The 144,179-nt window shown below is 38.7% G+C and overlaps 2 protein-coding genes across 10 annotated transcripts in view; both read left to right on the top strand.

Moving 5' to 3' along the window:
• LOC131677909 (uncharacterized) overlaps window positions 1-17,180 on the top strand; it is a 401,698-nt gene extending 384,518 nt beyond the window's left edge. For all 6 annotated transcript variants that reach the window (XM_058958001.1, XM_058958002.1, XM_058958003.1 and 3 more), the window contains one exon: window positions 16,772-17,180. In XM_058958001.1, the coding sequence (XP_058813984.1) occupies window positions 16,772-16,823 (52 nt within the window). In that variant the 3' untranslated portion in view covers window positions 16,824-17,180. The remainder of the gene's footprint in view (window positions 1-16,771) is intronic.
• A 35,339-nt stretch (window positions 17,181-52,519) lies between these two features.
• LOC131677910 (solute carrier family 23 member 2) lies at window positions 52,520-123,401 on the top strand. 4 transcript variants are annotated; one of them, XM_058958008.1, is made up of 4 exons: window positions 52,541-52,810; window positions 52,868-52,978; window positions 121,490-122,988; window positions 123,047-123,401. In XM_058958008.1, the coding sequence occupies exons 1-4, from the start codon at window positions 52,793-52,795 to the stop codon at window positions 123,099-123,101; spliced, it is 1,683 nt and encodes a 560-aa protein (XP_058813991.1). In that variant the 5' UTR covers window positions 52,541-52,792; the 3' UTR covers window positions 123,102-123,401. The 4 variants fall into 4 exon arrangements, with proteins under 4 accessions (XP_058813993.1, XP_058813991.1, XP_058813990.1 ...); XM_058958007.1 differs by having other exon boundaries at window positions 52,542-52,813; XM_058958009.1 differs by having other exon boundaries at window positions 52,793-52,810; window positions 52,872-52,978.
• The last annotated feature ends 20,778 nt before the right edge of the window (window positions 123,402-144,179 follow it).

Below are 144,179 nucleotides of genomic sequence, written 5' to 3'. Positions count from 1 at the left end.
GCAGTACTAGCATGTTCTGACCAAGTATAACGCATGAATTTAAATGGACGTTTCATCGTATATTAATGTACTTTGGACAAACCCTCGGTCAAATTTAATTTAAATAAAACTATCAATCTTAGTGAGTTTCACTTATTTTCGTATTTTTCTCATATTTATTTTTAGTTACTGCAATTTGCATGCAAATTTGTTGTCAATTTTCACTCCATGCATTTCGTCGCAGAATCAGCTTATTTTCTGTATATTAGAAAAATACTACTTTTCGTTCTTTGAGAAATATGTGCATCAGCAATTGAACAATAATCGTACAGAGAGTTTAAAAGTTTTGTAACTATGTTGCATAATATTTCAAAATACATAGTTTGAAATGACTAATAACATCAGTTCTCATAATAGCTAACCACCCAAACCTCTTAATGCGTGCAAGTCAACAAATTTAAAATTCGATACGCTATAAACGTTATTGGCATACACTGGAACCATTAAATCTTCATTCGTGAAAATTTACTTATATTTAGATTAAAATGTCGGCCATTTTGAATGCGCCATTTTGAATTTTGAAAATCTGACATCAAAATCGTAATCTGCGCCCCAAAAAACCATGGTATGCACCTTTGCAGATCAATCAAAACCATTTTCGACTTTTGGCCAGGTTTTTAGGGAAATCCGCCACTGTGCAATGCTATAAATCGATGTAAAATCACCCGAGAAAGTTATTAAAATTTAATCAGTTTTTAGGTGTGCGCGGGGCATATGGATTAAGAAGTCGAATAACAAGGATGTTGGGTTTAAATGAACAGTAAATTCAGATAAATTTAAATGTATAAAAAGTCCCATTCTCAGCAGAAAAAATATATTTTCAGATTCCTCCGGATCTTGGGCGCAAATGACACTTTATCAACAAGGAGTTGTGGAAAGGTGTTGATCAAATTTTTTCGATAATCTTACACTTTTTCAAGATCTTGATTAATGTTAGTAACAGATTTTATCATGCCTTTTTCATTTTTTTTTTCTCACTCTAGGAGATAGCTAATGTAAACTAGCATGACCCTTCTTCCTGATCCTATCTTGCTTGGTAAATTCAAAGCTTTATATTTGAATGAACTAAAGTAGACAGTTCGAGTCATTGTAATAAACGACGGATTCTATTGCAACTTTGGGTTGAGAATCCTGTTTGTCTTTATCAACATTAAAAGAAAAATGATTGAAATCGAAAAAAGCTCTTCGAGTTTTGGATCCATGTTTGTTACCATTTGGGGTAGATTCATTTCATCAGAATGTATAGATGTAGATTATTGCTAGTCCTCAAATTTTATTTCCAAATCGAACACACTTCACATAATCATAAACAACCAAGTTTCATAATTTCCTTTAAGAAGAAATTTCGGAGTCGCAATACGTTGAACACGGATCACAACAGAAAACGAACAAGAAAATATTAGGCTGGACCATGCATTCAGTAAATTCTCAAAGTAATACAAGTCTGTTTATTGAAGATTTCCCTCATAATATGAGATAAGAGCAAAAACAAAATATCAAGAAGACAGAGTTGCCAGTTCAGTTCAGAATCTGGAGACAGTAACTGCAACACGTCTTGCGGGTAAATGTGATACTTTATATATCTACTTTTATATTGAGATCGCTATCTTCGTACAATAAACAAAACCTTTATTTCTCATTTACTATTGCGATTTCCGTTCAATGTACAGCGATTCCCAAAAGTTAACAAACTTGAACATATATCTCATCGAATTATTTTTCTATCCTTCATGAAACTGTCAATCAGGATTCTCAATCGAAATCAAATCAAATGACTGAATATCTAATCGAGGTCCTGGTTTCCCAGGACATGTCCTGGTTTTTCACTTACTGTCCTGGTGTCCTGGGAAGTCGGCAAAAGCTTGTTTGTCCTGGTTTTTCTCCTGTAAGCCTAATAACAGGTGTTCAATAAAAATGAGTTTTTTCAGCTAGGTAGTTGAAAAACAAAAAAAAAAATTCTTCAATGAATTCAGAATTTTTTATTAAAAACATAATGTTTATTCTTCATAATAACGTCAATGAATATTGGAGAAGGGGCCCTGGTCAGCCGTACGACGCAACTTAGTCGCGATGCTCTCACAAAAGCACTGGTCGGCACTGACGTCCTTCTTCCGGATACAATTCCGGATCCTGGTGGTAAACTGCTTCGTATCCTTGACTCGCCAATTATTTGTATACACTAAAGCACTGAGTGAGCCGAAAAAACCCCAATGGGACGGCACTGAGGCAAGTTGGTTGGGTTTCTTTCTTTCGGCACGTACGGTATCTTTATCAGCTCATCGTCTTCTTGGCGTAATGGGAAGACGTCTTGTCCGGCCAGAAGAAGTACTTCCCAACCGTATGATGCTCTTTTAAGAACGGCAGAAGAATTTTCTCAAGACACTCCTCCTGGTACACTTGTTGATTGATGGCCAGACCGCTCGGCTTGAACCACGGTTTTGAAATCCCTCTGTCCGATATGGCGATGTAAAGCATAACATTTCTTTTAAATTTATGCTTAAACTTATATTTTACTTAGGGGTGTGTGGCCGACTTGTCGCTGGAATAGTAGCTGTCATTTCCTGGAATGTGGGTGTTCGAGAGCAGCACAAGCGACGTCTCGCGGTAGTTGTTCGTCATCCACCGGCACTGCGATTTCACGATCACTATCTGCTCGTCCATGTCATCGGGAGACCGAGTCTTCTCCCGACAGATGATGTCCTCCATCTTGAGGGCTCGGTGAATCAAGGCCGGCATCACGCAAACTCGTTTCGTCCTTGTTGTCGAACAGCTTTTTCAACGCTTCCTTCTTCTTCGTCATTATCTTCGCCGGCGGCCGCTACCGGCCTTCCGCTCCACGCTCAGGGATGCCAGGATCTGGTAAACTATACTCACGGGCACGTTTTCGTCTCGAAAGTGGTCTACCGTAAACTTTTTCCACGATGGCAAAGTGTTTCGTAAAACCGCACAACACGCTCGCGGAGTACTTGCTGTTTCGACGCCATCTTCGATTGAACTGACAGCACCCGAGCGAAAAGAAACATGTCTCCCATTTATAGGGAGTCCAGAGAGAAATTCTCTTGGAGAGAAAAGAATTTACGCTCTTTTCTTTAATTACAGAAAGGCACAGAGAACAGACATCCATGATCGAACAAAAATATTTAAAAAACGTGTGTAAACATTTGAATTAATATACTAAACACACTAGCGCCGCCACACCAACCTATCCCAACTATCCGTCAAATCGATTCCGGAACCGGTTCGAAATCCTGGATGGATTCTGCATGGAATCTAGCTCAAAGAAAACAACCGATTCCGACTCTATCGGTTGACGCATTTGAGCTGGAATTCATGCTGGAAGGCCGAATCGGTTCCGGACTAGTTTGACTGGGTAGAGGAATAACCGCTGTCAATTCTGTCGCACTCAGCCACAAAAAAACATGACAACAGTAGCGCACCTGGTTTAGATATCCAAACTACCTTCGAAACCGTTAGAGATTTTACACAAGTTGAATGCTGAAGATGGACGTCTGTTCTCTGTGAGAAAGGTATTGAAATCATTCTCATTTTTATTGGACACCCGTTATATTTCTAATTATTGAATTTTCGCTTTATTCACTCCGCTCCAGAGTACGACAAACAACACTTAATACACTCGAAGAGGCGTTCGTATGTACGTACCATATGAATGAGCTGTAGTCTGTTTGTAACAATATTTGGCAATCGAACTAATCGAACCGATTCCAGTTGTGGACCAAACTCTGGCCGCTATCAATGTCGATGAAACAATGATTCCGGGATCCGAAAATTTTCCTTAATACCTATCTCTAAGAAGACACATCGAAGTTTTGGCGATTCTGTTTCTTCTAGAGTTCTCTTGCAAGTGGCAGTTTTTCGTTTTACTGGAAATCCATTTCATAAAAAGGAAAATGGCAAAACAACAATAACTGTCGTGGAATAACCTTATTGAGCGCTCTCTCGAGCTGGTAATTATGGAACCCCTTTAGGATCAATACCAGTTCCTAATAAGTCTACTTTTCCATCTCAATCGGATCGGAAGCTATAATCGCGCTGCTTGTTAACAGTGCAGTGAATCACACGAAAGTTTCTACATACAGTCTGATGCACAGCAAAGCAATTGAAAAATAACAGTTGTCCCAAGTCAGTGTGGAAAATAATGCACCGTTACTTTCATTGATGCGGTATCGATCGTTTATTTAAAAATCATTGAAACTCAGAAGCAAAATTTGAACAATCTTCGATACAATACAGTGGTCGTTTGTCCAATCCGCCCTTGTGTACGCGAAGTGGAACAATTTATACAGGCGCATACTCGTAATGCGGTACTGGTAGCATTTAAAACTATGGCCATGGCAAAAAGTTTGGCTATGGGAAACAACATGCAACACGTCGTTGCACATGACAATGTTAGAATCAAGATACCCATTAACATTGACGATGATAAGACTGGTGTGCGTCTGCACGATCTATCCCCGCGTACAACCAAAAAATTCACTATAGATGTCGAAGTATCCAATGGTGTTCGCATCGTGAGAATGCGGGTTACGTAACCAATTCCTTCATCCTGAACATTGAATACGAAATAGAAGGAGTAAGAAAATCTCAAATCACACTGTGCACATATGAAGGACAGATCCATACGTGCCAAGCCATGTGCGAAAGCCTCTGATGAAACATGAAACAATGTCATTCGAGATTGCCAGATATAGCGCAGGGAAGCTACTTGGGACCGTTGATGTTTCTGTTTTGCTTCAATGATGTGTATTTATTTAGTGCTCGCATGTTCCAGCACAGCCGATCTAATAATAATTCGTCTCATTTGCTCAATTCAGGATTTCCGATTTCTCCAACAACAGCATGAAACTTTCGCTGGTGGTGGTGTAGCAGGAACTTCGCATGTGTGTGTGTAAATCCTAAAAAGCATGGTGATCGAATTCCCACGAAAAAAATTCCGGTAGAGCTCTTCCTCTCAGACCCACAGAACTTTTTTACTGCCGAAGCTCTGCCTGCCCGACCCACGATCTTTGTAACTGCTGAAAACCTGTGGAGAAGGCACAGTCGATTGATAGGTAACGAGGGGAGGGAGTCTTCTTTCGTCTGTCCTGGTTTTTTACTCGCCTCATATGGTCACCCTATATAATCTGCTCATCTTTTTACTTCATTGTCTTTTCGAGCTCTTTCAGCTTGTTCACGATTTCATTCTGCTGTGCAGTGGCCTGAGCAAAACTGCTTTTACTCTTGGCGATTTCACTTGAACCTGAAACTGAGTCACGTTCTAACCCGAACCGCTGTCAGTTCATACATTTTGACAGCAGTTGGGGTTAGGAACTGACTTAGTTTCGCCTCAAACAAAAACCATTTGTGGTTCTACTCGTTTGCGTACTTCAGGAAATGTTAGATTATTGCGCACTTTTTCCTGTTCTTCCTCCTTAAATTGACTTTGACATTTAATGCCTTCTTAAACACCGGACATTGGTGGCTTGTTTGATGGAGATCGCCTTTAGAGTTTGGGCAGGACGGAGCTTCCCCACATGCTATTTCGCCGTGTTGTTCTCTAGAGCAGTTGAAACAACGTTGTGCTCAAGGACAGCGATCAATCATATGACCGCAATTAAAGCAAGCATAGCAGAGCATCGGGTTTGAGAAGTATGGACGAGTAGGGGCGTGAATTAGAGCGATCTTCATATGTTCCGGATACGTGATCTTGCAGAAAGTCAAGATGAATGCTGGCGTATTCTTCTCTTTTTCATTACGTGTAATTCGCTGCAAACGAAGCACTCTCTACCTAAATATTTCGGCTAGGACATCTTTCTCCTCCATATGAATCAGATCGTTGCAAGAAATTACGCACCTGCTTACATTCAGATTTGGATGGGCTTCAACCAAAACTTCAATGCCGTCGATGATCCATTTCAACAGTTTGACAATTTGGACAGGGGTCTGAACTCGAAGGGTATACTGTAGGGCTTCGGTATTCGCACCTTCGATTGAACCACCAGCGACAATCTCCACCGATTTTCCTATATGAACGGGTTTGTATGCAATGATACACCGTCTCTGGCAGTCAGCTATAGAAACATTAACTCGTTAATCTGGAAGTCTTCTTTTATTTAACCTCCCTGCAGTCGCGCTGGGACACTGAGTGCACACTGCTCTAAAAAGCTAGCGAAATCGTCTTGGAGCATCAGCGGCTGCTCGTTCAGTGGTCCATATGCGCAGCTTTCGGAGGGTTGAAAACTACTTTGTGGTATGGTCACCCGATACCAAAATAAATAAAAAAGGTGATGAGAAGGAAATATCTAGCCGGAAGAAGGATCGAAGTAGGCTTCGAGCAAAGTTGGACGCAATTTCCTACTGCGTCGCGTTTTTTCACCGAATGAAAAATAGTTCTCGATACTGCAAGTTTAGTAGAACTTTTATACTGAAGAAATGAACCGTTCAAAATTGTGAAGCTTTCTTGTTCGAGTGTGCAAAATAGTGAAAATCAGCCAGTTTAGTGAAAACGTCAGCATCGGTATCGGTTTGTTGCTGATTTGCTATCAGAATCGTCACCCAAGTCCTCATCGATGCCTTCTTCGTCAACTACATATAGACCTTTTCATTGCTATGGTAACCCACCTAAGCGGAATGTTCGGAGAAAGTAGTCTGTGGGTGGTGCCATCACCTAAATTAATTTAGTGAGATCAATCCGATTTAAAATATTTTTCATTGTCTACGATTCTGTTGTTCCGACTGTCTGGGTTATGATCTTATTGAAATGCGGTCATCAGTCTTAAAATTTATGCAGAACAGGCTTTGATGTTCTCTCCGACGTTTCGACTATATTTTCTAGTCTTTTTCAAAAATTGCTATAACATAAGTTTTAATTTTGAGCTGTATTGACCTAATCAACCAAACATAATTTTTACATACAATAAGGTTTGTTCTATGTCTGTGGTGTTTATGCATGTACTTCTAAATGTCCTGTGTGTATTTATTTTATCCATCCGTTGTCTGCAATATGTGTTTAGGTACTGAAAAGACTAGAAAATATAGTCGAAACGGCGTAACTTTACCCGCGCCGACGTATCCGGCAGAATTCCACCCAGACAGCCGGCAGCGAAATAAAATTTGTGGGGGTCTGGCTGGCAGAACTCTGCTAGCCTGCCAGCTCAAATGCAATGACCGTTTCTGGCAAAATTTTTCGCCTTACGTTTGTTACCGATTTTTCCTGCCGGATTTCTGCTCGACAGGACCTGTTTTATACCGTTTCGGGTTTTCCTTTTTTTCATTTTTTTTTCATTTTTGTGTATTGATAATAAAACATGTCAATAGTAACTGGATTCATTAAATCCATATTACTTACCATGTTTAAAACGAAATCTTTGTTCCTCCTTTTGTTTTTCATTAACCAAAATTTTTCTTCTTGGCAACATATCAAAACCATAATATGGCGAAAATCAAACAAAGAAAAGCAAAAGGGAACCGGTGAGCAGGGCAGGAAAATTTCGAAAAATGAATTGATTGCTGTTCGAAGCTTCACGAAGCACCTTCTCAAGCATACCACATGCAATCGATGAGTTTGACACAATCGCTGCGAACATTTAGGGGTAAAACTTATCTCTGCTCGGACGAAGCGAGCTTCACATCTAGTTCGCTCTTTACAATGTTCGAAAAAGTTCACATTAACCTTAGAAGCACACATCGTCGAACACGAGGTAAGCTCTTGGCTCGTGGTTTTTGCGTTTTTGGAACATTTCCACAGAGTTTCGAAGCGATATTCGGTGAACACATATAAAGCGAATGCCTCGTTTATTTGAGAATCGCGAACATCGAAGTTTTATATCGCTTCAAGCATCAGCATCATGAGGCCACCGCGAACATGTTCGCTACGTGACTATCTGTCTTAAAATCATAAACTGTAAATCTTATTTTGAGTATAAATAAAATGGATTATTTTAAGATTATAATTTAGGATTTAGGGATTAGGTGCGTCGTATACCTTACCAATTTATGAGCCACGAGTTTGAATGAGCGTAGTGGTAGTGAAATTCAAATTCTTTTTTTCGGAATACAATTATGTTTACTAGCTACTTTGATTGCAAACTCGTCTTTTCTTCTTCAATCGGAGTATATTTCCCCTGCCAAGGAGTTTAGGTGAAGATGTATAAAGTATGTTTAAGGGGGTAAGGGTTTCAGCGTGAAAAAATGTTTTTTGGTGAAATGACTCGTTTGGATGAAATGATACATTATAATGTACAAAAGTTTTGATCAATTCGCTTCGCCCAAATTTCTAAAAAAATCGCAAATAGTGTTTTTAACGCTAAAACCATTACCCCTCTCTTAATAATCTCCCTATCTAAAACAAATTCTTCCTAAAAAGAACAATTTTCGGATGGAATCTCACTGCTGACGTCCGAGTTCAGTTAGACGGCGAACTTCAGTTATTTGCATCCACTGAGGGGTAGTTAGGCGTAGTCCGTTGGCCTTTGTTTTCCACTTGTTGCGGTTTCTAACGTTCTTGCGCAACATTCCTAAATCGGCTAGTCATATTCACTCAATAATATGCGATGATTTGTGTGTTAAACGTTATTTTTAATTTTACCAAATGAATTTATTAACAAATACCTACATACTTGAATCCATTATTATTGTCATTAATTGAATTATAATTTCTTGGCATCTGTACCAAACCAAGAGGAAAGCTTCCAAATGATTTTTATAATATTGTTTTATAAGTTTATTGGTTGATTACCTAATCACAAGAGACCAAATATTTATTTTCAAACATTTTCGACAGAATCTGTTCACTTAATAAATGAAGTGTCAAACTTATTACATGTTCCACTTTTATGAAATTTATTTCCTGACTCCTGTACATGTGTTTTGTGATAAATAATGAGAAGGATATTTCAACTTGTTTGTATTGTATTTGTTAACTAATTACTGATGGAGAAACGCAAAGAACTTACAAACAATGTTCTAGTGATTTTTTTTTGTTGGAAATCCAAAAACAATTCTGAAAAGGACAAAATTTGGTTTATCTTCTCCATGATGTAATCTTCCCTTATTTGACTTTTACTAATAAAAAATAAAAGAAAGAAATCTTTAGGGCCCCCTGTATTTTTTTTTGAATCGGTTATAGCCGAAATGCTTTATGTAAGGGAAATCTCGGAAAATGAGAAGCGAAATAAATAACTCCAAGTAGAATGAAAGTCGTTCTAAACTCGAACTTTTTCGAATACTGTCTTTCCATTATTATTCGCTTTTTGTCGCATTCCCATATTTAAGATCAATACAATAGTAATTCTTCAAAAGGGCTAATGAGACTTTTGTAAACAAACTTATTTCGCTCATTTTTCCGCTACAGAGTTGAATTTTATGAAAAATACACATGAATCAACATCTTTGCCCTTGGTAGAATCGATTTCAAATGTTTTCTGTGTTGAAATGATAACAAATTAAGAGAAATCAGCAAAACAAAAGTTTGTTCACAAATCTTATTAGCCCTATTCAAATGTTGATATGGAATAATAAAATCAATCAAGATCAATTTCGATTTTTTTTTAATTTTGCGGTGGTGTAATCCCTTAAGTGGTTGATTTAACGGCTTCTTTCAAAATTTATCGAACCTACTCCCATTCGTTCATTCGTTAGAGTAGCTTATGTTAAAGAGAGTGTACTAAATTAATAGGAACACTTAAATTTAGGAAGTTATGACCCTCGCTCCACAATGCAGTTTGCGACAGAATTGCTCAACTGAAATTTATTAACTGAAATAAAGGAAAACAAACATTAGACTATAGCATTTTGTACGCATGCACTTCAGAGGTCCAAGGGTTACAATTTCTGTTCTAGTTCTCGGATCGCCAACACATTTTTTTCGATTTTTTGGCCCAGTTCTCAAGGGAAATCCAGTTTTTAACTTTTTGCATACATATTGCATTGAATGAAGAAGTTAGATAATGTATTCATAAAATATTAGTAATAATTCGATTGTCCGTTCATTTTAAAAGGCTATTTTCTATAACTTTACAACTGATTTAATTTCACTTTCAAAATTTCTCGAAATATCATGTTCTAAAAGTTCTCAACCGATATAATATTCGAAAACAGTTATAAAAATGTCTCATCACACTGGTAGATGGATTCAAAGCGTTTTTTTTAAATAAGTGCACGAAAAAACATGCGCCCTTCTAAAACATACTTCTGAATCAAAATGGTTTTACTGTTAGTCGAAAACAAGATTTACAAAACGACCAGAACTGCCAAATATGAATCGGGAATGGTCGAGTTTATTGACATTCCCTATTTATTTCTAGGATTCATCATACACATCATGACGTTATTTATTTAACTGATAATCGATTTTTTCCTTTGAATGGATATCGATATCTTTATCCTCAAGAAACTGACATAGGGGAACGCGGGGCAAGTCCGACACCTTAAGCGCAATAATTTTTCTAAAATTCCACAAAGTTCCTAAAATTTTATATTCTGTGCATAATCCTTGTTTAGGTGATTCTTAACAAAATATAATTTTTTCAGCATTTCAAAAAATTGAATTCATTAAAAATTATTGGTTGCCAAAAAATGGAGAAAAAAGTCATTTTAAAAACGCTGCGGGTAAGACCGACACCCCAAAGGGGCAAGAGCGACCCCCTTTTGAACTTTCTTTGTGTCCAAATTTTTCCATTAAAAATGTATTGTGTATGTGTGATAAAGTGCAATTATGTGTATATGAGTATGTGTGATGCAAACGCATACTTTCTGTAGTTTCATCGCGTAGCAAGAGGAAGAGCATTCGAATGCGTGGTGTTATGAATAAATAATGTTTAACGCATGGTTTATATTATGGTACGGGTTTTCTCAAGTAATTCTTTCGAGCTTTATTGCCACTTCTATAGCCATTCTAACGAGGAAGAGCTGTTCTGCAAGCAGATTATATACGCTGTTACTAGGACTCATTCACTTAGAAGTGACGCACGCTTCGTAGTAAGCTATCCGTGTTGTGATTTTTCGGAACACTGTTGATCAACAATCCGACGGTCAATGAAATTTTTTCATCAATATCATTTCAAAATCTCATATTAGATTACACTTTTCGTATCTTTTTGTAATATTATTATGAATCACGTTCAATTAATTTTTAATTGTTTTGGTCGGCTTGAGACAATACTGATAAATGAATGCAAACAACATAGTTTCCGTGTATTTCAATTATTAACATGACGTAATTATAGTATAATTGAACACAACAAATATACCCAGTCGTTTGTATCGAATCAAAAATGAACCCAATTATCTAAACACCGTGTCGGTCTTACCCCACCCAAAAACTGTCGGTCTTACCCCAACAGCGCCCATTTTTGTTAAATGCTCAATTAACAGTATTGAAATACTTAAACTTATCTTCAATATATACAAATAACGATATGGAGAGTAGAATAGAATGTGTGACAAAAAAAATGTGTGGTCATTTTCAAAGCTTTTGTATTATTAAAACCTTAAAATGTATCAACTAAAAATAACATCCAAAAGCGCACCAACTTTGCTTTCGTTTGTTTTGTTTATTTTGTTGACGTTTAAGAACCCATATGGCATCGATAAGTATCGAAATGCCAAAAATAATCGTACTAATAATATCCTGTCATTATTGTATGATTTAAAATTTGATATCAGGGAAAAGTCGTGGGGTGTCGGGCTTACCCAGGGTGTCGGGCTTCCCCCCAGTTCCCCTAACTGGATCCTCAAGAAACTGACATAGGAACATGACTAAGATAAGCGAGCCACTCAATACGTTGTGTACATTGTGTTTTACTTCATTTTCTAGCCCTAATTTATTTCATTTGAAAATTTATCCCCGCCCTGTCACGAAATCTTGATTTTATCCCTACTGGTAATATATCAGTAGGGTATTTTAAATAAACTTGTTACGTCACTTTTCAGTTAACCCCAGCATCCATAAGCTACACATTGTCACAATTATTTTTCACCTATTCCACCATTAATACAAGGCCTCTGTCTAGAATATACTTTTTATTGCATAACTAGTAGGTAGGTATTTGAATAAAGAAAACTAATATCGTCCGGCGAACATGTTAGCGATGGCCCTCGCGATGCTAAATTGATATAATCCTTCGATGTTCGCGATTATGAAATACTTCGAGGTAATCTTTTTTCTGTGTTCGCGAACATCGCTTCGAAGCTCCGTGTAACTGTTTCAAAAATATCGATCACACGAACCAAGAGCTTAGCTCGTGTTCGTCGAAAACTACGCAAAAGCTTTTACATATCTTTCCGAACATCAATGAAATGAACAAGAAGCTTCATTTGTCCTCGCCGAAGAGCATGCAAAAGTATCGCCCAAATGTTCGCAATTACGATGGTAAGCGATTGTGATGCGAAGCTTGTGAATACGAACCAGTAACGCAAAGCTTCGCGCTTTGAAAGTATTCGAACATAGGTTCGGTTCGAATATTTCCTGCCCTGCCGGTGAGACGAATCTATCTGCCATAACTGGCAGGAGTATAACTGAAGTCAGGCAGCGCTATTTTGACAGCTACTGGAATCCCGACGGAATTCTGCTGGCTGCCCAATTTTCTTTCAAGCGGGCCCGCTCGGACGTGCCTGGCAGAAATCCCCCCAGATAGCCGGCAGCGAAATAAAAAGTCTGGCAGAATTTCAGGGGGTCTGGCTGGCAGAGCGCTGCCCAGCCGGCCGGCTCAAATGCAACAACCGTTTCTGGCAGAATTTTTCGCCTTACGGTTATTAACGGTTTTTTCTGCCGGATTTCTGCCAGGCACGCACCGGCAGGACCGGTTTTGTACCGCTTCAGGTTTTGCTTGAATTTTTTTAAATTTTATGTAAATTTATAATAAAAACATGTCTGGAGACATGAAATCCCTATTACTTACCATGTTTGAAACCAAAATTTTTGTTTCTTCCTATTTTTTCATCTGCCAAAACTATCCTTCTTGGAAAAATATAAATATGGCGAATATGAAACAACGATAAACAAAACAGAACCGATGAGGCGAATCTGCCTGCCATAACTGGGAGGAGTACAGCTGAATTCTGGCAGCGCCATTTTAATAATTTTGACAGCTGCCGGAATCCTGACAGATTTTTGCTGGCTGTCCGTTTTTCTTCCAAGCGGGCACTTCTGGCAGAATTTTTCGCCTGTAACGGTCAAGTTCTACGTTACTTTACTAAACACGATTTTACCGATTAAATTGCCTAGTAAGATTTTCTTTTTACCTACGACAGTGAGTGCGCGATGAGGCATCTCGTTACATCTCTCCGTACCAGAACTGACCTAAGTTGTAAACTAAGCGCAGTTCGTCGTACCGTTATCGTCCATATTTCTGCGAAATCGATCTATCTTACATCGAAATTCCGGTATTCTATCTTCTTCCAATAGAAATTCATATAAGCATCAAGCAGCGATTTCAATCCGACCATGCGACACTTGATAAGTGTAGAAAAATGCTAACTTATACGACTCACAAATTCAGCTTCTGATGGTGGATGTTCCAAGTAAGTTGCTGTGCACAACATCAGAAGAAAATATTTGCTCATGTTGGATCTCGATGATCTCTTTCCATAAGCTTCATAACATAACTCTTCCATGAACTTTCGCTGATTGTTCTGACTCCAGAAATGTCTTAGAAATAATTGTTTGAAGTGCTTCCAGTCCGAAAATAATCTAGAAAACAATCGATACCAAACTTTTGCTGTTCCCAGTAGGCATTGTGGCATGAATTGCATCTTAAATTTATCATTTGTTTCAACAAAATTCATCTCCAAATAGTTCTCGTAGCATTTTAGGAACTCTGCCGCCGTATAAAAAGCTGAATTTCCATTGTAGCTAGGTTTCGTCGTAGTTCCGGCTATGGGGTCGATGCGTATATTTGGCGAAACGATATCTGCTTTTTCATCGAATTCTTTTAGTTCCATTACCATTTATTTATCACAGAGAACAGACATCCATGATCGAACAAAAATATTTAAAAAACGTGTGTAAACATTTGAAATAATATACGATAAACACTAGCGCCGCCAAACCAACTTATCCCAACTATCCGTCAAATCCATTCCGGAATCGGTTCGAAATCCTGAATGGATTCAGTATGGAAGCTTGCTCAAAGAAAACAACCGATTCCGACTCTATCGATTCATGCATTTGAGCTGGAATTCATACTGGAAGTCCGAACCGGTTCCGGACTAGTTTGACTGGGTAGAGGAATAATCGCTGTCAATTCAGTCGAACTCACTCACAAAAAACATGACGACAGTAGCGCTCCTGGTTTGATATCCCAACTACCTTCGAAACCGTTAGATTTTACACAAGTTGAATGCTGAAGATGAACGTCTGTTCTCTGTGTGTTTATCACAATCAACTTGCCGCTGTACTGGCACAATAGAAGTAGGTACACTGGTGTCGCCTTGTTTCTGCTGCTGTGAACTACACAGAAAATTTTTTTTTGTAATTTTAAGTTTTAAAATTGAGTTCCACCACAAATCCATACGACTTGTCGTGCTTTCTTCAACGAATTTAATCATAATTTTACACGTTCATTGAAAACTACAGTTTCATTAAACGGAAAACCAATACTTCAGTGTATTTTTACTCCAATATTGCTGTAAAATTAATGACATGTATTATTACACGTATGAAAGTGTAAAATCGTATGCTTTTTGATGCTCCAATTGTGTGCATTGATTTTAACGTAATTTTCAATCAAATTTTTGATTCAAGCATTGTATGTTTACATTCGTATTGATTTACATGTCGTTTAAATTTCATTGTTTTTTGTGTGCATATTTCATTACATTTGCATTTAAGATAGCACTGAGAAGTTTTTCAATACGAACGACAGTATTTTCCAATTGATGGATTCGGTATTACAACTCATACAGTTATATTAATTTTAAAATTGTATTGATTGCGTATGGATTCGATCCCGGTTGAGCCCCCAAGTTGTAAGGCTCAACTTCTACGTTACTTTACCAAACACGATTTTACCGATTAAATTATCTTTATTCTTCAGTATAATAATTATTTATAGATATATTACTCAACTACTTGGTAAGCGGCAGCTCAGAACGAGACGAGACTGCCTAGTAAGATTTTCTTTTACCTACGACAGTGAGTGCGCGATGAGGCATCCCTCTCCTTGGTTTCAAAATCGTCCAATGAAGGACGTTCGTTGGACCAATTTGGACATCGTACAAATAACCGTTCAACGAACGTCCATCGTTGGACTCGTGTTGAACGATTTTGAAACAATTTTTTGGATGTTTCAGTGGGATCTCGTTACACGCCTGACGGTTATTAACGGTTTTTCATGCCAGATTTCTGTCAGGCACGCACTGGTTCTGTACCGCTTCAGGCTTTTCTCTCCATTTTTTTAAATTTTAAATACATTTAAAATAAAAACATGTCTTGCTTAATTGGAGACATGAAATTACATTACTTACCGTGTTTAAAAACAAAATTTTCGTTTCTCCTTTTATTTCTCAGTTGCCAAAACTATCCTTCTTGGAAGTTTGTTGAAAATGTGGCGAAAATTAAACAAAGCCTAACAACGGAGAACCGGTCAGGCGAATCTGCCTGGCATAACTGGCAGGAGTATAGCTGAATTCTGGCAGTGCCATTTTGATAATTTTGACAGCTGCCGGAATACTGACGGATTTCTGCTGGCTGCCCAATTTTCTTCCAAGGTTACGGCTCGAATAAGATTCTCCGTGCAGCACTAGAGATGCCAGATTTAAAGATATGTCTTCATTTTGAAGACATTTGAAATGTTGTGAAGACGTGTTTTTCATTTTGAAAACAAATTTGTTCGGATGTCTCACTGATTTCTGGCAGAATTCTGGCTCAAAATCAATAACAAATGAAGACATTTTTTATGAAATGTGAAGACATTTGAAAAATATGCCTGGTATCCCAACACACCGGAACACGCGCAGCCGATGAGAGCATGAAAACCGGGTAACCACAGGGATGGCTGTTTGTTATGCCTATATTCTTGTGGGTAAACCAAAAATTCACTTTATTTGGCCGTTTTTCACCGATTTTCAACTAACTTTCGACGTTAATTACTGGAAAATCAATTCACTCGACTATTCGCCAACAACTGGACCGCGAATATCACACGGAAAATTACTACGTGAAGTTATTGTCTACGCGTTGTTAAGAGGGTTAATAATAAATCATCTTTTGAAAAAAAAATATTTTTGTTACACTTTGGTGACCACGAGTGTCTGGTAAGCCTGTCACTATGTGGAACTAAAGTATTTCCGATATACACAAAATGTTTAAAGTTTTACGTCTGTGATGACATGTTCGGTGAATAAAATTTTTATGTATCATTCATTAGAGAAAAAACTAAAAAGCCTCCTTACACTTGAACAACGCATAAATTTGTACCATTCGTCCACCGAAAAACTTTCACCCGTGATAACATTGATGAGCGATATCTTCATGTGAACATATAAAACTAAAGACTTTCCTTTATTAAACAACTGGTTCACTTCGTTTTAGATCTTTAAAATTTAATACCAAAGATCTGTAACTACAATATCCCCAATAAAAGATCTTATTTCGTTCAATCGTAAAAGTAAAGAAATACATTTTGTTTTCGCAATTTTACATAGGCACGACTAACAAGTTAATTTGAACATTATTGATAAAGCCAGTGAAATGAACAGTGTTAGTTCTTCAATTAATAAGATACTTTGATTGCAGGAATTGTCGTCTCAGAAACACATCAATACCTCGGAATCCCACCAATGTATAATAGTCAACATCCGATGAAGGCATTGTTTATAAGGATTCTTATTTATAAAACATGTAAAAAAATGAATGAAAAAGCAAGCAATTATAGGTGTTATGTTAGTTACTAGAGCAAAACATTTCAATAAGTACTTAGTAAAATTACTTTCCAGTGCCAAAACGTGAGAGCAGAACAATGGTTGATCCCGTCAAGTTTATGCGAGAGAGAAGAACAAGACAGAAAGAGATTTTATACATTTATTTCAGTTTCACTCTAATATCCAAGTATGAACACGTTTTAAGATACCAGAAACTCTATGTTTGAGTTAAAAAAGAACACGAATGTAATAAAGTAATAAAATATTTGATCCAGTAACGAAAAGTGAATAACCAAGAAAAGACTGACGAAAGAAAATATTTTCCACAAATACAATCAGATGAATAAGCAAGTTGGAATAGTGGTGAGGTTTTTTGGACCTCAAAAGCCAGATAGCAACTGCAGAAAGCATGAACAACATGCATGAGGAACAGGACCTATGGTTTGGATCTACGTATCTAAACTGCGAGTTCGGATTCTGACCGAGTGATGCCAATATTTCAGTTTAAACTAGATTCTTGCAGTTCTTGCCATTCTCAAATAGATTGTTTATGCAATGGTTTTGACAATAGATTGTCCATCCGAGGTCCAAATGGTCGCTTCTCGTGTATCATTCGATTTATTTCGTCGAGATCGGAATATGTCGGAATGTGTGTAAGTTAATAAAAAGGTCACATATGTTTCTGAGAAATGGCTGAGCCGATTTTCTCAAACTAGCTCTCAAATGGTACATGTTCCCTTTTTTTAATTCTCAGAGGCCCCCCGCTCATATTGTGCAAATGTCAAACTAAGTTCAGATGCCAAATTTCACATCATTTGGACAATTCTAAACTCCCGCCCACTTCGTTTGAAATTTTCGAAATTGGTGCTATGAGAAAAATATATTAGGAAAAATATATTAAATGCAATGCTAAGTAGCAATTAGAAAATTTCAATTTATACCTTTTTTAAAGAAAATAACCTTAGTATTTAAATGGAGATATTCCTGTTTCTACAAAAATACGGGAAAGTGGGGTACTGGGTCATTTTGGCCCCGAAATCCCCTATTTTTAATAATTTTTCTGCTCTGTGCTGCAAATCATACATATTTTGCAGTTTTTTTAATTTGAAAAAAAATTCAGAAATCGAACGGAACCTCTTGACCTATGTTCGAATACGAGAGGTTGGGGTTATGAGGCCTTTTATCATTCATATTAAATTATACCATTTTCTCGTGCATAAATCGCTATTATTTTTCAATCAATTTTAATAAATTGTACCTTGTTGAACGTAGAAATAAAATAAAAATAGTTATCGGTAAAATTCAAATCATCAAATTATCTGGCATATAATCTCGATTTCACATTTCTGAATTTTACTGCTAACGAATCTATTTTCCTTGTATTCCTAAGAATTTTCCAAGTTCAACAATTTAATGTAACTACATTTTATGAAAGTTGATTGAAGAATAATATAGATATATGCACTAAAAATGATAAAATTTAATATCAATGACAAAAGACCCCGTATCCCAACTTCTCGTATTTGGACGAAGGTCAAAAAGGTTCCGTTCGATTTCTGAGACTTTTACACATTAGAAAAACTGCAAAATATGTATGATTTTCTTCAGGGAGCAGAAAAATTATTAAAAATAGGGAATTTTGGGGCCAAAACGACCCAGTACCTCACTTTTCCCTATTTTTTCTAGAAACAGGAATATCTCCATTCAAATACTAAGGTTATTTCCTTTAAATAGAGGTATGAATTGTAATTATCTAATTGCTTCTTCAAAAGTTATAGCATTTAATATATTTTTTCTCCATATTTTCCCATAGCACCAATTTCAAAAATTTCAAGCGAAGTGGGCGGGAGTCTAGAATTGTCCAAATGATGTGAAATTTGGCTTCTGAGCTTACTTTGATATTTGTCAATGCTTTTGAGAATTAAAAAAAATAATTTTGCGATTCCCTAATGTTCCCATCGGTTGATATTGCAATTTATTCATTTCCGACCATCATTTTTAGAATTACGGATTGAAGGGTGCGGTCACATGCGAAATTCCCATATAAACCAGAATACCCATGATATCTAAATGATGCAAAAGTTGTTCTAAATATTTTGGAATTGTAGATCCAGTTTACCGATACCTAATACCTCTTTGACTATTTTGATCACCACCGAAGGAGCCGGAGGCATCAGTATAGTGAGCAATAGATTGGTTCAATTTTTGACTTTTAGCTCCACCAGGCTCTAATGATTTCTTTTATGACCCTTAGTAATTGTGCAAATTTTGGTACCGATCGGTTGTGTCTACGAACCTTCCAAAAATTTCAAAGTTTATATAAAAATTAGTTTGGAAAATCGATGAAAATTGAAAACAAATTCTTAAAAAATCACCTCATCAATCAATTCATGAGAATACTATATATATGAGAAAAGTTATTAACTAAAGAAGTAGCATGACTTCAAAACAAGTAGATTTTATTATTGATCATATCAACCCTGTTTTAAAAGCTCCATCGCTATAGGGGAAGATGGGGTAAAACGCACCCCCGGGGTAAAATGCACCCCTAGCGTATATCGAAAACCGCTGAAAATTTCTATAAAAGAGTAACACCAGACGGAAGTCCGTCATAGTAAACATACACTGTCAGAGTTTGAAAACCGTACATCAATAGCAGCTCGAGAAATTAACAAAAATCAATAACGTGCTCTACTCATATAATTATTGTGAATCGTGCAACAAGGATTTTCAGCTCTTATAAATGATGTTTTACTATTATATCAGTGCATTCCAGTTATATTTATACCGTTGTTCATTATTCTGTCGCACTATATATGAAAAATCTACTAAATAATTCACTTTTTGCTAAATTTGTATCTCTGCTCCTTCGGGGGCAAAATGACTTCTTCTTTGATTTTGCTGATTTTGACGTAGGACTACGTCTTTGTTTTCGATATAGGGGTGCACGTTGAAAATTCTACAAAAATGGTATGTAACGAAAAGTGGTCCAATTTTAAACGCATATAATTCAGCCATCTCACGATAAATTTTCAAATTTTTTGCACAAATCTCCCCGAAATACTTCTAAGAATAGATTCCAATAGATAAACCCAAAGATTTTTGATATCATAGCATTAAAAAATTAAATAATATGCAACCTTGTCAAAATATCGCGCATTAACACACAGAAGATAGCGCTTCCCAAGCCCTGTACGACAGATTGGTGTACCTAGCGCGCTACGCTTCCATGAATGACGTCATCATCGACTATTTAAAGAACGGACTTGGCCAGACACATTCAGTTCCCTGTTGAACGGCTGGCGAAGCAGATCACTGCGCTGTGTTTTTTACAGCCAGTGTAGCTGAGTTAGAAGTCCGTTACACTGGCTGTGGAGGGACGCTACCCTGTGTCGTCCAACAGGCAACCGCTCCAACTGCTTCCTAAATGCCGCTGTAATGTTGCCAGTAAATTTTTGGTTCAACTAGCACATGTATTTGCTATTTGCGCTTGAAATTAAGTAATGTAGTGGTAGTAGTAAGCTTCCCATTTTGGTTTAAACGCAAGGACAGTTTTTAAAACAGGATTTGATTAATTAGTTTAGCTCATCTAAGCAATTTTATCAATTCTGTAATTTAAAAGGAATTTTACGGAACTTGGTGAATTTGGCCCCACTTGCAACTGGTATAATCAACCTGCACAAAGTGTTGCATAACGCAGGGCTGTTTTTTGGAACAAAATGTGTTATCATTCAGCCCTTCGCTATGCAAAATCACGATATTATGACAGATGGGCTAAGCGCGGCCGTTCCTTTCAATCGGGAAAGGCCGCGTGGAATTTTGGTGAAATGTGCTAATAGTGTCGTGGTGGTACTAGTTGTCTCTTTCGCTCTACCCATCATCATCAGCGTTGACTCATTTTGCATTGTGCGCTTAAGTTCAATGTTTCGGGCGAATGTGTTGGTAGGTAGGGGACCTGGCGGTAAAATGAACACGTTAAGCAAAGTCATTATTTTCTAACTAATAAGTGAATGAGATATTACACCTTATGTTTCTTGTTAGACATGTTTTGTACATATCTGGTAAAAATACTTCGTCATAAACACATTTTTTCAAACATGATTCTTGATTTCTAAATATGTCCAAAACTGAGACATGTTTATAGCGAGTGGGTAAAATGAACATGTGGCGGTGGTAAAATGAACAGCTTCTGGTGACCTGCAAAATGTCCTGTATGTATGCAATGCGCAGCGTTGGAAAGCATTTTCCGATCAATGCAACAAATCATGAGCTTTGCATACACACAGGGCATTTTGCAGGCAAAAAAAATTGTCACGGAAGAATTGAATTTTCATGACGTAATATTAACCATTTTACAATCCTGTGGCATCGAAACACATCTACAAACTTGGGGCTATCCATGGGTGTTTGAACTTTTAGGATCTGTTTGAGAGCAACTAGAAATCTTGGTCTATACATGAGATGTGATTATATTGTCTAAAATATGATTTTTCTTCACCGGTCCGGGTGTTTTTTCCCACACACTAAGTACTAAGAAAATAAATATTTTACATTAAGTAGTATAGTCCTACGTCTACAGTTCGTGCAACCCCATAGGACTGCCCCTTGTAGTTTTTTAATCAAAAACAAAAATCGTTCTGAAAACCTACTGATTGCATAACCTAAGGCTATTTAATGGCACACTTTTGTGAAATCCCGTCAGAAAACAAAACTAATTGTTCACCGAGCATTCAGCCCCGTTGTTGCAGTGCATCCTGCCCCGTTCTTGTAGTGCATTATGCCCCGTTGTTGTGATGCATTTTGCCCCAGCACAAGTGCGTTTTGCCCCGCTTATTTTTCAAAAGGTAATTTTTATTGATTTTGAAGAATTGAAATTTTTTCATGTTTTTGAATATTTTGCAAAACGTTATAATTGTGATTACAGACGGAAATGTTGGCTAAACGATATCATTAATGAAATTCTCCCGATTGATATTCTATTGCTGAGTTATGATCATATTTTCTTAGGGGGTGCGTTTTACCCCATTTTTTCCTACAAGTGTAAACTAGACTTGCCACCCACCGCTCGCGTATGGCAGATGCAGCTATTCAAACAGGAATGCTATGATTAAAAATAAAATCCACTTGCTTTAAAGTCATGCTGCTTCTTTAGTTAATAACTTTTCTCAGCGAATTTTCACAAACTTACAATGTTCCACGAATGTGTACAGTAGAAGAATACCTTTAGAAATATATAGTGTTCTCATGAATTGATTGATGATTTTTTAAGAATTTATTTTAAATTTTAACCGATTTTCCGTACTAATTTCCATATAACCTTTGAAACTTTTGGAGGGTCCGTAGACACAACCGATCGGTACCAAAATTTGCACAATTACTTCACGGAAAACCCCGCAATCACAAAATTAAGATATTGCAGTTGTTGATATTTGTTTTAGCTATTTCAACTTAAAATGGCTAACATAACTAATGCTTGTGTTGATTTTCACATCACCCATTTGTCGAAAAAAATTGTTGTTTTTAGAAGCTGTCAGTTACCTGAACATAAAGACAGCAAAATTAAAAACAAAAATGGCAATGCCAATTCAACCATTTCCTTAGTTGAAAAGAATATGTCAGTTTGTCTGTATGTTTATTTTCTAGTATTGTTGAAACCTAGGTTAAAGCTAAAGTGGCTGGCTTTGAAGTAAAAACTAATAAATCAGTTGTATAACCTTAAAGTAAATTTCGTGATTCAAGTTAGTTTACCGGAATAGTTTATTGTGGATATAATTGATACCAGTAAACAGCAAAGTTAGAATAAGGTAAATTAAACTTTCTACATATGAATTGCGCACTATTTGTCTTTGATTTCGGACACATTTATTATAATTTACATAAATACACCGTGAACAAAAAATTATCGCTGCTATCAGCAGTAGCGAGTGTTATTTTTTATGAGTGAGTAGATGGGACAGCAGCGATTGATTCTGCAAAATTGGTCCAATTAGTTGCCAAATAAACACCGGTCTTCTAGATCGTCTAACACTATGAAAATTTCTCCTGTCCTGCGTTTGTGTCATAGGCATCGCATTTAAGAAAATTTTGAATTGAATCCATTTATATATCTTATTCCTGATTTCATTACCTGTCTCCTATAGGTCTGAGACGGTTCAATCGCATATTAATAAATATACACAGCGACCACAGGGCTGGAAATTTTTAGTAGTAAATTTGGTTTTCAATAGGCTTGCACACACCAGAAAAAAATTATGCAGCCCCTACTTTTTGTCGTCGCAGTGCACCAGCGAATAGAAAGCATTTAATATTCAAGGTATATCATCAAATTTGGTATGCAAAATGCTTCCAGCTTCTACACTATGCTGTGGAGTTACTTCAACAATTCATCCTCAACAAACGTAAAAGTACCCCAGCCACCTAAAGTCTAGAAGTAAAATTTACGTCATGGACCCACATGCAACAGTGATAAATTCGGTCATTTATTCGCAATAACTTGAAGCAAAAATCGAGTATCGGAGCAAACCGCTGGAATGTTTTTAACAGACGTTAATCCTCACATTTGAATGGACTAGAATCCGAAAACATGCATATATAGCATACAAGATTATGACGTAATATATTGCAATATGCATATTATGGAAAATTACGTCATAGTTTTCCAGAAAACAAGCGAGAGAGTAGTAGTATTACCTCATCTGTATAGATTACTCTCATTGAACTGCATCTAACTCAACAATTCAAGAGTGCTGATTCAAATGGTCCTTAGTGACAAATGTAAACAAACTGAGTTATTTGCAGCACAGCATGTGAATACAACATAGCTAACGAATACCGAAAACCAGGATTCATTATACCCAGTATTTATCAAAATAATAAGCATTATATAAAAAGTCGCAAAGTTTTCATGATCATATTTTGAAATTTTGCACTTGAGACCTTTTAAAATGAAAGGACCTATGCGCGAAATATTTCAAAACCTGTGCAACTGTTCATAGGCGCAATGCAAAAACGACGCATGATTCATTTCATTCTATGTTTTTCCCACTGCACATAGGTACCTAGTAAAAACGTCCTAAGCATCAAAATAAAAGAAATTATTTTCTTCTGTTCATGCGACTTTTTTTCGAAGTTAAATTTAGAAAGTATAATCAATTAAATGATAATTAGAAAGCTTAGTTATTCTAAAGTAACATGCCATTCGTTGGTTTTAACCACTTCCAGCCAATGATTTGTTAATATAAACTAAAGTTTCCCGCAATTTTTTTCTGCAAGACTTCTGTTAAATCCAGTGCAACTATTTATCATAGTAATGAAGAACATTCGTATTCCGGTGCTCATTTTGTCGAAAACTTTGAAGAAATTCAATATTCGTCGCAAGAGCTACCTTTGCTAAAAAAAGCCGTATGTGCAGCGTCGTATGATTCTTGGGCCCGAAAAAAAGACCTATGTGTAAGGTCCTATAATTTTCAAAAGGACGCATCATTCTAAAGCGCTTAAAAACTACATTAGCACTAAACATTTCATGTTTTTAGTATTATTTACCTATTATTTATCTCAATTTTGCCTTAAACGAAAGCCACATCAATGTTGTTTCTGGTAAGATTTGGTTCTGGGGATGTATCAACAGTCTCCATTCACCGGACATTGTGATTCCAAGGACGAAGTGAAGCTTCGAAATAGGCTAACATTGTTTTATTTTCACAGAAAATTGGAACTAATATTGGTTAATAACATTGATCAGGAGGGATGCGTGCGTGTGCAATTGAGTCTCTAAGTTCAACTATTCAACATGCGAATACCATACCAGAGAATCGAATATAACTGCACAAATATTCACTATTGCACCTCTACCATTGCAAGCACGACCTGATAAATATACAGGTTACTTACAATTCTTGTTTAAGGTAATTGCTCTCTTTGAAAATGCCCACTAACAGCGCTGCTAGCCTGCTACCATAAAATATTTTTTGTAATTTTAGATTCCTCGGGCGCAAAGCTGATCTGGTTCGGCAGTAGAACATCTCCATAACTCTACTCTGGCGATTGAATGTTGGTGTAATACGTAGAGTAAAATTTGTTTTAGTCAAGGTCGCCAACGGGTTTCTCAAATTATGGAAACGGACAATACGGGCTGACCTCAAACCGAAGAAGCAAGTTTTGACGCATAGCAAAATACATAGCATCATTATTATGGACAACCAAGCCCAGCAGGGTCTACTTGGCTACATACTATGGAATCCGACCGAGGATATATGCAGAATTAGGTGCTCTCGCATCACCTGCTTAATTGTATCTGGATAACTAATTGCGGGAAAATATGTATGTGCGTATGTATGCGTGTATTTACATATTAAGGGCAGCCACAGTACTACATTCCGTCGTGGACAGACATGCCTAACCATCCATTGCGCTCAAGTTTGATGGTTTATTCAGCAAACAAATAGGTGAGCCTGATACAATTTTTTCTATCCCAAAAAATTTCTGACAAGAAACAATATTTCAAATTTTAATCAAAATTGGAGCGCTCACTTTTATCCCTGTAATGTTCGTTTGCATGTATTGTATATGTACATATGCATCTGCATGAAAATTGCATCGACATCTACGTGCAACCGTGAATTTGAAAACAAATTCTTAAAAAATCACCTCATCAATCAATTCATGAGAATACTATATATATGAGAAAAGTTATTAACTAAAGAAGTAGCATGACTTCAAAACAAGTAGATTTTATTATTGATCATATCAACCCTGTTTTAAAAGCTCCATCGCTATAGGGGAAGATGGGGTAAAACGCACCCCCGGGGTAAAATGCACCCCTAGCGTATATCGAAAACCGCTGAAAATTTCTATAAAAGAGTAACACCAGACGGAAGTCCGTCATAGTAAACATACACTGTCAGAGTTTGAAAACCGTACATCAATAGCAGCTCGAGAAATTAACAAAAATCAATAACGTGCTCTACTCATATAATTATTGTGAATCGTGCAACAAGGATTTTCAGCTCTTATAAATGATGTTTTACTATTATATCAGTGCATTCCAGTTATATTTATACCGTTGTTCATTATTCTGTCGCACTATATATGAAAAATCTACTAAATAATTCACTTTTTGCTAAATTTGTATCTCTGCTCCTTCGGGGGCAAAATGACTTCTTCTTTGATTTTGCTGATTTTGACGTAGGACTACGTCTTTGTTTTCGATATAGGGGTGCACGTTGAAAATTCTACAAAAATGGTATGTAACGAAAAGTGGTCCAATTTTAAACGCATATAATTCAGCCATCTCACGATAAATTTTCAAATTTTTTGCACAAATCTCCCCGAAATACTTCTAAGAATAGATTCCAATAGATAAACCCAAAGATTTTTGATATCATAGCATTAAAAAATTAAATAATATGCAACCTTGTCAAAATATCGCGCATTAACACACAGAAGATAGCGCTTCCCAAGCCCTGTACGACAGATTGGTGTACCTAGCGCGCTACGCTTCCATGAATGACGTCATCATCGACTATTTAAAGAACGGACTTGGCCAGACACATTCAGTTCCCTGTTGAACGGCTGGCGAAGCAGATCACTGCGCTGTGTTTTTTACAGCCAGTGTAGCTGAGTTAGAAGTCCGTTACACTGGCTGTGGAGGGACGCTACCCTGTGTCGTCCAACAGGCAACCGCTCCAACTGCTTCCTAAATGCCGCTGTAATGTTGCCAGTAAATTTTTGGTTCAACTAGCACATGTATTTGCTATTTGCGCTTGAAATTAAGTAATGTAGTGGTAGTAGTAAGCTTCCCATTTTGGTTTAAACGCAAGGACAGTTTTTAAAACAGGATTTGATTAATTAGTTTAGCTCATCTAAGCAATTTTATCAATTCTGTAATTTAAAAGGAATTTTACGGAACTTGGTGAATTTGGCCCCACTTGCAACTGGTATAATCAACCTGCACAAAGTGTTGCATAACGCAGGGCTGTTTTTTGGAACAAAATGTGTTATCATTCAGCCCTTCGCTATGCAAAATCACGATATTATGACAGATGGGCTAAGCGCGGCCGTTCCTTTCAATCGGGAAAGGCCGCGTGGAATTTTGGTGAAATGTGCTAATAGTGTCGTGGTGGTACTAGTTGTCTCTTTCGCTCTACCCATCATCATCAGCGTTGACTCATTTTGCATTGTGCGCTTAAGTTCAATGTTTCGGGCGAATGTGTTGGTAGGTAGGGGACCTGGCGGTAAAATGAACACGTTAAGCAAAGTCATTATTTTCTAACTAATAAGTGAATGAGATATTACACCTTATGTTTCTTGTTAGACATGTTTTGTACATATCTGGTAAAAATACTTCGTCATAAACACATTTTTTCAAACATGATTCTTGATTTCTAAATATGTCCAAAACTAAGACATGTTTATAGCGAGTGGGTAAAATGAACATGTGGCGGTGGTAAAATGAACAGCTTCTGGTGACCTGCAAAATGTCCTGTATGTATGCAATGCGCAGCGTTGGAAAGCATTTTCCGATCAATGCAACAAATTATGAGCTTTGCATACACACAGGGCATTTTGCAGGCAAAAAAAATTGTCACGGAAGAATTGAATTTTCATGACGTAATATTAACCATTTTACAATCCTGTGGCATCGAAACACATCTACAAACTTGGGGCTATCCATGGGTGTTTGAACTTTTAGGATCTGTTTGAGAGCAACTAGAAATCTTGGTCTATACATGAGATGTGATTATATTGTCTAAAATATGATTTTTCTTCACCGGTCCGGGTGTTTTTTCCCACACACTAAGTACTAAGAAAATAAATATTTTACATTAAGTAGTATAGTCCTACGTCTACAGTTCGTGCAACCCCATAGGACTGCCCCTTGTAGTTTTTTAATCAAAAACAAAAATCGTTCTGAAAACCTACTGATTGCATAACCTAAGGCTATTTAATGGCACACTTTTGTGAAATCCCGTCAGAAAACAAAACTAATTGTTCACCGAGCATTCAGCCCCGTTGTTGCAGTGCATCCTGCCCCGTTCTTGTAGTGCATTATGCCCCGTTGTTGTGATGCATTTTGCCCCAGCACAAGTGCGTTTTGCCCCGCTTATTTTTCAAAAGGTAATTTTTATTGATTTTGAAGAATTGAAATTTTTTCATGTTTTTGAATATTTTGCAAAACGTTATAATTGTGATTACAGACGGAAATGTTGGCTAAACGATATCATTAATGAAATTCTCCCGATTGATATTCTATTGCTGAGTTATGATCATATTTTCTTAGGGGGTGCGTTTTACCCCATTTTTTCCTACAAGTGTAAACTAGACTTGCCACCCACCGCTCGCGTATGGCAGATGCAGCTATTCAAACAGGAATGCTATGATTAAAAATAAAATCCACTTGCTTTAAAGTCATGCTGCTTCTTTAGTTAATAACTTTTCTCAGCGAATTTTCACAAACTTACAATGTTCCACGAATGTGTACAGTAGAAGAATACCTTTAGAAATATATAGTGTTCTCATGAATTGATTGATGATTTTTTAAGAATTTATTTTAAATTTTAACCGATTTTCCGTACTAATTTCCATATAACCTTTGAAACTTTTGGAGGGTCCGTAGACACAACCGATCGGTACCAAAATTTGCACAATTACTTCACGGAAAACCCCGCAATCACAAAATTAAGATATTGCAGTTGTTGATATTTGTTTTAGCTATTTCAACTTAAAATGGCTAACATAACTAATGCTTGTGTTGATTTTCACATCACCCATTTGTCGAAAAAAATTGTTGTTTTTAGAAGCTGTCAGTTACCTGAACATAAAGACAGCAAAATTAAAAACAAAAATGGCAATGCCAATTCAACCATTTCCTTAGTTGAAAAGAATATGTCAGTTTGTCTGTATGTTTATTTTCTAGTATTGTTGAAACCTAGGTTAAAGCTAAAGTGGCTGGCTTTGAAGTAAAAACTAATAAATCAGTTGTATAACCTTAAAGTAAATTTCGTGATTCAAGTTAGTTTACCGGAATAGTTTATTGTGGATATAATTGATACCAGTAAACAGCAAAGTTAGAATAAGGTAAATTAAACTTTCTACATATGAATTGCGCACTATTTGTCTTTGATTTCGGACACATTTATTATAATTTACATAAATACACCGTGAACAAAAAATTATCGCTGCTATCAGCAGTAGCGAGTGTTATTTTTTATGAGTGAGTAGATGGGACAGCAGCGATTGATTCTGCAAAATTGGTCCAATTAGTTGCCAAATAAACACCGGTCTTCTAGATCGTCTAACACTATGAAAATTTCTCCTGTCCTGCGTTTGTGTCATAGGCATCGCATTTAAGAAAATTTTGAATTGAATCCATTTATATATCTTATTCCTGATTTCATTACCTGTCTCCTATAGGTCTGAGACGGTTCAATCGCATATTAATAAATATACACAGCGACCACAGGGCTGGAAATTTTTAGTAGTAAATTTGGTTTTCAATAGGCTTGCACACACCAGAAAAAAATTATGCAGCCCCTACTTTTTGTCGTCGCAGTGCACCAGCGAATAGAAAGCATTTAATATTCAAGGTATATCATCAAATTTGGTATGCAAAATGCTTCCAGCTTCTACACTATGCTGTGGAGTTACTTCAACAATTCATCCTCAACAAACGTAAAAGTACCCCAGCCACCTAAAGTCTAGAAGTAAAATTTACGTCATGGACCCACATGCAACAGTGATAAATTCGGTCATTTATTCGCAATAACTTGAAGCAAAAATCGAGTATCGGAGCAAACCGCTGGAATGTTTTTAACAGACGTTAATCCTCACATTTGAATGGACTAGAATCCGAAAACATGCATATATAGCATACAAGATTATGACGTAATATATTGCAATATGCATATTATGGAAAATTACGTCATAGTTTTCCAGAAAACAAGCGAGAGAGTAGTAGTATTACCTCATCTGTATAGATTACTCTCATTGAACTGCATCTAACTCAACAATTCAAGAGTGCTGATTCAAATGGTCCTTAGTGACAAATGTAAACAAACTGAGTTATTTGCAGCACAGCATGTGAATACAACATAGCTAACGAATACCGAAAACCAGGATTCATTATACCCAGTATTTATCAAAATAATAAGCATTATATAAAAAGTCGCAAAGTTTTCATGATCATATTTTGAAATTTTGCACTTGAGACCTTTTAAAATGAAAGGACCTATGCGCGAAATATTTCAAAACCTGTGCAACTGTTCATAGGCGCAATGCAAAAACGACGCATGATTCATTTCATTCTATGTTTTTCCCACTGCACATAGGTACCTAGTAAAAACGTCCTAAGCATCAAAATAAAAGAAATTATTTTCTTCTGTTCATGCGACTTTTTTTCGAAGTTAAATTTAGAAAGTATAATCAATTAAATGATAATTAGAAAGCTTAGTTATTCTAAAGTAACATGCCATTCGTTGGTTTTAACCACTTCCAGCCAATGATTTGTTAATATAAACTAAAGTTTCCCGCAATTTTTTTCTGCAAGACTTCTGTTAAATCCAGTGCAACTATTTATCATAGTAATGAAGAACATTCGTATTCCGGTGCTCATTTTGTCGAAAACTTTGAAGAAATTCAATATTCGTCGCAAGAGCTACCTTTGCTGAAAAAAGCCGTATGTGCAGCGTCGTATGATTCTTGGGCCCGAAAAAAAGACCTATGTGTAAGGTCCTATAATTTTCAAAAGGACGCATCATTCTAAAGCGCTTAAAAACTACATTAGCACTAAACATTTCATGTTTTTAGTATTATTTACCTATTATTTATCTCAATTTTGCCTTAAACGAAAGCCACATCAATGTTGTTTCTGGTAAGATTTGGTTCTGGGGATGTATCAACAGTCTCCATTCACCGGACATTGTGATTCCAAGGACGAAGTGAAGCTTCGAAATAGGCTAACATTGTTTTATTTTCACAGAAAATTGGAACTAATATTGGTTAATGATCAGGAGGGATGCGTGCGTGTGCAATTGAGTCTCTAAGTTCAACTATTCAACATGCGAATACCATACCAGAGAATCGAATATAACTGCACAAATATTCACTATTGCACCTCTACCATTGCAAGCACGACCTGATAAATATACAGGTTACTTACAATTCTTGTTTAAGGTAATTGCTCTCTTTGAAAATGCCCACTAACAGCGCTGCTAGCCTGCTACCATAAAATATTTTTTGTAATTTTAGATTCCTCGGGCGCAAAGCTGATCTGGTTCGGCAGTAGAACATCTCCATAACTCTACTCTGGCGATTGAATGTTGGTGTAATACGTAGAGTAAAATTTGTTTTAGTCAAGGTCGCCAACGGGTTTCTCAAATTATGGAAACGGACAATACGGGCTGACCTCAAACCGAAGAAGCAAGTTTTGACGCATAGCAAAATACATAGCATCATTATTATGGACAACCAAGCCCAGCAGGGTCTACTTGGCTACATACTATGGAATCCGACCGAGGATATATGCAGAATTAGGTGCTCTCGCATCACCTGCTTAATTGTATCTGGATAACTAATTGCGGGAAAATATGTATGTGCGTATGTATGCGTGTATTTACATATTAAGGGCAGCCACAGTACTACATTCCGTCGTGGACAGACATGCCTAACCATCCATTGCGCTCAAGTTTGATGGTTTATTCAGCAAACAAATAGGTGAGCCTGATACAATTTTTTCTATCCCAAAAAATTTCTGACAAGAAACAATATTTCAAATTTTAATCAAAATTGGAGCGCTCACTTTTATCCCTGTAATGTTCGTTTGCATGTATTGTATATGTACATATGCATCTGCATGAAAATTGCATCGACATCTACGTGCAACCGTGTATATAATAAAATGCATATGAATGTGTAGACATAAGCAAATGCTGATTCATGTACAAATGACACAGATGCACATGCAAATGCACACAGATGCAGAGGCACACGTAGTTGTACAACAGTGGTTTTCAACATTTTCCATTCCCATGTAGGGGAGAGAGGGTAACAATGAAACACATTTTTTCTACAATTTAATTTTGATGATAATACTTGATATTTGTGTAACCAAAAGTGATACATAGTGCCACTCTGTTGTTAACTAATACATATATTTTTTCCAGCTGGTAAAATTCACGGGAAATAACATTTTTTGGATAATAAACAGTCGGTGGTAAAATGTATCAGTGTGCCCCATGGGTAGGAACTATGAAACACGATGTCGTCTATAGTGAAATATTCTACTTATAAATTTTATTCTTTTGTTTTGAAGAAGAATGATCCTAACGCTTTGAATTAAAGTCATATTGAGGCGAAAATCGTTTGTTTACGAAAGAATCCACTATATCATCGCGTAACATCGAACCACCATATATGCATATTAGCTGCAATCCTGAAATAAGAGACAATTTCTACAAAACTTGCCCAAATTTACTAATTTTGCACTATATGAGTAGTATTTACTGTGGAAAATCGGAACCCATTCACATTTTGAGACAGACCACAAAAACAAAAAAATACACTGTTCCCCATACGCCATCGTTCCACAGTTACCCAATGAGTCTATTCATGAAAATTGAGAAATTACACAGAACCATGAGAAGTTACCAAAAAACTTTGTTCACGGCAAATGTTGAGCATAAAATTTGCTATAAATAGCAATAGACTAAACATTTATTCAATGAATGGTAACTCATAAAGGTGGAATAATGTTTTTCATTGCAAATTTACTCTGGCTATCACAAAACAAACAAATATCCATTAAAAGAGATACAGTTATCAGATCTCTTCCAAAATATAGCAACACGTGTAAAGAATTAGAAATCGTGAAATATGAGGGAATGAGACGATTCTGATCATGCATTATGATTTTATTGCGAATGTTTCATAGTTCCTGCTGATCCACTGTTACCCTCTCTCCCCTACCCCTCTACGAGAGCTCTCACCACCGTGTCCGCCCATCTAGGATAAAGTTATAAAACAACTAGAAATCGCATTTTTGTTTAAAAGCGATTTTATTTTCAAGTTGCATTTGGAAATAGCGTTATTCTGTAATTTGTTCATCTGTGTTCATTGTGAGTAAGATGGACACCACTGTTGTACCCAGATTACAGATGCACATGGATATGTACTACATATGCATGCGCTAAGGCATATGCAGATGAACGTGCAGTTATACATATGTAGCTCTATACAGATGCATATGCACGGTGCCAATACAAATAAATATTTACATTCAGATGTACAAGCAGATGCACATAATGAACCAAATGCATATGCAGATGCACATTGGAGTGGCTCGCTATATGTATTTTTCAACACAGCACTCTAATGCTTTTTTGGATGGCAGTGCACCGGTGCAGTGGAGTGCACTGTTTTTGCACTTTCTAGTAGAAGTGTCAATGGAACATACCCAGTTTCCTGCACTTCTGCTAGAAAGTGCAAAACCAGTGCACTCCACTACACCGGTGCACATCAATCGAAAAGCCCATAAGTTCCTTTTGTTATCCCAAATGATTGCAAATTTCGGGGGCGATTTGCTGCTTCATGATTTCCCGCATCATGTTCAAAGTTTATATGGAAATAATTATGTATAACAGTAACTTTCGATAAAGCCATCCGTTGCAACACAGATTTAGGCTGGTAGTACAATATTCAGCTAATCGGAATTATTACTTATGTTATAAAAATTTTGGACGGTTTGGATACGTGGAGACTTACTGAATGGCGACTTGTTTCTTTTTAGATGATTGTTTGCCATATAATACTGGGATACTCTTATCGAATGAAGTTTTCAAAAAAAATACAGCGGTAATAATTAGTCATAGTTTTCGTCATTATGCACTAATGAACCTTTAATGTTAAACCTAACCCATATTCTTATTTTCGATTCTGAGTTGAAATTTCGTTCGCTAGAATAGTTTTGTTTTTGAAATTCTGCACGAAACCCCATCATGCTATATATTGTAAAGAGAATAAAAATGCGCTTTAATGAAACTACGTTAATGATTATATTATCTAGGTGATTTATTTGCTTAGCAAAATTAGTTTCGTATTTTCTTCAATGATTGTGCCTTGTTTCAGGTTCGATATTCATCTGAGCATAACCGATCTCACACCTTCCATCACAAACTATGAATATCCGGCACCCTTGTGGGGGACCAATGCTCTACCAGGATGTTTTGGTTTCCGGTGCCTTTTTACATATTGTCGTTAAAGCTCATACGTTTCGAGTCCAGCATGCCTTCTATGACGACTATCTAACTTATAAGGCTATTTGCTTTCAGTGGACTGTCTATATTACGAAAGATGTTTGCCAGGACTATTCTAAATTTTTATCCAGAGCATCGAGCAATAAACCTATTAAACTATAATTTTGCTTTAAATTTTCCGAAATCCACCATAAAATTAATAAATTTATTAGCTATAACAACTGTTTGGGAGCCAAATCAACAAAACAATTGATTGAAACAACCATCTTGGTTTTCAATTTCAACTCGCACTAATCTTGAAATCAACAATTATATTAGTTGTTATAACTGGTTGGGAATTATTTCAATATTGCAATTGATTGAAACAACCATTTTGGTTTTCAGTTTCAACTCGCATCAATCTTGAAATCGACAATTATATTAGTTGTCAGAGCTATTTAATGAGCTGATTCAGATGATGTGTGTCTTTGCTAACTGACAGCATCAGATTTTCAACTAGATGATTTAGTTGTTTCAGCAATTGTTTTGTTCATTCAAAAACAAAAATGAAAGTTTAGAAAAATCAACAATCGTTTAGCTGTGCCATATTTTAACCAATCGATTTCAGAAATTCGACCAATATATCAGTTGCTATGCGATCGGTAGCGTTTCCGTGTAAGGGCCATTTTACTAAGGGCCATAAAAGGAATCAGTAGAGCCTGGTGGAGCTAAAAGACAAAATTTGAATCAGTCTAGTGAGCAAGTTCCTGTATTACAAAGTGAGTGACAATTTTTGTCAGTATTTCTTAAACGTTCAATTTCATAAGGGTTAGGGGGTTATATATGTAGAGTCGGTCAAAAAAATTGAAAAAAAATATATAGATTGTTAAAAATGGCATCCTAAGCATTTATAGAGATCCAAGCAGTACAAGCAAAGCTATAGCGTTTTTCATCTTGCTGCATTAAGGAGTTGACTTATACTGGAAACTTAAAACGCGATTAATTCGAATTCGAATTTCACGTTTTTGCGGTGACTAGGATTGCCGAAAAAGTCTTCAGCCGATTTCAATTTTTTTTAATAGTTCGTAAATTAACTGCCGTATCCATGAACGATTTCATTTTAATGTAGAATACATTTAAGCTTTCAATATAGGGGTCCCGTTTCAAAATATCGGCTGCGGCGCCGCGTCAGATTTTGAACGTTAATAACTTTTATCATACTTAACAGAATGATTTGATTTTTAGGCCAATTTGTTGCAAATATGTTCCTCTATGCTGTATTAAAATTTGAAGTATGTATAACATGCACTAATAACACAAAATTGTGTTTTGAAAAAAAATTCGAAAACGACCCGGAAAAGTGAAAATTTTCAGCCCATCCCGCACAGAGCCGTCACAATGGTGGACCAACCGAACAATAAAATAATGAAAAGTTTATATATAGGTCCACTACATGTTTGTTTATATGATTATTCGCATTGGGTTGCTTGACGAGAGCAGTTGATGGGGGAAAGACGGCATATTCCTTTGGTTAGGCCATTAGAAGCCGGACGGAAAGGAAAGGCTCATGCACGGCACGAGAACGAGCGAGAAAGCGATTGTAGTGCATATTAGCGCGATTATATAAATATCTGTCGGTCGGTTTTTCTCATCATTCGTATTCGTTCAAGCACTAGCAAGCAGCCAGTCCACCGAAGGAAAGCAGTTGGCGATGACGACGGTCGGAAAAAGTGCCCCAGCTACTGGTGACTCATCGCAACCCGATCAGGAACTGTCGCCCTGCAAGAATTTTGCCCCAACTAAAGGGTAACAGAACAACTAATCTGTAGGCTATCGTTCCAGCATCTGGGCCGTGAGATTGTGCAGGACTGCAAAGTCGAGCTACGCTTACAAAGCTCAGTCGTAATGATGCCCTGAGAAGCCAACGATGCCTACTTGGTCGGATTGTTCAAGAATGCAAAATAGTGCGCCAAGCGCATAACTTTCAGGCCAAATACATTAAATTGGCTCAACGTGTCCGCGGGGAGTGCGTCTGAATTATGCTCCCGCAATAAAACAACGGTTCTTTACAGGACCAATTAATTGTGTTCTAATAAGAGTTAAACTGAAATTTACATTTTATGGTGTATAACAAATAATTTTCAGAAAGCTATATATGAAATACGATGTGTGGAACGAAAGAAAGAGAATTTAAATTATCCTCTCTCGCTCGTTTTCGTGCACTACTTTTCCATTCCTTTCTGCTGCTAATACCATCATAACTAAAACGAATGTGGATGTTCCCCCACCATCCCATAGCCAGTATCAGCGCTAACAAATAAGACAAAAGAATTTAAATTTGTGAAAATCTTTTCCTTCCTTCTTTTCAAATATGCAACATTCTTTGAAAATATTGTTGGACTGTTGTTATTGAAAAACTGAACATGCAAACAGAGCGATAGTAGTGCTTTCTCGTGTTTTCATATATGAATATTGGTCGGTCGGTTTTTCTCATCATTCGTATTCGTTCAAGCACTAGCAAGCAGCCAGTCCACCGGAGGAAAGCAGTTGGCAATGATGACGGTCCGCAAAAGTGCCCCAGCTACTGGTAGCCCATCGCAACTAACTACCGATCAGGAACTGTCGCCATGCCAGTATTTCGCCCCAACTAAAGGGCAACGGAGCAACTAATCCGCTGGATAACATTCCAGCGCCTGGTTCGTAAGGTTGTGTATTACTTCAAAGTCGAGCTACGCTTACAAAACTCAGGCGTAATGAAGCCAGTGATGCCTACTTGGTCGGTTTGTTTGAGGATACAAAATAGTGCGCCAAGTACGTAACTTTCTCGCAAAAGAAATCAAACTGGCTCACAATGTCCGCTGGGAGTGGGCGTAAATTACAATAAAAGCAACGGTTCTTTTCAGGACCAATCAATTGTGTTCTAGTGAGAGTTAAACTGAAACTTTCATTTTAAGATGTGTAACAAATTTTCAACAAGCAACATAATACGTTGTGTGGAAAGAAGTAGCTTGCACACGGAACAAAAATTTAAATTATCCTCTCGCTCGTTTCGTGCACTGCTTTTCCATTCCTTTCTACTGTTATTATCAGAATTACCAAAACGAATGTGCGTGTTCCCTCATCATCCCTCTAGTGATCTGTGTTGCTTCAATTGCATGTGTTTAAGAGAAATGTTGAAGTCGCATGCTTCTATTCGAGCTTTTTGGCAGCCTCCGTGAACTAACTGCATTAAATGATTTTTTTGTGCAGCTCCGTGCTAGTAGTAAACAAAATGGCCGTACCAGTGTCTGATTCGTGAGATTGTGCAGGATTTCAAAGTCGAGCTAAGCTTATAAAGTTCAGCCGTAATGGTACCCGAAGAAGCCAGTCTTGTCGTTTTGTTCGAGGCTACAAAACAATTCGCCAGGCACGTAACTATCATGCCAAATATATCCAACGATCCAGCGCATCACCATCAACACCAACGCCGATACCAAAGGAACCACCATTATTACCATAGAAAATTATTAGAACCACCATTATTACCATAGAGAATTATTTGAAAATTTCCCATTCAAACGTGATTCTGTTGAATATTATTAGATTTAAATTAACGTCTCGAATTGAAATCACGACGCTCCGGTTATGTCACAGACATTACCCACCCATCTTTTTTTATTGTGACCACGACTAACGGTTTAATATAGACACCCCATTTCAATATTTCGGAAGGAACAGAAGGTCGAGTTTGGAAAGTTTGTAACTTTCATTGTACTTAACCAAATTACACAATGTTCGCACTAATGATTCAGAAATATGACCAGGAATCTTTTATTAGATTTGTAAGTATGTATAATTTACATGAATAAAGAAAAATTGATTTTCAGGAATCAATTATTATCTGTTCTGCCATTGGCCAGTACTATGCGACTTCCTCATGCTAACAATTCATTTCATCGTTAGCCATCTCCCTCATCAAGGCCAACAACGCCAACAAAAACGGTCCTTTTCAGGACCACCATCATTTTTGTAAAGAATAATTTGAAATATTCCTCGCCCAAATCACCTTTTGTCCGAAAATTCCAATGAGTATCAACATATTTGAAGAACGTGTTCCTTATGTATTCTACATCTCTCCGGTTATGTCGCAGACATTACCCACCCATCTTTTTTCGCTAAATGGATATATCAATGTTATGAATTTTTTGATAAATTTTTCCAGGTGAAAATAGTGACTTTTGAGAAAAATCGACCTCGTTTCCAAGCCTACTATACCAATGAACTTTTTTGGTTTTCAAATTCGGGAAAATTGAAAAGTTCACGGAAAAGATAAAATTGCCATTCGTGAGGCAGATATAGCCGTAAATGCACTGTCAGGATTCCAGAAGCCATCAAACGAGTGAGAGAGCGAATTCGGTGGAATCCTGGAAAGTCTGGCAGTAAGATGCAATACCGTCCTTACGCATAGGCACACTGGGCTTGGGCCAAGTGCCTCTGGATGTTAGGGACTCCACACTGTGCTCGAAATAAAGAACTTTAAAATATTTGTAACTCTTCAGTGTGTTGCTAAAAATGGCAGAAATTTGAATTGAAGAACGTTTATAGTTTAAAGGGTTACGCCCATGTATAATTTCAAAAAAATAGATTTTTTTATTAGTTTAATATGTGCTATCTTGAACAAAATCTACCAAATATCCACAGGCGACAATGATTGCAAAATGTTTAAATTTTTAATTCTGCCGCAAAGCCTCTTATGTACGCATTGAAAACTTAAATCGTCTTTTTCTCGAAACCACATTTCTTTAGGCTGGCCTGAAACGTAACACGAACAAACGATTTTTGGTTGCTTTGAAATTTTTACAGCATCTTTAAAATTGATTTCCACAGCGACGTACGTAGGATTTTTTTATTGGATAATTTTTTGATCAATATTTTTGTGTCAATTTTTACGACATCTTCGGCGTGTTTTTTACTAAAAAGAGTGCCATTTTGCGAAGAAACGTAATATCGACAAAAATTCTACGGGCGTCGTTTGCTACTGTTAGAAGGAATTGAAAAAAACTTTAACTTTAAGATCTATGTTAAAAAATACGGGAGATAGGTTTCTGGTCGTGGACCCTTTCCAAGAAGAGGGGTCTACGCGAAAAGGCTGTACGGTCGCCAGCTTATGATAAAACTACCTGAAAAAATATTTTTGTGCTTCATAAGGGACCGTTCATAAACCACGTAGACCGAAATTTGAGAATTTTTAACTGTCATTTATATTTATAGAACTGTCATTTTATATTATTCCTAGATCAAAACTATATCAAAATATACGCAAGAAACAACAACGTGTGAGGTTGTCCAAAAAAATCGTGGGTTCTGGGTTGAGTGGTCGTTTAACCCTTAAATGCGCAATGTTGTTTTAAAACAACAATGTGAAAACCATCTCAAAATTATCATAGTGACGTATTAAAACTGTGAGACAATTTTCAGAAAATTTGAAAAAAATTGCTTTGCGCCTTTAAGGGTTAACGAGTAGTTACCTCAATAGTGTACTAGCTTTGAAGTTTCTGCATAACTACTGAATAGACCGATATTTTGAATACAACTCTCTTTAAATTCCATTCATAATTAGTAATATGAGAATAACAAAAAATAAAAGTCTACGTAGACTTTTTCAAAGACCCCGTTCCCCCTCGTAGACAAACGTAGACTTTTGCCAGATGAGTAATCTTTGATTAAGTGGAGACGGAGACGGATTATAAGATTTTCAGTTTAAAATTTGGACTCGTACTTTTAATTACTGGTGCATCTCCGGTTGTCATAGCGTGTTGCACAATACTGCATTTTGATCAGGAAGAATTGTGTATTTAGTGGTGAAAATTTCTTCGAGATTCATAAACATGTTCAAAAGTTATCAAAAGTGGAGCGCAAAAGACGTAAATAATTTTTGTCGTTCATATTGAAAACCAACGAGGTCAACAGAAGTGATCGCCGAAGGTTCCAAATTTCAAAAATTGATTATGAATACCATGCTTAAACGTTACCGGGAAACTATGACCTTTGAGCATGCGAAGCAAAACAAATGTAGAGGTGGAATATATGACTGGATACTACAAGCGAAAATTAGTAGAGTAGTGCAAAAGAATACTGGGATCTCCGACCGTGATTTGGCCAGAAAGCTCACTTTGGCATACACTCCAGCTTGGCGAAGCTGTTTGTGAGAAGGTTGACAGTCGTAGTATGTCAGCAAGCATAACAACAAAACGTGGTTGCTCAAAACTATACCAGGAAGCAGTAAGAACATGTTCTGACCAAGTATAACGCATGAATTTAAAAGAACGCTTCATCGCAATAATGGACTTTGGACAAATCCGCGGTCTAATAATTTAAATAAAACTATAAATCTTAGTAGATTTCACTTGTTTTCATATTTTTGTCATATTCATTTTTTAGTTACTGCAATTTGAATGCAAACTTGATGTCAATTTTAACTCCATGCATTTCGTCGCAGAATCGACTTATTTTCTATAATTTAGAAAAATACCATGTGTCCTTCTTTGAGAAATATGTGCAATTGAATAATAATCGTACAGAGAGTTTAAAAGTTTTGTAACTATGTTGTATATATAATAACAATCCGTCCTACAGGCAGAATTTTAACAACGCGGTAGGCGTTAATTTCTGTTCTCAGCTTAAACGTTTCACGTCAAATTGAACCATTGTAAGTTGTTCCGTAGAAAATAAAAGTCGATTTCGGTACGGATCCGCACAGTCAACACTGGATTCATTCGATTGTAACCCAATTCAACAGCGGCACTACATTCAAAATGACGATATACAACATATACACTCAGGTTTTTTTTACGCGGGGGATACGAGCCGCGTAAATGAAAACCGCGTAAATGAAAACCGCGTAAATTTCAAAATCCGCGTAAATGAAAACCGCGTAAATTTCAAAATCCGCGTAAATTAAAACCGCGTAAATTTCAAAATCCGCGTAAATGAAAACCGCGTAAATTTCAAAATCCGCGTAAATGAAAACCGCGTAAATTTCAAAATCCGCGTAAATGAAGACCACTTAAATTTAAGAATCCGCGATAAAGGGAACCTCATTGATGGATACCGCGTAAATTTCAAAATCCGCGTAAATGAAAACCGCGTAAATTTCAAAAACCGCGTAAATTTCAAAAACCGCGTAAATGAAAACCGCGTAAATTTCAAAATCCGCGTAAATGAAAACCGCGTAAATTTCAAAATCCGCGTAAAAAAACCGCGTAAAAAAATACCGCGCAAAAAAACCGCATAAAAAAAACTTGAGTGTACTTTTGAAAATTTGGAATATGCAATCTACCTGCACAATTCGCTCGAATAACCGCGTCCAATTTCTTCTTAATTTTTTTAATATTTTTAAAATCGAATGGATCAATTAATATAATAAAGAAAACCAAACATCAGCGATAATCGATTTGTTCGGCTAATAGACCAGCTGGCAATCGTCAATTTTCTATGCAATTATTTTATCACTTATTTCATTGTGTCGAAATTCTGGTAAGAACCGATGATCAAGGTTCAAACAGCTGAGAATATGCTTATAAATCTCTTGATTAGCATTTAGATGCGCAAAACATATTGATATATGTGTGTGTGTTAACCATTCTATTTCCCACTAGCTGGTAGTGATTTACATAAAAAGATGTTTGCATGTAATTAAACATATTCATGCAAATAACTTAGTTTATGGATTTAGGTAGGTGTTAGCTCAATTGACTTTCCGATGACCCATTTCGTTTACAGCGCCAGATATGTTCCGAAGTCATCGTTCCATCAACCATCCCCGCCTTAATGTAATGTTTGTATCAATCGGATTTTAACATTACATTAAAACTTTCGATTCCTTACAGTAAGGAAGAAATCGACGCGTATTTAGTATATTGTTTTGAATTATAAAAATTTACACATGTATAATAGAAAACTTACCAGCTTTTCAGTTGTCTACCGTCTTACCTATCTCCTATTGATGTCCCATTCCACTCATATCAATATTTCCTGTATTTCCTGTTTATTGAAGAAAAAAGGAGAAAAAAGAAAAAAAGAGAAAAAGATGGGTGGGTAATGTCTGCGACATAACCGGAGAGATGTAGAATACATAAGGAACACGTTCTTCAAATATGTTGATACTCATTGGAATTTTCGGACAAAAGGTGATTTGGGCGAGGAATATTTCAAATTATTCTTTACAAAAATGATGGTGGTCCTGAAAAGGACCGTTTTTGTTGGCCTTGGTGAGGGAGATGGCTAACGATGAAATAAATTGTTAACATGAGGAAGTCGCATAGTACTGGCCAATGGCAGAACAGATAATAATTGTTTCCTGAAAATCAATTTTTCTTTATTCATGTAAATTATACATATTTACAAATCTAATAGAGGATTCCTGGTCATATTTCTGAATCATTAGTGCGAACATTGTGTAATTTGGTTAAGTACAATGCAAGTTACAAACTTTCCAAACTCGACCTTCTGTTCCTTCCGAAATATTGAAATGGGGTGTCTATATTAAACCGTTAGTCGTGGTTACAATAAAAACCTGTTTTAATCCACCTAGCGGTGCAATTGTGCCTTTCTCATTTCTCTAAACTATGGCACGGAGGCTTTTTATGTTCAACATAATTGTGGAAATGTCCATTACATTCTTAGTACACTTTGCACTTATACACAATGGCATGCCAGCCACGAACTTGATGAGTTACGTGTCGACGGTGAAACGCTTGAAACAAAAAAATATCATACTCAATTAGTCTAACCAGCATTAGATCAATGTTATCTGCTTGCTAACTCATTTTGTCATGCGGGGGTGGGTATGTGAGGAGGGTGAAAGTCCCATGAACGAACGACTCCCCAGCTTAAATTGGTATGCTTTGTGATATAGTGGTGGTTTAAAGATGATGGGGTTGAAAGGGAGGGGTATGAGGGCTGGATGGGGTGGTGTTCTGAGGGGTGATTTAAGGAGATTTTTAAAGGAGGGGAGTGAACAGTAGAGGGGGGGGGGGTGTAACCCCTCTCCGTAAACCATCAACTAAGCCCCTGTTAAAATCCAGAAACCTTATGCGAGTCGAAAAAATTAGGTTGACGTTTTTCAGAGTGATTGCATAACCTTTCTATATGAGAAAGGCAAAAATGTGCCAAAATCCAAAAAAGTGAAATATCGTCAAATTTTTTTTCGAGTTTGCATCAAATCTCGACGTTTCATGCACCTTGAACACGTTTAGCATCAAAAATAAAAATTCTATTTTCAATTTTTCCTATAGTTTATATGAGAAATTTCTGTGTGGCCGCACTCTGAAACCCGTAATTCCGGAACCAGAATTCCGATCGATCCAAAATTCAATAGCAGCCGATGGGAAGGTTGCACCTTTCATTTGAAACTAAGTTTGGGCAAATCGGTCCAGCCATCTCTGAGAAAAATGAGTGACATTATTTGACACATACGCACATACATACACACACACATACACACACATACACACACATACACACACATACATACACACATACACACACACATACAGAATTTTTCCGATCTCGACGAACTGAGTCGAATGGGATATGACACTCGGCCCTCCGGGCCGGGATTAGGTTGACGTTTTTCAGAGTGATTGCATAACCTTTCTATATGAGAAAGGCAAAAATGTGCCAAAATCCAAAAAAGTGAATTGTCGTCAAATTTTTTTTCGAGTTTGCATCAAATCTCGACGTTTCATGCACCTTGAACACATTTAGCATCAAAAATAAAAATTCTATTTTTAATTTTTCCTATAGTTTATATGAGAAATTTCTGTGTGGCCGCACTCTGAAACCCGTAATTCCGGAACCAGAATTCCGATCGATCCAAAATTCAATAGCAGCCGATGGGAAGGTTGCACCTTTCATTTGAGACTAAGTTTGGGCAAATCGGTCCAGCCATCTCTGAGAAAAATGAGTGACATTATTTGACACATACGCACATACATACACACACACATACACACACACATACACACATACACACACACACATACAGACTTTTTCCGATCTCGACGAACTGAGTCGAATGGGATATGACACTCGGCCCTCCGGGCCGGGATTAGGTTGACGTTTTTCAGAGTGATTGCATAACCTTTCTATATGAGAAAGGCAAAAAGATGGGTGGGTAATGTCTGTGACATAACCGGAGCGTCGTGATTTCAATTCGAGACGTTAATTTAAATCTAATAATATTCAACAGAATCACGTTTGAATGGGAAATTTTCAAATATGGTAATAATGGTGGTTCTGAAAATAACCTTTGGTATCGGCGTTGGTGTTGATGGTGATGCGCTGGATCGTTGGATATATTTGGCATGATATTACGTGCCTGGCGAACTGTTTTGTAGTCTCGAATAAAACAACAAGACTGGCTTCTTCGGGTACTATTACGGCTGAACTTTATAAGCTTAGCTCGACTTTGAAATCCTGCACAATCTCACGAATCAGACACTGGTAGGGCCATTTTGTTTGCTACTAGCACGGAGCTGCACAAAAAAATCATTTAATACAGTTAGTTCACGGAGGCTGCCAAAAAACTCGAATAGAAGCATGCGACTTCAACGCTTCTCTTAAACACATGCCATTGAAGCAACACTGATCACTAGAGGGATGGTGAGGGAACACGCACATTCGTTTTGGTAATACTGATAATAACAGTAGAAAGGAATGGAAAAGCAGTGCACGAAACGAGCGAGAGGATAATTTAAATTTTTGTTCCGTGTGCAAGCTACTTCTTTCCACACAACGTATTATGTTGCTTGTTGAAAATTTGTTACACATCTTAAAATGAAAGTTTCAGTTTAACTCTCACTAGAACACAATTGAATGGTCCTGAAAAGAACCGTTGCTTTTATTGTAATTTACGCCCACTCCCAGCGGACACTGTGAGTCAGTTTGATTTCTTTTGCGAGAAAGTTACGTACTTGGCGCACTATTTTGTATCCTCAAACACACTGACCAAGTAGGCATCACTGGCTTCATTACGGCTGAGTTTTGTAAGCGTAGCTCGACTTTGAAGTAATACACAACCTTACGAACCAGACGCTGGAATGTTAGCCAGCGGATTAGTTGCTCCGCTGGCCTTTAGTTGGGGCGAAATACTGGCATGGCGACAGTTCCTGATCGGTAGTTGGTTGCGATGGGCCACCAGTAGCTGGGACACTTTTGCGGACCGTCATCATTGCCAACTGCTTTCCTCCGGTGGACTGGCTGCTTGCTAGTGCTTGAACAAATACGAATGATGAGAAAAACCGACCGACCAAAATTCATATATGAAAACACGAGAAAGCACTACTATCGATCTCTCGCTCGTTTTCGTGCCATTCCTGTGCCTTTCCTTTCCGTTCGGCTACCAATACTAGCATAACCAAAACGAATATTCTGTCTTTCCATCGCCTTCAATCTAGTGGCCAGTGCTAACAAACTTGCATGTTCAGTTTTTCAATAACAACATTCCAACAATATTTTCAAAGAATGTTGCAGATTTGAAAAGGAAGGGAAAGATTTTCACAAATTTAAATTCTTTCGTCTTATTTGTTAGCGCTGATACTGGCCATGGGATGGTGGGGGAACACCCACATTCGTTTTGGTTATGATGGTATTAGCAGCAGAAAGGAATGGAAAACCAGTGCACGAAAACGAGCGAAAGAGGATAATTTAAATTCTCTTTCTTTCTTTCCACACATCGTATTTCTTATATAGCTTTCTGAAAATTATTTGTTATACACCATAAAATGTAAATTTCAGTTTAACTCTTATTAGAACACAATTAATTGGTCCTGTAAAGAACCGTTTATTGTTTTATTGCGGGAGCATTATTCAGACGCACTCCCCGCGGACACGGTGAGCCAATTTAATGTATTTGGCCTGAAAGTTATGCGCTTGGCGCACTATTTTGCATCCTCGAACAAACCGACCAAGTAGGCATCGTTGGCTTCTCGGGGCATCATTACGACTGAGCTTTGTAAGCGTAGCTCGACTTTGCAGTCCTGCACAATCTCACGACCCAGACGCTGGAACGATAGCCTACAGATTAGTTGCTCTGTTGCCCTTTAGTTGGGGCGAAATTCTTGCAGGGCGACAGTTCCTGATCGGGTTGCGATGAGTCACCAGTAGCTGGGGCACTTTTTCCGACCGTCGTCATCGCCAACTGCTTTCCTTCGGTGGACTGGCTACTTGCTAGTGCTTGAACGAATACGAATGATGAGAAAAACCGACCGACAGATATTTTTATAATCGCGCTAATATGCACTACTATCGTTTTCTCGCTCGTTCTCGTGCCGTGTATGAGCCTTTCCTTTCCGTCCGGCTTTTAATGGCCTAACCAAAGGAATATGCCGTCTTTCCCCCACCAACTGCTCTCGTCAAACAACCCAATGCGAATAATCATAGGAACAAACATGTAGTGGACCTATATATAAACTTTTCATTATTTTATTGTTCGGTTGGTCCACCATAGTGACGGCTCTGTGCGGGATGGGCTGAAAATTTTCACTTTTCCGAGTCGTTTTCGAAAGATTTTTTAAAACACAATTTTTTGTTTTTAGTGCATGTTATACATACTTCAAATTTTAATACAGCATAGAGGAACATATTTTCAACAAATTGGCCTAAAAATCAAATCATTCTGTTAAGTATGATAAAAGTTATTAACGTTCAAAATCTGACGCGGGGCCGCAGCCGATATTTTGAAACGGGACCCCTATATTGAAAGCTTAAATGTATTCTACATTAAAAAACAAAGAACTGATTGACACTGTTTCGCCAGCGCTATCGTTTCTTTGATCCTGATATCGCTGCCTGTTGGACCAATGTGAGTAATTTCATCAGAGATCTTCAAGGAGCAATCCACGATGATTGAAGTACGAGACTTGGTCGTCCTTAACTGCTCTCAGGAGAAGCGAGATCGATTTCATCGCTTGTGTTGAGAATTTAGGGATGCCGTGGAACCTAAGCCAGAAGCATCGAGAATCCGATTGAAACTTGTTCTACGGTGCTAGCAAAATTTTTCTTTCGCAGACATTTTGTTAATAAATTTCACTGGCACTGGATATAACTTTTTACACTCAGATATGCTCAAGAATATGCTATTATATTCAAAATATTTATAGGAATCTAGCGGACAAGGAAAATTCGTTCACTCGCGCGACAGTTACTAACTCAACGTATGGGAAATGTATGGATTATGATGTGAAAATCACTACGAAAATTTATATTCTCTCGACACGTAACAGTAGAAGCAACTTATTGAACAATTATTTTCGATTTTCCAATAAAATTTCACTGAAAAATATTAAAAAAAAATATTAGCCAGATTCAAAGACACGACCGAACGATACTGCAGTGCTGCCACTCTCTTGTTTGCACATTTATATTATGCACAATAAATACTCTTAGTTTGATTTAAGCTACTCAATACTGTCCCAATTTCTATTGTAGTTCAGGGTATTATGACTAAGCCGGCTATTCCCCACATTTTCCTCTAGTCTGAAAATGCGAATACAGTCCAATCCTAATTCGACGATATCTTTCGGCAGAACCATAAAAATATAAGTATTAAAAAAAATCTCAGAATACGAAGTTTTTGAAATACGCAAATGAGCCACGAGGAAGCATTCATGATCTAATAAGAACTCAATCGTTCTTCGTTAGGATTCGAACACGCAGCTTGGGGGAACAGTATCATAATTTCTGTATCATCAGAATTGACAATAGAATTTTATATACGAATTGCTACTATTTTTCGCGATTGCTAGTTTAAATATTAGCAGCAAAGAACAAAAACAACAGATTCATAGTGTAGATCAGAAACAAATCAACGGCCAAACATCGATTTGTTTCGTTTCAGATACTCTAAGGTTATTTTATTCTTTATATATAATGGAAGTTACCAAATGAGTATTGGAAGTAAATGACGAAAACCACATGCATGGTTGAGCTTTCGTAATATGTAACATAGTTCCATTTTTAATTGTGCAAGTATTTTTGCTTAAATTTTTTACGTTCTTTTTAACTTTTTGGTGATACGATTTCGTTTTGATGAATAATAGTGCATTTCAGCTCGACGTTATTCCTGGCAAATGCGAGTTCTGTCGGAATTGTGAAACAGAACGATGAACTAATCTGATTAAATTTTTTTAAACTATATCATTCGACTACAATAAAAGCTTTGATTGAAAATACAATGTTGTTCGATAGATCTCTGATACTTAACAGGATGGCTAAAATTGCAGAATTGATTTGAGTTACATAAGCAAAGTACAGTTCATCATTTACAATGATTGCAGTCACAAAAAATAGAATTATGTCCTACTAAGCTCGAAATAAACATTATCGAGTTTATCTGATTCTGTGCAAGATGCAAATGTATACGAAGAAAATGAATGTTGATGAGGGTGTGACAAAATTGCTGTATATTTGTGAGTTCATCCGCCAATACAAAATTAAAAGAAAAATCTGAGCTTCAATATGTGACCTCCATTTCCGATGTAAAATCGTGTGCTGAAACCGAAAATGATGTCCAAAAAATTTAAAGTAGAACAGTATTCGAGTTAGAGTGAAAAAGTGACTTTCACCTTTAAATAAAAAAGTACATTTGACACACGAGGGATTCCATGAGAAACCGGCCGACCACAAAATATGACCATCGTCGATTCGAACGAAACTTTGAAGTTGTGTTCGGTTTATGAATCTCAGATACGCAAAACATATTAATATCAACGAAAAAGTCGATTAGAAACAAATTAACAAATTTCAACTTTGACGTTTAACTGCCGAGAGAACCAAAATGAGTAGGAATGTGAGAGCTGTGAAACTTGAGGCTGAAGGGATGGTTTGTCAAAATTGACACTACCGATGATTTGTCAAAATTGACACCGGACGGAGGACTTGTCAAAGTAGGATACACATTTAGGAACGCAGCCACCAACAAAAAGCTGAATAATACTGGTACGGAACCAATCAAGTTGTGTTTTGACCTAAAACCATTTCAACCATTCCAGAACCCGTCTCTTGAAGTTGAAAATCCCCAAAGTGATTAAAAATGAACCTAAAAACTGGTAAAAAGGAGCGACTTGATTCTTTTAGTCAATAGTATTTTTTCTGATTATAGAGAAACCTTGTGAGCCTGTAATAAAATGATTAAAACTTTACAATTGCGTAGATGAACGTTTGATAAGTATGGATATAGAATAGTCTGGATGTTACGTTCAGATAGAACATGTTAAATCTGTACTATTAAAAATATTCACGAAATAGGAAGTTCAAATGGTGGACGATAAACCCGCCCTGCTTCAGCATTCCCCTTTGGTCAAGGCACTTGTCATCCTCAAACAACGTCATACAACTATGAAGGTCAAATTATCACCATTCTTTCTGTCAGGTTACTGTTACATAATGTATGCGCTATTAAGAGAAACATATCGCAATATCTTTTATTTTCAGCCTTCAAATATCCTGACATCTTTCCAATTGCCATTACAATTTATTTCTAGTTTGGAACACGCACACTTAAAATATTTACATCTCGCAAGATGCACATGAAAGGAGCGTCACAATTTACTTGAATCTACATTCAAGAACATGTAAAAATGCGCTTTGTACACAATTCTCCATCTCCATTGAACCGAGTTCTACGTCAAAAGAGACACAATATTTTATTTCACATGTCAAAACATGTAAAATTCCATTATTAGCAAAATACGTCGCAATGTTGTTTACGTCAAATGTAATTTTCATGTTTTCTAAGTGTGCGAATCTTCTCTGTGATAGGCTGCTTTATCATTACAATCACTAGTAACTCTACCATAGGGAGTTCGGAATTCTCCTTTTTCGGAAATTCTGCGCATGACAGTCACTTGCCAGTACATTTTCAGATCAATTCAGATCAACTTGCGCGTATATGTATTTATCCTTATATTTATGGTTCTTCCCACACAAACTTAATTATTGGCTCAAATTTGGAAGTTTTAGAGTGGTATAAAGGACCATGCAACTATACATCTATTCTGTTCAATGTTAGGACCCCTAACTTCAAAACTTCCCAGGGCCCCCGAATAGTGCACTATTGTCGCCATTTCCTTTAGTTGGTGAGTTTGACTGGATCACGCAGAAAAATTAAGCATATTTAAACCAAAAATATGTGTTATTGAATCCTATCATTTATTGTTTATTACTTCAAACAAAAAAATTATTGGTCTGAAAATATTTCTTTATTGCAATTACAATAAATTTGTGCTTTCAATAAAAACATTTTTAATTTCAATAATTTTGTTGTAATTTCAATAAAAAATTATTAAAAAATGGAACAACTTTTTTTATTGAGACAATAAATAAATTTTATTGAATTCAATAAATAAATTTATTGTCTCCCGACCAATAATTTTACTAATTGATTTTAACCCATATTTTTATTGAACCTACAAATCTTTTTCTGCGTGATTGACAGATCATAGAGATTTCAAAATGGCCGATATAAGTAAACCTCTAGTTGGGATAGAATGGTTTGACATCGCAAGTATATTCGTTCAAATGTTAATCTTAATATATTTATTCGATCATGGATAGCGTGGTTTTAATGCTAAACTATGACAATTTTTAAATTTTCAATGGTTCATGTATTTAACAAAAGCTTACTAACTAATAACCATTTGTAATTGTGTCTCATATGATTCGCGACTACAGGATTTTCAACGTAAAAATATTCCGCTGAGAGGAGTTTTGGTAGATTGTATTCTATAACCGCCATTTCAAATATGGATCTTAATATATATATATATATATATATATATATATATATATATATATATATATATATATATATATATATATATATATATATATATATATATATATATATATATATATATATATATATATATATATATATATATATATATATATATATATATATATATATATATATATATATATATATATATATATGTATATATATGCAAGAAAGAACAATCTGTTTGTTGACATTTTATCCAAATCCGGCGGAATGGATTACTATGTTGAACGGAACTCTTTTTAAATCCTCATTAAATTAGTAGTAGTAGCTACTATAAGCACATCAGTCTTTGTAGGCTTTTGCAATAACCTCAACCTCTTCCCCCCTCTAGAAAAAATGCAAGAAAATTGTGTCATTTTCAATTTGAAAAGACCAATAGGGGAAAGAGAGGCAATATGAGCACCCTAAGGTTCAAGACAAATATATCTGCAGCAAAACATACTAATAATCCCAAATGTCCCTCTATTGGTAGAATACAACATATTCTTTACATGTAGTTATTAAACGTGCTGAAGAAAATTCAAAATCTTTGAAAATAATCGTTGTTTGTAATGATCGATTTTTGGCTTGGTAAAAATCTTGTGGGGCAATATGAGCAATCTTAAGGGGCAATATGATCATGTCGTAAAACAATATCATATATTTTATCACAATTTTTTTTTTCACCTTTAATTAATAAGAATCATATTTCCCATTGATTTAGTGACATTTAGTTACCAATGAACTTTATCTTATAGTTTTTTAACAGCATTTTCAGAACTATTATATACAAATTTCCATTTTGTTTTAATAATATCTTTGGGAGTAATTTTCTCGAGCAAATATTATCGTTTGTAGTAACTTCAGGTATAAAACGTTTACATAGGGATAGTAGTACACATGCTGTAGAGTTATTTTCGCAGATTTTTTGTGAAAACTGTAAAGTCTTGGTCAATTATTTTTATGTTTGAAATAGTTAGAAAAACGGTAAATATTACGGAGGTTATTCATTTTTCAATTGCCGCACACATACGTCATGCGAATGCTTATTTCATACAGCTTGAATCTTATAACATTTTCAGTTCTTTGACATCCCTTTAGATTTTTGTATTTTTTATGATTTAAGATTTGTTTTATGTCGCAATCGAAGTATTACATCATCTAATGGTGATTGACGAAGCATTCGTGTATACAAAAAAGCGAAAATTGTTCATAGATTCTTGAAAACGGGGGTGCTCAACTCGCCCCACATGGCGATATTGCCTCACTTTCCCCTACATTATGAAATAATCGTAGCCGATGGATGCTAAACATGTTTAGAAGTGACTTGGTTTTTTGTTAGAGGGAACCATCTTATCGTACGGTTACTGAAACAAGCTTCATGTGATCAAAGTTCCCTCGGTGTTCAAAGATACCCCGTTTTACGGAACTAAAAAGAGTCTACTTAAGATGGATTGGCAAAGAGCTATATTGTTTATATGACACTACTTATCTAATTGATGTAAATATGGACACTATTCGGTTATCACAATCTTCACACCTCATTTAGTTTAAGAAAAATAATAATGGGTACTACTTCATAAGAGTGATATGCACATACAACGCCACACAAAGTCTACAGCTAGCTAAATTTTTGAATTCTAAATTCTACGTCAAGTGCTCAAAGCTGACAAGCTATGGATAAATTATTTCCGTTCACCGGACTATAAGTGCATAGTACCTCTTTCAGAGATAGCCTATTCTGGTGTCGACCAAAAAGAAAACGCAGTGTAGTTTGAGATCCCCACTAGTACACTATCCGAATAGTTTTACACAACGAATTAATTTCAATTGAACTCATATTGCTCGATTGATTTGTCTGATCGGTCTGATGGCGACAAATCATCCAGTGGTAAAGTTCAATCCAATTTGAATACAATGTAAGTGACACCATTATTTTTCTCAGGTAGTGCCAGATACAAATGTGGCAAAGGAACCACAAAATCATGGTTCGAACATCAACTATGATATAGATGATGTACCTTCCTGGTACCTATGTATTTTTATGGCGCTGCAGGTAATAACTAAATACTACTTTCGTATTATAATTATTTCTAATTCTTTCGTATTTTATTATTAATAGTTTATAGTTCTTGGCATTCAAAACAGAAATCTTATGCAATTGCTCTGAAAATCGACTTTCGATTTAGTTCGTCGAGTACGGAATTTTTTTGTGTGTTAGTGTGGGTACAGTTGTATGGAAAAAACGTTAACTTCACAGCACCTTACGAGATCAAATCTTTTTTATATATTTTATATTCTATTTCATTACACCCAGGTTTGTTAAGCGGGGGATACGTACCGTGCAAAAAAACGCGTAAGAAACCGATTAAATTGGAAAGTCCGCGTTAATTCGATAATCCTCGTGAAAACAGCGTCAATTTTTGAAAATCCGAGTAAAAAAACTTTCAGCAAAAGAAGTTTGGAAGTTTTTTTGCACGGATTTCGCAATTAACACGGTTTTTGCAAAAATAGTCCTTTTGAATGCAAAAGACTTAGAAGATTTTCGGAAAGATGGAAGTGACGGGTCTCCTTATGGCCTTGACGAGTAGGTACCAGAAATGAATTTTTGTGCCATTTTGAAATCCAAAATGGCGACTTCCTGTTTAGCGAAATTCACTATAACTCAATCAATATGGGTATTTTCAGAATGGTCTTGATAAGTAGGTGTTAGAAATTTATGTTTGACGCCATTTTGAAATCCAAGATGGCGACTTTCTGTTTAGCGGAAATTCTCTACAATCCATGCAATATGGGTATTATCGGAATGGTCTTGACGAGTAGGTGCCAGAAATTTATGTTTGACACCATTTTGAAATCCAAGATGGCGACTTCCGGTTTAGCAAAATTCACTATAACCCAATAAATATGGGTATTTTCGGAATAGTCTTGACGAGTAGGTGCCAGAAATTGATTTTTGACGCCATTTTGAAATCCAAGCTGGCGAATTCCGGTTTAGCGAAATTCATTATAACCCATGCGATATGGGTATTTTCGGAATGGGTTTGACGAGTAGGTGCCAGAAATAAATAAATCTGCATCTTCCGCGCAAGGTTGTCAATGAAAAATTGATTTTTGATGCCATTTATAAATCCAAGATGGCGGCTTCCTGCTTAGCGAGATTCTCTACAACTCAATCAATATTAGTATTTTTGGAATGGTTTTGACGAGTAGGAAACAAATATCGATATTTGACGTCATTTTGAAATTCTAGATGAGGACTTCCGGTTCACCGAAATTCCTGCATGAAAAATCTGAGCGATCATTCGAAACATTCTCGAATATAAGATCAGCGAAATGCAAAATATGTTTATGTGTTCCTTCAGAAGGGTGCGGTGAGAATGGAAGTGAGAGAAGAAAGAGACGTATGTGATGTGAGCTGGGGTTTGAATTGATTCAAACTAAACACATTGCTACTGCTGTTTTATTAAAACTATTTGTACTACAACTTCAACTTCAAAAAATACCTATATTGATTGGGTTATGGCGAATTTCGCAATCTTGGATTTCCAAACGGCGTAAAATATCAATTTTTGGAACCTATTCGTTTAGATCATTCCGAAAACACCCATATTGATTGGTTTATAGCGAATGTTGCTAATCTGGAAGTTGCCATCTTGGAATTCAACATGGCGTCAAACATCGACCTTTGTCTCCTACTCGTCAAGACCATTCCGAAAGTACCCATAAAACTTGTCAAAGGTTAGCATCAATGAAATGCTGCTGTTTTCATAACTTCCCCTACCCAGTAATATGATACTACATATAGTCGAAATAAAAAAGGAAAAAAGTAAAATAAACTGTTAGAAGAACAAAACGCGACTAAATCGTAATTATTCGTGAAACTAGTGAGAGCATTAAACATTTCGCGCCATCATAAGTTTACGATATGTATCTCAGGGAGTCGTGAAGCGTCCAGTTTACAACGAATTTTGAACATATATGATTCTGTATGACACATGTAAATATTATGCGTAATAATTAATACCAATTTTTTGATTACTTAGCACCTTACCGAGCCTGAAATTATTATCAAAAGTCTATTTGGATAAACAATGTCGAATACTACCTAAGATCAAATTCTCCAAGGACTCTCCATTTGATTTGTTACCAGAGTTCCAACAGGGACTTTTTCCATATGTTACTTGTGATATGAAACAAGCCCTATAAAATGGTGAAATTCATTCTTTGACTCTAACTCGAAAACTGTCCTACTTTAATTTTTTGGACTTTATTTTCGGAACCGTCGGAACTGTTGGTTCCGACAGCATGAAGTAACAAGTTACTTTACGCTTGTCCGGACATGCCGTAGACTCAGGTGATTCGCATTTCTAATGCCAAAAGACCCTGACTCCTACGGTAGCAGACAAAAAGTAAAGTCGCCGGTGAGCTCTAAGCTTGCATATATGATCCTTCCACGCTTTTCTAAACTTTCTCCCTTCAACTCCTTGCTCTCCCTTGAGTACTATGGCTCTAAATATTGAAAAATATACTTCACCTTCCAGTCCCTTGCTAATTAAATGCCGTAACAACTGTTGACAAGAATTGATCCACTGAGTTATTGCTACTATGCCGTAAGAGGCGACTGAAAACACGAGTCCTCAAGTCGAGGTATTTCCCCGTGTCGAGGACTGAATGGCTGGTATGACTAAGAAATGCTAGACCCGCACGGAGTCAGAGCCGTAGCAACCTAAGGGGCAAGAGGGGGCTTTGCCACCCCCCCCCACCCCCCACGCGTTTTCCGACGCACCTCATACTTACATACTTTCTCACATTTAAATAGTTCAAAAGAAAGATGGAAGGAATAAGGAAAGAAATTAAGGAATAATAAAAAACAATAAAGTGATCTATTTGTATAGTTTATACTGTGTGAATTAGTAATGCAAACTTGTGCATGTATGTGTTGGCGGTTTACTACCTAGCGGGCGATATATCGCAGCAGATAACGGTAGTTCGGCACAATCTTTTCCAAAAGACCAAGTTCCAGCTCCAATTGTTGGTGCAAAATGCTACTCTATTGTGACGCTCGGTGTAAGCTGAGTTAGCTAGTACGCAGCAACCTGACATAATGAGTTCGATGGTCTTGTGCGGCAACTAACACATCCGGAATATATCCTTGACGTCTTGGTGGCAAACATACCTCCTGCAATTACTCGTCGGCATTATCCTGTCCTGGATGGCTATCAGTAAATTTATCTTGTTTTAGCCACAGGTTCGATGCAGCCTTGTCGATGTACGGCTGCTCCAACTGGTGGGGGTGGGCACCAGACTGCCCAGTCTCAAATTTTTGAAAACTCAGTCGGTTCATCCTGAGTCGATTCCTAGTCCCATCAGGAGTCTTTATCCAAATCGGACGAGTTCAGCTACTAGACCAACGTGTTAGAAATTTGTATGGGATTTTTCGGCAATATACATGGAATCAGCGTACTAAGTTGCATTTTCACCGCTTGGTGGCACTGTATAAATTACTTTATCACTGCAAGTGAAAATTAGAAAGATATTTTATTACCTACAACTTTGTCGAACACTACAAAGCATAATCATAAGCATAAGAGATCGCTCGTAGTTGCTACTCCGTTATTGACCAGAACGAAATTAGGTTGCAAAATGTTCTTTGGAACAACATGCTTGGGAATAACATGATGAGCCACATTGTACAATCTATTCTGATACCTGCGCGCTGATCAATACCGACGCCGGCTACGTCCGAATGCAGATCTTCTGGGAAAGGAAGGAATGTTAGTCCGATACATGTTGCTACCAGAGACCGAGGAATCTTCTGCATCTCCACATGTATCACGGGAAGGGGAGAGTTATTAGTAAATGTTCCAATAGCGTTATCATGTAATAATTGCTCTGGGCAGCCGGCTGCCGAGAATTTGGGAAATTTATCATTTGTTGTATTAATACGATTAGCAAAATAAGCAACTTGAACCCCGGATAGCCGGCTATAAGGAGCACTGCTTATGTTATTGCATGTTTATGGGCTTGCTTCTTAGCGGTGCAGATAAGGCACTTGTGCGCCTTAGTGCAACCCCGCTCCTTATGCCCCTCCTCGCCGCAGCGACGACATAGTTTGCTCCTGTCTATGTTCTTGCACTCGTACCCTTTGAGGCCGGACTCAAGGCACCGATAGCACCTATCCACTGAAAGCGGCTGGGGTATGCTAATTGGGCTTACCGACCAGCCGATCTTCAGCTTACCTTTCTCGGTTACCTTTTTGGCATCCGCCTTCAGTAGCCTGAGATAGGCTACTTGGGTGCCAGAGGGTCCATCTCTAAATCGCACGGAGGCCCGCTCGATTGTGACGTCGCATTGTTCCTTAACGGCTGCGACGACATCTTCTGCGGTCGTGAACTCGTCCAGATGCTTGCACTGGAGAGTCATTTCCGCCCCTAGCGACCTGACTTTGGCGCCTTCACCAAGTACCTCTTGGGCCAAGGCCTTGTACACCGCACTAGATTGTGCGCCTCGCTTCAGCACCAGAAGCATTTCTCCCGTGTTGGTGCGTCTCACGCTACGCACATCTTGCCCAAGGGCCGAAAGGCTTTCGGTCGCCTTCATCGACTTTAGGACGTCGGCGTATTTGTCCTTGTCGGTTTTTAACCACAAGGCCTCGCCTCTGTCCTTGGCCTTCCTAGCGGGCCGCGGTACCTCCGGTGTCGGTGCCGGCTTCTTCTTGGTGACCAGCGTTCAGGGGTTTGGGCCCCCCTACCCCGGTCGCGCCGGGTAGCTGGTACCATCGCTCTGCTCAGCGAGGTCACTCTCGCCCTCGCTTACCTCGGCCAAACGGCGTTTGGCCTTAACGGTTGCACGCCGTGTGGTGTCGGTTTTTGCACCCTCGCCTGGCGACTTCCTAGGGCGCTTCGCGTTCGACGCCGTCTTAAGATTGCCCTTGCCCTTGCCTTTTCCCTTCGAGGGGAACTCGGCCGCCGCTTCGAGCGAGAAGGTGAAGGCCACTGTCTGAGTGCCTGTATCGACCTTCTCTCTTCCCTCCCTCTTGGAGGCCACTGTCTGGGTTTCTCTGTCGGACTTCTCCCGACATTCCACCCTCTTGGCATAAGCCTGCTGTTTCTGTCTTGCGACACGAACAGTTTTCCGGAGCTCCAGGAGACTGCTTTAGTTCCTTGCTTATATTTTGCTTTGCGCTAGTGAACTCGATTATTGAATCGAGTAGGGTAGGGCTATTTCCTACCACTACTGGGGGGTCACTGGTGCTATCAGATGCAGCACTCGTCGCTCCACTACTCTCCCCACGGGGGGGAGACCTCGCCAAACCACCTCTAGCAAAGGAGTTTGGCACCTCCGTTTGTTTATTATAGTTTTTGTTTTTGTTCTCCATTTCGGTTCCCACAAGTAGCGCGAGAGTAAATGTCCGCCACGCCAGAGCTCCGCATTAACGTGGTAAGGGACGCTTACTGTAGGGGTTGCCCAGGTACCCCACAGGCTCCGTTAACGATCGAGCATCTTTTTCACCCCCTCGATCACTCATCCCTCGGCACGGGACGCTTCACGCCTTGGAATTCGGGTTATGACCTATCTTGCTTTACGTGGTGACCGCGGCCCAGATCATCACAACCATCCTCCTTTATCAGGGCTTTGGACCTGTAGCTCTGGTTCTCAATAGTTCCATGTACGTATATTATTACAGACATGCTACTATTGAGATCCGTCATTCGCTAGCGGAGTTAAGGTTGTGGTTCGCTTACGCTAGTTGAAGTGCGCAGTAGTTGCTGCTTGATATAGTCCATGTCGGTTCGCACTTTCCACGAAGTATTCTCGCAGTTGTAGCACCTGCGCTAAGCATAGTGCCTGAATGTCGACTACTCCTTGTCACTTGGCAATGTGAATCTCTCCAGCGCAGACTGCGGATGACGTATTCCCGCTTGTCTAAACACCTTCCTCAATTTACTCTCAAGATATTCCAGGTCAATCCGGTTCCATTTTGATGACACCGAAACTGTAGGTCAACGCGGGGACAGCAAACGTGTTGATTGCTCTCCTTATTTCCCGTATTCAGGAAAGAACCATATCCCAAATCATCACGCTTTCGTCGATCTCGCAGCCTCCAGTGTCGACTAATCGCCCTGGTAGTAGCTGAACAGATCGGAATTTCTCTGGGCCAAACGCCATGCCGACGTCGTCATTTATCTTTTCGACTAGTTTGATGACTACACCCAGCTGTTTTGTCGAGTCATCATAGATCTTGAAATCGTCCATGTGGAAGGTATGGGTATTCTCTTCCGGTGAGCTTTCTTCATACTTTATCTGATAGCCATGCCCGTTTCGATTGCGTATCCTACTGAACGTTTTAGACTGCAACACGTGTTTCCCACTTCTGAGCTGCAGAGTCGTCGTTTTCCTCCCCAACGCCTGCTGCAAAAACCTCACGGCTACAGGATTAGCTTTATACATCTCCAATACTTTGATGAGGAAAACATACCACGTATGCTTTTTTGTAATCGATTAAGGCAATACTAAGGTTCCGTTGGTAACATACAACTTCTTCAACAATGATTGCATCGATGATGGCTTGATCTATGCAGTCATTGTGTTTTTCTTGCATCCCTTCTGCTGCTCTGTCAGGATGCTATTCTGCTTACAGTGGATCCATGCGCATGTGGTGATGAAGGTGCTCCTGGTCTAATGCGGACTTGGTCAGTACTTGGATGGGTTGGACGTGTTGCTGTCCTTAGGAAGGAGAATTGTAGTACCGGTAATAAGCATGGTTGGCGTTGCCCTGTTGAAAGTGCAGCCATCGTGGGAAGTACAACGGTCAGCTTCATGTACCAAAAGTCGGCATCTCGTCAATATCTTAACCTGACCATTCCTCCTTGCGCCATAGCCGCGGTTGCCCTTCGCGATGTTGTACGGGGGTCTCCCTAATAGTGACCCAAAAGTTAGTAACATCGCCGATATCCGGTAGGCTTTCGCTTCGGGCTTCTCGTGTTTGATTTAGTCGTACAAGTGTATCGCCTCAGCCGTTTTAATAAGACATTGTGTGTCGTAGCCGCATGACGGCATAATTTCGCCGATCTTTTGCCGTCTCTGTACGCCAATAGCCTTTCAATAGCGGCACGTTTATTCGAGATCCTACTCTCCCATGGAGGTACTTGCCTTTCCCGGTGATTTTGAGGCGGGTCGTCTCTACGTGTAAAGTACGATTCAGACGATACATCAGCTTCCGTCAACGTCAACGGAACGTCACCGTTCCGTCAGGATAAGTTTAATACTTTTCTCTTGTGCCCGTTCACACATGCCGTACGTCAAAACGTTCCGTGCCGTTGATGTTGTGTGTGAATGCCTCCATTTAACTGCATGTAACTTATCCTGACGGAACGGTGACGTTCCGTTGACGTTGACGGAAGCTTATGTATCGTCTGAATCGTACTTAAGTCGGTATCCTAATCATCTTCCGGACACCACTGCAGCCTAGAACACTATTAGCTGCAGATCTTTCATGTTCTGCACAAATTCCAGGTGCATCGGAAGAACGTCAGCATTCATGATCTGAACTTCACATGTCAACTTAAAAGAATACTGCAGTTTCGGGATCCTGGGGTGCGACATTGGGTCCATGTCACGATACAGCGCAGTCGCTTCGTCGATATTGAAGACCAAATCGCTTAGTAGCTGCTGATCAAGAGTTGGATCTTCTAGCAATGATTTTCTTTCTTTTCCTTGTTATTAACGACTAAGAGTGAGTCAATTTTGTGCTGTAACGAACGAAACGGTGAAGGAATAATCTTTGGAATAGCGTGAAATAGGGACCTATGAGCAAGATTAGAGCTTCCTAAAGACTTAATCCTTTGACTTCTATTGCAGGAGTTAGGACCGTTTCGCTCTTCCTTGAGTACTATGGCTCTTAATATTAAAAAAAAGCTTCTTGTCTTCCAGTCCCTTGCTAATTGAATGTCATTGCAACATAAAAGTTTAAACGTTAAATTCAATAGCAAGAAATTGTGCCCCCTCACGCAAAGTAGGCTTGCTGCGGCTCTGCACGGAGTGTCGTGATAAGCGAATCTGTGATACAATGTACGCCTGTTTCTTTGCAAATGGAAGGATTCAAATGAGAGTTGCCCAATACCTATATCGAGTTCACTATCGGCGATTATAAGCCAACGTGTTTGGCATCTTCCAGTTGCTATACAATAAGTACTGATGATTAAATGTGTAGTGCTGTGCTCGAGTATGGTTAGAGTAGTACAAATTAATCTTCAACATAGACGTACAGCAGGTATGAAATTATCCTGCCTTGCCTGGATAACTTTGGTTCAAGAACTTTATTCCACAAAGGAAACTTCTGTGTTGAAAAGTTACATATCCCCGTTTTCGTAGCACTCAACCAAATTAGAAGGTTAAATCCACGTTAAATGTCTCGTGCATGTGTACTTGTGAATAGCACTGACGCATGGTTTATACCCGATCACAACTCGCGATATTTGTGCTGTCACAATCATTATGACTATTGATAACATAAACAGGAAATACATCTATTATTCGGCATATTTGCCGCATAATGAATCATCACCGTCTGATGATTTCATAAGGGTTGTTTAATACTGTGACAGAAATGGGTTTCCACTCTTCAGTAATGCAGATGCCCACCACATAATTTGGGGGAGGTCAGATATCAATTTGAGAGCACCAGGAATGTAATGCACCTCAGAGTAAATAAAAGAATAAAAACGCTCCTTGCACTTTTCATGCGAACCACCGCTCTTCTCTTTCACAATAAACCTCTTCACTCCGATGTGTGTTGCTCCCATAAGTGCATTCTACTTCCATGGCTGCACACCTCAAAGGGTAGAAATAAAGAGTCTCTTTAGTGTGAATCTTGGTCCCACGCGCATGGAAGCAGAAAAGGCAACCAAAAACATTTTAAAAACGTTCTTCCGATCAATCTTTATCTAAATTGTAGCTTAATTCGCTTTCCTACCTGCTTGCCAGTGAGGGGAGGCACAAAAAATTGGTAGGTAATGTCAGAGACATAACCGAAGTGAAGTAGAATACACTTAGGCTGTTAATTGAAATGCTGATCTTCTGTATTAAAATCAGCCATTTGTTATGATGTATTGTGCCTCGTTGTTGTGGTGCATTGTGCCCCTGCACAGGTGCGTTTTGCCCTGCCCATTTTCAAAGAACAATTTATAATTATTTTGAAAAATTGAATATTTTTCATGTTCCTGAATATTTTGCAAAGCAATTGTGTTTTCAGAGTACAATGTTGGATAAATGATAATAATCACAATCGTCTGAGCTCTCGATCGAAGCAGATCGTTTTCTTGTGCTGTGCATAGAGTAAATCAATATATATATATATATATATATATATATATATATATATATATATATATATATATATATATATATATATATATATATATATATATATATATATATATATATATATATATATATATATATATATATATATATATATATATATATATATATATATATATATATATATATATATATATATATATATATATATATATATATATATATATATATATATATATATATATATATATATATATATATATATATATATATATATATATATATACATTGTGAAGGTCAACCATTGTTTGAGGCTGGCTTTGTTCGCCGGTGCCTAGGTTGGTGAAGTGAATAGTGGAATAACCGGACAAGCCGCTAAATAAGCTAAGTATCTTTTTTTTCATTTCCCTTTCCCCCGATCGGTCGCTACATCTTAGATCCCTTTCCCCTGAATATAAGTTTCATCTCTCGTTTACACCACGTGCTATCCTCGTGCCTAAATGGCCGAGGGCGAAGTAACATTGGATGGGAATGATGTACCCATGGATTTACCGGATAAACCCGAAATCACTCCCTCCTCTGATTCCCCCAGTCCTCCTCGTATTAAAACATACCCACCCAGTTCAATTGGGCCCTGGGTGGTCTATTTCCGGCCCATCACGAAATCGCTTAATATTTTAGAAATCTCACGGGAGCTGACTGCTAACTACCCGGCCGTAGCTCAGATAACACGTGTTAGAGCGCATATTAGTGAATGACCTCGACCAGGCAAACCAGAGTGCACGCAGCGAGCGTTTTACAAAGCAATTTAAAGCGTATATACCTTGTTTAGCAGTGGAGATCGACGGGGTCGTCGCTGAGCCGGGTTTGAAGTGCGAAGACGTGTTGAAGTACGGAGTTGGTTGCTTTAAGGACCCCTCACTTGAACATGTGAAGATTCTGGAATGCAAGCAATTGTATTCCGCAAAAACTGAGAATAATAAGACAACTTATTCATTGTCAGACTCGCTTCGGGTGACTTTCTCCGGGTCTTCCCTCCCCAACTATCTCCTCCTGGATAAGGTTCGTCTACCTGTTCGCCTGTTTGTACCGCGGGTAATGAACTGCAGCAATTGCAAGCAGCTGGGCCATACAGCTACCTATTGTGGCAATAAGAAAAGGTGCGGCAAATGCGAAGGAGAACATGAGGATGACTCTTGCGGTGGAGAAACTGAAAAGTGTATTTACTGCGGGGGCCTTCCGCATGATCTTAAATCATGCCCCGCGTACAAACAGCGCGGGGATAAAATTAAGCGCTCCCTTAAGGAACGCTCGAAGCGCTCTTATGCAGAAATTCTTACGAATGCTTCGCCATCTGTCCCTTCCGAAAATTCCTTTGCTCTTTTGGCTGACGTCTGAACGACCCACAAGAGGGAACATCTTTGGTTAACTCAGGGGAGTCCAGGAAGATGAAAAATCTAGCCTCCCCTAGATTGCCTCGTAAGGGTGCCAAGGTGTCGTCCACTCAGAGTGCGCCAACTACAATCAATAAATCCAATGGAAGTGATGCACTAAAGCCGAAGCAAGTTGCTCCAGGACTTGGAAATTTTAATTCTAACAGGGAGTATCCACCACTTCCAGGGACACCAAAAACCCCAAGTGTTCCCTTTTTTCATACAGATACTCAGTCCAGTAGCAGACTAATGAAATTTTCTGACATAGTGGACTTAATTTTCACAGCTTTCAATGTTACTGATCCTCTTAAAAGCATTCTGATACATTTTCTCCCTATGGTGCAAACATTCTTGAAACAGTTGACTGCTAAATGGCCCCTCCTTGCAGCGATCGTATCCTTCGATGGCTAAGTCATCAAACGAGGTCACTGATTCGATCACTTCCTACAGTGGAATTGCAGAAGTATCCTCCCGAAAATCGATACCTTCAAATTCTTACTAAACAGTTTAAAATGTGATGCTTTCGCATTATGTGAAACCTGGTTAACTTCCGATATAAATCTCAACTTCCACGACTTTAATATAATCCGTCTGGATCGAGAAAACCCTTATGAAGGAGTACTTTTGGGGATCAAAAAGTGCTATTCTTTCAACCGAATTAACCTCCCTTCGACACCAGGCATTGAAATTGTCGCTTGTCAAGTTCTAATCAAAGGTAAAGACCTTTGCATTGCTTCCATCTACATTCCTCCTAGAGCCTCGGTAGGGCACCGAACGCTTTGTAATATCACGGAATCCTTACCGGCACCGCGGCTAGTTCTGGGAGACTTTAACTCGCACGGTACGGTATGGGGCTGTCTTCATGATGATAATAGATCAACATTAATCCAAGATCTTTGCGATAATTTCAACATGACCATCTTAAACACGGGAGAAATGACGCGGATTCCTACACCACCAGCACGCGTAAGCGCGTTGGATTTATCGCTATGCTCGACATCGCTACAGTTAGATTGCAGGTGGAAGGTGATCCCTGATCCCCACGGTAGCGATCATTTGCCTATCGTGATTTCAATTGCTACCGGTTCAAGACCATCGGAAACAATCAATGTCTCGTATAACCTCACACGGAACATTGATTGGAAGAGTTAAGCGACCGCGATATCCGTTAAAATCGAATCCACTCAAGAACTTCCTCCGGAGGAAGAGTACAGGTTTTTGGCTGGCTTGATTCTCGACAGTGCGAATCAAGCTCAGACTAAACCAGTACCCAGCGCGAATACCCATGGACGATCTCCCACCCTGTGGTGGGATAAAGAGTGCTCAGAGCTGTACGCGGAAAAGTCCACTGCATATAAGGCGTTCCGGGAAGACGGGTTACCCGCTAGCTATCTACAGTACGCGTCGTTAGAAAGGCGAATGAAGAGTCTAACCGTAATAGTACCAACAAGAACGTGGAATATTCAAACCGTTGGATATTCGCTTTCGCCAAGAAGATCTGTCCGGACTCTCCCGGTACAGAAAACGTGCCGCGCCGCGTCTCCTCACGATACCGCGAACGAAACACCGTTTTCGATGGTGGAGCTCTCACTTGCTCTCTTATCATGCAACGCCCCAGGGTTAGACAGAATCAAATTCAACTTGCTGAAGAATCTGCCTGACACTGCAAAAAGGCGCTTGTTGAATTTGTTTAACAAGTTTCTTGAGGGTAACATTGTCCCTCATGACTGGAGGCAAGTGAAGGTCATCGCCATCCAAAAACCAGGAAAACCAGCCTCCGACCACAACTCGTATCGACCGATTGCAATGCTGTCCTGTATTCGGAAGTTGTTCGAGAAAATGATCTTGTTTCGCCTCGACAATTGGGTTGAAGCAAATGGCTTAATGTCAGATACACAATTTGGCTTCCGCAAAGGCAAAGGGACGATCGATTGCCTTGCGTTGCTTTCTACAGAAATCCAAATGGCCTATGCTAACAAAGAGCAGATGGCATCAGTCTTCTTGGATATTAAGAAGGCTTTTGACTCAGTTTCTATCAACATTCTGTCAGAGAAGTTGCACCAGCATGGTCTTTCGCCAATTTTAAATAACTTTTTGCTAAACCTGTTGTCTTAAAAGCACATGCACTTTTCGCATGGCGATTTAACAACATCGCGATTTAGCTACATGGGTCTTCCCCAGGGCTCATGTCTAAGTCCCCTGCTCTACAATTTCTACGTGAATGACATTGACGATTGTCTTGCCAATTCATGCACGCTAAGGCAACTTGCAGACGACGGGGTGGTCTCTGTTACAGGGCCCAAAGCTGCCGACTTGCAAGGACCATTACAAAATACCTTGGACAATTTGTCTGCTTGGGCTCTTCAGCTGGGTATCGAGTTTTCCACGGAGAAAACTGAGTTGGTTGTTTTTTTCCAGGAAGCGTGAGCCGGCGCAACTCCAGCTTCTATTAATGGGTGCAACGATCAATCAGGTTTTCACATTTAAATATCTCGGGGTCTGGTTCGACTCTAAAGGTACCTGGAAATGTCACATTAGGTATCTGAAACAGAAATGCCAACAGAGGATCAATTTTTTCCGGACAATAACTGGAACATGGTGGGGTGCCCACCCAGGAGACCTAATCAGGCTGTACCAAACAACGATATTGTCGGTGATGGAGTACGGGTGTTTCTGTTTCCGCTCCGCTGCGAACATACACTTCATCGAACTGGAGAGAATCCAGTATCGTTGCTTGCGCATTGCCTTGGGTTGTATGCACTCGACCCATACGATGAGTCTCGAAGTGCTGGCGGGCGTTCTTCCGCTAAAAAATCGATTTTGGGAACTCTCATATCGATTGCTCATCCGATGCGACATTCTGAACCCGTTGGTGATTGAAAACTTCGAGAGGCTCGTCGAGCTTAATTCTCAAACCCGATTTATGGCCTTGTACTTCGACTACACGGCACAGAGCATTAATCCTTCTTCATATACTCCCAACCGTGTTCGTTTCCTAGATACTTCTGATTCTACTGTATTCTTCGACACATCCATGAAGGAAGAGATTCGTGGAATCCCGGACCATATACGCCCGCAAGTGATCCCCAATATATTTTATAATAATTTCCGAGAAGTCGACTGTGACAAAATGTTCTACACTGACGGATCAAATCTCGATGGGTCCACTGGCTTCGGTATCTTCAACAATACTATCACCGCTTCATTCAAGCTCAATAATCCCGCTTCAGTTTACGTCGCAGAGCTAGCTGCAATTCAGTACACCCTTGGGATCATCGACACTCTGCCCACAGATCACTACTTCATCATTTCGGACAGCCTCAGCTCCATCGAGGCTCTTCGTGCGATGAAGCCCAAAAAGCAATTCCCATATTTCCTGGGGAAGATACGGGAGTCCTTGTGTACGTTATCTGAAAAATCTTATCAAATTACCTTTGTTTGGGTCCCCTCTCATTGCTCTATCCCGGGCAATGAAAAGGCCGACTCATTAGCAAAGGTGGGCGCATTAAATGGTGACATATACAAAAGACCAATCTGCTTCAACGAATTTTTTAGTATTTGTCGTCAGAGGACACTCAACAGTTGGCAAACCTCGTGGAGCAATGGTGAACTTGGACGATAGCTACATTCCATTATCCCAAAGGTATCAACGAAGCCTTGGTTCAGGGAAGTGGATCGGGATTTTATTCGTGTAATGTCCCGACTTATGTCCAACCACTACACCTTGGATGCGCATTTGCGGCGTATTGGGCTTGCGGAGAGTAGTCTGTGCGCTTGTGACGAGGGCTATCACGACATCGAGCACGTTGTCTGGGTATGCGCCGGGTACTTGGACGCCAGGTCTCAGCTAAAGGATTCCCTTCGGGCCCGAGGTAGACCACCCAATGTCCCAGTCCGAGATATGCTGGCAAATCGTGATTTCCCCTATATGTCCCTTATTTATACTTTCATAAAAACGATAAATATCCCAATTTAGCCCCTCTCTTTTTATTTCTCGTTTTAGAAGTTTTCTCCTGCCTTGTGGGACCGATCAGCTCCAGACTACAACTATGTAACCGCCGTCGCACTTACCACTACGGAAACTGAAGCGAGAGCGACTCGAGGTCCGATGACTTTTGAAGGATTCCCCGCGGATCCGAAGAATACCATCCGCCAATCCGACCTACTAGACTGAGGCGCTAATTTGTTTCGCTGATCTCCCGTTTGCCCGAAAGTTGCAAGTTTTGCTCTTCTCTCCCGGTCACCATCTACGCTTTCTCTCCCCTGTCCTTGATACAACTGCTTCTACAGCCCCCCTCTGAATATCTTGAGCAAGCATAAGTCTCCGCTAAAAAAGTTCAAATTTGTATTCTGTATTCCTAGTTTTAAGATAGTTGTAACTTTACCTCTTTGTTAAAACTATTGTCCCCTATCTTGTAAATAGAATTGTATCCCTAGTTTTAAAACACCTGTGAATTTTCTCATAAATATTTGTTCCCCCTTTTGTGTACCAAACTATATTGTTAGTTTTAAGATAATTGTAAATATTTCCTATAAAACTATTACTATTGAGGTCCTTGTTTTAAAATTTTTCATAAAAAAAATCTTTTGCCCCCTCTCTTGTATATAGAATCATATTTCTAGTCTTAAGATAGCTGTAAAATTTATCTCTTTAAAAAAAATATTTCAACATTGTAACCTCCTAGTTTTAAAATATCCAAAATGTAAAAACAAAAGAATTTGGCACCGCCAAGCTAACGCATTTGTGCCTATCAAATAAACGAAATGAATAAAAAAAATGATAATAATAATTAAACTCTCCCAATTGATGGTCTATAGCTAAGTTATGATTATATTTTCTTAGGGGTGTATTTTACCCCATCTACCTCTACATACGCTTGCATTACAATCACATAAATCACTTGCGACGCGATTGAGCAAATGGAATCTTGGTCGTACTTCGAAAATTTCAAACGAGACACATGCGTGGCAAAATTTACATGTTAGGTTTGTTACAAAGTTTCGAGTGGGTAATTACCAACTCGATTATTTTCAAGTGGATATTACTACCTTTACTACCCACATGACCTACCGGCCCTGATTATTGAATATTTCATTACACATATGTACAGTGGAATCAAAATGCATTCGTCTTGCTGAATATTTGCAGAAATAGGCCACTTTAATGTATGGTATGTACAAATAAAGTAAATTAAGGGCAATTCGGATAACAAATAGTTTTTGGACTTACTGTAAATTGTACTTACTCTACAGTTAAGAGCCAGCAGAAGGGCATTTGCCCGTGGAATGTCAGCATTAGAGAGTTAAGGCGAATGCCCTATACATAATATGTTCATCTTCACCAAGCAGGTTTCTTAGCGTGGAGTTTTCGCAATAACCCTGCAATTGCCAGGTATGATAATAACCAACAACGAATGTAGTGCCAGGACATTACTTTTAATGGAGCATTTCACTAGTTGAACTGCGAAATAAGTAAAGTCATTTAGCTGAACATAAATAAACCGGCCTTAATGTGGATGTACAAATCCCGTCATACTAGTAGAAATTATACAATTAAACTGTGTTTATAGTAGCATATACATAGATGATATGTAAAACGTTGTCCCAGTTTGCCTCGAGTATCAAATCAACGGCAGAAACATATTATATCAGTATCCAATAAGCTAACATCATCTCCTTCACAACAACCAATGCTATTAAAATCGTCATCGTCAATCGCACTACCGCCTGCCAAAAGAAAATTGACCAAATGATGAATTTATCTGAGCCCGCCATGCGTAATTTAAAGTGCAAGAGAGCGGGGTCTCTCGCACACAACCACCCCTTCGAATGCGCACACTTGAAATCCGCGTATTAAAAACAGTGCTTTCTACTTTTTCTGCGATGTGTACAGATCATTGTATGCACGCCATGCCTGTGCATCATTAGATGGAATCATGCCTGGCGGCCGACATTGAATATGTTCTAACCGAAGAGTTTCATTCGTTATCGAGCACTCAGTCGAGATAGAAGTCTGTTGTTGTCGATCCGTACACTCTATAGCGACAAATAGTGTTAATCCGCGTTCAAAGATATTCGCACACTCTACGCATAGTTGAGGTTTCAGTATTTTTTCCTTTCCCCTTCTTTTGTGTTTCTGTTTCTGAGTACCGTTAGCCGGTCAGTGACAAGTGAAGCAGTGTTCTTCTAGTAAGCCGTCTGGATACCGTTACCTACACAAGTTAAGTATTAGTTTACGTTTCCCCTTCTTGGTTGTCTTAATAACGTGCACTGGGAAATAGGCCCGTGCAAAAATGACTTTCCCTGACGGCGGTTCATCTCAAGGTGAGATGGACGTCGAAACAAAATCTTCTCCCCGGCCCAAAGTATATCCGAGCTCGGCCACCGGGCCATTTGTGATCTTCTTTCGGACCAAAGAAAAAAATTGTTTGAATCTGTTGCAGATTTCTCGAGTTCTGACCGATCGGTATTCGGCCGTGACAGAAATATCGAAAATTCGCCCTGATAAGCTTCGGGTGGTTGTTAACAGTTCAACTCAGGCAAACGATATTGCTGGCTACGAGCCCTTTACGAAGGAGTACAGGGTGTATATTCCAGCTAGCAGGGTTGAAGTCAGTGGGGTCGTTCCCGATTCGAGTCTGAATTGCGAGGACCTGTTAAAATATGGGACTGGCTGTTTCAAAGACCCCATGCTTAAGCCAGTGAAGATACTGGAATGCAAACGTTTGCATTCAGCATCAGTCGCAGCTGACGGCAAGAAAATATACGTCAACTCAGACTCTTATCGGGTGACCTTCGCCGGCTCTGCCCTACCCAATTACCTTCTCTTTGACAAGGTTCGTCTACCTGTTCGCCCCGTTGTACCGCGGGTCATGAACTGTACTAATTGCAATCAATTGGGACACACAGCTTCCCATTGTAGCAATAAAGCCCGTCGTGGGAAATGCGGTGGGAATCATGCGGATGATTCCTGTGGTAGAGATGTCGAAAAGTGTCTCTACTGTGGGGGAAACCCACATGATCTCCCTTCATGTCCCGCGTACAAACAGCGCTAGGAGAATCTTAAGCGTTCCCTTCAGGGACGCTCTAAGCGATCTTTTGCAGAAATGCTTAAGATAGCTACGCCACCTGTCTCTACGAACATCTATACCAACTTGTTTACTGACGAAGGCGACTGTGATGCTCCCCAGGAGGGAACATCTTCTGCTGTGCCTAGAAGCAATAGAAAAAGGTGGAACATTTCTTCTCCCAAGCTTCGTCGTAAAGGCCAGAAGGTGTCTCTTCATGGCCCCCCTAAAATAACTACTCAAGGAAGTACTGGTGCAAAACCGAAGCAAGTCGCTCCCGGTCTCAGTAACCTGAGCTCAGATAAGGAGTTCCCAGCACTTCCAGAAACATCAAAAACCCCAAGTGTTTCCATATCTCAGCCAGAGAAAGAAAACAGCGCTGGCTTAATAAATTTCTCTAACATTGTGGACCGGATTCTTACAGCTTTAAATATTTCTGACCCCCTTAAAAGCATCTTGATAAGCTTTCTCCCCGCAGTAAAAACATTCTTGATGCAGTTCACTGCGAAATGGCCCCTCCTTTCAGCGATTGTATCCTTCGATGGCTAATTCATCGAACGAGGTCAAGGATTTAATCACTGTTCTACAGTGGAATTGCAGAAGCATTATCCCGAAAATCGATTCGTTTAAAATCTTACTAAATAATTTGAAATGCGATGCATTTGCCCTATGCGAGACATGGCTCACTTCAGAAATAACCCTACACTTCCACGATTTTAATATTATTCGCTTGGATCGAGAAGACTCTTACGGAGGAGTACTTTTGGGGATCAAAAAGTGCTATTCTTTCAATCGGATCGACCTCCCCTCGACACCAGGCATTGAAGTTGTCGCTTGCCAAACCAGAATTAAAGGCAAAGACCTTTGCATTGCTTCCACCTACATCCCTCCTGGAGGCTCAGTTGGCCACCGAAGGCTTTGCGACATTGCGGAACTCCTCCCCGCACCGAGGCTAGTTTTAGGTGACTTCAACTCCCACGGCACGGCATGGGGTTGCCTTCATGACGATAATCGACAACTTCAATATGACCATTTTGAATACGGGTGAAATGACACGGATTCCTGCCCCTCCAGCGCGTCCGAGCGCCCTAGACCTGTCCCTCTGCTCGACATCGCTGCGGTTAAATTGCATGTGGAAGGTAGTCTCTGATCCCCACGGCAGCGACCATCTGCCAATCGTAATTAATATTGCTAACGGTTCATGGCCACCGAATAAAATTAATGTTTCGTATGACCTCACACGAAATATTGATTGGATCCAAAAAAGTAGAATCGACACAAGAGCTTCCTCCGGAGGAAGAGTACGGGTTCCTGGCTGGCTTGATTCTCGATACCGCGATTCAAGCTCAGACTAAACGCGTACCAGACGCGATCTCACGCGGGCGTCCTCCCAATCCATGGTGGGACAAAGAGTGCTCAGACGTGTATGCGGAGAAGGCCGCTGCGTATAAGAAATTCCGAGACGACGGGCTGCCAGCTAGCTACCGACAGTACGCGATGGCGGAAACGCGCATGAAGAGTTTGATGAAAGCCAAAAAACGTAGCTACTGGCGCCGGTTCGTCAACGGACTAACGAGAAAAACATCGATGAGCACTCTTTGGAGTACGGCCCGGCGTTTACGAAACCGAAACAGTACTGACGAGAGCGTGGAATATTCAAATAGTTGGATATTCAATTTTGCCAAGAAGGTTTGTCCGGATTTCGCCCCGACACAGAAGATCTACCGCGCCGCGTCCCCTCACGATAACGCGAACGAAACACCGTTTTCGATGGTGGAGTTCTCACTTGCTCTCTTATCATGCAACAATAACGCCCCAGGGTTAGACAGAATCAAATTCAACTTGCTGAAGAATCTGCCTGACACTGCAAAAAGGCGCTTGTTGAATTTATTTAACAAGTTTCTTGAGGGTAACATTGTCCCTCATGACTGGAGGCAAGTGAAGGTCATCGCCATCCAAAAACCAGGAAAACCAGCCTCCGACCACAACTCGTATCGACCGATTGCAATGCTGTCCTGTACTCGGAAGTTGTTCGAAAAAAGAGCTTGTTTCGCCTCGACAATTGGGTTGAAGCAAATGGCTTACTGTCAGATACACAATTTGGCTTCCGCAAAGGCAAAGGGACGAACGATTGCCTTGCGTTGCTTTCTACAGAAATCCAAATGGCCTATGCTAACAAAGAGCAGATGGCATCAGTCTTCTTGGATATTAAGGGGGCTTTTGACTCAGTTTCTATCAACATTCTGTCAGAGAAGCTGCACCAGCATGGTCTTTCGCCAATTTTAAATAACTTTTTGCTAAACTTGCTGTCCGAAAATCATATGCATTTTTCGCATGGTGATCTATCGACATCAAGAATTAGCTACATGGGTCTTCCTCAGGGCTCATGTCTAAGCCCCCTTCTCTATAACTTTTACGTGAATGACATTGACGAATGTCTTGTCAATTCCTGCACGCTAAGGCAGCTTGCAGATGACGGCGTGGTCTCTATTACAGGACACAAAGGACCATTGCAAGATACCTTGGACAATTTGTCTGCTTGGGCCCTCCAGCTGGGTATCGAGTTCTCTACGGGAAAACTGAGCTAGTCGTATTCTCAAGGAAGCGTGAACCAGCGCAACTACAGCTTCAATTAATGGGTCAAACTATTGCTCAGGTTTCAACTTTCAAATATCTCGGGGTCTGGTTCGACTCTAAAGGAACCTGGGGATTTAGGTATCTGAAACAGAAGTGCCAACAAAGGATCAACTTTCTCCGTACAATAACCGGAACATGGTGGGGTGCCCACCCGGGAGACCTTATCAGGCTATACCAAACAACGATCAGAGCCGTAGCAATCCTGTTTTGCGTGAGGGGGCAATTTTTTTTTATTAAACTTAACGTATATTTAAAGCAAGGGACTGGAAAAAAAAGTATTTTTAATATTTAGAGCCACAGTACTCAAGACGTTACTGACTGCGGTAGAGCACAAAGGGTTACGTCGTCAGTAAACTCTTAGCCTTCTCATATGACCGTTTCCACGCTGTTCTAAACTTTCTTCCTTCATCGTCTCGCTAGCTACAAGATAAAAACAAAAAATTGATTCATTCTTAGTCGTTAAGAAAAAGTAAAAAAGAGACCCACCCCTTGGTCGGCCGCTGCTACGTGATTTGGTATCCATTGTGGATGAAGCGGTTGCGCAATGTCGCGACACGGATTCAATGTCGCGCCCCAGGAACCCAAAGCTGCAGTATTCTTTTAAGTTGACCTGTGAACTTCAGGTCATGAATGGTAACATGCTCCCAATTGACCTGGAATTTGTGCAAAACCTGGAAGTATTCTGTGTTGCAGTGGCAACCGTAAGATACGATACCGAATTACACATAGAGGCGATCCGTCTCAACATCACCGGGGAAAGATACCTCCAGGGTAGCGGAGATTGGAGAGTCGGATCTCGAACAACTCAGCCGCTAACATTGTATCTACTGAGCTTCGCATGCTGGGAGCTTGCCAGCTGACGAAAAAACACGACACACTAATACAGTACCGCAGTATCTTTTCCAAATGACTAAGGCATTAAACTTCTATGACCAAATCAACTACAAGAAGCCCAATTTCAGCGAAGGTCTACCGGATATCAGCGATGTTATAGCTTTTGAACCAGTATTGGGGAGGTCCCCGTACAATATCGCGAAGGGCAACAATGGTTTAGGCGCTAGGAGAATTGAACAGGCGCAGAAATTGACAAGATGTCAGCTGTCTCCTGTCGAACCCAATGATGAACGCGAGGGTACGCAGTATCTTAGAAATCGGGCGTTACACGAACCCCGTTTATCGCCAGATTTCATCACCCGTGGTACCACAATTCTCAACCCCCATCAGGGCGATTGGTCGAGACTGGAGACTGCGAGATCGACGAAGGTGAGATGATTCGGGACACGATTCGCGGCGAATCGTATCAGTATATCGGATTCCTGCAGCTCCCCAGATTCGCCACACCGACATCAAACTTAAGCTCCGAAATAACGTTCTTGAACCAAGTGAACTGTATCTTGAAGTCTTTCTTGAACGCGTGAAATTAAGTCAGAGCAATCAACACGTTTGCTGTCCCCGTGTTAACCTACAGTTTCGGCATCATCAAATAGAGTTGGTCAGTTCAGGTCTGGAAAATCTCGAGAGAAAATTGCGGAAGGCGTTTAGAACCAGCGGCAATGCGCCATCCTTAGTCGGCGCTGAAAAGATTCACATTGCCACGGAGTTAAGGAGGACAAGAAATAGTCGACATCCAGCCAATATGTGTAGCGCAGGTTCTACAGCTGCGAAAAAACTTGTAGAAAATACCAGTCGACATGGAGTATATCAAACAATCTGTGCTACGGTCCGCGTTTATAGCGCAAGCGATTTATAATCTCAAATGCAATTTGCAGATTACAGAGGAAAAGATTGCAGAGTAGAAGTAGATAGCTGTGCACGGTGCCCATCCACACCAGTTGCATCAGCCGTACATCGACAAAACTGCATCTATTTTTTGAACAACTTGTATTCTCATTCGACCCTTCGTTATGCAATTTGCGATATTATGACAGATCATCTAAGCGCGGTGTTTCATGAAGCGCGGCCAAATGGGGCGATGAAATTTGGGGTCGATACTAATTAATACAGTATAAACTATACAAATGGATCCCTTGCTTTTTATTTGATTATTCTTTAATTTCGTTCGGCGCAAAACGCGTGAGGGGGGGGGGGGTGCAAAGCCCCCTCTTGCCCCTTAGGTTGCTACGGCTCTGACAACGATATTATCGGTGATGGAGTACGGGAGTTTCTGTTTCCGCTCCGCTGCAAACATACACTTCATCAAACTAGAGCGAATCCAATATTGTTGTTTGCGTATTGCTTTGGGTTGCATGCACTCGACACATACGATGAGTTTAGAAGTGCTGGAGGGCGTTCTTCCGCTGAAAAATAGATTTTGGGACCTCTCATATCATATTTATTTATTATATTTATTTATTTATTTTCATCTGACCTAGTTGGTCTTAATGAATATGAAGGGATGGGGAAAAGCCAATTCGAGTGAAACATTAACTATACCCAAATTGGCATAAAACCCCATATCTTTTCAAATGAATACACAATACAGAACTTAACAATAAATACAGAAATAAATTTAACAAAAACAAACTAATACAGTAAAACAAACAATGTAAAAAGAATATAAACAAAAGTAGCAAATAAAAATACAGATTAAAAATGTCGTCAGGAAATATCTGGTAAGTCAGCAACTACTTAATAGCCGGTTCTTGAAGGTAGTAGATGACACGTTGAAATCGAAATCCGCAAACACTTCGTTGAATGTGGCAGACATGAAGCGAATTGGATCATGGCTACCATACAAGGAGTTCCTGTGTTCCAACAGCAAAAAGCTTCGTTGACGGAGTACACGTTCCGGTGCATAGATATGGAGTTGACCCAACAATTCCGGCGTATCTAACTCTCCTAGAAGAATCTTAGCGACAAAAACAGCTTGGGCTACTCTCCTTCTCGCTTCAAGCGTGTGCAGACCTAATAATCTACAGCGGTCTTCGTATGGCGGGAGATTAATAGGGTCCTGCCACGGAAGGCATCTTAGTGCATAACGAACGAATTTTCTTTGAATTGCTTCAATTCTTGCTATCCATGTTGCTTGATACGGACACCATATTTCGGAGTTAGATTCCAATATTGACCGTACCAATGCGCAGTAAAGTGAACGGAGACAGAGAGGGTCACTAAATTCATTAGAAATTTTAAACATGAATCCCATCTGGCGGTTTGCCTTGTTAATAATATAGTCGAAATGAGGTCGGAAAGTGAGTGCTGAATCCAAAGTGACTCCAAGGTCACACACTTGTAGTAACGCTCAAGATGCTGTTCTCCAATACCGTAGTCGTATGAAATTGGTTTGTGCTTGCGATGATACGATATAACACTGCATTTATGAATACTAATTGTATGCAAGTTTAAGGAGCACCAGTCATTGAAAGTGTCCAAGAGCTCTTGTAAAGCTAAGCAATCCCTGATGCACTTGACGATCATGTATAATTTAACATCATCAGCGTAGAATATACGACAACCCGGTGGTAATACTGTAACTAGATCATTGATAAAGAGTGTGAATAAGAGTGGGCCCAAATTACTTCCATGAGGAACACCTGAGTTGTTCGAAAATGGGGCGCAGAACACACATCCAATTTTTCTACAAGTGTTCCATCTCTCAGATATGATTCGAGCCAACGAATCAGATCAGAAGACACTCCTATTAATTTCAACCGTTCCAGAAGTATTGCGTGATCAACTCTGTCAAATGCTGATTTCAAGTCGGTATATACAGTGTCAATCTGAGCGCCAGCGTCCATGTTACGCAAGCAGAATGAAGCAAACTGAGCGAGATTCGTGGAGGTGGATCGTGGATCTTTTTGGGATGAATCCATGTTGATCAGGAGAAATGTAGCTTTGACTGGATGCAGAGAGCACATCGTTCATTACGATCTCAAAAACTTTGGAGCAGGCACACAACGATGTAATTCCTCTGTAATTTTCAACATTTCGCCGATCTCCTTTTTTTAATACAGGAAACATAACTGACCTTTTCCAGCTGAAAGGATAACAACACTGCCTAAACGAATTGTTGAATAGAGTTGTCAACGGCAAAATTAATGCATCCGTGCATTTCTTGAGAACACATGAAGGTATGCTATCAAGACCAGGAGTGACTGAATATTTTAGCTTGCTGATATAACCTGACGATCTGTAACAGTGAAGCTTCTCAAAGGACAAATATTTAATGGAGTGTCTCTACAAGCACGCGCAGTTTGATCAGCAGATGAAAAAGGAAAAACAAATAAATTAAATTTTACCGTGTTTATTTTCTCCTAATACTCTCCACTGCTGCTGCTACTGCTGGACGGAAAGGTGGGCGGTCTCGTCCGACCGGCCGGGACAGCAACGGCCGAGTTCTCCTTGCTTACGTTGGCTGCTCCGGCAGCGGTCCTTAACAATTAGCTAGGGAGGTGAGCTTTGCTCCTTTGTCGGAACCTCCCTAGCGACGGTGGTGACGAATCACTTTGCTCCCCGCAAAGAATCCCGGAAGACACCGCAGTGTTCTTCCCAGGGGGAGCCGTTGTCCACCCTGCTTCGCCCTCCTTGGCTATTAGCTGGGAAGGAGAGCAAGGCTCGTTCGGCTTATCCTTCCCAGCGAGGGCGGATTGGTGCGTTTGGATCCTTTACGGTTAGCCGGGGAAGCGAAAGCTCCTTGGTAATTAGCTTCCCCCGACGGCGATCCAGCACCACACTTTCTACTGTGCCCGAACCACGAGCCGGCACTTTTCGACAGGTATTTTATCTGTCGCACGCACGCACTTCACCTCACTGGTTAAACGTGGCGGGAAACTGTCCCGAAAAAACTTGTTCACGGACGTCTGTTTATCTTCGTGGTTCGTCACTTTCTCCCTTTTTCACGATGGCCGCCTTCTCCACTCCACCAAAACAAACACCATCACCACAAAACCGCACCGCTGCATAACTGTCATCTCCTTTGCAGCATAAACAGCAACCAATATAACAGCAAGAGGAGCGCGGTAACCTACCTAAGCCCTATGTTAGTTATTGACAAATGTTTAACAAAAATTATCTAACCTAGCTGCACGAACAAAACCGTTCACATACGCGTAAATGAACAAAATTTACAAGAAAAAGTGAACGGTACCGAACAGCGGTGAGCATAATTACACATGTAAACAAATACACTCTACGGAGTGTATACCCAATAAATGGTATATTTCCACCCAGTGCTAAATTGTTACCCTGACGGGTTACAATAGGTCACACTTCTCCGTAGCCAGACTAGCACTCTGCTCCTTCAAAAACATATCAGTAGGTAATCCGTTCTCTTTCCGCTTGGAGTTCACGAATTTCCAACAATGTCGGGGATTATTGCGCAGGTTTGCTTGTGTTCTAATGGAGTATCTTTTGTACAATAAAAGGTTATAGGATCGATAATTATTACTATTTGGCGAAACGACAGCGTGTACGGCAATACAATCGTAGTGCTTTAGATCTGAGTCGTTTGAGATGTCGTAGATGTGCATTACCCCACGGTGGCTTACGAGCTGGCCTACGCAGAGGAACATAATCAGCCATGACGGCATTAATCACAGCAGTGAAATGTTCAACGGCAGCGTCAATGTCTTCCGTATCCTCAAGTGAATGCCAATCGACATGAAGTAGTGCTGATGCAAGCCCCAAGAAATCAGCTCGGTGAAAGTCAAGGCCAAGATCATCAGGGATATCCTCATAAATAACAGGTTTAGGCAGACTGATAATAACTTCTACGGGAGGATGATTTGCATCAATCACAGAAATAGATTCAGCAGGTTCGTGAATCTGACAGTCGGCTAGTGCTGTCTCATTCAATAAGACAAAGTCCAGGATACGATCGTAACGATTTTCAATGCTATTAATTTGTGTGATACAGTTGAAGCTGAATCCATCCAATAGCGCAGCGCAAGCGGTAGAAATATAAGAGCGAAGAACGTTGACTACAGGTGCGACATTGACATCTGTATCCCAAATGAGACCAGACTGATTGTAGTCTCCAAACAATAATGCGCAATCCTTACTTCCAAGGCAAGAATAAACAGCATCAATCGATCGGATATGGTTGTTTGCACTGATTACATCACTCTTACGATCTGGTGGTAAGTAAATTATACCGATGCTGACAAAACGACCAGGTAGCTTCAGTTTAACGAATAACTGTTCAAGTGAAACGTCAACAGGTGTTGGATCAACGAAACTATTCAATGCAGCAGACACGGCGATGAGTACGCCCCCTCCGCGTGATTTACGGCTGTTCTCAAAACTGCGATCGTTTCGATAAACAGCATATGTATCGCCAAAAAGCTGACGAGAATGAATCCTATCATCTAGCCAAGGTGAGAACAATTACGTCGTAATGAGAAGAAGAGATTGCTAGGAAAACTTTATCGATTTTTGTGCGTAGGACTCGGACGTTCTGGTAATAAATCGTCAGTTTACCATCCAAGTCTGCGTCAAGAGTCGATTGCTGAAATTCCTACACATCATTCCAAAGATGATCGCCAGATAACCCATACTCCTGAGAGTTGTCATTATTTGAGAGACAAGCAGTTCCAATCGAAGCTTCAGCAGGACATATACTGCTGCTAATGTTACCTGACGGACTAACGCTGCATGCTTGAAGACCAAACAGATTTGATGAAGCGACGAAGGTTTGATGATCCGATGACGTCACACACGTCTGGAAGTTATCATTACTTAAAAGGCGAGCAGTACCAGTCGAAGCTTCAGCAGGACATATACTGCTGCTAATGTTACCTGACGGAGTAACGCTACATGCTGATTGAACATTGATGTATGCAGGGCAAAATGTTAGTGTCCCGGCGGTGGAAATCGAACATAAAACAGGCGAAGAAGGCAAATATGGTGCGGTTGGAGATTCGTATACATCGGAAATTAAGCAGCTAGACGCGCTCACGTCACCAAGTGAGCCACAGGAGATTCGGTGAGAGCACTTCCCACCAGTCTCACAGCATTGGTAGCGTTTTTTGAACCGAAATTAATGAATTCCCTAAAAGACACGTCAACAGGCCACGAATCTGAAGACAGGGCAGTGTTTCTGAACTGTTTATCAAATCCAACTTTGAACAACACAAAACTCATGTTGCTAACATCCGCATTTCGTGGTACTAGTTTGGTGACTCTCAATATATCTTTATCATTCAATCCGATACATTCGCGCGCTAGAGTAGCAATTTGATCGTCGGAAGTGTTCGGGTGAAATGCAGATAAATAAATCCAAACAAGTTGGTTATTACCATTCACATTCACCGTCTGGATGGATCCTTTTGTATCACGTGTGCCTTTCATTATTTGCGGTTTTGGGTCTGTATTGACAGTCAATCCATCATTTCCTCGTTGGCGTTTGGCTGAATTTAATAATGCGTTGTTTCGTACAGCAAATTTCCATGGATTAGCAGGGGAAAGTAGCGGTGTAGCAGGATTTTCATCGACTTTAGCCGTCAGCATGCCTACAGCAGAGTTAAGTTTTGCGATTTCGGCCTTCATGTCATTAATTGTTACACGCAGAGTAGCATCACCCGTATCACAATGATTAGCCATGCTTCGGAAATGACTGTTCGAGAATAATTGAGCGCACTTATCGCACATCCAAAAGGTGTTTTTATCATGCTGCCTGAGTTGATCCAAAAGCGGCTTGTCGACTTCGACGCAAATCGTATGGAACGAAGCGCCTCAAAAACCTCTGCACGTAATACGCTCAGCTTCGATCACATTTTTCTGGTAGCGGTCACAATTCATGTTCGCTTACATTTGCGGGACCGGCTCGTCAAAAAAGAATTGGCAAAAAACAACAACTGATCAGTGGCGATCGTATGACACTCCTATGAAGCAACTATCTGCAGACAATAACAAAGCACGTCGGGATAATTAACAATTGATACACAAGACACAGCAAATAAACACTAAAATCTTCAGTTGCATGTAATAACAACGATTTTACGGAAGCACAAACTCAAATAAAATTTCAGTGAGAACGAATAAAAACAGCGATAATATCAAAAATTAAAGGGTAACAGCAAAAGCGCAATAGAAACAACTACAGCAGTGTTGCCAAATATCGATTGCTCATCCGATGCGATATCTTGAACCCGTTAGTAATTGCAAATTTCGAAAGGCTTGTCGAGCTCAATTCTCAAACCCGATTTATGTCCTTGTACTTCGATTACATGGCACAAAATATCAATCCTTCTTCATATTATCCCAACCGTGTCAATCTCTTTCATGCTTCTGATTCAACTGTTTTCTTCGACACATCCATGAAGGACGAGATTCGTGGAATCCCGGATCACATACGTCCGCAAGTGATCCCAAGCATCTTTCATAGTAAATTTCGAGAAGTCGACTGCAACAAGATGTTTTACACCGACGGGTCATGCCTCGACGGCTCCACTGGCTTCGGTATATTCAATCAAAACCTCACCGCCTCATTCAAACTCAATGATCCTGCTTTAGTTTACGTCGCAGAACTTGCTGCTATTCCGTATACCCTTGGGATCATTGACACCTTGCCCACCGATCATTACTTTATTGTCTCGGATAGCCTCAGCTCAATCGAGGCTCTCCGTTCAATGAAACCTAGAAAGCACATTCCATATTTTCTGGGGAAAATCTGGGAGCTCGTACCCAACAAGCTCAAACCGTCGTTATCTGATCATAAATACATCGTCTTTGATAATTTAAACGTCTAGATATAGCATTCTCTTGCGGTTCTACTGAGTAATTATTCAATTTTGAATAAGTGGTAGTACAGAATAGGATTTAATTGTGTGGACTTTACTAGATTGTAAATTTTCACACTTTTTGACCAAACCGTTTGGTGCGTGCAGAGCATTTTCACTCCTTCTTGGATTTTCGGTGAATAGTAGTAGTAGTAAAAATTGCTTTTATTTATCTCTTTTTGTCTTTGTACATTGTATTTAGTTCAATTTGTCATTGGTGTTGGTAATGATTGCCGATTGTACGGAATTATGTTTGTTTTATAATAAACCTTAACCTAACTTAACCTACTATTTTAACCTACTATTTACAATTTACCTTACTATTTACAAAAAATTACAAATTATTTACGTGGTATATAGTTCGTTTATGAGCCTATGTTCAGATTGTACGCATTTTGCTTTGAGTTGGTTTGTCAGCTTGTCAAAGCGAGCCGGTAGCGAGTCTAAGCCTGCAATTTGGTGAACCGTGGTGGTTCGAGTTCCGTACGGGAGATTTAAAATCATACGCAGTGCTTTGTTTTGGATGACTTTAAGCTTTTTCTCGTGGGATGCAGCGCAAAGTTCCCAGACGGGGGCGGCATAATCATTATTATTTGCTTGTATACAGCTAATTTATTTTTCATGGGCAGCCTGGATCGGCGGAGTATTAGTGGATAGAGACGTTTTATAAGCAGGGAACATATTGTTTTAGTTTCTTCGACGTGTTAGCGGAAAAGGAGTTTGGAGTCAAAAGTCAGGCCGAGGTAGAATGCTTCTAGAGACCACGGGATGGAGTGGCCACCTAACACGATCTTGCAGTTTGCAGGGGGTCCGATTTGTAAGTTTGACGATGCTTAAATATAATGGCTTGAGTTTTGGGTAGATTCAGCTGGATTTTCCATATGGTCATATATTCGGTGTAAATGTTCAGGCATATCTGTAATTTGCAACGGATTTCTTTGGGCTGTCTACCGCCAACTAGAATTGCTGTGTCGTCGGCGAACAAGGATAGAGTGATAGAGCCAACGGGTAAGGGTGGAATGTCTGAAGTGAAGATGTTATATAAGACTGGCCCGAGGACCCCCCAAGGGTTGGGATTCAGTGCCTTGCGGTGATACCTGGTACAATCTGCGTTGGAGGTAGGTTCTGATTATTTTGGTCAGGTATAGTGGGACGTTTTGTTCGCTAAGTTTGTATAGCATTCCGGTGTACCAGATGTTGTCGAAGGCTTTTTCAACGTCTAGCAACGCCATGCCAGGTGATTTGGATAGGGTTCGGTGTTTTTTAACTATGTTCACTACTCTGAGGAGTTGGTGGGTGGTAGCATGACCCTTACGAAATCCGAATTGTTCTGGGAGTGTAATATTGTTTCTGTCCAAGAAGGCTAGCAGACGGTTCAGTATGAGTCTCTCGAACAGTTTACTGATAGAGGAGAGTAGACTTATTGGACGGTAACTCGCAGGAGACGTAGGATCCCTTGCGGGTTTCAGAATGGGGACAATTTTTGCTCGCTTCCAGCTAGTTGGGAAATAATGTAGATCTAAGCATTTGTTGGCAAAATATGGCAAATTAATGATATTATTGTTAGGCTTAACTTTTTATATGCAATGTTAAAGATGCCATCAAAACCAGGGGCTTTCATGTTTTTTTGTGGCTTTGATGGCGGATTGGACTTGCTGAACCGTGATTTGTTGTTGGGGGGGGCTACCATACAAGGGGTGTTATCAAGGGTGTGGACACGCTGTATGACCTGTTGTTCTAGGGGACTAGGTATTGTATTTCCTAGGTTATGGGAGCGAGCTAGATTTTCACCTATTGCAGTGGCCTTATCCAGGGGAGATATCAATATTGCATCATAAATTTTCAGCGGTGGCACCGGTGTTGGTTTGTACCTGAGAATTTTTGTTAACTTCCAGAAGGGCTTCTTTCAAGGATTCTATGTCTTTAGCGAAGTTTTCGTTTTTCAAAGTTTCTGCCCTACTTCGGATCTGCTTATTTAACTTGGTCATGCTATCTTTTATGATTAAATCTCCTGTTGGAATTGACGCCTACGTATGTTTCTCAACCGAATCAGATATTTGGTTTGCGGGTCTATGGCTCATAATTATGTTGCATTGCATGCAGCGGCCCAAGCTAACATTTCGAGTGCAGTGGTCTATTAAATGTTCCATTGGGTATAAATGTCACAATTGTTTTCCGCCACGTTAATAGAATTATCCTGTTGCAAGATTACAAGTAGGAACTTTTTTCAAAATATGTGGATGTATTCATATCCTCTTTGAAGTAAAAGCTGAAATGATTCCATCTTTTTCCAGAGATTCGGGTTGCATCAGACTTTCAATCGCCCATTTGGTCGATTCATTTTCAATTTTACGAGCAAATGCCCAAGAATCAGAACTACATAAAAAAATTAAAGGGCATTCTTCAGTGATGACTCCGAGCAGCCTGGAAAGTTTATTTACCGTTAGCAGATCTACTCGTACTGACATGAAGGTCTTTCGATATCGAAAGTAATTTATTTTATCGTTGAGACTTGAGACATTTGGCTTTCCAACCACTTCGCTCAGAGACTCGAAGAACTTTTCTCTGAGCTTTGCGAGCCAATTTAAATGCCTTCGAGCCATCCCTACGTCTGCGATTACAAGCTCTTCAACTTAACTGTTTGTGTCTAGCAAGTTCAGTATGCCTCCAAGGGGTTCCTCTAGAAGCACGCACAACTTGAAGCGGACTAGCATCTTGCTTTGTTGCTATTATGAGTTAGTTTGTTTTATCCACGACCTCATCCAAATCACGTTTAGAATCAATCGTTGGAAAATACCCAAGGAAATCAAGTCGCCAAGCCTTCTTTGTAGAGGTCCCAGTCGTATATTTTGGATTACGACATGTGACGATATCTAGCGAGACGTTCAAATAATCAAGAGCGATGTACGTATGATCACATATCAACGGTACGAGCTTGTTGGGTACGAGTCAGTTTGCCAACTCATGTGTGATACCGTCAGAGCAGAGAGATACATCTTAAATCTCTTCCCTGTTCGTTCTTCCACGTGTTGGGCGCTTTCCTACATTGAGTGTATGCAGATTTGTATTACTTAAGTGTTCTATCAATTCGGCGACTCTCAAATTGATATCTGACCTCCCCCTAAATTTTGCGGTAGGTATTTGTATCACTACCGATGATGAGTGGAAACCCATTTCTGCCACAGTATAATAAATTATTTAGCGGTAAATGTGCCGAATAATACACTTATTTCCCGTTTATGTTATCAACAGTCATATCGACTATGACAGCACAAATATCGTGAATTGTGAGATCGGATGTAAGACAAGCGTCAATACCATTATTCGTTAGCATACATGCACGAGGCATTTCACGTGGTTTCGTCATGCCATTTTTGTTGAAAGCTACGAAGACGAGGCTAAGTATCTTTTCAACATAGAAGATTCCATTATGGCAATACGGTTTTTGAACCAAAGCTCTGTAAGCGTATCCTTCCTGCACAAGGTGGGATAGTTGCTGTACATCCTTGTAGATGATTACTTTGAGCTACTTTAACCATCATCATCAGTACTTATTGTACAGTAACTAGAAGATGCCAAACGCATTGCCAATCATTTGAACCCCACGATTTTCGAAGAAACAAACGTCCACTGTGTCATTGGCCGTACAGCAATTAGAAGATTCCAAACACATTGGCTAATAATCGCCAGAAATGGGTATTAGGGAACTGATCATCGTTTGAACCCCACGATCTACGAAGAAACAAACGTCTTATGTGTCAGAGATTTGCTTAATATAACAAGGATAAGACCCACGTTACTCCATGCGCGACTAGCATAGTTTAGTTCTGCTAGCCATTCAGCCATCGGTAACGTAGAAACCCCTTGACTGGAGGACTCCTGTTTTCAGTCTCTTCATACGACAAGGGAGCAGAAAACCAAGTCCACAAGTCCCACTGATTTTTGTCGTGACTAACGACTTTCAATAAAGGGAATAAGTAAGACATTCATTATCAACGGGAAAATAATGTTTTGATTTTTTTTTTTCGAAAATGACTCAGAATTCAATCATTTTTCAGGGCGAAATAGCATGGTGAGCCTATTTTCGCTCTATTTCTACTATCATGCGATCAATTTTAAATTAAAGCCGTTCATTATACGAGCGTCTACCAGTTGTAGTGCAAAATTGAACGATAGCATCCGATTCGAGTTTTCGTTGCGCTCAAACAAATACCTTTCACCATCCATTTTTATTATTATAGTGATTCTTAGAAAGGTACAAAACAGTCTGATGCCAATTTCAACGCATACTATCGATTGAAGGCCGCGTAAGAAATAGTGCAACAACCTTAAAATTTGGCTTTTTACGCTACTTTTGCCTAGTTATAATTTATCGTAATTAATTTCAGACTTCATTCGTGATTATTTTGCTCAAACTTAGTGGCATATTTTACTGGTTTGGTGGGCTTGTTTCGGCATATATCATTGATTTGTCGTTCTTGGTTAAATGCAATTTGGCATCAGCGAATTGTATAAGGTTTCATTTTGAACTACCAAAGCTAAAGTTTGACAGATACCCGCGGGACTTACGTATATTATTCGGAGTATAATTACTACCTTTTATCTCCTTCAAACGACTTAACCCTATGCTGGCCAACCTCGTCGTTTGGCGGGGTTAAGAAGAATCGTTAAGAATACATGATTTTATGTTGTCACCTCCACTAAAATCTATCATACAAATACATTGTCTGCCTGTTGAAATCATCATATAAAATGATATTTGAATTGAAAGTTGAAAATTTGAGGGAAACGAGAAAAAATAAGGCTAGGTAATGTCCGGAACACAATCTGGGTATTGAAGTTGGACATCTATTTTGTGTGAATGTTTCTGTATAACATTATAAATCTCGACTAAATAATGCAACTTTTACTTGTACTTCACAAAATATAATTTCGAATAACTGAACTAGTCAGCTTTTTCGGCAGAAATTTGAGTGAATTAAACTTAATGTGTATATTTAGAGATTTGAAAGAGACCCGAATAGAAATGTACAGTAAGAAAACCATGATTTTCACTGTGACAGTACAGTAATTTTACAATAATTTACAGTAAATTCTAGTGTTTGGCTACAATACAAAAACAATAAACTTTAACGTTCCTACAGTAAATTTCAATGTAAAATCGACTTTTACAGTAAAAAAGGGGGGTGGTTATGTATCTTAACATTAAAAAAATCGATTTTTTTCCATATATTTTTTTCTCGAAAACAGTAAAATTTAATGTGAATTTATTGTATCAATTTTTTGCTGAACAGTAAAGTTGATTGTTACATTACATTTTATTGTAAATCTACTGCGAGAACACCGCGTCCAACAATGTTAAAACAGTAATAACTATAATATTTATTGTTTTATGATTGTTTGTAGGGTAAATGCTATTGTAAAATTCTATCCGGGGATACAAGCAAAATTTTAATAATATGATACGCCAGAGCATAGTCCTACGCCAACACCGCAGCTATGTCCCGGTCATTACCCACCCCTAGTTTTTCGTTACGAGTAATTCTAGAGAATATTTTCAATAGGACGTAAGTAACATTGAGAGCCTGTCTTTGTTTACTTTCTCTTTCGTTTATTACGGCGTCATTACAACACTTTGCACTAGTTTTCCAGTACACATCGAAAGCCGACGGTTTTTACTATAATATTATGCAAAGAGTAGAGTAGTAAATGTTGAAATGACCGAGTAATGAACAGAAGAGATATCCCATAGAGAATCTCTCATTGTTACTTACGTCCTATTCTAAATTTTCTCTAGAATTTATCTCCGTACGCTAGGAAAAATATACCGATGGTTGTTTCGAGAGATTTTAACATTGACATTTCAAAGCAAGAAAATATGAAAATTGTTCATTTCATGAATGAATGTCTCGAGTTCCATCTTAGCTCTGATCCTTCACAAGCTACGGTTGGAGGTACATGCAATGATCTCGTGCCAGAAACGTCAATGTAGAAACCCGAAGATATATTTCGTACTTTTCTTATCACAGATCAATTGTTTGATTGATCCAGTGGTTTAAGTTTAATTCTACAATATGCAACACACCATAAAATTATAGCCGGATGACGATCTACAGCTACACCAAGCATATCCGAATCGCTATCATGAAACAGCAGAGCAACTTGATTGTAGATGACAGAAGTCAGCAGTATCCAACGAGCTTCGAATCCAGTGCTTCACCTATCAACGCCGACACCAACAACAAAGGTTCTTTTCAGACCCACCATAATTATTATAAATAATAATTTGAAACATTCTCACACATTTATTTCATTGAATAACATTCGATTTAAATTACACGTCAAACGTGTAGTCACGCCTCTCCGGTTATGTCCTAGACATTATCCACCCATCTTTTTTATTCAATTCGTTTATTTCATAATTTATTTATTTAATAATTTGACGTTTGCATTAGCTCAAAAATGCCATTTTTTTATTTATATTTTCTTAAAACTAGGGGATTACACATTTAATTATTTTTATTTTTTATAATGAAACTATCAGCTAAATTGTACATATACAAGAGGGGATAATATTATATTCGTAAGATTATGGGGGGTCATTTAGTGCGTTTTATATAGTAATGTACATTAGGATTTTTAGCAGGGAGATTATTGGAGCAAATATTTATTAACTAAGCGGAACATTTAGGAAATTAGGAATAGGGTTTCAGCGTGAAGAAAACACTTTATTTGCAATTTTTTGTAGCAAATTGATCAAAACTTTTGTACATTATAATGTATCATTTAAATAACGTTATGTAATATTTCTATTATTAAATTTAAATTAGTTATGAGTTGATATTTTATTCCGTGCAGACAAACAGAGCTCATGTGTTCATCGTGTTTGTTTATTTTACAGTGATTCATAATCATGGAAAATTCATTCGATTCTTTTTGGCTCTCCTTGAGTTTATAATAAATTGCCACTCCTTCAGTGAATCGCAACTCTTAAAAAAGAATCGCGATTCATTCGCTCTTTCTGAAGAGTCGATTCTTTTGATTGATTCGCGATTCATTTGCCCATCTCTAGTTTAGAGTCAGCTTGAAGTCGCATCAAATCATCGTTGGTGTACGATACAGGCGAAAGAAAGTTCTTCTGATAATGATAAGAAAAATAATAAGCTGATAAGAAAAATAATAGGCAGCTTAATCTGTATATTGACGGTTTTTAGGAAGCTGTACACGAGCCACAGTGGGGCAGAATTCTACTTTCGACACTCAAAGCCTCTAGCGCCCTGGGTACCTTGGAGGGTTGGTTTGTTCAGCAAAGTAGCGTAGATGCTAAGACAAGACGTGACAATCGGCTTCTTATTTTTACTTCGACTTTATTCTTTTCGTACATTTTCAGCCTGTCGAAATGTTTCGAACAGTGTTGCTATTTTTATTAACGAAAATGAAGGCTTGTTAATTTATTTTAGGCCGGCAATATTTTGTATCATGAATGCACCACATTGATGAAGGACACCGTTTTTCCATTTCAAGGGTGTTTAGTAAGGTTTGATGGAGCCATTTTCTGAAAATTTTTAGATTTTAGTGTGGTTTCTGTCTTATTTTTGTTAAAATTAATCAACCAAGTATACAATAAATGCATGATAAATACTTGTTTCATTTTGCCGCACAATTTCTGTTCAATTTAGTCATTTTTACTTTTTTAACAATAGTAATTTTATTTGTCAAAAGTAATGACAATTTTTTCCTATAAATATAGCAACACTGCCAAACACCATTTCGCTATCCCTGCAGTAACATTGCGTACGGTGCAAAAAGTCAGAATCAACCAATCAGGAGCTGGACGATTCTGACGTAAAATTGGAACAAAAGCGGCCTCCCCATATTGTCACGTCTTGTCTGGGCGTGGATGGAAAAAGCATTGTTTTGACAACTTTGGTTTTGATGTAGATAAGTAGAAAATGATCTAGATCAGTTCTATCTTTTGACACATGTGTCCTATCAAAAAGTTTCCTTCAATAAAGTTGTTTGTTTTGATATGCTAAACATATGTTTCAAAGACACTTAAATATTAAATATTCGAAAAAATTATTTTTTCACATTTTTACATTTCTTATAAAAGAAATGTATAGAATTCGCTCAAACTTTCAAGAATTTTTCCGAGGCCCGGAGGGCCGAGTCTTGTATACCAATCGACTCAGCTCGACGATTTGGGACAATGTCTGTGTCTGTGTGTGTATGTAACGGACAAATTCTCATTCGTGTTTCTCAGCAATGGCTGAACCGATCTTATCCAAACCAATTTTAAATTAAAGAACTAAAAAACAGTATGAACGCTATTAATTTGTTTTTGATTCTGATGTTCAGTTTCCAAGATATAAATGTTTGAATGTGTAAAAATGGCGTTTTTTGCAGTTTTTTAAAATTATCTGCCAAAATTGACAACATAGATTAACAATTTATATGTTTTTAGACAGCTTTAACGAATACCTTTCGAACAAGCTATAGATTGTTGAAATTGGATGATTATCAAAAGAGATATTTAACATTAAATGCGGACGAAAGATTTTTATCCCATTGCCAGAAATATGACCAAAAACATGTAAAAACATGTAATCTATTATTAACGCCAAAACGGCTTATTTTAGGTCAATAGTATTTTCGGAGAATTTAATGGAGGTAATATGCCCTTTCTTTTGGTATTGTGCTTTTGCTGATTAATCCCCTTATGAGTGAGATATTTTCACATATTTTCTTGGAAGTGATTATATCGAAAAGATGTCTTCAGCAAATTTGTAGCTCTTACTTTTGCGAATAACTTTACTAAAGACTTTAAATATCTATTTTGAATACTTTAAAAGTTATGGCTTGTTGTTTGTTGATTACTCTTTGTCGCCTATTTATTGTTCAATATAGTTATAATCCATTGAAATAAGCTAAACATTATTTCGATAAAACGAATTTTGTATTTCATTTTACTATCTACAACCGCTATAAATAATCACCGAACACTTCCAAGTTGTCTGGAAGGAACTTGATAACTTATCAGTACAAAAATGTTCATTTGTGCGAACCTTCTGACTGCAATTTTTCTAACTTATAACCATCGGTTCGATCTGAAACATATCGGAAAATGAAAAGCGAAATAAATAACTCCAAGGAACGGCGTAGCCAAGAGAAGGTTTTGGGGTATAACACCATACAACCCCCCCAACACACCGAAACAAAAAATATTGGATTGAAGTTGAAAATTTATTGATACTGACTGATTTAATTCAATATTACAATAACAATTATCTGATCCGTAGATTGATAACCTGTTGTTGTAAACATCATGAGGAATTTTGATAAATTGTCCGAAAGGGGTCCTGATATGTAACTGATCAATTGGTTTTGATTTCACAGTTGTCTAATTGCATCAATATCAAATTCCTGCCTGAAAACATTCCAATAGAAAATTCCAGAGTTCTGTAATCAATCATAATCCTCAGATTTATTTTCAAATTGAGCTCGCTTTTGTAGAGATGTATTGTAATAAGGGTCTTTATTTAATAGGAAGCGAAGTTAAAATTGATTTAATGTCTATGAAACATAGAACAGATCACCAAAAAAATGCATAACTTTCAACATTTGCTAAAAATGTTTTTGCCTTTCTCATTCACTCTAAAATTCGTCAATCTAATCCCGACCCGGAAGGCCGAGTGTCATATGCCAATCGACTGAGTTCGTGGAGATCGAAAAATGTCTGTGTGTGTGTATGTGTGTATGTAGAAAAAAATGTGACCTCTGTTTCTCAGAGATGGCTGGATCGATTTGCACAAAGTTAGTCTCAAATGAAAGGTACAACCTTCCCATCGGCTGCTATTGAATTTTTTTTTTATTGGACTTCCTGTTTCGGAGTTACGAGTTGAAGAGTGCAATCACACAGCAAATTCCCATATAAACTGAAATGAAAAATTTTCAAAATCAAATTTGTATTTTTGATGCCAAATGACTTTAAAATGCATGAAACATTGAGATGTTTGACAAAAATTGACTTCTTTGGACTTTGGTACATTTTTGCCTTTCTCATATAGAAAGGTTATGCAATCACTCCAAAAATCATCAATCATACCGGCCCGGAGGGAGTATGCAGTGAGGGGTTGCTACTTTAAAATTAAAACTAGTTTAAAATTCCTTAACAAGTTGAAAATTTTCGGCAGGACCTGGCCCTCCCGGATCTTTCTCTATGATCCGCCCCTGGTTTCAAGCGATGTTTCAGTATCACATAGCATCCCAAGATCGTGGATGTCGATCCATTGTATGTATGTCCAAATCGCACTGAACATGTAATATTCATTTCCACCATTGTATTGAACATAACCAGGAATCGTAGTCTGGACAAATGAGACAAGCACAATTGCACCACTAGGTGAATTAAAACAGGTTTTTATTTTGGGAATGCGTCGAGTTGAGACGAAAACGTAATATGATTAATAACGACGATAACACTTTCCGAATGTAGAGAGAAATTTATGAAAAATTACGATTTCCATTCAACTCTAGCAGGTCCTGATCGATTTTGATGAGCATTTGATTTTTGTTGTATGATCAATTATATGTATAGGTCAAATGTTTAAAAACAGTAATTTAAGGTCAAGATAGCATCATTTTGAAACCGCCAATTTCGGAGGTTTAGTATCTTCGATGAGTTTTACAAACGTTAAACAGCGCATCATTTGATAAAATAATTTTGACGGTATATCGTCCAAGAAGTATTTATGGTGAATTTTCTCAGGTTAATATTCATGACTATAATAAACTCTCAACAAATTCGCTAAAGACACGAACTCTGTTACTATTTTCTGAAAAATTAATTCTGCATAATTTTAAAACTTCAAAAATTACGGTTTCGGAATTATGCCGTTTGGACAGTATTATCGATTTTCACCAAACCGAATTTCTGGCTACGCCGCTGATTTCAAGTAAGTAGAAACAAAGTCGTTCTACTCTCGTTCAAAAGAAACTTCTTCGAATGCTGAATATCTAATATAACACATTGAAACCCCGATTTTATCAGCCAAATATGAACATATGTTTGATGGGCTCTAGAAGGCGAACAAGACTGAATTCGAGTAAATCCTTTCTTGAGCATGTTTTCCTTATCATGAAGATGGAAATATGCAAAAATTAAAAAAATTCATCATAATCAGAAATAGTTATCAGACTACATCAAGGGACGAGAAGAATATTTCAACAGCTTCAGTTTATTATAAAGAAAAAAAAATGCCCGATTTAGTCAATGTCCCGATTTTGTCAGCCTAAACTACACCATGAGACTGATAAAAATGGGCCTTTATTGTATGTATTATTCACTGTGTTTCACATTAATAGGTACATTTCATTTTTGGAAATTTTTTTATTGCATCGACCTACAACAATTTTTAAGTAGTTTTCAAGGGATTATTTTATAGACTTCTTCCAAAATTTGGCGAACCTATTCCTATTCGTTTACCAATTAATTGGCATACTTAAGGGTTTATATGTTGCAGATAGAGAAAATACTGAAATTTTCAACTTTATTCCTACATAATATTACGAAAGCTTATTAAACAATTTTTCCTAATAAGTTTGTGAAAATTATAAACTATTTGAATTTTTTTAATAGTTTTATTTTTTATTTAACCGTGATTTTTTAATAAATAGTGACCATCGCTTCACAACGTAGTCTATTTTTCATGGCTTGCGGTGAACACGATCTCTCGAATTGCTGAACTGAAAATTATGGAATAGAAATTAATTTTTAGTATTCTTTACAGACCCGCTGGTGCCCTAAGACGATTTCGCTAGATTTTCAGAGCACTGTGCACCCATTACATTAACGCAAGTGACGGAAGGTTATCGAAAAGTTTCGTGAAAATGAAAATTCCAGTAATGATGATGATTTTCCCAAACGGTTCGTTTTCGTGAGGTTTTTATTTGGTCTTTGGCATTAGGATTAGCGAAAATAATTCAAATCAAGGATACTACTGGGAAATCACCTTTAGAAAAAGTCGATTTTTTCGCTTTCCCATTGATTTGGTTTGAGATTTCTAGCACTGATGTTGTCCTATGCTGATTTGAGGGATTCTCTGAGTGGCACTATCCCATGTAGTATGTGTTATCAAAAACATCGCGAAGCATCAAGTTCTAAATGTTCTCAAACGAAATAATATCCGAAGCGAGTGATAAGTTATAAGAAATGTCTCATCACACTGTTAGGTGGATTAAAAACGTTTTTTATGAAAAAATCTGGAAAATTTTGATTATTACTATATCTTTGAAAACATACAATAATAAAAAAATGTAAAGAATGATAAACATTATCACGACATTTAAAGAGTATTGATACGTCTGGTGCCTAGGCCCTACGTTGTGTTCAGCTTCTCTAGTCCGGAATTGGTTGGAACCCAAGAATTTACCTCGCAAGCAAGTACAATGCCTACTTTACGAAGGTGCAGAACGGTAGCAGAACGAGCGACGGCAGGAACGTAGGTAGCAGAATTCGGATTCAATGGCAAATCAAAAAACTTATTAGTATATCTACCAGACCGACCGCTCACAGCGGTGGTTGAATAGCGAAAGAGAAAGAGTCACATTTTATTACACCTACATATACTAAACGTAAACATAATTTCACTGGTTGATCTGACACTACAGATTCACTGCAATTCGTATGTTGTCATAGCGTTTGTCAATTGACAGTAACGCGTCGCTGCTATGGTGATTATGACGGTAGCAGCGGAAAGGGCGGCCATAAATGCTGTGCCGCAACATCCTCCCCCACAAAACCGAAGGTTTTATATTTACCTACCGACGAAGGCTTGATTGGGACGAAATGTGACGAAGCGTATATTTACCGGTTGGGTACTGGATCGGATTCTAAGGACGTGCTTCTGCAATGATGCTGCTTGGTAGCTTCGAAGATTAATGTATCCGCTGTAGCTTGTTGACAATAATGATTGATCCAACTTGAAGAATGGCATCGATGGATGGATATCGCCTTAGTTTGTGCTGATGTAATATCGATAACAATATGGCAGCAGCACGGTCACTACTTGTTAATTGCCAACAGTATTCCAAACACAAAAACTTGAGTGAAATTTTACCGTTGCTGTTTCTGTTACTGTAAATTTGTCCGACTGGCGTTTGGTGCTTTGATTGACTCAGGTCCATGGATTTGACGATCAGTTCATGAGTTCAAGGCGTTGACAATTCTGATGTTGGGAGTGGTGGAACCTGTAGTTCCTCGACAAAGAAGATCTTAGCCAGACCGCGCGAGATAGCGGCATGTGATCCCAAAGAAAATGTAACCACTTGAATGAAGAAACTGATCACATGAAAACGCCGAGCGAAAGCACTATAAGCCTTCTGAACTGGCTGGCACTGTGTGTGAACAAATGCTTGAAATCCGCCATCCCGAATGCAGCTTCATAGACGGTGAAATTTCCGGAGTTCCTTCCAAATCCTGGTCACGGCACCAATTATGATACGTCTGGTGCCTAGGCCCTACGTTGTGTTCAGCTTCTCTAGTCCGGAATTGGTTGGAACCCAAGAATTTACCTCGCAAGCAAGTACAATGCCTACTTTACGAAGGTGCAGAACGGTAGCAGAACGAGCGACGGCAGGAACGTAGGTAGCAGAATTCGGATTCAATGGCAAATCAAAAAACTTATTAGTATATCTACCAGACCGACCGCTCACAGCGGTGGTTGAATAGCGAAAGAGAAAGAGTCACATTTTATTACACCTACATATACTAAACGTAAACATAATTTCACTGGTTGATCTGACACTACAGATTCACTGCAATTCGTATGTTGTCATAGCGTTTGTCAATTGACAGTAACGCGTCGCTGCTATGGTGATTATGACGGTAGCAGCGGAAAGGGCGGCCATAAATGCTGTGCCGCAACAAGTATTTTCATCATAAATATTGAATAAAAAAGACCCACAAAAATTTTAATAACCCAGAAAGTGGCAGAAATTTGCTGAAATTTTCTTTGTGATTAGTAGAGAACTTTAACTTTATAACCACGAAGAGAAAAATGTGGGGCAAGGCGGGGCTTTTTATATATAAAAAATATATAATTCGTGTGAAATAGTTCCTAGTTTCTTGAGTAGTTTTGAGTAATCTTAAAAATATGTAAATATTTTCTTGTTTTTGAATCCAATATAATATATCGGATCTAGAAAAAAAGGAGTTAATATAGTAATTTTGTTCCAATACTTGATGTATCTCGTGCTTTCTGCAGTTTGCCAAATTGTAGTTCCGACATAAACCAGTGCTTATTCGTTGCGAGAAATATTTTGTATGAACGATTTAAGTTAATACACTTCCACTACCGTTTTCTTTTAGCATCACCTTTCACCCCAAGATTCGATGATATGTTCGTTAAGCACTTCAAAAATGGCTTTTATATTTATGCGGAACATTTCGTACATTTGACAATTTAACCTGTTAAGAATCTTATCTTGACGTCTACAAAGATTAGGGTTTGAACTAGTCACACACAAAATTTCAGCTGCCGCCGCACATAAAGTAATGATGGCGGAATTCAATTTCACCTAACCTAAATGTCTGTATATAAAAAGCCCCACCTTGCCCCATTTTTTTCTCTTCGTTATTATAAAGTTAAAAGTCTCTACTAAACACAAACAAAATTTCAGTTACCACCAACTGCCGCTTCGTGGGTGATTAAAATTTTTGTGGGTCATATTTTTTCAATATTTATGATAAAAACACCCTTTAAATGTCATGATAACATTTATCACTCTTTGCAACTTTTTTAAATACCTATTGTATGTTTTTGAAGATTTAGTAACAACCAAAATTTTCCGGAGATGTTTTCATAAAAAAATATAACATAAAAATTTATTTTTTCAAATATTTTTTTTAAATGTCATGTAGCGCTATCTACATAGGTAAAGAGTTTTAGTATCTTTGGTATGAAAACAAACAACTTTATCGAAGAAAACTTTTTAATAGGACGCCTGTGTCAAAAGATAGAACTGATCTAGATCAGATTCTACTTATCTAGATCAACACCAAAATCGTCGAAAGTAGCATTCTGCCCCACTGTGCGAGGGACATATAGAGGGTATTGCGGCTTGCCAGTACATCTCGAACCGGGACATTGGGTGCTCTTCCTCGGGCCTGAAGGGAGTCCAATAGTTGAGCTCTGGCAGAACGTCAATCGGCGCATGCCCAGACAATATATTCGATATCGTCATAACAGTAGTCACAAGCGCAGTTACCGCTATTTGCGAGCCCAATGCGTCGAAGATGAGCGTCACACGAATTAAATCCCCACCCACATCCATTTCTCTGTACCAAGGTTTCATTGCTACCTTCGGCATGATAGAATACAGCCACCGTCCTAACTCTTCATTGCTCCAAGATGTCTACCAACTTTCTAGCGTGCTCTGACGAGAGATATTGATAAATTGATTGAAGCAGATTGGCCTTTCGTAGACCTTCTAAAGCGCCCGCCTTAGCTAAACAATCCTTCTTCATTACATGGGATGGAGCAATGCGAGGGAACACAAACTATGGTAATCTTGTACGATCTTACAGACAAAACACGCAGGAGCTCCCATATTTCTCAAGAAAATATGGAATGTACTTTCTAGGTTACATTGAATGGAGAGCTTCTATTGGGCGGAGGCTATCCGAGACAATAAATTAATGATCAGTGGGCAAAGTATCATTAATCCCAAGGGTATACTGAAGAGCAGCAAGTTCTGCAACGTAAACGAAAGCAGGATCATTGAGTTTGAATGAGGCAGTGAGGTTTTGATTGAATATACCGAAGCCAGTGGAGCCGTCGAGGCATGACCCGTCGATGTAAAACATCTTGTTGTAGTCGACTTCACGAAATTTAAAATGAAAGATGTTTGGGGTCACTTGCCGACTTATGTGATCCGGGATTCCACGTATCTCGCATTTCATGGATGTGTCGAAGAAAACAGTTGAATCGGAAGCATGAGGGGGATTGACATTTTTAGGATAATATGAAGAAGGATTGATATTTTTCGCCATATAATCGAAATACAAAGACATAAATCGGGTTTGAGAATTGAGCTCGACATGACTCTCGAAATTTGCGAGAAATAACGGGTTCAAGATATCGCATCGGATGAGCAATTGATATGAGAGGTCCCAAAATCGATTTTTCAGCGAAAGGATGCCCGCCAGCACTTCTAGACTCATCGTGTGAGTGCATGCATGCAATCCAAAGCAATACGCAAACAACAATATTGGATTCGCTATGGTTTGATGAAATGTATGTTCGCAGCGGAGCGGAATCAGAAACTCCCATACTTCATCACTGACAACATCATTGATTGGTACAGCCTGGTCAGGTCTCCTTGGTGGGCACTAGCCTGGCCATTTTTGCAACATCACTCGATCTTGAAGAGCGCCGGACTGAAAAAGTTTCCTTTTAGCCTAACAAAAACACATGTAAAACAAAAACCTAAAGAGTAAAGAAACATTTTTTAAAGAGTAAAGAAATATTTTGAATGTGCCATTCGTTAACGAGCGGTCTACCGAGAAGCAAGTGTTTTTTTCCAGTCCGTCAGTGTTAGATAAAGAATCGCACTAATCCACGTTCAAGGCTATCTTGCACATTCTCTACCTCTCGAGGGTTTGGACTTTTTTCTTCTTTTGTGCGTGTGTTAACCGTTAGGTCGCATTCCTCAGCCTTTTGTTCGCATAGTGAGGATTGAACAATAGCCAGCTATATAAGCTGGACTGGTGCGTCGTGGGAAACAAATTCACAGATAAGTAAAATCTACCTCTTTTGACACATTTACGGCTTATTCCCGTTTGCGCATGTGCTAACCCCGTTCGTCGACGGTGTCGATGGCTCCCTCCCCGGACGGCCAAATGGAGGTCGAATCGACTCCCAAAGCTCTCCCCCGACCCAAACAATATCCAGAGCTCTCGACCGGTCCCTTTGTGGTCTTCTTTCGGCCCAAAACAAAATCGCTGAATCTATTACAGATTTCAAAAGACCTGACGGAAAGGTTCTCGGCTGTGACCGAAATAAGAAAGGTCCGCTTAGACAGGGTCAGGGCGTGTTGTTAGAAACCACTTACTTCAGCCAGTGAAAATACTAGAGTGCAAGCGTTTGCACTCAGTAGTAATTGCGGGAGATGGTTCAAAAACGTACCCCCAATCAAACTCTTATCGGGTGACCTTCGCTGGTACCGCTTTGCCTAATTACGTCCTCTTGCACAAAGTTCGTCTGCCTGTGCGTCTGTTTGTACCGCGGGTCATGAATTGCACTAAGTGTAAACAATTGGGTCACACAGCCACCCATTGTATCAATAAGGCCCGCTGTGGAAAATGCGGTGAGAATCATGTGGATGATTCGTGCAGTAAGAATGCTGAGAAGTGTCCTTACTGTGCAGAGATTTTGCATGATATCTCGGCATGTCCCGCGTACAAACTACGCGGGGATAAACTTAAACGTTCTCTTGCGGGACGATCCGAACGTTCTTTCGTAGAAATGCTAAAGAAAGCTACACCACCATCCTCAACAAACATCTATGCTCACTTGCCTCCTAACGAGGGCGAAGCTGATGCCCCACAAGAGGGAACATCTACTAGGGTGCCTAGAAGTTATAGAAAGAGGAGGAACATTTCCTCTCTTAAAGTTCCTTGTAAAGGCCAGAAGGTGTCCCTAGACGGGGCTCCGAAAGTAACATCTCTTGGAAGTGTTGCAACCAAGCCGAAGCAAGTAGCTCCTGGTCTCGGAGAATTAAACTCAGAGAAGGAGTTCCCAGCCCTTCCAGAAACATCAAAAATCCCAAGTGTTCCTCTGTTTCAGTTCGAGAATAATCGCGGCACTGGAATTATCAAACTTTCGGACATTGTGGACTGGATAATAAAAAAATTTAATATAACTGATCCTATTAAAAGTCTGTTGTTAGTTCTTCTACCTACAGTAAGAACATTTTTAAAGCAGTTGACTGCGAAATGGCCCCTCCTTTCAGCGATTGTATCCTTCGATGGCTAACTCATCGAACGAGGTCACGGATTTGATCACTGTCCTACAGTGAAATTGCAGAAGTATCATCTCAAAAATAGATTCTTTCAAATGTTTAATAAATAGCTTGAGATGCGATGCATTCGCTTTATGTGCAACTTGGTTAACTTCCTATATAAACCTTAACTTCCACGATTTTAATACTATTCGCTTGGATCGAGATACCCCCTACGGAGGAGTACTTTTGGGGATCAAAAAGTGCTATTCCTTCTACAGAATTAACCTTCCCTCAATACCAGGCATTGAAATTGTCGCTTGTCATGTAACAATCAAAGGCAAAGATCTTTGCATAGCTTCCACACATATATATATATATATATATATATATATATATATATATATATATATATATATATATATATATATATATATATATATATATATATATATATATATATATATATATATATATATATATATATATATATATATATATATATATATATATATATATATATATATATATATATATATATATATATATATATATATATATATATATATATATATATATATATATATATATATATATATATATATATATATATATATATATATATACATACAGTGAAAGTGAAAATATTGTTGATCTAAAATGATGCATATCAACGTTGAATGTTGTATACTGGACCAATTGTCCTTGCTTATCAGGCCATCCTATTTGTAGTAGGCGATCAAATCCAAATACATAACGCACTAAATAGAACTTTTCATTCGTCAATAAATGCTGTACTACGTGTTGTCAGAGGCAACTCAGCATTGAGTGAAGATCGGGCCAATATGGATATTTTCTCATGGCAATCGATAGTTTTCGATGCTTGATGAATGAATCAAATAGCATTCGTTGTAATTTTTTTGGGCATGAAAAGGAGGATGTTTTGGCATCAATAGGCAATCCGAGGCTCTAGTACCATAAAGGCCAGTAACTATAGGTTTCAAATGCCCTTCTTATGCATTAGAGCGCCAAAACTGTCTCAATCACTTCGATTGAATTCGAAAAATATTATGGATCTCGTGCCTCACTTCTGAATGGATAAGAATCGAACATAGTGAAGCATACTCAGATTGAAAAATGGTCAAGCGGAATGAATGAATGGAGGGAATGCAATCAAGCGAACTTGGTTACGCATTCCATCGATGCTGATTTGTTTGCAACTTTAAAATAGGTTACCATGGAAGGTTTTTGTCTGTATACATATTCATGCATCGAAACCATGGATTACTATCAGTTTTGATTTGGTGATGAGTGTTAATTTTGATGAAAATTGGCTTCACTGTATATATATATATATATATATATATATATATATATATATATATATATATATATATATATATATATATATATATATATATATATATATATATATATATATATATATATATATATATATATATATATATATATATATATATATATATATATATATATATATATATATATATATATATATATATATATATATATATATATATATATATATATATATATATATATATATATATATATATATATATATATATATATATATATATATATATATATATATTCCCCCAAACTCCGCGATTGGGTATATATAAACATACAAAAACGTTCTCCCAATCCCTGGTGGGATAAAGAGTGCTCAGACGTGTACGAAGAGAAGGCCGCCGCGTTTAGGACCTTCCGGAACGACAGGTTACCCGCTAGTTTTCGACAGTACGCGACGTTAGACAAGCGAATGAAGAGTTTGATGAAAGCTAAGATACGCGGTTATTGGCGCCGGTTCGTCGACACATTAACGAGAGAAACATCGATGAGCACTCTGGGGAACAGCCCGACGTATGCGAAACCGAAACAGTACTAATGAGAGCGTGGAATATTCAAACCGTTGGATATTCGATTTCACCAAGAGGGGTTGTCCGGATTCCGCCCCGGCACAGAAAATCTACCACGCCGCGTCCCCTCACAATAACGCGAACGAAACACCTTTTTCGATGGTGGAGTTCTCACTTGTTCTCTTGTCGTGTAACAATAAAGCTCCAGGGCCAGACAGAATCAAATTTAACTTGTTGAAGAATCTGCCAGACTCTGCCAAGAGACGGTTGTTGAACTTATTTAATAAGTTTCTTGAGGCTAACATTGTCCCACATGATTGGAGACAAGTGAAGGTCATCGCCATCCAAAAACCAGGAAAACCAGTCTCCGATCACAATTCGTATCGACCGATCTGTCCTGTATCCGGAAGTTGTTCGAAAAAATGATCCTATCCCGCCTCGACAATTGGGTTGAAGCAAATGGCTTACTGTCAGATACACAATTTGGCTTTCGCAAAGGTAAAGGAACGAACGATTGTCTTGCGTTGCTCTCAACCGCAATTCAAATAGCCTATGCTAGGAAAGAGCAGATGGCATCAATGTTCCTAGATATAAAGGGGGCTTTTGATTCAGTTTCTATCAACATTCTTTCAGAAAAGCTGCACCAGCATGGTCTTTCAGCTACTTTAAACAACTTTTTACTAAATTTGTCGGAAAAGTACATGCATTTTTCGCATGGCGACTTATCGACATCACGATTTAGTTACATGGGCCTTCCCCAGGGCTCATGTCTAAGCCCTCTGTTATACAATTTCTATGTCAACGACATTGATGAATGTCTTGACAATTCCTGCACGTAAAGGCAACTTGCAGACGATGGCGTGGTTTCTGTAACGGGACCCAAAGCTGTCGATCTACAAGGACCATTACAGAATACCTTGGACAATTTGTATGCTTGGGCTATTAAACTGGGTATCGAATTCTCTACGGAGAAAACTGAGCTAGTTGTATTTTCTAGGAAGCGTGAACCAGCACAATTACAGCTTCTACTAATGGGTCAAACTATCGCTCAGGTCTTCACAGTAAAATATCTGGGGGTCTGGTTCGACTCGAAAGGTACTTGGGGATGCCACATTAGGTATCTGAAACAGAAATGCCAACAAAGGATCAACTTACTTCGTACAATAAACGGAACGTGGTGGGGTGCCCACCCAGGAGACCTAATTAGGTTGTATCAAACGATACGGTCGGTAATGGAATACAGACGCTTCTGCTTTCGCTCCGCCGCCAACATACATTTCATCAAACTCGAAAGAATTCAGTATCGTTGTTTGCGTATCGCCTTAGGGTGCATGCAGTCGACCCATACGATGAGTCTCGAAGTACTGTCGGGCGTTCTCTCGCCGAAAAATCGATTTTGGGAACTCTCATACCGATTACTCATTCGATGCGATATCTTGAACCCGGTGATGATTGAAAATTTTGAAAGGCTTGTTGAGCTCAATTCTCAGACCCGTTTCATGTCCCTGTACTTTGACTACATGGCGCAGAATATTAATCCTCCTTCTTACAATCCAAACCGTGTGCATTTCATAAATACTTTTGAATCTACTGTTTTCTTCGACACATCCATGAAAGACGAGATCTGTGGAATTCCGAACCACATACGCCCACAAGTGGTTCCAAACATTTTTACATTTACATTTTTTACATTTTTACGAGTCTTATATACCAATCGACTCAGCTCGACGATTTGGGACAATGTCTGTGTGTGTGTGTATGTAACGGACAAATTCTCATTCGTGTTTCTCAGCAATGGCTGAACCGATCTTATCCAAACCAATTTTAAATGAAAGAACTAAAAAACAGTATGAACGCTATTAATTTGTTTTTGATTCTGATGCTTAGTTTCTAAGATATGAATGTTTGAATGCGTAAAAATGGCGTTTTTCGCAGTTTTATCAAATTATCTGTCGAAATTGACAATATAGATTAACAATTTATATGTTTTTAGACAGCTTTAACGAATACCTTTCGAACAAGCTATAGATTGTTGAAATCGGACTATTATCAAAAGAGATATTTAACATTAAATGCGGACGAAAGATTTTTATCATTTCCCATTGCCAGAAATATGACCAAAAACATGTAATCTATTATTAACGCCAAAACGGCTTATTTTAGGTCAATAGTATTTTCGGAGAATTTAATGGAGGTAATATGCCTTTTCTTTTGGTATTGTGCTTTTGCTGATTAATCCCCCTATGAGTGCGATATTTTCACAAATTTTCTTGGAAGTGATTATATCGAAATGATGCCTTCAGCAAATTTGTAGCTCTTACTTTTGCGAATAACTTTACTGAAGACTTCAAATATCTATTTTGAATACTTTAAAAGTTATGGCTTGTTGTTTGTGGATTACTCTTTGTCGCCTATTTTTTTGTTCAATATAGTAATATTGCATTGAAATAAGCCAAACATTATTACGATAAAACGAATTTTGTATTTCATTTTTCTATCTACAACCCCTAGAAATAATCATCGAACACTTCCAAGTTGTCTGGAAGGAACTTGATAGCTTATCAGTGCAAAAATGTTCATTTGTGCGAGCCTTCTGACTGCAATTTTTCTAACTCATGACCATCTGATCGATCTGAAACATATCGGAAAATGAAAAGCGAAATAAATAACTCCAAGCAACGGCGTTGCCAAGAGAAGGTTTTGGGGTTTAACACCATACAACGCCCCCCTCCCCCAACACCCAAAAAAAATTTATTGGATTGAAGTTGAAAATTTATTGATGCAGACTGATTTAATTCAATATTACAATAACAATTATCTGATCCATAGATTAATAACCTGTTGTTGTAAACATCATGAGGACTTTTGATAAATTGTCGGAATGGGGTCCTCCTGATATGTAACTAATCTATTGGTCTTGATTTCACAGTTGTCTAATAGCATCAATATCAAATTCCTGCCTGAAAATATTCCAATAGAAAATACCACAGTTCTGTAATCAATCATAATCCTCAGATTTATTTTCAAATTGAGCTCGTTTTTGTAGAAATGTACTGTAATAAGGGTCTTTAGTTAATAGGAAGCGAAGTTAAAATTGATTTAATGTCTATGAAACATAGAACTGCGCACCAAAAAATGCATAACTTTCAACATTTGCTAAAAATGTTTTTGCCTTTCTCATTCACTCTAAAATTCGTCAATCTAATCCCGACCGGGAGGACCGAGTGTCATATGCCAATCGTATCAGTTCGTCGAGATCGGAAAATGTCTGTGTGTATGTATGTGTGTCTGTGTATGTGGAAAAAAATGTGACCTCTGTTAATCAGAGATGGCTGGATCGATTTGCACAAAGTTAGTCTCAAATGAAAGGTACAACCTTCCCATCGGCTGCAATTGAATTTTTTATTGATTGGACTTCCGGTTCCGGAGTTACGAGTTGAAGAGTGCAACCACACAGCAAATTCCCATATAAACTGAAATGAAAAATTTTCAAAATCAAATTTGTATTTTTGATGCCAAATGACTTTATAATGCATTTGATGTAAACTCGAAAAAAATAATGTTTGACAAAAATTGATTTTTTTGGACTTTAGTACATTTTTGCCTTTCTCATATAGAAAGGTTCTGCATTCACTCTAAAAATCGTCAATCATACCGGCCCGGAGGAAGTATGCAGTGAGTGGTTGCTACTTTAAAATTAAAATTAGTTTAAAATTTCTAAACAAGTTGAAAATTTTCGGCAGGACCCGGACCTCCCGGATCTTACTATGTGATATTGAAACATCGCTTGAAACCAGCGGCGGTCAAGCGATGTTTCAGTACCACATAGTATCTCAAGATCGTGGCTGTTGATCCATTGTACGCATGTGCAAATCGTACTGAACATGTAATATTAATTTCCACCATTGTATTGAACATAACCAGCCATGGAATCGTAGTCTGGACAAATGAGACAAGCACAATTGCACCACTAGGTGGATTAAAACAGGTTTTTATTTTGGGAATGCGTCGAGTTGAGACGAAAACGTAATATGATTAATAACGAGGATAACACTTTTCGAATGTAGAGAGAAATTTATGAAAAATGACGATTTCCATTCGAATCTAGCAGGTCCTGATCGATTTTGATGAGAATTTGATTTTTGTTGTATGATCAATTATATGTATAGGTCAAATGTTTAAAAACAGTAATTTAAGGTCAAGATAACATCATTTTGAAACCGCCAATTTCGGAGGTTTAGTATCTTCGATAAGTTTTACATACGTTAAACAGCGCATCATTTGATAAAATAATTTTGGCGGTATATCGTCCAAGAAGTATTTATGGTGAATTTTCTCAGGTTAATATTCATGACTACAATAATGCCGTTTGGACAGTAAGATCGATTTTCACCAAACCCCCACTAATTATAAAATTGGTATTGTAAAAAAAACGTAAGGGCGATACTTCAATGCTGATAGGTGGGACCGAAAAAGTAAACAATTGTCAAAGGGGCGATACTATCATTTCGTCAATTTCAATAGCAAACACAAATTTTAATTTAATAATTTCAAATACTTCATGAAGTTTTGGGTTTCGATCACTGAATCATGCAATCTAGGATGTAAAAAACACAATAGTTCTTAAATAGGAAATAAAACCAAGTCTGGAAATATTCACTGTTGATTTTCTTTGGATGGTGTCACTGCTAGTATCGCTTTTTTCCAGAAAAAGCGTTGATTTTTAGGTCTCAGTCGTGTTGGAAATTTGAGTAAAGTATAAACTTCATTTCGATTCAAAAAAAAATTCGATTTTTTGGCTCAGTACAATATATAAACCCTTTAGGAAAATTCAGTTTTCCCACCACAATTTAGATATTTTATTAACACAGTATTAACAATAATTCGTTGGTATGTCTATTTTATAGGCCATTTTTTCGCTTTCCCATTGATTTGGTTTGAGATTTCTAGCACTGATGTTGTCCTATGCCTATGCTGAGTCCTGCCACTATCCCATGTAGTATGTGTTATCAAAAACATCGCGAAGCATCAAGTTCTAAATGTTCTCAAACGATATAATATCCGAAGAGAGTGATAAGAGTTATAAGAAATGTCTCATCACCCTGTTAGGTGGATTAAAGGCGTTTTTATAATAAATTCTGAGAAGTCGACTGCTCTAAGATGTTTTATACTGACAGATCAAACCTCGAAGGGTCCACTGGCTTCGGTATTTTCAATCAAAAGTTCACCGCCTCCTACAAACTCAGTGACCCCGCTTCAGTTTACGCGGACTCCTTAGCTAAGGTGGGTGCCCTAGAAGGTGATGTTTATGAAAGACCATTTTGCTTCAGCGAATTTTTCAGTATTACTCATCAGAGAACCCTCCAAAGCTGGTAAAAATCATGGAGCAATGGAGAGCTAGGAAGGTGGCTACATTCGATAGTCCCCAAGCCAAAGTATCGACAAAACCTTGGTTCAAGGGGATGGATGTGGATCGTGACTTAATTCGAGTGATGTCCCGACTCATGGCAAACCATTACACGATGGATGCACATCTCCGGCGTATTGGGCTCGTGGATAGTGGTATCTGCGCTTGTGGCGACGGCTATCACGACATCGAGCACATTGTCTGGGTGTGCACCGAGTACAGTTCCGCCAGGTCTCGGCTAATGGATACCCTGCGGGCCCGAGGAAGACCAACCAACGTCCCGGTTCGAGGTGTGCTGGCAAGCCGCGATGTCCTCTATATGTCCCTCGTTTACACCTTCTTAAAAACCATCAATATAAAAATTTAACTGCCCCTTCTTATTTCCTATCATTCTCAGAAACGCTCTCTTCCACCTGTACCATACACCCACGAAGGTATGATGCAACTCCAAGGCGACACAAAACATCTCTGTCGAATGAGCCAAAAAACACGGGACCTACAGTACGAACATCACACGCGCAACTCGAAGTGTTGCCAATCCACATCTGAGCCGTACTACGAAATCGAAACCTCTGTCGTCTTTAGGAGGACCACCCAGCGTCTCAGTACATGATTCTTCCTGATGAAGGCCACCCGAGTCTGTAATCTATGCCGTTGATCTCCCGATGCTTGAAACTGAAAGTTTATAATTTTCTGCCCCCTGTCATCTTTGTCCACCCTCCCTCCCCTGACGCTTACACCCAGAAGTATAACCCCCACATATCTTCGCGTTCTCGTTGCAAATGCCCAACTCTACTACCACATAAAACTAACTCTAATTAATATCCCCGAATCTTTACAAAATTCAATCGCGCCCTTTAGTTATTCCTTCTTTTACTATTGTACAACTATCTATACTATTGACCCTTTTAGTTAAAAATTATTTGCTCCAATAACCTCCCTGCTTAAAATGTCAAACCACATTGCCATAAAAACTAAATGATCCCCCTAATCTAACGAAAATTAAATTAACTCCTTGCGAATAGTATAAGATAGCTATAAAATCTCTTTAGTTTCATTAAAAAAAAATCAATATGTAATCCCCTAGTTTCAAGTAATTCAAAATTTAAACGAAACAAAATTGGCACCTTTAAGCTAACGCAAACGTGCCTTATCAAATAAACGAATTGAATAAAAAAAATTTTGAATGCGATCTCATGATGGAGAAATTATCAGCAAAAAAGTTTTTCTAACAACTTTATACATGTTTTTAAATATCATACTAATTGACATACAAAATTAAATTTTTTTACAGAATATAATTCTAAGTATCATTTTTAATCAAAATGAATGTAAGAAATATCTTCCAAAATACGATTGTTTTCGAGATATTTGGGTTTTGCTCCAACAAAAACAATTAATTCATGTAATTTAGTCCTTTTTAAAAGTTATTCACGTTACCCCATCATAAAGTGTCAAAAGTCTAACGTTTAGCGTTTTAAAGACATAAAAGAATCTTTTTCAGTGTATATGGATCATGGAGAAGCTTCTAATAAAAACAGTTTTCCTAACAACTTTTGACTCATTTTTATAATTCATACAAATTACAGTCAAAAGTAGAATTTTATTTTTGAATATGATTCCAAACGCCATTTTAAATCAAAATGCTCATAACAAAAATTTTCTGAAATGTAGTAATTCTCGAGATATTTTAAATTTTGTTTTAACAATACAATTATTATGTTTTATTACGACCTTTTCAGAAGTTATTAGTGTTTCTTGATCAACAACAATTCGTTTTTCGTAAGGCCCATAACATCTCCTGTAACTTTCTCATTGACAGCAAGGCGATATTGTAAACCGTTTGAAAGCTATACAAGAACAATCAAAATATTATTCAACCATACACGGTAAAAAATCCTCACGTTGATGGAAAGTGATTTGCAGTTGATTTCGCACTACTTGCCCAACATTTCAATGCGATGTGTCAATCTGTTGAAATGGATCATTTCAAAGCACTACGAAATCAACAGCAAATCGCTTCCATTTGAAATGTGTTGCACATCGCTTCTAATCAATCTTGCATTTAACTATATACGTATTCCTTACGGTATATCCCATTATGGATTACCTGAGAGCAAATAATTACATAATGAATTAACCACAAGTAAAATATACAATACTCACGTTCTACATTGCTTTGGAAATGCAAGTTTTCCATTTTTGCTGCTATTTCCGAGCATACATTTGTAGTCGATTAAAGACTAGTGTTTTGACACTTGTAATTAATGATGGAATCACTCAAATTCAATAGATTAGTACAGTGGTGCGAATTCAACGGACATTCATTTCAATTTAAATATCATTTCTATTAAATAGCTTTCAAAGACCAGGTCATTCTGATACGAGTTATAAATCCATAGAAAATCAATGCTAAAACACTTCAATTGTTAGTGATACATGATAAACTGATTCAAGTGCAATATCATTTGAATTTGACGTGACAATTTTTTACCGTGTAGGATCACATTCGTAACCGAGCGCCCTTTCAGTTTACACACGCGCGTTGTTTGTTGTAACATTACCTTGAGTTAAGGGATATCGGTGAAGGTGTTTATCCCAGCAAGGGCTCGAGTATAAACATTATAAACGTTAAATTGTGTCAAGTAGTGCGGTGTAGTGCGGTACTAAACAGTTTTCTTGCCTGAAAGACGGCTTTGTTTAGACGAGCTATACCAGCTCTCTACTGTGTGAAGGTCACGCAGGTGACGGACAAAAGATACGAAGGATCAATTCACCTACCAGCTCGTCAGGAACCAACTGGTGAAGTGTTTCGTTTTTTAATTTTCTTATCGATTTTTTATTATTGTTTTTGATTTTTTATTTTGATTTAAAAAATGGAACAAACAGGATGATCACTCTCCGAAGACGAATATTATGGGGAAGAGGAACGTGTATCTGATTCGGAGACAAATGATGTTATGGGCGATCCACTTCCCCACTTTCTCCCAATGTCTCAAGGCCCCCCCCCCCCCCCCCGAGTCAAGGTTTACCAGGATGGAACCGCTGGTCCTCGGGTGGTATACTTTCGGCCCAAAATAAACCGTTAAACAGCATAACTGTTGCACGGGGACTGACAAAACGTTACTCGGCCGTAACCGAGATTAAAAAGGTTCAGTCAGATGAACTGCGCGTACTCGTTACTGGCTTGAAACAGGCCAATGGTATCGTTAGCAATAGCCTCTTTACGCTGGAGTATCGCGTCTACATTCTTTATCGTGATGTGGAGATCGACGGTGTGGTAAGTGATGCGAGTCTAACTGTCGATGATCTGATGAATGATGGGGTTGGCCGCTTTAAGGACCCTAACCTTCAATCAGTTAAGATTTTGGAGTACAAACAATTGCACTCAAAGTCCATCGAAGATGGGAATTACTATCCATCAGACTCGTTTCGCGTAACCTTCGCCGGATCTGCACTTCCGAGCTACGTTGAAGTGGGATGAGATCGTCTACCTGTGCGTCTTTTTGTACCGCGGGTCATGAATTGTTCCAATTGAAAGCAGCTAGGTCACACGGCCACCTACTGTAGCAACAAGCAACGGTGCGGTAAATGTGGGGAACGCCATGTGGATGATACTTGCAGTAGGCCCGCTGAGAATTGTGTTTACTGTGGGGAGAATCCGCATGAACTTTTGACATGCCCAACGTACAAACTTCGCGCGGATAAACTGAAGCGATCCGCCAAAGATCGATCCAGACGCTCCTACACTGAAATGCTTAAAAGAGCTGTTCCACTTATCTCCGAAAACCCATTCGCTCTCTTGCCAACTGACGATAACGCCTCTAACGACCCTTGCGAGGGGCATTCTTTGGCTCTGCTTCGAAACTCTAGGAAAAGACCTAATCAAAACTCACCTGAACTTCCTCGTAAGGGTCCGAGGTTGTCCCAAACAAGGGTACAAAATAAAAATAATTCATCAACTGGAAGTGCTGGTACAAATCCGAAGATAATACCTCCTGGTTTTGGGAATTGAGATACAACCAGGAGTTCCCAGCATTCCCCGGGGTACCAAAAATCCCAAGTGCTCCAATTTTACAGTCAGAAACTCAACCTAAAACGGGATTCCTTAAATTTTCTGACATTGTGGTCTGGATATTCACAGCTTTCAACATTACCGATCCTCTGAAAAGCTTGCTGGTTGCTATTCTACAAACAGTAAGAACATTTTTAAAACAGTTGACTGAACAATGGCCCCTCCTTGCAGCGCACAGAGGAGTAACTGGGGTCGAATCCTGGCCAAAAATATTTATTGCGGCTATTGCTGTTATTATGCCTTAATATGAACTAAAAATAGAAAATAACTGGTTTTTGGGACTATTTGGAATCTATCCTCCTATCAGTGCAGTGGTCTATTTTCTTGATCCTTCCGAATACTAGTATTTTTGATATGATCTTTGTGAATACATTTGTTTTTCCCGCTGCATGAACAGTTGGTCAGTGGACAAGGAAGAAGAAAAGAGATACCTGTGCACATATTCATAAAGATTAATTTTGCCAAATATAGTATTTGACCCTACAGCATTTTGGCGAACCACAAATTAGTAAAAATATCAATATTTTTAAATCGTTTGGAATTTGTGGATCGGAAAAGATCGGAAGAGATTGTATGTTTTTTGGACAGCCGGAATCTTGTTTTGTAATGTTGTTTCAGCAACTTTTCCGGATCTTGCCGTATAATGTAACTTTTTTATCATTCAAATTTGGAATAAATTGTTTAAAAAGGGTGTTTTTTAAGCTGGTCATATACATAGCAACACTACTATTTTCGGTTATTTTTAAGCTGAGGTAATACAAATAGTTGTGTTCAATTACGTTTGTTATAATATTGTCTTATTTAATACAGTCATCATCATTTGAAAGCGATTTTGCTGGATATATAATAAAAAAATGATTAAATTAAAATATCACCATTTTGCATCCATGCAAAAATTCTTTTGCAATTTTTGGCATACTCTTTATCTTTCCACAATATGCAGTATGCTTTTAGGTATCTAAAAAAATTTTAACTAAATAAAAAATCGAAAAAAAAAATTTTGGTTATTGGCCAAGAATTTGTTCTAGTTACTCCTCTGTGCAGCGATCGTATCCTTCGATGGCTAACTTATTAAACGGAACCACGGATCTGATCACTGTTCTACAGTGGAACTGCAGAATCCCCAAAATTAATTCATTAAACACTTGCTAGATTACAATAATTGTGATGCCTTTTCCCTATGTGAAACATGGCTTACTTGTAACATAAACCTCAACTTCCACGATTTTAACATTATCCGCATGAATCGAGAAGACTCGTATGGAGAGGTACTTTTAGAGATCAAAAAGTGCTACTCCTTCAATCTCCCTTCGACGCCAGGCATTGAAGTTGTCGCTTGTCAAACAACAATCAAAGGCAAAGATCTTTGCATTGCTTCTATTTACATACTAACGTGATTGAACACCTTCCATCGTCCCGCATGCTTCTTGGAGACTTTAACTCTCACGGTACAGAGTCTCGACAATTCAAAACCATTGTGACAACTTCAATATGACAATTCTGAACGCAGGGGAAATGACACGGATTCCTAGACAACCAGCGCAAGCAAGTGCACTGGACATATCTCTAGGCTCGACATCACTACGGTTAGATTGCAAGTGGAAGGTAATATCTGATCCCCACGGTAGTGATCACCAGCCGATTGTAATTGCAATCACCACTCGTTGAAGACCTTCGGAACCAATCAATGTTTCCTATGACCTCACACGAAACATTGATTGGAAGAGCTACGCTGCTGAGATATCCAAAACTATCGATTCAACATAGGTACTTCCCCCGGAGGAAGAGTATAAGTTTTTGTCCAACTCGATTCTCGATATCGCGATTCAAACTCAGACGAAACGAGTACCCGACGGGGACACCCAAAAACGTTCTCCCAACCCGTGGTGGGACAAAGAGTGCTCAGACGTGTACGCGGAGAAAGCTGCCGCGTATAAAACCTTCCGGAACGACGGGTTAGTTGCTAGTTATCGAGTGTACGCGATATTAGAAAAGCGAATGAAAAATTTAATGAAAGCTAAGAAACGCAGTTACTGGCGCCGGTTTGTCGACGGGTTAACAAGAGAAACATCGATGAGCACTCTTTGGGGCACGGCCTGACGTATGCGAAACCGAAACAGTACTAATGAGAGCGTGGAATATTCAAACCGTTGGATATTCGATTTCGCCAAGAAGGCTTGTCCGGATTCCGCCCCGGCACAGAAAATCTACCGCTCCACGTCGCCTTACAATACCGCGAACAAAACACCGTTTTTGATGGTGAAGTTCTCACTTACTCTCTTATCATGTAACAATAAAGCTCCATGGCCAGACAGAATCAAATTCAACTAATTGAAGAATCTACCAGACTGCCCAGAGGCGCTTGTTGAATTTATTTAATAAGTTTCATGGGTAACATTGTCCCACATGATTGGAGACAAGTGAGTGTCATCGCCATCCAAAAACCAGGAAAACCAGCCTCCGACCACAACTCGGATCGACCGATTGCAATGCTATCCTGTATCCGGAAGTTATTCGAGAAAATGATCGTGTTTCGCCTCGACAATTGGGTCGAAGCAAATGGCTTACTGTCAGATAGACAATTTGGCTTCCGCAAAGACAAAGGGACGAACGATTGCCTTGCGTTGCTCTCAACAGAAATTCAGTATTCTTGGATATTACGGGAGCTTTCGATTCAGTTTCTATCAACATTCTTTATGAGAAGTTGCACCAGCATGGTCTTTCACCTATTTTAAATAACTTTTTGCTAAACCTGTTGTCTGAAAAACAAATGCATTTCGCGCATGGTGATTTATCGACATCACGATTTAGCTACATGGGCCTTCCCCGGGGCTCATGTCTAAGCCCTCTTCTCTACAATTTTTACGTGAATGACATTGACGAATGTCTTGTCAAATCCTGCACGCTAAGGCAACTTGCAGATGACGGTGTGGTCTCTATTACAGGTCCCAAGGCCGACGACTTGCAGGGACCACTGCGAAATACCTTGGACAATTTGTCTGCTTGGGCTCTCCAGGCTCCGTAGAGAACTCGATACCCAGGAGTTCTCTACGGAGAAAACTGAGCTAGTCGTATTTTCTAGGAAGCGTGAACCAGCGAAACTACAGCTTCAGTTAATGGATAAAACTATTGCTCAGGTTTCAACATTCAAATATCTCGGGGTCTGGTTCGACTTTAAAGGTACCTGCGGATGTCACATTAGATATCTGAAACAGAAGTGCCAACAAAGGATCAACTTTCTCCGTACAATAACCGGAACATGGTGGAGTGCCCACCCAGGAGACCTAATCAGGCTGTAACATCCGTACTCCATCACTGATAATATCGTTGTTTGGATATTATCAGTGATGGAGTACGGATGTTTCTGCTTTCGCTCCGTTGCGAGCATACATTTCATCAAACTAGAGAGAATCCAGTATCGCTGTTTGCGTATTGCCTTGAGTTGCATGCACTCGACCCATACGATTAGTTTAGAAGTGCTGGCGGGCGTCCTTCCACTAAAAAATCGATTTTGGGACCTCTCGTATCGATTACTCATTCGATGCGATATTTTGAACCCATTGGTAATTGCAAATTTCTAAAGGCTTGTCGAGCTCAATTCTCAGACCCGATTCTTGTCTTTGTACTTCGATTACATGGCACAGAACATCAATTCATCTTTGTATAATGTTAACCGTGCTCATCTCTTAGATACTTCTGCTTCAACTGTATTTTTCGACACATCCATGAAGGAAGAGATTTGTGGAATCCCGGATCACATTCGCCCACAAGTGGTCCAAATATTTTCTATAATAAATACCATCAAGTCGACTGCGCCAAAATGTTCTACACTGACGAATCAATTCTCGACGGGTCCACAGGCTTCGGTATCTTCAACGGAAATCTTGCTGCCTCATGCAATCATAATGATCCTGCTTCAATTTACGTTGCAGAATTTGCTGTCATTCAGTATACTCTCGGGATCATTGACACCCTACCCGCAGACCATTACTTCATCGTTTCGGACAGTCTCAGCTCCATTGAGGCCATCCGTGCGACGAAGCCTGGAAAGCACTCACCGTATTTCCTGGGGAAAATACGGGAATATCTGAGTGCTTTATCTGAAAAATCTCACCAGATTATCTTGGTTTGGGTCCCGTTACATTGTTCTATTGCGGGCAATGAGAAGGCGGACTCTTTAGCCAAGGTGGGCGCATTAGAGGGCGACACTTACGAAAGATCAATTTGCTTCAATGAATTTTTCAGTATCTCTCGTCAGAGGACGCTCGAAAGTTGGCAAACTTCATGGAGCAATGGACATCTGGAACGGTGGCTACATTCTATTATCCCGAAGGTATCAACGAATGCTTGGTTTAAGGGCTTGGATGTGAACCGGGATTTTATTCGAACGATGTCAAGACTCATGTCCAACCATTACCTGTTTGTTGCGCATCTCCATCGTATAGGTCTTGCTGACAGTAATTTTTGTGTTTGTGAGCACGGCTATCACGACATCGAGCATGTTATTTGGCTGTGTGCAAAGTACCGTGTTGCTAGGTCCCAACTAATAGATTCCCTTCGGGCCCGAGGTAGATCACCCTATGTGCCAGTCCGGGACGTCCTGGCAAGCCGTGACCACCCCTACATTTTTCTTATCTACACCTTTTTGAAAACTATTGATGTCCAAGTTTAATACATTTTCCCCTCTCATTCACAGTAGAACCTCGTCAACCTCTCCCTGTATCTACAATATGACATTACTTCACGAGTCTACGATGCATACCTTTCTTGATAACCGTCCATCCAGAACATCATGACACATGTCACAGGAACATCATGACAGCATCGGAGTGCCAATAATCATCCGAAATATCGATGGAAACCACTAAAAAAAAGTGTGCATATCCCCCACAATCATCAACCAGCCAACGAGAATGTCAATTTTACAAAATTTTACAATATGTATCCCACTTCCTACCTTTTTCCTTTACTCATATGAGGGGAGCAAGCCGCCCCTAAATACGGCTTTCTCTTCTCCCACTAACACGTGCGATGCACCTTAAAAATGAATTACCGGCCTCGTTAAGCTACCGTATTTGGGCCTAAATGAACCTAGTTATATAAAAAAAACCATACGATCTGCGTTGTTTTCATGTACACTGCTGGCCAATAAAATAGGTGTGTGATAGATGATTTTGTTTTTCTCTCAATTACGCATACCAAGTTGCAGCAGTCTCAATCACACCTACCGCACACAGAAGCCTTGGGATCTGTCAAGTTACTAGTGGGTTGTTGGCGCTGATTATATTTGTAATCTTTGTCAAGATGCAAAACAAGACTACCGCAGGCTTTTTCGTCTGGTCAATATAATAGGTGTGTGAAATATATTAACGTGTTATTATTTTACATAATTCCATTATACGTTTTATTTGGTGAAGTTTGAATTCTGCGTGTTAGTAAATGTACTTAAATGTTGCATAAGTCAAAGATTTGTTATAGAATGGGTCGAGCATCTCACTGTACTCAAGTGGAACGAGTTTTGCTAAGAAATTTTGTTCAAGAAGATAAGACGTATAAATAAATCGCGAATACACTGCGGCGTTCCGAAAACTTCGTTACAAATGCCTTAAAACCTTTGAAAAAAGGAAACACGCAAAAAACCCAAGAAGACATCTACAGCAGCTGACCTTCGCATTGCAATTTTAGCGAAATCCGATCCATTCGCGTCATCCAAGACCAATTCAGCACAAATTGGAAAAGTGGTAGGTCCGAGAACAGTTCGCTGTAGGCCGTGAAATTTCAATTTTCCAGAAAGAATTGCTAAGAAGCTTCCACTATTTCGAAGCCAAAGCCTTTGAAGAAAAATGCAATTTGCTTTTCAACAGCGTTAATGGGCCTGGTTCAGAAGGAATCAAAAAATGGCGACATATCCTTCGGAGGGACGAATCAAAGGTAAACCTGTTTTCCTCCGATGACCAACGAAACGTTAAACGTCCAAAGTGCAAACAGTTTGATCTGCGACACACGCAAAATATGATAAAGCACGGAGGCGAGAACAACGAGATTTGGGGCTTGCTTTTCCTGGAATGGCGCAGGTCCTATTCTTTGCAACGCCACTATAATGGCAAGATTCGAATGCAAGGCTAAAGGTTGGACATCCTAAAGGATGTCATGCAGTCCTATGCCAAAGATAATGTGCCTTTACATGACAGTTTCAGCAAGATATTGACCAAAAACTCACATCGAAGTATGTAAAGGAATGATTTCGGGATAATAAAGTGACTATAATTTCGGACCATGCCAATCTCCTGTCAGCAATCCCGTAGAAAATTTACGGAATGTACTTAAAAAGAAGTTATTCGATCGAAATTTCACAAATAAGGATCGTTTTGGGAAGCAGCGAATGCTACCCTATACCAACGGAAATTTATCAGCGTTTGAATGACTCAATGCCAAGACAAATGGATAAAATTTGGTTGAATAAGGGAGTTTACACAGGTTACCAGTTGTACTTTTTTCTCACACCTATTTTATTGACCAGCAGTGTAGCTTTCAAATGGCTTACAATAGCACCTTAATGTCAATGGGAAAGTTATAGGAAATATTATGGGCCTTACGAAGAACTAATTGTTGTTGATGGAGAAACGCGAATAACTTCTGAAAAGGTCGTAATAAAACAAAATAATTATGTCGTTAAATCAATTTTTTACATATCTCGAGAACTCATACGTTTCAGAAAATTTTTGTTATAAGCATTTTGATTTAAAATGGCGTTTAGAATCATATTCAAAAATAAAATTCTACTTTTGACTGCGAATAGTATAAATTATAAAAATTTGATAAAAGTTTTTGTTAGGAAAACTTTTTTATTTAAAGCTTCTCCATGATCCAAATACACTGAAAAAGTTTCTTTTATGCCTTTAAAACGATAAACATTAGACTTTTGATAATTTATGACGAAGTAACGCGAATAACTTTTAAAAAGGATGTAATTACACGAATTAATTGTTTTTGTTGGAGCAAAACCCAAATATCTCAAAAACTATCGCATTTTGGAAGATATTTCTTAAATTCATTTTGATTTAAAATGATACTTAGAATTATATTCTGTAAAAAATACAGTTTTGTATGTCAATAAGCATGAAATTTAAAAACATGTATAAAGTTATTGTTATGACAGCTTTTTTGCTGATAACTTCTCCATCATGAAATCACATTTAAAATGTTTCTTTTCTCTTTAGGTTTTTGTTGACAAAATATAAAAAAATTAGAAAAAATGGGTTTTTTTGCAACTTGAATTTTTATCATAAGTTTTTGTTTTTGTGAGAAATGACACAACATTTTTTTCAGTGTATAATTTTTTCATGCAGAAGTGTTCATTACCTGTAACTCGTTCTCAGATAGTTTTACTGTATAAAATAGCGTAATCGAACAAAAAAATTGAAATAGTTGCACGTAGAAACGTCTACGCCCTTTTAAAAAAAATGCGCTTGACTCAAAATAATCTTATTGATTGTGGAAAATGTTTAGTCTTTTATGCCGGTTAAACCTGTAAAGTTTCATCGGAATCTAAGAAGGTCGATCACAATTTTAAAGATTTTCGGACGGATCTTCGTGGAATTCCTCATGAGTAAAAAGCATCCTTAATTGAAAAATCATCTCAAAAATTCAACGTAATGGTTTGGTATTTTTTACATAGATTGTGTATGCAAAATGTAAAATAAATTGGTTAAGTAGTTTTTGAATGGCAGTTAGCACCGCAAATCGTGTTTTTTCCAGAGACGTTCTATAAAAAGCTTCATCACCGAGTCACTTGTCGATATTTGGTCAATTCGCTTCACCCAAAGCTCTAAAACAAATTCGCAGAATGGGTGATTTTTTTCTTGCTAAAACCCTAATATTAAAAAAAAACAAAAATTATATTTCGAAATTAAAATATGTCGATTTGGTTATACTGTTTATTCTGTGATCAGACCAGGTTATTTATGCAATATTAAAAAACATATTTGTACAAAACTATCGGTAAACGGGTAAACACTAACTTTTTAAACGCTAGGATAGACCTACCCAGTTAAGTTCAGCCGGAAAAGGAACCGGAATGCTGGCTGGTTCTAATTCGTATTCCGGCTCCAGTGACACATCCGATTCTAGTTAGTATACTTTGTAACATTTCCGAACAATTTTTGCACACATGCAGTTATAAATTTGTGACAAACGCATCCGGTCGCTTAACATCTTTTATCAGAAGCTCTTTAAAAATTGTGAAATTGTTCGCAAATGTTTTCGTCGAAATGGAATTTTATGTTGTGAACAACATCTATAATTGAATGTTCGTATCCTTTCGCATTGTTACGAGAAGAAATAAAGAAATGAAAAAAATGAATAGTTATTCGTTTCATTTCGTACCACATAAATCAAAAGCGTGTTTCGGCCACCCTTAGTATACAAATATACCTAGCATTTTCAAAATTTGGGAATATTTTGTTACCGTCGCAGATTTAGCGTTTATGTTTAGAATTTAGATTTAGACCTTCTGCGGCCAACCCGGAACATCCATACCAGGTGTTGGGGCTTAGCCTAGGTTCTCTTATGGAACCGAAATGAATGATCTGGGTCCAAAGCAGCCATGCCTCCTAAGCGGTAATAAAAAAATATATATTTCAAAATTTGTTACGAAAAAACCGCAATGATACCAAAGACGGAAAAAGACTGCATTAATATCTCAACCCTTTAAAAATCCCAAAAGATTGATCAGCCAAAATTATACCACACCAGCGGGATATTCTTGCAGCTCGTCACTACTGCATCCGAATTTCATCAACAGCGGGAGATAGAGAGCATTAAAGAGAAGCAGAAAGGAAAGGGAGAAAAGATAAGAAAAGTTAGTTGATGATAGAAGTAACCGGACAGAAATTATCGTGAGAGTTTTTTAAGACCAGATAAAAGTTGTTTGAAATGTCCGACTTGTAAAAGTGCGTGCCAAGCCGTCCCAGTCAGAAGACGGTCCCGGAACTATGCCTAATCAGGACAACCACAGTCACGACGAACGTCTCGGCAACGGGCTCGTTGGAACAGAACCGTTGAATGTTCTGTCTGACGCAGATCCAAGAACACCGAATCCCCCCGACCATCTCTAACAACTCACGTGGCATCTCTCGTCGCGCCACTCGAATGAATCGACGCACATCCCGCATCGTTTGGGAACAATGGAACAAAGGGCCCGATGAATCATCTAGCGGCAGACCACCACCAGTAGGAACATCATCGCATCCGTCGAGTTCCCAGGTATGCTCCTCTCCCCTCCCTCTTCGCTGTTCAACAAAGGGCCCAAAGTTTGACGTACCGATGGAAATAAATTTGTAAATTATGTAAATTTTTCTTTCTATGCAGAGTCAGTTTTCCATTCAGGAACCATTCATAAATTACGTAACGCAAAAATTGCCCAAAATTGACTCCCCCCTCCCCCCATGTAACAAATTGTCACAAATTTATTCATCCCCTCTCCCCTATCACGTAACAAATTCCTTGAAATTTTTTTTCTTAGGTAAAAACATGTTACGTAACGATCTAGCTTACTCCCCCTCTCCCCTATGTCACAACATTTCACAACTTGTCGAACCCCCTTCCCCCCTAAAAGCGTTACGTAATTTATGAATGGTCCCTCATAGACGTCTCTCAATAAATCCGAGTCGTAAGAGGGTAAGTTTCGAGTTGATCGAGTCCTCCCCAGGCGGCCGACCCTGAGAGAAATTAGTGAGCTAGTTGGGTCGTGCGTGTTAACCACTACATACAATTTGTACACACATTTGAAAAGCTCGAACAATGTTGTTCAACACATTAAATTGGTGGCGAGTTATTGAGTTGAGCAACTGTATTACCTAACTGGAGGGAAAAGGGCAGCTCATAATTCTCGTGTAAAACAATATAACCACAAAGTTTTCCAATTTACATATGTAGGTTCACCACTCGAAATTTAAAAATCTGGAGATATTCGTGAAATCGTAGCTGCTTTCCAAGTACTTACTAATTGCAGTATTATTTCAGCATTATCTAACAATGTTAGGAGCCATCGTGTCCATCCCATTCATTCTAACACCGGCGCTTTGTATGGAGGACGAGGATCCAGCGAGAGGAATAATTATTTCTACTATGATATTCGTGACTGGTCTAGTGACGTATATGCAAGTCACTTGGGGATGTCGACTTCCAATCGTCCAGGGAGGAACAATATCTTTCCTAGTGCCGACGCTAGCTATACTCAACCTGCCACAATGGAAATGTCCCAACAAGGATATTATAGGACAAATGGATTCAGTACAAAAAACAGAGCTTTGGCAAACAAGAATGTGCGAGTTATCAGGAGCGATAGCGGTATCAGCCACCTTTCAGGTATTCATCGGCTATACCGGGTTAGTCGGTAAACTTTTGAAAATTATAACTCCTCTTACTATTGTACCCACCGTCTCTTTGGTTGGTCTAACACTGTTCTCGCACGCTAGTGAAACTGCATCCAAACATTGGGGAATAGCTATAGGAACCGTTTTTCTGTTGACTCTTTTTTCCCAAGTACTTACCAATGTTCAAATTCCCACGGTATACTATCACAAAGGTCATGGAATTGCAATTGGGTGGTTTTCATTGTTCAAGCTCTTTCCTGTTCTATTGACAATTGTAATAATGTGGTCGCTTTGTGCCGTTCTTACAGCGACCAACGTTCTTCCGGAAGGTCATCCTGCTCGCACAGATGTGCGAATCAAAGTATTGCATGATGCAGCGTGGTTCCGTGTACCATATCCATGTCAATTTGGAGCACCAACTGTAACATTGGCCGGAGTATTGGGAATGTTGGCAGGAGTCTTAGCATGCACAGTAGAATCCATTAGCTATTACCCAACTGTGTCGCGAATGTGCAATGCTCCGCCACCTCCACTTCATGCAATAAACCGAGGTATTGGCACAGAAGGCTTAGGAACCATACTTGCTGGATTTTGGGGGTCTGGAAATGGTACAAATACATTTGGTGAGAATGTGGGTGCTATTGGTGTTACAAAAGTAGGAAGTAGAAGAGTGATTCAATGGGCAGCGCTAATCATGGTACTGCAGGGTGTATTAAATAAATTTGGCGCTGCTTTCATTATGATACCTGATCCAGTTGTTGGTGGAATATTTTGCGTTATGTTTGGAATGATAGCTGCGTTTGGGCTTTCTGCACTGCAATATGTTGATCTACGTTCTGCACGAAACCTATATATTCTCGGTTTATCAATTTTCTTCCCATTAGTATTTTGCATTTGGCTTAAAGATCATCCAGATTTAATACAAACCGGAAACGAAACTGTAGACTCAACTCTATTCGTACTACTCAGCACCAGCATTCTTGTTGGAGGGAGTCTTGGTTGTATTTTGGATAATTTGATCCCAGGAACCAATGAGGAACGTGGTCTTGTTGCATGGAGCAAAGAAATGGCATTAGAAAGTACAAACGATGAAACAATTGACAAATCGACATTTGATTTCCCATGCGGCATGGAAATTCTAAAAAGGTAGTGCTTCAACTTTTTTTATGATATTACAGTTGATATTTCTTGTTCTTCATTTCAGCTGGAAATGGACCAGGCACATTCCGTTTTTGCCGACATATAAGGTGAAGGTTTAGAGCGCTATCGGTCCAAGAAATACATCCGAATAGGAAACATAAGAATGAAGCTTCAAAATAGAATCGAATGAATGGGGCTTCATTTGACTTACACTTTGGACATGCGTGCTTACCCAAAACTGTAATTAACTATTTCTACAACGTAAATATTATGACTTTATAATGACTGTAGGAGTCGATATAAAGATTAGTCGGCATAATGAAATTAGCCATTTAATTAGAAATGTCAAAATATCGGACGCTATAAAAGCGCTCGGAAAAATGGAATAAACCTTTTTTTGATAGTTGTCAGTCTCGTAAGCTCATTCGTTTCACTGCTTTATAGGAAGAAAGTTCAGTTCTTTTAGTGGCGACGAGGTAGTGATTTTTTTACCGAACCGGGAGTGAAGTTTTTTGAAATCGTTGAGTGAAACGGAACCGCGGAGCTGCCGAACGGAAGACGGCGAATTTGGACCAGCGTTTTCGGGTACCAGATTCTTTTGCCGCAGGTGAGTCGATAGATTTGGAACGTTTGTTTACCTTCAGGAAACCATTGTGAGTTTTCCGTTCTTCAAACGAATTTATTAGAAGGCAGGTTTTTTTTTGTTTAGAGAACAAAGAAAATTGCATGATTCTACACTGAAAACTATTCGATGAAGAAAATAACAAAACAAATTCTTGTTTTCCTAATTAGTTGATTTCAACAGAAAAATGAAAAACGTAACTAAATTTTCTCTTAATTTTGCGAGATTCTCAAATAATAGTTATTGAAAATCATTATTGATTTTGATTCCAATTGATTCATTGAATTGATTCAACAATTTAATTCCGTACCTTCATCCGTCGGTCGGTGATCAAAACGTTTGAAATATCCTATGTTGTATTTCACAAATCCCCGACTACATACGGGGAACGTGCCATTTGAGCCAATATATTCTGATTCCTGATAGTTGAATTCCAGTCGTTTGTGTCTTGGCTGAAAAGGTAGTGTAACGGCGTATGCAATTGTGTCTGGACTAACACTAGCGTTACAAGCTGAGACAAGCGTTTCAAGCTTTAGCTCAGTTAGGCTTTTTTAGTTTTGTGCTAGGCTGAAACGTTTGTGTCCAGACTGAAACTGACAGCATCAAACCAACAGCGGATTATTGTTTTCAACAAAAATTTAGTTCGCCCAAATATTACCTAGACAAAACCAAAAACAACTATTTTTTAGTTGAAATTGTGATGAGTCGGTTTTCCGTGTATTTTCTCGCACTTGGCAGTCAAGAAACGTATAGCGAATTAAAACTTTTACATCCTTTTATTTTTTTTATATTATTTTCTATTTGATTATATTGTTTTGTTTGCATTCCATTTCTAATTTAGTATATTGGGTGTTCAGCCACAAGTGGTGACTTTTCATCCCTATTGTTTACATGATTCAGTTAATTATTATTATGTTATAATATGCTTTCGCAGTTAAGAATTTTTGCAGTAGGATGTTTTTAAACCTACTTGTCTTCTGAATAAGGAGCTAAACAAATCTTATAAACTAACTTATAAACTATAAAGAGAGCTAATCGTTGCAATTGAAGATTGCAACGATTTTTATCGGAAGTTGCTTATAATACTGTTCGTCATAATTTCTAATGTTTCTATGTTTGCGAGTCTGTGCAACTCATTTGTGCTAAACCAGGGAGGACGCTTCAAAATCATTTTCAGAATTTTATTCTGAATCCTTTGAAGCGTTTTCTTCCTAGTAGCACAACAACTTGCCCAGATTGGCAGTGCATTTAGCATTGCCGGTCCAAATATTTGTTTATAAATTAGTAGTTTGTTCTTTAGGCAAAGCCTAAAATTCCTGTTTATAAGAGGGTATAAACATTTTATATATTTGTTGCATTTTGTTTGGATTCCTTCAATGTGATCCTTAAAAGTGAGTTTTTTTTATCGTAAATCAAACCCAAGTATTTAACTTGATCTGACCACGTTAAATTCAAACCATTAAATTTAATAATGTGGTTATTATTTGGTTTAAGAGAAGAAGCTCTTGGATTATGCGGAAACACAATCAATTGTGTTTTTGTCGCATTAGTGGAAATTTTCCATTTTTTCAGGTAATCACTGAAAATATTTAAGCTTCGTTGCAGTCGACTGCAGATAATACGAAGACTCCTACCAGTGGCTGAGATGCTAGTATCATCACAGAAAAGTGACTTTTTACAGCCTGTAGGTAGATTTGGAAGATCAGAGGTAAAAATATTGTATAGTATTGGTGCGACGCTGGATCCTTGAGGGACACCTGCTTTAACGGGTAGTTTAGTAGATTTACAATTCTGATAAGAAACCTGTAGGGTACGGTTAGTAGGATAATTTTTAATTATCTTTATTATGTAAATTGGTAAATTGAAATCCCACATTTTGGCAATTAAACCTTTGTGCCAAACGCTGTCGAAAGCTTTTTCGATGTCTAGAAGAGCAGATCCAGTGGAACAGCCCTCTGAGATAATTGCCTTTATCATGTTAGTTACTCTCACAAGTTGATGAGTAGTTGAACATCCAATACGAAATCCAAACTGCTCAGGAAGAAAAATAGAATTCTCATTGATATGTGACATCATTCTAGTTAGGATGATTTTATCAAATAATTTACTAATGGAAGAGAGTAAACTAATTGGTCGATAGCTAGATGCTTCTGCTGGGTTTTTATCTGGCTTCAAAATAGGAATAATCTTGGCATTTTTCCATCTTTCAGGGAAGTATGCTAATTCAAAACATTTGTTGAATATTTTGACCAAGTATCTCATGGTGATTTCGGGAAGGTTTTTAAGAAGAATGTTGAAAATTCCATCATAACATGGAGCTTTCATATTTTTTAACTTTTTTATGACGGATTTGATCTCATCATAGTTTGTTTCAACAATATCGTCTAGAGACAATACTTGATTTGAAACGTTTTCATATTTTTGTAAGACTTCGGATTCAATAGGACTCACAACGTTGAGATTAAAATTATGGACGCTTTCAAACTGCTGAGCAAGTTTTTGAGCTTTTTCTTCGTTTGTAACAAGTATGTAGTCACCTTCCTTCAAAGCTGAAATTGGTTTCTGAGGTTTCTTAAGAGCCTTAGAAAGTTTCCAGAAAGGTTCAGAATTTGGCTTGATTTGTTCAACCTCTTTCGCGAAATTTTCATTTCTTAAGAGTGTGAATGCTTAATTTCTTTTTGTAGCTCCTGATAGATACATTTCATAGCAGGATCACGAGAACGTTGATATTGACGTCTTCGAACATTCTTCAAGCGAATCAGAAGTTGAAGATCGTCGTCAATAATAGGAGTATTAAATTTTTCTGTGTTGTTGGTACTGATAAATTTCTAGCATCAACTATAGATATACTTAAATTTTATAATGCCGTATCAATGTCAGCTTTATTTTGTAAATCAAGGTCATGATTAAAATTATTCTCAATATAAGTTTTGTACATTTCCCAATTCGCTTTGTGATAATTGAACACTGAGCTAATGGGATTGGAAACAGCTTGTTGAGAAAGTGAAAAAGTTACTGGAAGATGATCTGAATCAAAGTCAGCATGTGTAATCAATTCGCTACAAAGGTGACTTTGATCTGTCAAAACCAAATCAATTGTTGATGGATTCCTTACAGACGAATAGCACGTAGGACCATTCGGGAACAAAATTGAATAATAACCAGCAGAGCAATCATTAAAAAGTAGTTTACCGTTGGAATTGATTTGAGCATTATTCCAGGCTCGGTGTTTACCGTTAAAATCACCGATTATGAAGAATTTCGACCGATTTCTTGTAAGTTTTTGTAAGTCTCCTTTCAAGAAATTAATTTGCTCGCCAGTGCACTGAAAAGGCAAATAGGCTGCAGTAATAAAAATGATACCAAGATCAGTTTCAACTTCGATACCCAAACTCTCGATAACCTTGGTGTCAAGAGACGGCGTAACGGAATGTTTGATCCTGTGATTAACCGCTATTGCGATTCCTCCGCCGAATCCAACAATTCGATCAAATCCATGAATAACAAAATTAGAGTTACTCTTCAATTTAATATTTGGTTTTAGAAAAGTTTCGGTCACAACGGCTATATGCACATTATGTATCCTCAAGAAGTTGAAAAAATCGCCTTCGCACGTTTTTAATGAACGTGCATTCCAATTTAATAAATTTAAATGATTATTTAAAGTCATTGTTGAACTTTAATTTCATTACAATTTTGTTAGCAAATTCCCACCCCGCTTGAAAAGCTTCAAACATGGAGGTAGAATTTAACATGGAAATAATCATAGGTAACATAGAGTCCTGCAGGTATTTTAATTTTCTTCCGTTACGTTAGATCCATTGGACTAAAGGAAGCGTTGGGTGCAAACGAGTTTGTAGGCGTGGTAACGGTAGCCGATATTTTGGTTACCTGCCACTGAAGCATAAGATGACACACCATTGTAGGAGGGTGTGACGGAGGTAGAAGAAGTTGTTAATCTATTTTGAATCGGATTAACCATTTCGACGTGTTTTCTTGAAGTGCTCCTGAAGAAGTAGGTACATTTTTTATTTGTTGTTTTTGTTGTCTAGAACGAGAATTTATAATTTTTTCTCGAACCGGGCAACCCCAGAACTTCGATTTATGATTTTTTTTTTTAATTGCCCACCACACTCCCCCACACCAAAGAACTCATACAAGAGCCCCCTGGTAGTGGACGCAACTTGTCTCAGCCCATGAACAATGGCAACAAAAACAAACAAAACAAATAAAACAAACTGAGCTGAGACAGACATTTATTGATGTGCAATTAGTTTAAGATAATTAACTAAGGTGGAATCCCAGTGGAAATAGATTTCCTGTTAAGGGATCCACATTATAAATTAAATTAAAGTTAAATACTGCTGACGGATGTTTACATTAAATTACAAAACAATATCATTAATTAAATATTTCGTTAAGCCTATGTTTAAAGTACTGTTTCAATCTAGCCTTGAAGATGGTACGATTGTCGATTCTCTGCATGTCAAGTGGAAGTGCATTAAATTTGGTAGGGCCAATAAAAAGAATGCGCTTTTGGCCAAGGTTTGTGGCTGCTCGAATGCGTTGCAAGTTACTATTTCGACGTGTTGAACGAGAATGTGTTAAAGTTGTAAAATGTATATTATGCTGCGCGATGGAGTTATGTAGATTGTCGTGTATGAATAATAATGTTTGTACGTCACATAAGTGGGCCATGGGTAAAATATTGTGGGCACTTTCAAAGTATAACAACAAAGTCGAATATAAAAGTGGTTTATTAAATATAATTTTCAGGGATCTGTTTTGTAGTGTTTGTAGCTTTTTAAGGTGAGAGCTCGCTGCTCGCCCCCATACCGATACTAAGTAGTTAAGTTGTGAATGAATGTATGCAAAGTAGTAGTTCAATAGAGCTCGCTGGGGAACAAACGCTTTAACTCTCCACAAAATACCACAGGAGGATGCCACACGCTTTTCGATAAATTTTATGTGGTGTGTCCAGGATAACGTAGGATCTAAGTGTATACCCAAATATTTGAAACAGTCCACATTTTCAATTGTACAATCTCTAAGTTTGGGATGATGATGTGTTGGTAATGTTTTCCGTATGGATCGGAAGATCATGTACTTAGTTTTGGAAAGGTTTAGTGATAATAAATTTGCTTTGAAATATTGGTCGAGAACACTTAGATCGTTATCGATCGAGTTAATAATAGTATTGACATCATTGTTGGGATAAAACAGAGCTGTGTCATCAGCAAACAGTCTAGGAGTTCCAGTAAGCCTCAAGTTACCTAGGTCATTAATATACAACAGAAATAACAAAGGTCCTATATTACTACCTTGAGGGACACCGATTCCAATGGGAGCAAGGCTACTACGTTCACCATCCACAGATACAAATTGCTTTCTATTCGTCAGGTAACTATGAATAACAGAATGAGCAATGCCCCTGATACCGTAACATTCAAGCTTGGCCAGCAGTATTGTGTGGTCCAAAGTGTCAAATGCTTTTTTAAGGTCTAGGAATAGAGCACCAACAATGTTTTTACGATCCACTTCGCTCATTATTAGATCTACTAATTCAATTATAGCGGTTTGGGTGCTAGAGCCTTGTCTAAACCCATACTGAAATCTATAGAGGACGCTGTGTTTGTTCAAAAATTCTAATAATCTAGCAACAAATAGTTTTTCGAGAATTTTGTTGAAAACGCACAGTGTAGATATAGGACGATAATTATTACAATCACAACAGTTACCTGATTTAAAAACAGGGATGACTTTAGCCACTTTGAGACAGTCAGGGTAATAACCAGATTGAACAATTATGTTGAAACATTGAGAAAGGATTCTAGAAAAAGCGCAAGAATTTCCTTTTAACATATTGACAGGAATGTTATCAGGGCCACTACTCTTCTTATTATCTAGGCATAATAAGCATAATTACTTCGTTTGTTGATGAAGGACGTAAAAATATTGACTCACGGACGCGACGAACATTACTTAAAGGACAAATGTTTGAGGTGGTGGGGATATCATTTGACAGTTTTTGCCCTATACTAGAGAAGAAGACATTAAAAGACTCACAGACTTCTGCATTATTGTTGGTTTTTTTACCATCGACAATTAGATTTATCTGGTCGCTTTTCTTTGCTAAACCAAAAGTGCTTTTTAGGTTTTTCCATAGTTTTGAACGTGGTGTGTTAGTAAGAAGGTTCTCATAGAAAGATTTTTTTACCCGTCGTTTTGTGGCATCTACCTTTTTGGATACATGCAATAGCATTTGCTTTAGATGTTGATCGGCGGGATTACTTTTGAGACGTTGAAGGTAATTACTCTTTATTTTTACTAGAGTCCATAAATCCAAAGTCATCCAGGGACAGTGAGTGCCTTTCACTTTAACTGTTTTAGTTATTGTTTTCGTATGACGTTGAAGTAATGAGTTGTATGTGGATGCGATAGATTGAATAGTAGATTCCGGGTCGACAATGACATCAATACTATTAATGAAGCTGGAAAACTCGTGGTTAAGTTGGCGATGGTTTACAATTTTTTTGGTAAGCAACATTGGTTCCCTATCAGCTGTAATTTTGAAAGTTGTTAAGATCTGAGAGTGGTCACTCAGATTGTTAAATATTGTGTCATTGCGCACTCGATTTACATCGTCCAGTTTGCATAGCACATGATCAAGTATGTTTTCGCTAATTGGTCTGGTAGGAAAAACATTTGTACAAATAAAGTCATAGGATTCCAACAGTATTTTATATCTTCTAACAATATTGTTATTAGCAAGATTAATTGGGACATTTACATCACCTACAATAGCACACGAGTGCTTCGATTGGACTGAACACATCAAATTTTCTAAATAGGCTGAGAAATCATTGAAATCAAAGCTAGGAGGACGGTAAATTCCATGAACATCATAAAACTGTCCTTTGATAAACAGTTCGATGTGAATGTGATGAAATCCTTCTGCGGTATAGTTTTTTACAATTCTATGTTTGATAGTCTGATTGACATACACAGCTAAACCTCCGCTAGAGTGTTGCCTGCACGCGAAAAATGCTTTGAAATGTGGTATTTCATAGAGAGCACAATTGTCGTCTTTTAACCATGTCTCACCAATCACTATAACATCTATGGAAGTTTTACAACTGTCAAGGGTTTGCAAAATTTCATCAAATTTAGAGAGATTGTTTATACCTCTTACGTTCCACTGCAAAATTTTTAGTGTCTGGTTATCATTGTTAATATAATTGTCATTAAAATCGTAAATATGGTCGAAAGAAAATTTTTTGATTGTATTAGCCATTGGATATGCATGAATTCAAGTTTTATGCTGGATTGTTAACTACAATTCTTAATTTCGTTTTCGCTTAGGGGCAGATTGTTGTGGTGAAGAAGAGGCAGATTTTGCACTTTTGTAATTATTTATGATTCGATTAAGGTCATGTTTGCTACCAATTCTTTCAATCTTAGAATGTTCATCCTTTTTTACTAAAATCATTCCTCCACGACCAGGCCATACAAATTTAATGTTAAGAAGTTTTTGGGATTCACGCATTTCTTTTAATTTTCGCTACAATTAGCGCATTTGAAACTTTTTGTGGTTTTTTTCACCGGACAAGTATTATTAGTGTGCGATTTATCACCACAGATCATACATTTGGAATTCAAATGACAATTTTTGTGCCGTGCCCAAAGCCTTGGCATCTACGACACTGGGCCAGATTTTGAATTCTGCCCCCATGTCGTCTATAATGTTCCCACTTTACTCCAACGTGGAACATAAAACGTGCTTTTAATGTAGAATACATTTAAGCTTTCAATATAGGGGTCCCGTTTCAAAATATCGGCTGCGGCGCCGCGTCAGATTTTGAACGTTAATAACTTTTATCATACTTAACAGTATGATTTGATTTTTAGGCCAATTTGTTGAAAATATGTTCCTCTATGCTGTATTAAAATTTGAAGTATGTATAACATGCACTAATAACAAAAAAATGTGTTTCAAAAAATCTTCCGAAAACGACTCGGAAAAGTGAAAATTTTCAGCCCATCCCGCACAGAGCCGTTACTTTGGTAGACCAACCGAACAATAAAATAATGAAAAGTTTATATATCGGTCCACTACATGTTTGTTCCTATGATTATTCGCATTGGGTTGCTTGACGAGAGCAGTTGGTGGGGGAAAGACGGCATATTCCTTTGGTTAGGCCATTAGAAGCCGGGCGGAAAGGAAAGGCTCATGCACGGCACGAGAACGAGCGAGAAAGCGATAGTAGTGCATATTAGCGCGATTATAAAAATATCTGTCGGTCGGTTTTTCTCATCATTCGTATTTGTTCAAGTTCAAGCACTAGCAAGCAGCCAGTCCACCGAAGGAAAGCAGTTGGCGATGACGACGGTCGGAAAAAGTGCCCCAGCTACTGGTGACTCATCGCAACCCGATCAGGAACTGTCGCCCTGCAAGAATTTCGCCCCAACTAAAGGGCAACAGAGAAACTAATCTGTGTTCTAATAAGAGTTAAACTGGCTCACCGTGTCCGCGGGGAGTGCGTCTGAATTATGCTCCCGCAATAAAACAAACGGTTCTTTACAGGACCAATTAATTGTGTTCTAATAAGAGTTAAACTGAAATTTACATTTTATGGTGTATAACAAATAATTTTCAGAAAGCTATATAAGAAATACGATGTGTGGAAAGAAAGAAAGAGAATTTAAATTATCCTCTCGCTCGTTTTCGTGCACTGCTTTTCCATTCCTTTCTGCTGCTAACAGGGTTGCCAAAATTAAATCTGTATTTTTGTCCTAAAAAATCTTTTCATCTGTATTTACTCTTCAAAAAATCTGTGTCGATATCTGTATCGAATCAGTTGAGTTGTGTAACCTTTTGCTGGATTATCTATCGAAGATATTAATTTTTGTGGTTTAAATCAGTCAAGCATGGATCTGTTTACATTTTCATAAAAAAACACTACAAGTCGTTCTGATATTTTACATCAAGAAACTTGAACTTTGTTTATTTGTTTATTTGTTCAATACATCAACAGGCATATCAAAGCCCCAATGATGTTGACTTAAATACAAGTCTAGTTACTAACAATCAAGTACACAAAAACAATAGTCATACAATAATTAAAAACAAATAAAAAGGTCAAGTGTTGTTAGCTAATTGATTAAATAGTCTGGAAAAACGTATACGCAGATTTTGTCGAGAAGCGTTGAAATCAAATGCCGTAGCTGTCTGGTTAAAAGTGATGACTTCATACATACTATAGTTAGCGCGTCGGAATGGTAATCTGAGCAAAATGTTTATGTTGATTTGTTCCAGAATAGCTGGGGCATCTATACGACCTTGCAGAGTGTCAGCGATGAACAAGGCTCTTGCAGTATTCCTTCGAACATGTAGGGGCTCTAGTTGAATTAGCCAACACCGGTTTTCATAGCGAGGTAGTCGGGAAGGATCTCTCCACGGCAATCTACGAAGCGCGAAACGTAAAAAGCGACGCTGAACGGACTCTATTCTCTCAATGCCATTATTGTAGTTTGGACTCCAAACTTCAGAGCAATATTCTAGAATTAATCGCGATAAAGAACAGTAGAGCGATTTGAGACAATAGATATCCGTAAAATTTTTGGCTATTCTGAAGATGCATCCCAGTGCTCGAGATGCTTTACCAACTGCATAGGAGACGTGCTGTTTAAACGTAAGTTGAGGATCCAGAATCACTCCCAGATCTTTAACGTGACTGACGCGTTCAATGTCTGTTTCTAGTAGACGGTAGGTAAAATGAATCGAATCTTTTTTCCGTGAAAACGATATTACCGAACACTTCTTCGGGCTCACGCACATGCGGTTCGTGTTACACCAATCAGCAAAGACATCAAGCTTCTGTTGGAGAAATCTGCAATCTTCAATTGACCGAATTAGGCGGAATATCATCTGCGAAGGACAATCGTGGAGTCTTCAGAACTAGATGTACATCATTGAAGTATAGCAGAAACATCAACGGTCCCAAGTGGCTTCCTTGAGGTATTCCTGACGTAGAAATGAAGGTGGGGGCCTGACAATCTCCTATGATAACCGCTATCTCTCGGTCTGTGAGGTAGGATCGAAACAACTGCAAAACACTACCATTTATTCCAAATCTCTCCATTTTTGCGATTGCGATATCGTGATTTATCTTATCGAAAGCGGCAGATAAGTCGGTGTAAACAACGTCGGTTTGAGCACGATGTTCCATACTCTCTGTTATGTAGGATGTTAAACACAGCAGGTTAGACGCTGTTGACCGCCCGGACGTGAAGCCGTGTTGATCGTCACTTAGGTACTGCTTACAATGAGCCTGAAGAGGTTCCATAATCACCAGCTCGAACAACTTTGAAACTGCACTCAATGAAGTTATTCCACGGTAGTTATTGACGTCTCGCTTATTACCCTTCTTGTGGACAGGGAACATGTTCGCGTATTTCCAGCAAGACGGGAACTTTATCGATGTGTACAATGGAAAAATGATCTTCTTCATTTAATGACTTTTGTTGATATATAATGTTATAAACATTTAGTCGACCAATGTAGCTGTCGAATTTTCGAAAAAATAAAGAATTAACAAAGTCACAGAGCATTACAATTAACGTTTCTGGAAGTAGTCTACAGCCAGGCGTTTGCTGGGTGCTAACCTGAGTGTATTACAAACCTTTACCTTTCAGAGTGAGCGACCAATCTCAAAAGTGAAGATATATTTTAATATAGAGGGCCAAACTGAGAGAGACAGAGAGGAAGTATTACTGAAACTGAAAAAAAATATTTCTAAAAATACTTTTTGTAACATCATTTCTCAAAAATCTGTATATCTGTACATACACGGAAAAATCTGTATATCTGTGCATACAGATTCTTGGTCTGAAAATGGCTGAAAAATCTGTATAAATACAGATTATTCTGTATTTTTGGTAACCCTGGCTGCTAATACCATCATAACGAAAACGAATGTGCGTATTCTCTCGCCATCCCATGGCCAGTGTTGCCACAATTGCATGTCGCTATTACAATTTGAATTATTTTATTGAACTATTTGGCAGCTTCCGTTGATTAACTGCATAAATCGATTTGTTTGTGCAGCTCCTTGCTAGTAGCAAACTAAATATCCTTTATCAGCGCTAACAAATAACACAAAAGAATTTAAATTTGTGAAAATCTTTTCCTTCCTTTTCAAATCTGCAACATTCTTTGAAAATATTGTTGGAATGTTGTTATTGAAAAACTGAACATGCAAGTTTGCCAGCACTGGCCACTAGATTGAGGCGAAGGAAAGACAGAATATTCGTTTTGGTTATGCTAGTATTGGTAGCCGAACGGAAAGGAAAGGCACAGGAATGGCACGAAAACGAGCGAGAGAGCGATAGTAGTGCTTTCTCGTGTGTTCATATATGAATATTGGTCGATCGGTTTTTCGCATCATTCGTATTCGTTCAAGCACTAGCAAGCAGCCAGTCCACCGAAGGAAAGCAGTTGGCGATGACGACGGTCGGAAAAAGTGCCCCAGCTACTGGTGACTCATCGCAACCCGATCAGAAACTGTCGCCCTGCAAGAATTTCGCCCCAACTAAAGGGCAACAGAGAAACTAATCTGTGTTCTAATAAGAGTTAAACTGGCTCACCGTGTACGTGGGGAGTGCGTCTGAATTATGCTCCCGCAATAAAACAATAAACGGTTCTTTACAGGACCAATTAAATGTGTTCTAACAAGTGTTAAACTAAAATTTACATTTTATGGTGTATAACAAATAATTTTCAGAAAGCTATATAAGAAATACGATGTGTGGAAAGAAAGAAAGAGAATTTAAATTATCCTCTCGCTCGTTTTCGTGCACTGCTTTTCCATTCCTTTCTGCTGCTAATACCATCATAACAAACGAATGTGGGTGTTCCCCCACCATCCCATGGCCAGTATCACCGCTAACAAATAAGACAAAAGAATTTAAATTTGTGAAAATCTTTTCCTTCCTTCTTTTCAAATCTGCAACATTCTTTGAAAATATTGTTGGAATGTTGTTATTGAAAAACTGAACATGCAAGTTTGCTAGCACTGGCCACTAGATTGAAGGCGATGGAAAGACAGAATATTCGTTTTGGTTATGCTAGTATTGGTAGCCGAACGGAAAGGCACAGGAATGGCACGAAAACGAGCGAGAGAGCGATAGTAGTGCTTTCTCGTGTTTTCATATATGAATATTGGTCGGTCGGTTTTTCTCATCATTCGTATTCGTTCAAGCACTAGCAAGCAGCCAGTCCACCGGAGGAAAGCAGTTGGCAATGATGACGGTCCGCAAAAGTGCCCCAGCTACTGGTGTCCCATCGCAACCAACTACCGATCAGGAACTGTCGCCATGCCAGTATTTCGCCCCAAATAAAGGACAACGGAGAAACTAATCCGCTGGCAAACATTCCAGCGTCTGGTTCGTAAGGTTGTGTATTACTTCAAAGTCGAGCTACGCTTACAAAACTCAGCCGTAATGAAGCCAGTGATGCCTACTTGGTCGGTTTGTTTGAGGATACAAAATAGTGCGCCAAGTACGTAACTTTCTCGCAAAAGAAATCAAACTGGCTCACAGTGTCCGCTGGGAGTGTGCGTAAATTACAATAAAAGCAACGGTTCTTTTCAGGACCAATCAATTGTGTTCTAGTGAGAGTTAAACTGAAACTTTCATTTTAAGGTGTGTAACAAATTTTCAACAATCAACATAATACGTTGTGTGGAAAGAAGTAGCTTGCACACGGAACAAAAAATTAAATTATCCTCTCGCTCGTTTCGTGCACTGCTTTTCCATTCCTTTCTACTGTTATTATCAGTATTACCAAAACGAATGTGTTGTTGCATGTGTTTAAGAGAAATGTTGAAGTGGCATGCTTCTATTCGAGCTTTTGGCAGCCTCTGTGAACTAACTGCAATAAATGATTTTTTGTGCAGCTCCGTGCTAGTAGCAAACAAAATGGCCCTACCAGTGACTGATTCGTGAGATTGTGCAGGATTTCAAAGTCGAGCTAAGCTTATAAAGTTCAGCCGTAATGGTACCCGAAGAAGCCAGTCTTGTCGTTTTGTTCGAGGCTACAAAACAGTTCGCCAGGCACGTAACTATCATGCCAAAAATATCCAACGATCCAGCGCATCACCATCAACACCAACGCCGATACCAAAGGTTCTTTTCAGAACCACCATTATTACCATAGAGAATGATTTGAAAATTTCCCATTCAAACGTGATTCTGTTGAATATTATTAGATTTAAATTAACGTCTCGAATTGAAATCACGACGCTCCGGTTATGTGACAGACATTACCCACCCATCTTTTTTTATTGTGACCACGACTAACGGTTTAATATAGACACCCCATTTCAATATTTCTGAAGGAACAGAAGGTCGAGTTTGGAAAGTTTGTAACTTTCATTGTACTTAACCAAATTACACAATGTTCGCACTAATGTGTCAACAGTTTTTTCGGCATTTAATTAGCAAGGGACTGGAAGGTGAAGTATATTTTTCAATATTTAGAGCCATAGTACTCAAGGGAGAGCAAGGTGTTGAAAGGAGAAAGTTTAGAAAAGCGTGGAAGGATCATATATGCAAGCTTAGAGCTCACCGGCGACTTAACCCTTTGTCTGCTGCCGTAGTGGTCAGGGTCTTTTGGCATTGGAAATGCGAATCACCTGAGTCTACGGCATGTCCGAACAAGCGTAAAGTAACTTGTTACTTCATGCTGTCGGAACCGAGTCGGTTCCGACAGCATGAAGTAACAAGTTACTTTACGCTTGTTCGGACATGCCGTAGACTCAGGTGATTCGCATTTCCAATGCCAAAAGACCCTGACCACTACGGCAGCAGACAAAGGGTTAAGTCGCCGGTGAGCTCTAAGCTTGCATATATGATCCTTCCACGCTTTTCTAAACTTTCTCCTTTCAACACCTTGCTCTCCCTTGAGTACTATGGCTCTAAATATTGAAAAATATACTTCACCTTCCAGTCCCTTGCTAATTAAATGCCGAAAAAACTGTTGACAAATTAACTCAATAGGTCGTTAACAAAAATGGTTAACAAAAAAATGGTAAAAATATTCGCACTAATGATTCAGAAATATGACCAGGAATCTTCTATTAGATTTGTAAGTATGTATAATTTACATGAATAAAGAAAAATTGATTTTCAGGAATCAATTATTATCTGTTCTTCCATTGGCCAGTACTACGCGACTTCCTCATGCTAACAATTAATTTCATCGTTAGCCATCTCCCTCACCAAGGCCAACAACGCCAACAAAACCGGTCCTTTTTAGGACCACCATCATTTTTGTAAAGAATAATTTGAAATATTACTCGCCCAAATCACCTTTTGTCCGAAAATTCCAATGAGTATCAACATATTTGAAGAACGTGTTCCTTATGTATTCTACATCTCTCCGGTTATGTCGCAGACATTGCCCACCCATCTTTTGTATTGTGACCACGACTAACGGTTTAATATAGACACCCCATTTCAATATTTCTGAAGGAACAGAAGGTCGAGTTTGGAAAGTTTGTAACTTTCATTGTACTTAACCAAATTACACAATGTTCGCACTAATGATTCAGAAATATGACCAGGAATCTTCTATTAGATTTGTAAGTGTGTATAATTTACATGAATAAAGAAAAATTGATTTTCAGGAATCAATTATTATCTGTTCTTCCATTGGCCAGTACTACGCGACTTCCTCATGCTAACAATTAATTTCATCGTTAGCCATCTCCCTCACCAAGGCCAACAACGCCAACAAAACCGGTCCTTTTTAGGACCACCATAATTTTTGTAAAGAATAATTTGAAATATTACTCGCCCAAATCACCTTTTGTCCGAAAATTCCAATGAGTATCAACATATTTGAAGAACGTGTTCCTTATGTATTCTACATCTCTCCGGTTATGTCGCAGACATTACCCACCCATCTTTTTTCAAGTACTTCTTAAATTATTAACCTCATTACGGTTAAAATGAATTAAATAAAGCTCCTGGATAATTCCAGAGCGTACTGGCGTGTTCTCGCCGCTAGCCTTTCTCTTCATAAGAATAACTTGTAAAGGAGAAAAGCCAAGTAAATTTTTCAATTCGTTGGATATTTCATCCAAACTTTGACCTTGTGGTAGTCCCACAGACTAACAGACATAACACTCGAAAACAATGCTTCGCCCGCTTTACCGGTCATTTTAAATATATTTGTAGTTGGGACTGTAGCCACATTTGAAATTATGACGCCACTGACATATGAACTAGCATATGGGGGATAGACCACTAGTGAAAAATTGTTCCACCAGTAAATGAGTGTTTGGGACTATGAATAAAAAGTGGAGCTAGTGTTCTGGGAAAATTGTCGGATCGATGTTTTTTGAGGGAATTCCCTCATAGTGTTATGTCTGTTAGTCTGTGGTAGTCCTTTCAAGACAGCCTTGAATAGTCTATCTGTCTTGAAATCATATGAATAAAATTTATATAACTTCTCCGTAAGATACTGGAGTAGTCGTTTGTGGCCAATCAATTCCTCCGCTGTAACTCGACATTCTCCTCTTCGGCCAATCTGAAAAGAGACTTTCACGTCCGGAAGGAACGTCGAAAGCTCAGTTCGAAAGGCTTTGAAGTCGGAGATCATCACTGTTATAGGCGGAGGTGATTGCGTTTTCTTCTCATTGGCATTATGCGCAATGCGAGGAAATTTAGAAATTTCATCAGCTTCACATTCGGATAAAACATCGAATGAGTTGCTGCAGTCAATTGAATTTTTGGGTGGAGACAATACCCTTTTCCGTTTAGCTTTAATTTTTGGCACACGGCCTGTCTGGGAGGACCCAGGCATGCTGGAAGAATTAAATATTTCTTTAGGCTGAATTGTTCTAGAAAAATGTTTTAGTCTTGAAAAAGACTGATTGAGTAGAAAAAGTAGGTAGTCTTGACAAAGACTAATTGTCGAAAAAATATAGGTAGTCTTGAGAAAGACTGATCGAGCGAAAATATAGGTAGCCTTGAGAAAGATTGTTGCTATTGAAAAACTCTATGTAAACCAGGAGCTATCAAGATTTGTGACCGGTTCGATCGAAGGTTCAAGCCGGTATGAAACTTTTACATCCTGGTGTAGATCTTTCTACTATGACTTTTGAGGTTATCCTTGAATCCTCGAAGAAAAGATTAGACAAGTCGGATACAGATGTTCCAACAATATAAGTTCTACGCCATGATGCAAGGGGACGATGAGAAAGCAGAGAATTTTATTGTCAAAGTTAAACTGCAGGCGGAGCGTTGCAAATTTGGTGCTTTTAAAGAGACGGCTATTCGTGATAAATTAGTAATGGGAGTTTTTGATAAAAATGTTCAGCAACGCCTTTTAGAGGAAGAAGATTTAACGTTGTCTAGGGTTGAAAAGATTATTGTTAACCGGGAGGTTGCTGGCGTACGCACCAGACTAATAAATGATGGGAAATTGACGGTGATTACAAAGGTGGACAGTAATGGTAGAAAGATATTCAACAATTCGCGAAAGCCAAGGAGTAGGGATAGGAGAATGGATAATAGGAACAATAGTTACAGTAGTAGAAGTCGTAGTTGGTCCTTTTCTGCTGTTAGGAAGACATTTTTCTGCCAGTTTTGTAGAAAGAAGGGCCACCGTTATAAATTTATAATATTGAGTCAATTTGTAAACAGTTGTTACGGCATTTAATTAGCAAGGGACTGGAAGGTGAAGTATATTTTTCAATATTAAGAGCCATAGTACTCAAGGGAGAGCAAGGAGTCTGCTTAGTGTGGAAGTTTAGCGTGACTTAACTTTTTGTCGGTTCCGACAGCATGAAGTAACAAGTTACTTTACGCTTGTCCGGACATGCCGTAGACTCAGGTGATTCGCTTTTCTAATGCCAAAAGATCCTGACTCCTACGGTAACAGACAAAAAGTTAAGTCGCCGGTGAGCTCTAAGCTTGCATATATGATCCTTCCACGCTTTTCTAAACTTTCTCCCTTCAACTCCTTGCTCTCCCTTGAGTACTATGGCTCTCAATATTGAAAAATATACTTCACCTTCCAGTCCCTTGCTAATTAAATGCCGTAACAACTGTTGACAAAAATATGAATTTGCGTAAAATTTCTCCACTTTATGGCCGGAAAAGGCTTGATTGTTTTTTCCCAGACTGGCGCAAAACATTTTTTTCCTCTGTGATCATCAACCATGTTTTGATTTCGGATAAGGCGGTAGATTCTGTGGTTGAGGATGTGAAGCGTCTCACTCGGTGGTCGTATGATATCGGCCCACAGACATCAGCTTCATTTGGTGGAGGAGAAACGACGGTCAAGAGCATCGGTTGTCTTTGACCATACCCCGCCAGTCCGTCTGAGCAAACGAAGACGAGAAGGAGACGATGTTAGACAGCATAAAGCAAAGTAGCGAAATAAGCAAAAACCGACGATGATTTTTATGGATTCGCTTCGGATTCGTTTAATTTTTGGTGGATTCAACTCGCCAGATCCATGCGACAATGTTCAGGATTCGCAAGCAGTAAACGATTCCGAGCATATTCTGCATCGAAAATGTTCATCACATCAGCAGAATTCTCCGCCTAGAATAAGGCGCTCGAGTAGAACTAAGAATAAGAAAAAAAGATGTAAATTTTGTTTACTTTTAATTTAATGCTATCGATATTTTGCATTAAGTTTATATGTTGTATATAACAATTTTAAAATATTTTCTAATACATTCAAAAAACTGAAGAAGGAAGAATTGTAGGAGTCGATATAAAGATTAGTCGGCATAATGAAATTAGCCATTTAGTTAAAAATGTCAAAATATCGGACGCTATAAAAGCGCTTGGAAAAATGGAATAAACCCTCTTTTGATAGTTGTCAATCTCGTAAGCTCATTCGTTTCACTGCTTAATAGGAAGGAAGTCCAGTTCTTTTAAATGACAATACGGATAAGGTGTTACTAGTACCAATACAGCTGTGAAAAATTGGATGCGCGCATTTTAATTCTGATTCCAAAGTCTACGCTCTACTTTTTTTTTGAAAACCGCTAGTTTGGCATGAGCTCTACTCTAACTTATGAAATACTGACTTTATAATTTTTCACAACAAAAATAATTTGCGCGTATCCATATCACATATTGGTATTGCGATGGCAGCAATGAACAGCACATTTTATAGGCGGCCTGCGGATCATGAAACTCCTGCAAATTCCTGTGATTTTCAAGTTAAAACCGATTTGTTTATGTGGTTATAGTTAGGGATGTAGTTAAAAATTATTGTAGTGGTTACGAACGTTCAGTAAGCGCTCAACTTCCAAGAGGAGTAGACACGTTTTTGCTTTCGCTTTGAAGTCGTGCACGGGCTATTTTCAATTCCAAGTTTTTATTCCCTCGAAGGGATTTTGGGCATCGCCGGCCCTATATTCGTTCAACATCCGGGTCGTTTCGGTTATTATCATGATGAGACGACGCGAAAACACGTTCCGCATCGACTATGCGCATCTTCCGCGGAAGCCATCTTACGAAGAGCTCCACAGCTTCGTTAATACGATTCTCGGATTGCAGAAGGAGCAAGTTGTTCGTATTCAGCCAAGTAGAAGTCTAGGGTGTGCCTGTGTTAAGGTCAGTGAACTTTCGGTAGCACAGACCATCGTTCAAGAACACGACAACAAACACGAAACAGAGATCGACGGCAAGACGTACAAGCTGAGGATCACAATGGAGGATGGAGCAGTGGAAGTGAAACTGTTTGATCTTTCCGAGGACGTTACTGACGAAAAAATCATCGAGTTCCTACAAGCTTACGGTGATATACTATCACTTCACGAAATAATGTGGGATGAAAGATACGCGTTCGGCGGTATCCCGACTGACGTTCGGGTAGCAAAAATGTTGGTGAAAAAGAATATTCCATCGTTTGTCACCATCGACGGAGAGTGTACAGCTCTGTTGTACTACGGCCAACAGCAAACATGTCGACACTGTAGCGAATTCGTACACAGTGGCATCTCATGCATCCAGAACAAAAAACTTCTGGTTCAGAAACTAGCTGCCGATCAGCAAAACGCAAGCAAAACGAAGCAACCGGCCAGACCGAAGCCGATCCAGCCACAGCCGATGATAAAAAAGCAGTTAATCAACGCGCCGTCGGCCCCGAAGCATTTGCCGCCGCAGCCGAATACATTGACAGCACTCCCGACTGCTCCCACACACACGAACAAACCACCACAAAAACAGCGACAGTCGGAGTCTGATCAGCCTCCAAGTCGTACAACGCTAAACGACGGCGCTTTCAAGGTGCCAACCCATCAACCTGCAGATGCACAGCGCAGACCGGCACCGAATGAGCTCAGAAACGATGGGCATGATACCGATCGATCCACGTCCTCCACAAGCAGCAGACGTTCGCTTCGTCGTCCACCAGGCAAAAAACAACGACACGACGAAGGCGAAGACTCGCACGATGAAGATATAATTTTGTAATGGAGTACAACAGTTACAATATAGCCACCATCAACATAAATACGATCACCAACACGACCAAGCTGAACGCGCTACGATCTTTCGTCCGATCGATGGAACTCGACATTGTATTCCTGCAGGAGGTGGAAAATGAGCAGTTGTCCCTACCAGGTTATAATATGATCTGCAACGTTGATCATGCCAGGAGAGGAACTGCAATCGCCTTGCGAGAGCACATACGATTCACCCACGTTGAAAGAAGTCTGGATGGTCGCCTCACTTCGGTACGAGTACACAACATGACACTCTGTAACGTGTATGCACCATCAGGCACAGCAATGAGAGCAGAACGGGAGAGATTTTTTAACAACACGATTGCCTACTATCTTAGACAGCCGACCGAGCACGTGATTCTAGCAGGAGATTTCAACTGCGTACTTAGGCAGTGTGATGCGACGGGAAATAACACGAGTCCCGCACTCAAGACGACCATCCAGCAGATGAATCTGCACGACGTGTGGGTAAAACTGAGTCCGCAAACAATCAGCCACACATATATTACTCACAGCTCCATGTCGAGACTAGATCGCATCTACGTCAGCTCAGGCCTCTGCGATCAGCTGAGAAATATACACACTCATGTCTGCTCTTTTACGAACCATAAGGCCGTTACTGCGCGAATCTGCCTTCCCCGCCTCGGCAGAGAACCGGGTCGAAGTTTCTGGTCGCTTCGTCCACACCTTTTGACTGCTGAAAATATTGACGAGTTTCGGACTCGATGGCAGTATCGGACTCGACAACGTAGGAATTACAATACGTGGATGGATTGGTGGTTGACATACGCCAAACCGAAAACAAAATCATTTTTTCGATGGATGTCAAGATTAGCATACGACGAGTTTCATCGTAAACAGTAGCAGCTGTATGCTCAGCTGCGTACCGCGTACGATGGTTACTATCAAGATCCCACCATGTTAACAACCATCAACCGTCTAAAGGCTGAAATGCTATCACATCAACGAGAATTCACGCACATGTTTGTACGCATCAATGAAACGAATATCGCCGGAGAACCGTTGTCCACGTTCCAGCT

Source organism: Topomyia yanbarensis, chromosome 1 (genome assembly GCF_030247195.1).
Source record: "Topomyia yanbarensis strain Yona2022 chromosome 1, ASM3024719v1, whole genome shotgun sequence".
Taxonomy (NCBI): domain Eukaryota; kingdom Metazoa; phylum Arthropoda; class Insecta; order Diptera; family Culicidae; genus Topomyia; species Topomyia yanbarensis.
This window is presented reverse-complemented; position numbering and strand designations above follow the sequence as displayed.

Coding starts and splice junctions, on each gene's coding strand:
- LOC131677910 (XM_058958007.1), top strand. CDS start 52,793: ATGGCGACAAATCATCCAGTG. Junction 52,814..52,867: donor TGGCGACAAATCATCCAGTG/GTAAAGTTCAAT, acceptor TATTTTTCTCAG/GTAGTGCCAGATACAAATGT. Junction 52,979..121,489: donor GTATTTTTATGGCGCTGCAG/GTAATAACTAAA, acceptor GTATTATTTCAG/CATTATCTAACAATGTTAGG.